The sequence below is a fragment of the Mustela nivalis genome (genome assembly GCF_964662115.1).
Source record: "Mustela nivalis genome assembly, chromosome: 8".
Classification (NCBI taxonomy): Eukaryota; Metazoa; Chordata; class Mammalia; order Carnivora; family Mustelidae; genus Mustela; species Mustela nivalis.
Genome location: NC_139027.1, coordinates 116,417,849 through 116,561,384, shown reverse-complemented (window position 1 = coordinate 116,561,384; position 143,536 = coordinate 116,417,849). Strand labels below are relative to the sequence as shown.

General features: G+C 47.4%; 1 protein-coding gene and 1 long non-coding RNA gene across 3 annotated transcripts; both read left to right on the top strand.

Moving 5' to 3' along the window:
- The first annotated feature begins 2,866 nt into the window (after nucleotides 1–2,866).
- Nucleotides 2,867–3,977, top strand: LOC309870693. Its single transcript, XR_014314747.1, has 3 exons — nucleotides 2,867–3,071; nucleotides 3,376–3,492; nucleotides 3,681–3,977. It is a non-coding gene; the product is annotated as an uncharacterized lncRNA (long non-coding RNA).
- Nucleotides 3,978–26,704: 22,727 nt separating this feature from the next.
- Nucleotides 26,705–135,166, top strand: TGM3 (transglutaminase 3). Of its 2 annotated transcripts, XM_082745456.1 has the most exons (16): nucleotides 26,705–26,914; nucleotides 71,808–71,908; nucleotides 78,224–78,266; nucleotides 91,484–91,664; nucleotides 105,768–105,941; nucleotides 106,294–106,536; nucleotides 107,167–107,285; nucleotides 108,862–108,990; nucleotides 111,569–111,746; nucleotides 111,848–111,983; nucleotides 121,625–121,728; nucleotides 124,000–124,245; nucleotides 127,196–127,504; nucleotides 129,224–129,381; nucleotides 133,563–133,696; nucleotides 134,073–135,166. In XM_082745456.1, exons 4-16 carry the CDS (start codon nucleotides 91,565–91,567, stop codon nucleotides 134,218–134,220), a joined length of 2,178 nt encoding a protein of 725 aa, XP_082601582.1. In that variant the 5' UTR covers nucleotides 26,705–26,914; nucleotides 71,808–71,908; nucleotides 78,224–78,266; nucleotides 91,484–91,564; the 3' UTR covers nucleotides 134,221–135,166. The 2 variants fall into 2 exon arrangements, with proteins under 2 accessions (XP_082601582.1, XP_082601581.1); XM_082745455.1 differs by lacking the exon at nucleotides 71,808–71,908.
- The last annotated feature ends 8,370 nt before the right edge of the window (nucleotides 135,167–143,536 follow it).

The following is a 143,536-nucleotide window of genomic DNA, read 5'->3' as shown; positions in this document are numbered from 1 at the left end:
TGGGTTGTCCCCGGGGACTTCGAAGCGAGGCTTTCCCTTGCAGGGGCATTTCCCGGGGCCCTCCCAATCTCCGCCCTTCGAGCATCTCCTGGAAGCACACAGCTACTACCGTGTGGTTATTATTGTCTTTAATCCTGACAAGAACTCCGCAAACAGGGATCATCAGCCCCTCCGGACAGGCGAGGAAAGTGACACCCAGCCTGGCCATGTGTCGCTCCCCGGATCAGGTGGTGGGCCAGCAGACGGCCCCTCAACGGGGGCCTGAAGAGAGAGCGGGAGGGCAGAGGGGCCGGGGCTGCAAGTGGGTTTCAGAGCACGTTTTCAGTAGTGGAGGTGGAAGACGAGATGAGGGGAGATGGCGTCAGTGAGCCAGTCCCTCCCAGGTCCCAGCTTAAGGTCCAGGGTTTGAGCTCAGCACACGTGACAGCCCCCAGTGGTGAGCGGTCAAGGCCCTGAGCTACCTGAGGCAGGCCGGGCCGGCATGCCCTGCGCCCTGGCTCTGGAAGGCACTCCCTTCGGTGGACACCTCCAGGACCACGCTCCGAGGAGCACCGAGCCCCTGGGTACTCTGGGTACTCTCTGGGTACCCCTGGGTACTCTCCCTTTCTGCAGACGCCACTGCCTCCCTTCCTTGGCCCATCTGGCTTGGCCCTTCAGGGAGCGATTCCGGTTTGGGACCAGGACCCCAAGACAACGTGTGGCACCGACTTGGGCTCCGCCACCCATGTCTCTGCGTGCTGTCAGTGTGACCCTCCATGGATGAGTCCACCCTTCGGGTGTTAGGCGGATTTCTCCTGAGGGGACCTCGTCGTGGGTGTCTGTATCCTTATTCCACAGTCCTGAGACACCGAGCCCCGGGGAGGTGAAGCCTCTTGCTGATGCTCACGCAGCTGGTAAGGGCAGAGCTGGGGTACAAGCTCGTTCATCTCGGTTATCATGGCTGTGCAACTGTCATGACTTAAAACAGCAACACTTGCTGTGTGTGTGACTGGGTGACACGGCCAGGCCACAGGGGAAGCCACATCCCTGCTCCTGTCACCATTCGCTGGGGGAGCTCGGAGGCTGGGGTTGCAATCTGCCTTCCTCACTCGTGTGCGGGGTATTGGTGGGGGCTGGTGGCAGTGACTTTGGCTGAGGGGCCCCTTGTGCGGCTGGGGCTTCTCCCTGACCCAGGGCCAGGGTTCAAGAGCTAAGTCCTGTGAGTCTGCGTCCAAAGCCCGAGTTCTCCCCCAGGAAGGACTAAGGGAGTGGGGAATACAGCTCCGGGCAGTGGGGAGCTGCCTGGAATGAACAGACCCTAGCAGAATCCAAGCAAAATGTTCTGTCCCGGAAGCTTAGGCCCCTTGGAAGCCTCTTGCCGAAAGGCAGAGGAGGGAGGAGGACCTGGAAGAACGGCTGCCCCCCACGCCCCACCAACCCTGAGGTCTGAGCTGGTCAGAGGAGCCAGGCAGCCCGGACCTAAGGCAGAAACAGGCCTTTAATATGCAAAGCTGCCCCAGACACAGCTGCCCATCATGTAGGAGTCCAACCAGGGCCAGGCCAAGAACCAGGGGGGCCTTTGCTTCCTGCTCTTGGCCCACAGTCAGCACCCGCTACAAAGTACATAATTTCGGGTCCTTCTCAGTTCCACCACCACAGTCAGGGTGCAGCTGGGGCCACTCTCACCCGGACCATTGCAGTAGCCTCCTCACTGTCTATGCTGCTCAGTTCCAAGTCATGCTCCACTCAGTGGCCAGAGAGGCTTCAAACGGTAACCCAAACATCATATCACCCCCCACATCTGAGGACCTTCTATCCTAGACAACCATTCAGACTGTTCCAACTCTGACTCGTACACACACCCATCAGCCCTTTGCCCTCTTCGCTCCCTCTGCTGGGAACCATCTCTCGCAGCTTTGCGTGGCCAATTCCTCCTTGTCCTTCTGGTCTCAACTCCAATGCCACCTGCTTGGAGGGGATGCTTTCTGACCTCCTGGTCCAAATGGATCTCCTCCTTCCACCCAAGGCCATCTTCATCACCCTCTGATGCCACTCTAATTGTTGGCCTGTTTTTTTTTTTTTTTTCTTTGTCTCCTCTCTACCCAGCCTGGTCTCGTGAGAGTAGGGACCATATCCATCTGGCTCACTGCTGTGTCCTCTGCATCTAGAGCGGGGCTTGGTGCACTTCATTAAACGCTTGTGAGTCAGTGAGAGAAGCAAATGAATAAATGCACCCACAGACACACACGTTCTCACTCCGGGCACTCAATCACATGCTCAGACCCCCTCCCACATTTGCAAACACACATTCATCCACACCTGGCTCACACGTTCGAACACTCCCAGATGCACCCCGCCAGAGAAGCGCTGGAGAGGCTCAGGTACCTGTAACCAGGGACGCTACCTCCCCCTCCTGGACAGATTGGGGAAGTGCAGGCAGAGTCTTGCCGCCATCCTGAGGCTAATTTTAACTCGGTTTCCTTGCAGATACCAACCAGCGCATTCCTGCCCCCTGTACTCTCCCCGGTGGGTCTCTGTATCATTTCTAAGTCTTTCCTCCCTACCCTGGCATTTGGCCCAGGTCCTAGACCTCGGGGTGTTCTAACCAAAAGTGCAGAAGGATGAGGGGAAAGAGAGCTTCGTCTCTCACCTCTCCAAGCCAAGTTTCAGGATCATTGTCACAGGCCTCATTCGGCCCATTTGCAGCCAGTGTCCGCAATCTCACAGGTTTGGAATAAGATGTGAATGGCTTCGAGCGCTGGCAGGAAGGCCTGGATTTTATCCATAGTTCATTAGGAGCCTCTGTGAGTTGCTGAGCAAGAGAGGGACAGGAGCAGGACTGTCCTTCACAAAGATAAAGTAGACCATGGGCATTCGCTTACTGGTTTCTTCCTTCCTTCCTTCCATCTAACAGGCTCTGGGAATCCAGCAGTGGCCAGACAGATGAGGTTGGCCTTCACGGAGCATGGTCTGGGGCAACATATATGGGAGGGAGCATTTGGATACAGAGGGACATCACCCCAGTTCTGGATCCTGCTGAGTCCTGAGATGAGGTGAAGCTCATTATAAGAGAATCAGCTCCTCCTGCCCAGGTAAGCCCTATAGGTAGAGCTGAGGGGAGGGTCTGCTCAGCCACTGATGGAATGCAGACCCAGGAGCAGGGCCAAGCTGGGTTCTCCTCCGGCTCTTTCCAGCAAACCTGCCTTAAAGGCGGCATCTGTTGAGTTTTTTCCCCCAGTTTAATCAAATAGATGCAAATAGAATGCAAATGTATGCAAGAGGTCCTAACTCAGGGTATGTTAAATAAATGTATTATGGTCTGCTTGCTGCAATTATAGTCAAACTCAGCATTTAGGATGTGACTGACATGAAATAAGGAACTGATTGTACCATCAGACAGGATAATCACTTTGGAGACAAGATGAAGCAGAGGCCAGGGGACCCAGACACACCATATGGAGAGATGCACCTGCAACGCTCAGGTGTTCATAGAAGATTCTCTGCGTTTGGGAGGTAAGGAAAGAGGAAGGAACACATTTTGCTCTCAGCCTGGGCTGGCGCTTCAAGTCCTTCTTTCGAAAGGATGAGGAGTTAGAAGTCCTGGGGACTGGTCCCGCCCACGTTGCTTGGCGACATCACGTATCCCATATCCCTTCCAGCTAGTCCCTTCCCGACGACCTGTCTTCTCTTCTGTATAACAGGTGTGATGACAGGGAAACATGAAGGAGTTCTTGGAAGGTGCTGAGCTTAGGGTTCCCAGAAGCTGACCCTGAGACAAAGATTCCTACGAAAGTAAAGAAAGCATTCCAGGTAACAAGATGTAATATAACTATAGATTATCTCACCACAGAGCACTCCCAGGAAAGCCGGTGGGAAATCAAGCAGGGAATGGACAGAAGCGGAGCAAAGGGTGTGTCATCTCTGAGTCCCACTTCGGGTCAGTCCCATAGCACCTACACTCCTACACTCATCAGTGATTGGAGGAAGTCAGCTCTCCTCAGGAGCCCACGCATTTCCAGGTGCTTCCTGCTTTCTATCAATGTGGGTTCTCTGAAAGAGACAGGTGCTGGCTGCAGGGGAGTGGGGGGGTGGGTATGAGGGTGGAGTGGAAGCATACTGGGAGCCAGCACCCAAAGGATCGTCCACTATAGGAGGGGACAAGCTCTGGAAACTGTGAAGGATTTGACCAGGTGTGAGCTGCTCTCCCAGCTCACCAATGAACTTCAGGCAAGTCATCTTGCCTCTCAGGGCCTCTTTCTTCCCCGGGCGAATGAGAGCAACAAGGCACACAGAGCGTCATGGGGTGAGAGGGGTTGAGCACAGGTGGCTTTTGGGGTCATGAGCCCGTGGGGAAGCAGCCCCTCACAGTGAAACTTGGTTTCATCTCTCGGAAGGGCCATGTGGCTGTACCTATCAAAATTACAGGTGCCTGAATCCTAAGATGTTGTCCTACCTATGTATTCACACACACGCAAAGCAACATATCTATAGGTTTATCCACTGCAGCATTGTTCTTAATAGCAAAGAAATTAAAATAACCTAATTGTTGAGCAAATTTTGTATATTCATGTAATGGAATATTCTGCAACCAAAATAAGTAAATAAATACATAAAAAGGAATGAGGCAGTGCCCTCTATTATTGGATGATCTCCAAGCTCTATAGTGACGTTAGAAAAAAAAAAAAAAAGAATAAAAAAAATCAAGATAAAGAACAGCATGTATTTTATTTATTTAACAAACTGACAGTCCTATGAGATGGGTGTTACTATTATGTCCATTTTGCAGATGAGAAAACAGAGGCATGGAGAGCTTAAGTAACTCGACCAAGGTCATGAAATGAGGACGCGGCAGAGCCAGGATTGAAGAATGGAGGGGCTGGGAAATTTGAACTTTTTGTTGCTCCGCTGGCTTTCCTGTCGGGGGCTGGAGAGGACTGCTAATCAGTCATAATCATTCTCCTTTCCCAGCCAGGGATGGGTTTGGGAAGGGTGCATGGCTCACTTGTGACCAATGAGATACGAGGGGCTGTCTCCTGGGGGTTCCTAGCAAAATGTCCCTCATTGATTGAGAGAGATGTTTGGCGGGAGCACCAGGGTGGCTCGGTTGGTTACGTGGCCGATTCTTCGTCTCAGGTCATGATCTCAGGGTCCTGAGGATCGAGCCCTGGGTGGGGCTCCATGCTTAGTGGGGAGTCTGCTTGAGATTCTCTCTCTCTCTCTCCAACCCACTGCCCCTTCCCCCATGTGTGTGCTCTCTTACTTTCTCTCTAAAAAAAAGAAAGAAAGAAAGAAAGAAAAAGAGATGTTTGGAAGCACAGTCTCCTCTCCTGTGCTCCCTGATGTTCTCGTGAAGAGGCTGTCAGTGGAGGCAGCCTCCTGGCGACCTGGGGAGGGCAGAGCCTGAAGATAGAGGCAGATGCACCGAGGAAGGTATAGACAGACAGGCAGAACTTGGGTCCTTATAAAGCCATCAAGCCACTGAAATAACCAGCCCCAGGCCCTCTTGTTCTGTGAGATAATATGCTTATGTCCATGGTTCTGGGATGTGAGTGGGCATTACCATCACCTGTGAAAACACAGGTGGCTGGACCCTGCTCTCAGCATTTCCGATTCAGGAGGCAAAGCCAAGAATGTACGTTTCTAACAAGCTCCCAGGTGATGCTGATGCTGGCTGGTCTGGGGAACCGCACTTGGAAAGCTACTGCTGAAAGCATTTTGAGTTAAAGTTTCTATTCTATGAAGCCCAAAGCACCTCGAGGGACACGTGAGCCAGAGCTGTGTGCCTCCCAAATGCTCTGGGGTGGGGGAGGCCAGGGGTCATGAGTCAGGGAGGCAGCTTGGGGGGATGGAACTAGCACCAGGATGGGGATCAGGACCCCAGGGTGACGTACCCACCCTTGTGACCTTGAGCACTTCCTTGCTGCCTAAAACAGTCTGCTTCTCCATCCATAAACGCGAGGAGAATGGGGGAGATTAGAGCCGACTTTGCTTTCTTTGACGCTCCGTGTTCCAGGATTCACCAGTGAATCTGACCTTGGGGGCTCGGGGGGATCAAGGCTGTCCCCTTTGTGCCATCTGCGCCTCTCTCCCTCTCTCACACCTGGAGAGGCTCCTGCAGCATCAGGAGCTGGGAGGCAGAGGCAGGCTCCACAGTCATTTTTAACATATTAAAGTTCCAGGCAGAAAGCTCATTTGGAGCTTATATTCGAGCTGGGAGATGAGAGGCTGGAGCCAAGCTTCTCTTGCAGGGGTTTCGTCTCCCTGGCTTGAGCTGGGCTGCATCACAAACCAGCATCTCAGGGAGGCGATGCCCTGGCGTCCCTGGGAGCCACTCCCCAGGGGGTCTTGATTTGGAGGTGTAGGGTAAACACAGACTTGGCATGCTTTCTCTCTCCATATCCAATCAGTCACTGACTACTAGCCTCCCCTTCCTAAATGCCATTCAGATCTGCCAGCTCCCCACTCTCTCTCTGCCCAGGACTCTTGGAACCAGCCTTAACCAGGCTGTCTGCCTCCAGGGTGGCCCCTGTGCCCTCCTACCCCGCCGGCAACACCTGATTCAGCCTCTGGACCCTCGCACAGCTCTTCACGGTCTGGCCCCTGCCACCCTCTGTGGCATCCCCGTGCCCTTGAAACTCCAGTGGGACCAAAGTACTACAGTTTTCAGAATGTTCTGAGCCTTTGCCCATGCTGGGGCTCCTGTCTGGACTGCAGTATTTCTCACTCCCCCTCCCTCCACGCAGAAACCTTACTTGCTGCGCACAGTGCAAAATGGAAATGTGAGGCCCTGTTGAAAATGTACTGAGTTTCCAGACGGCAATAGCAAAACATCAAACCAGGTTTGGGCCCCTTGTATACGTGAGCCCTGTATGACGGCACAGGTTGCCCCCCACCCCCCATGAAGCCAGGCCTGCTCCTGTCTGTCATCCCACAATCTCCACCCTGGGTATCCTCTTTGCCCCTAGCCCTCTGTGCATCCCCATCATACAGCAACAGTCTATTTTTCTCCTCCTCCTAGACTGTGAGCACCAGGCAGCAGGGCTCACACCTGTCTTGTTCCTAGAAATGTCCTGGATGCCTGGCACAGCACTTGGCAGTAGGCGTGAATTGCCACTCCACGCACAAACGATCTGCTCAACACACGCTTCTACAGGGTCCCTAATGTGCCAGACACATTTCTAGGCGCTGAGACTACCACCTCCCTGAACCAGACAGAGTCCCTGGCTCTTGTAGGGCTGACATTCTAGAAGGGAAGACATACTGTCTCGGGGTGGGTGGGGGTGGTTCTGATAGAAGCAGGCCCCGAGGCTAGGATCTGAGCACTCCTGGATAATCGAGAGGGATGGTGGGCTCAGCAGGGAACTGGGGGAGGAGGGCCCAAGAGGAAGAGGAGGTATCCAGGGGAGCGGGCATGGGACTCAACTCCAAGGAGGGTTCTGGGAGCTGGTGTCCCCCCTGAGGGCAAGGGTGATGGGAGTACTGATCCACACCTCCCGTTCTGCAGGGGCTGAGAGCCGCCCTTCGGGCCAACAACTCCCAGGGGCTTCCGCTCCTATGCCAGAAGAGGTCTTCTGGTCTCCTGGGGGCTTGAAGCGAGAAGCCACCAGCAGAAAGGGGATCCCGCGGAGCAGCGGGCAGGGTTTGGGGTATGACACATCGCATATGCACTCAACAATGACCACAGTCCATTGGCACGATGTGTCTCAGGGGGAGGGAGTGGGTTATGTGGAGCAGAGCAAGGGGGGCTGGGTGTGTGTGGGAGGGAGGGGCTGCAGAACCCCTTGATCTGGAGCTGAACTTCCCTACCTTCTGCCCACCCTCAGCCCCTCTGCCTCCCTCTCTCCCGCCCGACCCACACCACAGTGGTTTTCTTTTAGCCTTTCATCTGGACCATACATTACAAGGTCATAGGCCCCCACGGCATGAGAGATGAGGACCCAAATTGCTGGGGACTTTTAATTTGGCTTCTGACAACCCCTCCACCAGCCCTGTTGATCTTCCCAAGGTCTCAGTCTACCCCTCCCTCTGGGCCCTAGGGCCTAGAGGGAGAGGTGACTTGCTCCCTTCCTCTGCAAGGAGCTGCTAATGAAGAGAGGCAGACGGAGACCTGGCCCCATCTCCTGCTGATGGTCCAGGCACGTGGTGGAGGAAGGAGGCTAAGAACTGGGACTTTATTGAGGTAGCGGCCAGCTTCCACAGAGAGGGGGCCCTGAGGGTCAAGACCTGTCAACCCTGCCAATAATTTGTCTTGATTTTTGCCTTGATTTGCTGTGCTCATCAGAAATAGGATTTTGAAGGCCAGCACCAGGCCAAAGCTCTAATTTGCTTCTGGGAGGGTTTGGATCACGTACCCGCTTTTAAGCCAGCACCTTGCCCTCCCCCATTGCCCCCTCCCCCAACAAAGGAGAATTACGAGCCCCCACACGCCTGTTTTCAACAGTCTTCCACATTCACAACCTCATTTGCCCTCTAAACAATCTTATAGATGAAGCAGAAAGATTAATATTCCCTTTTCAGAAACAGGCAGTGGTCACTGAGGCTGGTTAAGACCAGATGTGGGCTGGTCTAGAACCTGAATTTCTGGAGCCTTCATGCAGGGCCTTCCCCATCACATCAAGCTGTGTCCACCTTCTGTGAACCTTGTAGTGGGGTTACAGTCTTTGGGAGGCATTTTCAAGACATTTTAAAAATTGGAATTATAATATAGATTTAGAAACAAAAAGCCAAAGGGATGAAAAAGTACAGCATAGGAAATACAGTTAAGAATACCGTAAACATTGGGGCGCCTGGGTGGCTCAGTGCGTTAAAGCCTCTGCCTTTGGCTCAGGTCATGGTCCCTGGGTCCTCGGATCGAGCCCTGCACTGGGCTCTCTGCTTGGTGGGGAGCCTGCTTCTCCCTCTCTCTCTGCCTGCCTCTCTGTCTACTTGATCTCTTTCAAATAAATAAATAAATAAAGTCTTAAAAACAAAATACCATAAACATTTTGTATGGTGACAGATGGTGACTACACTCACCTTGGCAAGCGCCAGGTCATGTACGGGATTGTCCAACCACTATGTTGGACACCTGGACCTGATATGATGTTGTGCGTCAACTAAATATTAAAGAACAAACACAAATCGTAAGCACACAGCTCAGTGAATTTCACAAAATTTTCACAAAATTCCTGTCTAGCCAACATCCAGGTCTAGAAATAGAATGTTTCCCCAGAAGCTCCAAACTTCGATGTCCCTGGAAAATCCAGGGAGATGACGAACATGAAAGCCATGAGTGAAGCCAAGTTTCATGTGTGTGAGTTTACACATACATATTTACAAATTAATGGGCTCCTTTACGCATGCTCATTGCACAGAAGACAAATGATGAAAACCCTCCACAAGCTTGCATCGAATAGGCATCTATGCAAAGAATGTCGAGACAAGGCAGAGGGCATGGTGAGCTTCTCTGGGTGGCTGAGCTTTGCCCCAGGTATCAGTGAAGAGAGCCTAGTGAGGGACGTAGACCATGAAGAGCCACTCCTGCCTCAAGGTCCTCCGAAAGAAATAGCTTCCAACCAGTGCTTGCTGGTCTGGCCTCACCACCTCCCCCCTCAGATGCTCTAACTCAGGAATTAATTGAAGCCTCTATCACTCTGCACCACAGGTAGGCATGTAACAAAGTCATATGGTATTAATAGTTGGCATTTTTGTATCGGGGAGTGGGAGTGGGGATTGTTCCTAACTTGGGGGGAAACAAAGTACCTCAATAAATCACTAAGGGTAGAAGACAGGGGCTCCAGTATTAGTGAGGTCAGGGCACCCGAGAGGAGAAGCCAAAGTGCTCTGACTGAGGTGTTTGTTGTGCTGAGAATTGTGCTCTCATCCAGGGAGGAAGAAGGAAAGGAGAGAGAAGGTGGAGAAGGGAAGGTGGGTGCAGAAAGATGGTGGCCTGGACTGTGTGGGGCAAGGTCCCTGAAGGAAGCCCCTTGGAGACCAGAAGGATTTTAAGAACAGGATGGAACAGCAACATGGTGGTGCTTGGAGGATGGTGTACAAGCCAACTGCTCCCTGGGACTCACCCATTATGAACATCTGTCACTTTCACTTTGTGTGGTTTGGTGTTCTTTAGGAGGGGATTAGGTGATGGTAGAGGACAGTATGGGAACATTTGAAGGGATCCAGAGTGGAACAGAGATAGCACTTGGGGAAATGGGAGTCCAAAGCTAGAACTGACACTGACAGTGTCCGCCATATTCCTACCCTTCCTCCCCCACCCTGAACATTCACAGATACCTCAGGGGAATCTTTGACCGGGCTTGGAGCCAAGAGTGTTTGTCAATCTTATTCAGATCTCAAGAGGCAGAGAGGTCCAGCAAACACAGGGGTTGAATAAAAACCCAAAAGATCGCAACTCTGAGTATCATTGTGCAAACACCACAGCAGCAGCATCTGAGGAAGGCTGAGGGAGACATCCCCGGGACAACTTTGTGTCTAGATTGATGGCATGGATCACAACCGGTCTAAGCCTTTCTCTACAGTCCTGTTCCCCTCTTTCCCAGCTGAGGGTGGCCTCATGACCCAGTTCTGGCTGAAGAGACCTATGCCACATTCTGCTGAGTTGTACATAGAATAAGGTTGGGGTCCTGAAAGCTTTGGTTTTCTCCAACCTTGAATGCCGACATGATGATTGGTGTGGTGGCAGACATCTTGTTACCATGAGGGAAATGTCAAGACATAGTTGAGTCACTGAACCAAAACCAGCAGCCAACTACTTCTGGTCTTGTTATATGAGAAAAATAAACCTCTATTGGATTATAACCATTATAGTCTGGTTTTCTGTGTCTTGCACTAAACACATTTCTAACCGGTACAGAGGTAGATGAAGGAAACTGCTCCCCAAATGATTTGATTTTATTCATATATGAGAATTAAAGACAAATTCAGAGGACAATTTAACCAGATGCCTGGAACCAAGAGGCTCAGCTCCGGCTCCGGTAGAGAATAGCAAAGACCTGCCAAATCTCATTACCAAAAGCACAAAACAGCCCTCCGGTGAAGCATCCAAGTTAATAGTGTTTCTCAATCTCATCCACAGGCAAAGCCAAGGCAGCAAAATGAAGCCAGTGATAGATGCAGCCACATCAGCTGTTAGCTTGCTATGGTTTTAGTCCCTTCATCATCAACAGCTTCAAGATCCCAGTGGAAAAATGGATGATCAAATAGAAGAGCTGAGAAAAGGTGAGCCACTTCTAGTTTGCAGGAACAGGAATAGGCATTCATGGGCAGGAGAAAGCAACCAAGAGTAGATAACTCTTGTCCATATTTCTCATATATGAGAAAACAGATCGAATAAGACTTTAAAGGGTTTTGTTTGGATTTAAATTAATTGATTCATACATCAAGCACTTATTTAATGCCCACTGTATACTGTGTCCCATGCAGGTGTCAGTTAAAATATGCTGAATATAGTGGGCACAATAAACCAAGGACACAAATAACTATAACATAAACCAAAGGGATCTTGGGAATCTTGATAGAGGAACAAAATGTGCTGAAATTTTGGGGAAGTGAGACAACTCTGACTTTGGATTTCCTGTGGATGGGAGATAGGCTGCATTTGGCTGCACAGTTACTGTTGGGGCACATGTGACATAAACATATAAGAATAAAAGGAAAAGGAAGGAAAGGAATAGACATCCATGAGGCAGGGAGTGTGTTCCTGACTGGTCCTCAGCACCTAGAATGTGGCTAAAGAGCATCCTTGTGTTTGAGAGGCACTGAGCTGGGCATCTTTGATATGTGGGTAGAGTGTTTATTGCCATTTTTCAGAAGACAACTGGGTCCCAGAAAGAAGAAGTAATGTCCATGACCTCATAGCCTGTGAGTGCTACATCAGAGTATGAACCCAGTATGAACCCAGGTATACCTGAATCCAAATCCAACACTACCACTACAGACTCCTTCCACTGGTCAGGACCCCTTCAGAAAATCCAGCTGAAACTGTCCTAATTGGAATTTGCAGGATCACATACCCAAAGAGTCCAACGGTAGGTTTAGGCAAGGTTGATCCAGCAGCTCAAATTGTGTCACTAGAGGGATAATTTCTTTTTATCTGACAGTACTGTGTTGTTTAGGTTTTTCCCTCTGGCTCCATATTTGTCCCATCATAAAATAGTTCCAGCTTCTCTTGTGTACACAATGGTCCCATTGTTCTAGATTTCATATCTTCTACACTACTAAGGGGAGAGAGAAGGTATGCCTTGATAGCTCTTGTAGGAAGGAGAAGAAATCAGCTTCAACTTTCCAGAAATCCTGGAAAACGTGTTCTCATTGACTGGTGGGTCACGTACCCAACCCTGAAATGTCAGTGTATATCCCCTAAGGGTGACTTTTATACACACAAAAAAGGCCATTTTTATTTACTTTAGGTTTTTTAAAAAAAATTTTAATTTATTTGTCAGAGAGAGAGAGAAAAAGCACAAGGAGCCCACTGTGGGACTTGATCCTGGGACCCTGGAATGGTGACCTGAGCTGAAGGCAGAGGCTTAACCCACTGAGCCACCCAGGCATCCCTATTTATGTTATGCTTTAAATTTCACATGAAATATATTAAAATTAGAAATTAAAAATTTTGTTCATTAAACTTTTAAATCCAACCTGTAAATCTTTATTCTATCTCTAGATCTAGCAAACTTTAATAACCAGTTTTCACAGGACCTTTGCAATTAACATTTTCAACTGCATCATTAAATTTAGTACAATTGATTTTTTTTAGGTATTTTATCTGCTTACTAAATAGTTGTTACATGTGCATCATAGAAGGACTATTTTGTCATATAACTGTCCTCTTTCTCTAATAACAATTTTTATCTATAGTCTATCTGTCTCTTATTTTTTATAACCACTCCAATTCTCTTTTGGTTGCTGTTTGCGTGGTAGATCTGGTCCCATTCTTCCACTTTAAACTGTGTTTTTTTTTTTTAATTTATTTTTATTTATTTGTCAGAGAGAGAGAGAGAGAGCACAGACAGAGTGGCAGGCAGAGACAGAGGGAGAAGCAGGCTCCCCGCTGAGCATGGAGCTCGACGCGGGACTCGATCCCCGGACACCGGGATCATGACCTGAGCTGAAGGCAGCTGCCCAACCAACTGAGCCACCCAGGCGTCCCCTGTTTGTGGTTTTGAATCCAAAATGTGTCTCTTAGAGTCAACATAGAGTTGTTGCATGGAGTCGGCATTGTATTTCTTTATCCATTCTTCCAATCTCTGCCTCTTATTTGGTGTGTTGAGTCCATACATATTTAATGCAATTGCTGATAAAGTAGGCTTTACCTCTGCCATTTCTTTATTTTCTGTACTTCTTATGTCTTTTTGTTACTCTATTCTTCCATCCTGCCTTTTTTTGCTAGAACTGTTTTGTAACGTACCATTTTAATTCCTTTGTCTTTTGCTATATTTTTGAGTTATTTTCTGAGATATTTTCCTGGGTGGGACTGTCTGTTAAGTGTCTGCCTTTGGCTTAGGTCATGATACCAGTGTTCTGGGATTAAGTCCCACATGGGGCTTCTTGCTCAATGAGGAGCCTGTTTCTCTCTCTGCCTTCTGCTCCCCAATGGTGCTCTCTCTCTCTCTCTCTCTCTGACAAATAAATAAATAAAATCTTAAAAAGAGAGAGAGAGATTTTCCTGGGGATTCTTATTAGCATCTTAAATTATAAAAATCTGCTTCAGATTAATGCCAACTTAATTTTAATAGCATATAATGTGCTCCTTTATAGCTTTATTTTCTCCTTCTTTTGAGCTGTCATTGTCATACAAATCACATCTTTATACATTGGAAGTCCATCAAAAGAGTTTAATAATTAGTGCTTTATACAATTGTCTTTTTAAATCATATAGGAGAAAAAAGTTACAAACAAAATATCCACTTATGCTGTCTTTTATACTTACCTAGGTATTGGTAATTTGTTTTCTTTGTGTAGGTTTGAGTTACTTTTTGGTGTCATTTCACTGAAGCCTGGATAACTGCTTTTAATATTTCTCCTAAGAAAATTCTGCTAGCAACAATTCTTTCAGTTTTTATATGGGAATGTTTTAATTTCTTTTTTTAAAAATTTCTTCACTGAAGCATAGTTTTACTTGACATAGAATTTTTTAAAATTGTGAATATATGATCCCACTGCTCTTAGTTTCTGATGAGAAATCAGCAGTTGATAGTATTGAGGATTCCATCTATATGATTGCTTCCCCATTTCTGCTTTTAAGACTTTGTCTTCATCCTTCAACCATTTTATTTCGATGTGTATAGATAGATGTCTCTGAATTTATTTTACTAGGAATTCACTGAGTTTCTTGTACATTTAGATTCATGGTTTCCAACAAATTTAGAAAGTTTTGGCCACCACTTCTTCAAGTATTCTTTTTGCCTTTTTTTGTCCCTTTCTCTCTTTCTTTCCTCCCAGTCTTAGTCTCCCATTATGTGTACATTGGTAAGATCAGTCTCTGAGGATCTGGTCATTTTTCTTCTTTTTTCTGTTTGTTCTTCATTGCATAATCTCTGTTAATCTATTTTCAAATTCACTAATTCTTTTTTGTGTCATCACAAATCTGCAATTGAATCCTGCTAGTGAATTTTTTTATTTCAGTTATTGTACTTTTCAACTCCATCTCAATTTCCGTTGATTCTTTTTTATAATTTCTATCTCTCTATTGATAGGCTCTCTTGGATGAAACATTGTCATTAAACATTCTTTTATTTATTTTTTAATGAAACCAAACATATTTACTTAGAACTCTCCTTAAGTTACCCTTTAAAAAAACAAGCTTTTAATTTTTTATCTCTAATGTGAAATATGACACTGACCTTGTTTCATTGATTATAAGAAGACCTTGCTCCTACATGTTTGTTGCATACAAAGAAAGGTGGGCAACAGAAAGAAAGCTGTCTTGTTTTCAAACAGGACTTGCTTTTCTTGGATGATTTTGCTTACAATCCAACAGCCAAATGAAGAAACTCCCAGGAAGCGTTATCATCAAAATATTTAGCCACATGAGATACTTTCCACATTTTGAGATAGGGGAGCAAAAGCTTAGCTTGAGCAGCAAAATGCTCTCAATGGATTTAATGATGTATTTTTAATGATGATTGCGTCCCATACTAAATAGTAAGATTAACGAGAATAGGCATTTGTTTAATGAAATTCATATTTTCCTTTTGTCATACAAGCCTTTCTTTGATATTGGCATAGACAGCACAGCCAGCACACCTCATTTAGCTGAAATCTCTCAGAAGTCATCTCTGTTGCCTCTGTAAAACTTTCCAGATAGCTAAGGCTTACTCATCACTGATGAAAAATCCATCTAAAATGTGTTTTCCTGTCTTATGAGACAACACTGAGCACATTTTTTAAAAAAATGAGAACTGTTGAAATGTGCTCTATGACATGGAGAAGGTATGGAGCAACTGAAGACTGTTAGCCTCTTCTCTCAAAAGCCCAACCTCTTCATGCTCTTGGGTCTCATTTTAAGTATTTCTTTTCCTCTGTTAGACTCTCTGCTTTTACTTCTCACTTCTATCATGGTACCTTAGCCCTATTTCTTTATTTCTTCTTTTTGTAACTTTAATTTAATCTTGTTTTTTACTGTGTTATGTTAGTCCCCATACAGTACATCATTAGTTTTTGATGTAGTGTTTCACGATTCTTTGTTTGTGTATAACACCCAGTGCTCCATGCAATCCATGCCGAAGGCTTCCTTTAGGTCTTCGAATACGTTCCACACCTTCATGGATGTCTTTGGTCTGGCATCTGGGCTTTCTCAAAGGCTGTTTCTGTTGCCTGCTTCTGTTCCTGACTGACCATACTTTTCATTTCTTTGTGTGCATCATGATGTTTTTGGAAAATTGGACGTTTTAGATAATACATTACAGCAACTCTAGATAGAGTTTCCACCCCCTCCCCCAACACCCCACCCAGACTTCTTGTTATTTGCCTATTTATTTGGCTAGTGAGTTTGCAGGAATATTTTGGTAAAACCCATTTCCCCTCTGGGGTGTAGCCTCTTCTTAGAAAGCACAGCTTTGGGCATGAACACAATCACCCTTCCATGACAATGAATTTAGCAGGACTCTTTGACAGTCTTTTTTCTTATCTCTGTGCGACTATCTGCCTCTCTCGGTATCACACCTGACTGTTAGCTTCCATTAATTGATGACTGATTGTTCTAGCGTTTTTTTGACAATGCCCTGGGGCATAAACTGCTACTCAGTCTGCTCCAGTGACATTTGGGCTTCTTTGCAGGCACAGTCTTTAAGGCTTGTTCTGATCTCAGAAGGGCTATTCTAGCTGTCTCTTTCCATGACTTTCTCTATTAACCTACTAGATTGTCTAGGGCTCAGCTTGTTACGTTCAAGGAGGTACCAATCTCCCGGTAAGTGCTTACACCAAAGCCTGATTTTGAGAGCACCCTTAGGCCTGAACTTTGCCTCCTTCTGTTCCCAATAAAGTCCGTTCTTTTGAGGAGAGCATCAGAATATTCTGTTCTTCAAGCGTCCCCTCTTCCCCTAAATAAACCTCTGTACCACTCCTCCGGCAACCTATTTCTCTTGCTATAATATCCCTGCTGGGCAAGTGGGGTGCGGGGTGGGGTCATAGACCCAGATCTTCTTGACTTGCCTCTCCTGGTATAGAACCTCTGCCCTGTGATCGAGCTGGAGGAAGGGCAATCAGGGTTCCAGTATACTCAATCTGCCCTTCCTGGGGTAGAGCTTCTGTCCTCGGAGTGGGGGCTGGGTAGAGGAAAGTAATCCCAGATGTCTTAGCCACTCTCACCTGGAATTAGCCTCTGCTTCATGGAGGTAGGTGGATGAGAATTCCAGGTGGCTTGCCATATTCTAGCCCTCAGCAGGGATCTGGGGGAAGAGGGAGTCTTGTGCTCTTATCTGCACCCATGTGGGGCAGAGCTTCATCATGCTGAGCTAGGAGAGAGGGGAGGGGGCAAGCCATGGCTCAAATGGCATAGACTTATGCTGTTCTTACTTACCATGAAACGTTTCTTCATTTCCCTGCCCTCCCCGACCGCCCGCAGGCTTTTGTGCCATGAGGACCCATCTTGGCACTGTACTGAACACTGATGTGAATTAAAGAGCACAAAACAGCTTCTTTGTTCCCTAGAATTTGCGAGAAAGAGACATCTGAAGTTCTCAGTTGCAGTCTCCCTGGCATATCCTGACGGGTTGCCTGAAGAATGAATGACAAAGCTGATTGCTACTTCACAGAGAAGAGGCAGAAAAGGAAAATAGGACACACGTTTTGTGAAGGCTTTTCAAAATGTCAGTGACTTCGCATCAGGGAGCCGCCAGCCAGGGGGCCTTTTGGGATTCTGCTTCTGGGAGCTTCTGGGCCTTCATTTTGCTCGTTTAGATTCTGCATTTCAGCCCACTCTGCCTCTGTTGATCTGCCTCAGTGCGACATCCCTAATCTGAACCGCTCGGATCAACTGGGAAGCATCGCCGCAAGGAAGATGCTCTTCAGGGAGGGCACACACTGGGAGTTGTTATTGTGACACCGGTCTTTGTCCAAGGACAGCACCGAAAGAGGTAGACGGGCAGACGGGCATGACTGTGAGCAATCCTGGGCCACAATGAACCTCAGTTTCCCTGCCTATAAGTTGCAGAGAATGTTCGTGACCTCCCAAAGTCACTGCAGGGATAAACAAGGTCAGATCTGGGAGGCGGCCATTTTTTACAATAAGCGTGTGCACTCTCGCAAATAATGTTATTACAGCCAAGAAAATGGACGAGCCCCGACAGGCAAAGTAGCACCGTGGGTCCTGTGGGCGACACGAGGCTGGTGACATCTGTTGTCAAATTTCAGAGATTCACTCTTTCCTCCAGGTCATTACAAACCCAGCCCTTGTTCCTGCGCTCTGCGGTCTAAATTGAGAAAATAAAATGCGAACACAATGTCCGTATTTCGGCACTGAGATTCTAAGGCAGGTTCACTCTGGCTCTCAGTGTTGGTGTTTCTCTCTGTTATAACAAATAAACATGCAGAGGCAAAACTGATCAACCATTTCATTGCTTTTAAGAAACGATGAGATGAACGGCTTCTCTAAGTCAGTGCGTCACTGCATTTCATTTGATGGTGTTGTTTAGAAACTCTATGTACTGTTTTCCCGGCCAAAACATATCAAGCCTTTATGAGAAGAAAACCAAAAGACGAATGACCAGTTCCCTCTAAGGAGGGAAATTACTGTGGCGGTTGATTGTAAGTGTGGACTCCATTCCCAGGGGAGGAGGGCAGAAGCTCTTGCAGGATTCAAAAGCAGTAAGGAGAAAAATCCTGTTGTGTTCAGGTGCTGAGCACGAACTCAGAAGCCTTAGGTGTGGAGACCGTCCCTGCCGCCCATGTTACATGACCTTGAGCAGGTCCCCGCCCTTGACTGCGTGCATCTCCTCACTGTCAAATGGACCCCAGCCATTCCCGCTCAGCCAGCCTCCTGGGTTGCCGCGAGCATCCACTGAGAGAGCCCTGCCAGAGCTGCATTTTATACCTGGGATTGCCTTTAATCTTCACAAAGCCCCGTGACATTTGTGACTTGCCCAAGGTCATGGAGCTAAGAAAAAGAGAAGCCAGCATTCTAGTCTGTACGCTGCTACCAGGAACTATAAAGAAACAAAACAGGAGTGAAGATAAATAGCCACCTCATGGTGGCTACCAGAGCCACCATGAGGCTGCAGCAAAAATAGAGTGATGTTCGTATAATTAACAATTATTTATTGTAGAGGATGAGCCTGGTACTGTTCTGGGCATCGAGATTATGGTGGCATATGAGCCTGGTGGGGGACACATACAGTAGACAAGTAAATAACATAGTTTTAGATCACAGTAATTGTTATGAGAGAAGGAGAACACGGATTTTCCAGCAGAACATGGGAGCCGAGGGGTAGCACATTTCATGGAGGTCAGGGAAGACATCTCTGAGGAGGTGACTTCAGAGCAGAGACTTTGAGGAGTGAGCCATGGAAGGCCATCAAGGAGGTACAGGGATCAACCGGAGCAAAAGCCCCAAGAAGGGATTATGCTTGGTCTGTTGAGGTTCAAGAGGAGGTCAGAGTGGCTGGACCTTGGTGAGAAAGTGCTAGAAGGCTAGGGCAGAGATGGGGCAAGGTCCTGCTGCAAGGCTTTGTGCAGAAGGGTGAGGAGACTAGATTTTCTGTTAAGTGACATGGGAGGTGGTATCAGAGGGGCTACTACTTAATTCGTATAAACATTTTATAATTTAATTGATTTATTGTTGAACAGGTAATTTGGTCATGTGATTCAAAATTTAGAAGTACGGGGACGCCTGGGTGGCTCCTTCAATTAAGAGTCTGCCTTAGGCTCCGGTCATGATTCCAGGGGCCACATCGGGCTCCTCGATTGGCAGGGAGCCTGCTTCTCCCTCTGCCTGCCTGTCCTGCTGCTTGTCTCTCTCTGACAAATAAATAAATAAAATCTTAAAAAAAATAAATTTGCAAACTTCAGAAGTACCAAAGGTAAACTATCTCCCTCCTCACCGTCCCCAACCTGCCTGCTTTTCTCCCTGGACACCACTTGGGTAAAAGTGTCTTGTGCTTGTTTACAGAGAGATCACACAGGTATGCAATCACAGGCTCACACACTCCCCCTGCCCCCCTTTGAATTGACAAAAGGTGGCATATTGGCCACACGTGGCTTTTCCACTTCCTGTCTTGGAGCTCATTTGTTTCAGTTCTGGCAGAACCTTCTCAAGACCACTGTTTGGGCGTGCACAGTCTTCCATTACGTGGGTGGAATTAATGATAAGTCGGTGTTAATTATTAATTAATTTAAAAGAATTATTTATTCAAGCAGTTCCCTATTGATAATCATTTAGGTTATTTCACGTGAGGGTTTTGAGGGGAAGTACCGTTCTGATTTGTATTTTAGGAAGAACCCGTGGGCTGCTGTGTGGAGGGTGACCTGTCAGAGAACACCGTGCAAGCAGCAGGGCAGTCTTGCCCAGTTAGGAAGGGCTGCGGTTGTCTGGGAAGGAGAAGATAATGGTTTGGCCCAGGGTGGCAGCAGTGAGAACAGGACATGAGAAATGGGTGGGCGTAGGATGCTTAGAAGACAGAACCAACAGTATTAGTTGATGGCTTAAATGTGGTGGGGGAGACAAATCAAATGGGATCAAGAATGACTTTTGAGCTTTAGCAACTGGGGGGACAATGAGACTCCCTTATTCCCTGAACAGCATGTCATGCCTCACTGCGAGCAGGTGGTAAAGGCTGGAGAACTGGCAGTCAGAGATGCATCTTCTGCACGGGACTCTTCCTTACGGGGCAAAACCAAAGGACAACAAATATGTCGTATGTACTAAATGTACCATGACACTTGTTGGGCATTTTCCGCTCTCTGGGTCTGAATGGACTTGGTCCCAAAGAATCTCCCCGAATCTCGCCCACCAGTCCCTCTTTCTTAGTCTCATAGGGCTTCCTCTACTTGATGTCTGAACAATGACCTTCCTCAGGGATCAGCCCTGAGCCCCTCTTCCTCTCTGCCTGCACCATCCATCCTTTCCCAGCAGGATCTCATTCTGCCCTGCGGTTTTAATGCACCTGTCTTCTGAGCCATAGATTCCTGTCTTCAGCTCCAGTCTATTCCCAGAGATCTCCACTGGGAACTTGGATACTCAGCTGCTTGTTTGATGTTGTCACCTGGATGTCTAACGTCTCACACTTATGTTTCAAACAGAGCCCTTGACCCTTTACTTACAACCTTGTGTTCCCAGGCCCACTACATATCAGCGAAAGGTCACCCATCCACCCAGATGCATCAGCTATAACCCCAGGAGTCATAATTCCCTCCCACCTCCTGTCCTGCAAATCCTATTGGTTCTAACTAGAAGTATCCTTCTAGGTCTGTCTATTCCTGTACATCCCCTCCAGCCAGACACATCCCTCCCAGGCTTTGTGCTCCAACCACAGTGGCCTCCCTTCTCTTTCCTGAATACCCAGGACCAGCATTTTTGCACTCACCATCCTTCTGCCTGGAACATTCTCTTGGTTCCCCTCAGGGCTGGCTCCTGCTTCACCTTCAGGTCAGCCTAGCCTAGCCTGGTCCCCTTCTCAGTTTGATCCAAGTCTCCTTTCCCCCCATTCCATGCTGCCTTCATCAGTGGGAACAAGACCACTTAACAGTTTGCCAACCTTGAAAGAACCTTGTGTAAAGTGCTCCAGTAACTGGCCTCTATTTCCCATTGGTCTGGTTGACATTTTAGTGCTACTCTCAGAATAGCGCTGTGGGCAGCTGTGCAGATAACCCAGCCTTTGATCTGGCTCAGCCTGTCACAGAGTACAATAAATGTCATGACAAATGTCATCCAGTCATATTGTATGTCCTTCACCAACCCTAGCACAGAGGGTTTCAGAAAGATTGTTCTACCGATCCATTAACATTCTCTAACTCAATGCCATTTTGATTGTTTGCATACTTCTTGCTTAAAAGTTCTCTGAATTTCATTCTAATAAACAAAAAAATTTTTCAAAAACGTACCCAATTGCTTTGGCAATGTGCCATCTTCATTTCTGCGCTAAGTAACAGTGCTTAGCATTTAGCTTATGCTTCTTTCCAGAACCTCCACCTCCTGCAGCAGTTAAAAGCCTGAAAACCAATATTTTGATGTATTATGAGCAGATGGCTATTAAATTCCTTTTATTAAATTCAAGTTTCAGAAAACAAACCCTCTTCAATGTGGAAAAACCACACAAAATTGCACTAAATGACTTTAAATAACTTTATTCCAAAGATTGCTGCATAGCCCACTATGAAGCAGTCATTTTGGACGCAATTTTCCTTAAGGACACCACTTCAATCCAGCATGGCCACTTCACAAGCTTTAATCAATGTCTTGAGAGGTCTGGGACTTGCAGAAAGCCAGTGGGAAAACTTTTTAGATATCATCAAAGTCCATCATCCCCCTTTCTCGAGTGAGAAAACAAATACAGAGGTGTGTGGGTGCCTCCTTTCTCTGAACAGTTGTGGGCTCTCAGACACGGTGCATGTTTTATTTGCAAAATCGTATTCTAATCGCATAAACACTGTTCTAAAGACCCACCACTCACTGCAGAGTGCTCTACCTATAGAGTTAATGGCGGTCTCTCCAGTAGGGTGCATGGGGATATCCAAGATGATCGACTGGGGTGGGAGAAGAAAATATTAGGACTTGTATTTATGGCTATGCTTATTTTTTTTAAAAGATAGGATGCGTACACACACCCACACACCCACAAAGACAGACGTTAAGCTTTACTAGTATTTATATGTGGTTTGACCCCAAAGGCCACACTCAGTCATGTGTCTCCGACAATCATAAGTCTTTTCTTGGCCTCCAGCACATTATCATGTATTACAGTTTCTCTGCAGCAAGAAATCATCACCAGCATTCATGGGACAGAACTTAGATCCTTAAACAGCAGAATTTTTAAGGTATTTTAAAAGTTGGCTGCATAGGCTTCCAGATTTTTTCCCTTCAGACTCTAGTAATAAGTGGTTTTATTAAAAAACAAAAATAGGTTCATAATCTACATGCTTTTTTCCCCCATGTATGATTCGGACATCTTTACAGATCAGGATATAGAGCTCTACCTCATTTTTTCCCCGTCTGCCTTATTCGTTTAAATATTTGCACAGAATAGTTTACCCCCTTATTACAAGGTTACTTCATTCCTTAAAAAATTTATAGGGTGAATTTTCATAAGTGGAAAAGAAAATTACTACGTAAGTTGATGGCACACCATTACTACAAGAGCTCCTAAGTCAAAAAAAGAAACAGAACAAAAGAGACAAAGGGAAGCAAAGGGAACAATGCGAGGGTTGGTTGGGATTGTTGCTGCTATCACGTAGCACATTCACTGATATATTTATTGTAAAATCAAAGTGCTACTTCATTAAATGAGTTCTTTTACACGGTCTGAATCACAGTTGTAAAAAAAAAAAAAAAAGATGCTATAACAAGGATGGACTGATTTTCAGATTTCCAAATCAGAGTCAAGTGTATGTTGCCACGGCATTGTCTTTGCATGAAGCCCAGAAGGGGACCGCATAAGAATGAGCGTTTCTGTAGCCCCTTTATTGCTTCTGACCAATAGTTTGTTTGAAAAGCAGCTGCGGTTGGTTCCCTAAGGTCTGAGACTGTAGAAGAGTCAAAGATGTCACCTGTAAACAGCTCTGTGTCTGAAACATCAGCCAATTCTGGAGGAAGCGGAGTCTTGAGTGTGTTTGCTTTCAGAGTGCTGCAGGAAAGTCCCAGGCTTTGGCATTCGTGTCCTACCCAGCGCAGGTCATAGATGAAGGCAGCCTGGGCAGGAAGCTTTTGGTCTTGTCCTTCTTGCCTCTTTTGTCCAGCTTGCTTTTGGCAATTGTCTGTTGAGACTGAGGCTTCTGCTATTCAGGAACCCCTCACCCCTGTTGCCAGAGGGTAAGACACAAGCTCCGAGCTCTCCCCTCCTCCCCGGCCCCCGGCAACTCTGCCCAAAGTAGCAAACTTAACTACGACCCGACCAGCACTAAAGAGGTCACTGTGACAATGACCCCCAGAAGCTGCTCCTAGAAAGTTCAGTACTGGTCCTCGTAAATGCAATGAAATTCCTCCAGCCCAAGAGAGGACTCCTCATGAAGCCACAATCTCAAATTAATCCAGGCCAATCTCGGGATGAGACTCCTCCATACCACGGATACAGCACGATTCCTTCCCCACCGGCCATTTTTCGGACATCCGGGTTTGTATCAGTCGGCCAAGGAGGCCAGAACAGAACACCCCAGACCGAGTGGCTGAACCACAGAACTGTGTTTCCTCACAGCTCTGGAGCAGGGCTGTGGGCAGTTCTGATCTCTCCACGGGTCTTTCTCTTGGGCTTGCAGATGGCTGCCTTCTTGGAGTGCCCTCACACATCCTTTTCTCTGCTCCCTGCTTTCTCTTCCTCTCCTCATGAGGACATGTTGGATTAACCTTCATCACCTGTCTCCACATTCAATTGCTTTCTAAGTGCTTGGGGATTAGGACAACCCACGAATTTTTGAGGAGAACCCAATTCAGGTCATGAACAGGGTTGTTTCCATATTTTTCACTAGACAAGTCCTCACCTCACACAGTCCTCCATCCATGCCAATCCCATGCCATCCTCAACACTTCCCTTCTCTGAGCACTGCCTGGTCCAATTATGATCATCACTCCCTTGGACAAGCGTGGTCGTCTCCTTCTCATGGGTTTCATGTGTTTCTGATCTAATCAAACCACTCCTCTCCATACTCTTCCTTGGCTGTTGCTTCGCAGTTAAAATGCACAAGACCTGGACAAGACCTTGGAGGACCCACACCTTTCTACCAACTTCCTCCCCCAACACCCTGGCCCGTTCATTCCTCGTATTCCAGTGACACTGGCACTTTTCATGCTCTTGCTTTCCGAAGAGTGAAGCGGCTCTCACTGGAGGCCATGGGTTGTTCCCTCTGCCAGGAACGCTCTTTCAAATACTCCTTCCATCTCACATTAGAAAGTCACTATCTCAAAGAAGCCTTCCTTGAACCCCCTTTCCTTGACCTGAATGATAAGGTTGCCATTATCCTGGGTCACAGAGAATCCTGAGGTTCTCTTTGCAACAGTCATCACACATAGTAATCATCGGTGTGATGACTTAACTTGCATCTCTCCCACTAGGACTGAGAACTCTGTGAGGGCAGGGGCCTCGTGGGACTTGTTCATCCCTGTATCCCAGTGCCAAGTGCAATTTCCAGCATAGAGTCCCACTCAATGAATATGTCCTTAATGGATAAACACCTTGTATTTGGCTGATCCCTCCATCTGGAGGGACTTTTTCATTCCCATCCAAAGGACAAATTGAGGCCAGTCAGTTCCTATTTCTGTGCAAGCTGAGACTTAATTTGTAGTGTAAAATTCTCCAGGAGTAGAATTTTTAACCAATCAATCTGGAATTCAATCAATCTGTAATCCACCTAATCAGATCCCCTGGTTCCCCCTAAGGGCCCAGTACCATGCCTGAAACAATCCTTTCTTTTCTTTTGCTAATAACTTCTTGTCCCACCCTCCTTTCTTATAAAAATCTTCCATTTTGTACAATTCCTTCAGGCTCTTCTCTACTTATTAGCTGGGATGTTCAGGGATTTTTGAGACACTTAATAGAGGGGTTGGATCTTAAAGTTCACTGGGTAGAGTTTTGTTTTTTAACAGGTTGAAATAATCAAACTGAAATAGACTGCCCGTGTACAATTTGTTCTTTACTAAACATTTATTAAGGGCTGCCATTGAGAAATTTTAGACTGGCAAAATTTTACCAAAGAATATTTGAACGTCCTAGCAGCACTGCCGCCTAGCCAAAGACACCAGGAACACACCTGTCCTTGAACAAGTTGGAGGAGGGAGGACATACACCCTGGGGTTTGGAACCATGGGGTGTCTCAGTTAAGGGTTAGAAAGAAAACACTATTTGAGCTCTGGTTGGTAGATTCGGGGAATGTCTACGAAAGCAGTGTTTGGTCTAGATTGGATGCTTTTGGAAAACAAGGGAAATTCCATGACTGGGTATCTCAGTAAATCTTTTTTTTTAAAGATTTTATTTATCCATTTATTTGGCAGAGAGAGCACACACACAAGCAGGGTGAGAAGCAGAGGGAAAGGGAGAAGCAGTCTCCCCACTGAGCAGGCAGCCTGATGTGGGGCTCGATCCCAGGACCGTGGGACCATGACCCAAACTGATGGCCAGATGCTTAACCGACGGAGCGACCTGGCTAACCTCTCCCTTAATCTAACTTCTAAAGAAGGCAAACTATATCAAGGCTAAAACTAATTGGTAAAGAAGTAGCGGTCACTTATTCTGGCCGAGAGAGGGATGTTTGGTTATTTTGTGTGATAGCGACGTTTTTGTGTGTGCTTAGACAAAGTTATAAAGTAGCCTTATTCTGTCTCATTTTATCATGCTATCAGAGTAACCTTGTTTAAGGTTGAAATTCTGTGATTTGCTAATGCCCAATAGAGAGTAATATGGCCAAGCCAGAGTGTCAGGGCAGCTTCTGAATATCAGAAGTTCTTTTCTTTTTTTCTTTTTCAGTAAAATGATGCTGATGTGAAATACTTTGCAATAGTATGAAAGAAAGTAAAATGATACACAAATTATTAAACATGTAAAATATTTATTAAGAACTTTACATGTAAAAGTTGTTCAGAGAAGATAATTTCCATGAAATAAAAATGGGAATGGATACTGTTTTGACATATTGAAAAAAACTGTTCAAAGAATTAAATTGGTGGGACATCTGGCAGGCTCAGCCCTAGAGCAGGCAACTCTTGATCTCAGGGATCTTAGGGATCTTGGAGTCATGAGTTCCAGCCATTGGTTGGGTGTAGAGATTACTTAAAAAGAAAAATTTTAAAAAGGATTAAATTGGCTTAATGGCATTGGCTCTGGAAAAATCCTTTCACAACAGTTCATCATAGTTGATATAATTCTAATTAAAATTATTGGATTCCAGTTTTGGTGGGGTTGTAAATTTGCTACTGTCTTTGGAGAGCAATTCGGCCATCTCCACGGAAATTTTAAAATTGCATTTGGCTTTTGACTGCAATTTGACTTTTGGAAATTCTACAGAGGAAACTGCACATATACATAGAGGTATATATACAAGGATGTTAATATAGCATTGTTTGTAGTCACAAAAGATTGGGGAAAAAAAATTGGTACACTTCCGTAGGAGAATAGTTAAGTACATTATGGCATATCCTTTGCTAGGAGAATTAGGTGGCGTCGAAAAGGTCGACGGGTCTTGCAGAGACAGGGACCTGCCCACCCTCGTGCGCCTTCGCGCACTGATGGGAAGCCAACACCGTGGAGTCGTCGGGAGCCCCAGGAAGCAGGTCTCAGGCCCGACGGTCCTACGTGTCTAGGTAGGGCTTCGGATGATTCTCATCGCCGTCCGCTACCCACACCGGGTGGGGCGGGGAGGGGAGGGGCTGGGCGGGGTGGGAGCGGGAGGCGGACCCCCGAGCCACGCGCGACCCAGCCGACCCCCGCGGTCCGCATCACCACGGCAACGGAGGCCACTGACGGCGGAAAACGAGGCCCCATCAACCCCGGAATTCAGAGAGCCCGGCGGGTCTCTCCGACCCGGCGGCGGGGCTGCCTGGAGCTTTCCAGACCCCTCCAAGTCCCAGAGTAGTTTGGCTGGGTCGAGGAAGAACGCGCGCGTCCGCGCTTCCCGGACGCTTCCTGGAGGGGGGAGCGCGCCCTCAGCCCTCCGACCCCACCCCACCCGGCGCTTCTCCAGGCCCGCATCACCATGGCAACCGGCTGCGCCCCGCCGGCGTTCCCGAACAAGGGCGCGCGCCCGCCACCCCGCCCCTTCCGGCGCGTCTCCGGGGTCCCGCATCACCATAGCAACCTGGGGTCGAGGCCGCAGGCACGGCTTTGCGTCGCGCGGGGGAAGGGATGGAGAGGAGGTGGGGGGCGGGGGCTACGGGATTGGAAGGAAGGGCGGAGGGAAGAGTGCAGGGAGTGCAGGGCAGTGGACTTGTGTTTTCTCTGGGTGCGAGGTGGTGGGCTTGCGGAAGGGTGCGGGGCCTGCTGCGAGGGGATCTGGGCCGCAGGCAGGGCTCCCTGGAGGGCTGAGGCAGGCGGTGACCTGGACTCCGGGTGTGGGCCGGCAGCAGGCGGCAGCAGCGGCTCGCCGTGCGCGGGGAATTGGGTGAGGGCATCCCGGAGCTGGCCTTCCTCACCCTCCCATCCGACCCTCCGTGCCGCCCCGGCCAGGGATTACGTCCGGGAGCGTACAGGCCTCTGCCCAGTGTCACCCTCGCACCCAGGCTGTAGCAGCTCGCCCTGCGTGTGGCGGCGGAGCTAGTGGCTAAGAGCATGGTCCCCGAGCTCAGCCAGTGGGACACATTACCCTCCGGAACCCCCTGGATTCAATGGGCAGTGGTGATCATGACGGTATTTATCTTAGGGTTGCTTGAGGTGTTCAAGTTTCTGGGCTCAGGTTCCTGCACATGGCAAGTGCTCAATAAATGTTTATTTCTGTTAGCAATGAATGCTTGCTAACTTGAGCAAATGACGTAACCTTTCTGTACGCAGCCTCACTGGGAAGCGGAGATAGTAATCGCACCCATCTAACATAATTGTAAGGATTATAAGAGTTAATATTTTTAAAACCCCAAGAGTGGTGCCAGGCACATTGGAAATGCTCTATAAATGCTCCCCATTATTACCACTATTATATTTGTTATCACTATTATCTTCGGGTTGCCCATGGTGGCCTAGGAGTTGAGGAGGATCTGATTTTGTACCGCCGCCTCAAAGACCCTTATCCTCTGGCTACATTACGGATATACTTGCCTGCATTTCTCCTTTTTCCTCTCAAAGTTTTTCAGCCTTTGACATGGTTCAAAGAGGCAATATGGTGTCCTGAAAAGACCGCTGGGTGGTGGGTGATTCAGCTGGGTTTCTGTATGCTGCTGGTTTTTTGCGTGACCTTGGGCAGATCATGCACAGTTTCCTCAATTACCCTGAAAGCTCTTTCTGCAAAGGGTGCCTGATATTATTTATTTATATATGTTTAGCCTCTCCTGGTAATATATTTAGTAAAAATTAGCTCTTTCTATGTCAGGGAGTCTCTAGAATAGTAAGGCAGAAAGTGACAAGGGCCCTGAGGATTACAGATGAGATGCTGTGTGGATTCTGAGGGGGAGGAAATGTCTCGGTTTATACTTTGTAATTCTCATAGGTACAAATGCCAAGAAGTTTGGGGGTAAAATGAGGATGGTTCCATCCCTCCCCCCAGCAAAACATCTGGGAAGAACTCCCCCTCCCCCCGCCCGCCCGTTTCTCAGATGATCTGGCAATGCAGCTAGGCGTGCTTCTGCCTGCCAGTCTGATGGCACTGCTGCTACACAGTCCTGTATTTGGCCCCCCGGGGACCTCCTCCCCCAGCTGAAGCAGGAGCATCTCCTAATTGTAGTTTTCTTTACAGAAACCCTCCTTTAGCTCACCAGAAGGTGGGCTTCTGTTTCTCTTCCTTCAGTGATAACCCACTAGGTAAAACAAACCTTGAGAGCTTACTGGGAGGTTCTCGCAGGGGAGCACAGCTACTCCGATACCTTTGACTGAAGAGCAGTCCTCCTCGATTGGGGAAGGTCGGTCCTCTTCCACTGTGCGGTGGGAGCGCAGCTTCAGAAGGGACGCACATGGAGCAGTGAGAGGAAGGGGACACCCGACTAGCCAGCCAGATCAGCTGAATCAACCCTGGTGATCAATGGAGTGACAGAGGTCACAGCCACACCCTGGCGATCAATGGGGTGACAGACGTCACAGCCCTCACATCCTAGATAAAATGATAAGCCTTTATGTGAAGGTTACTGGAACACTGCGTTCGAAAGTCAGAGGAGATATGAGCCCCTCCCCCATGTGACCTTGGATAAGTCTCTGAGCCTCAGTTTCCTTATCTTTGGAATAAGGGTCGTAACACCCAGGGCTATTGTGAGGATTATATGAGATATTTCACTTAAAGGATCCAGCTGGGGCTGGATCACCACAGATTATGATTTCAGGGTCTTCAGCTCAAGCCCAGCCCCTCAGGCTCTGAGCTCAGCTCAGAGTCTGCTTGAGATTCTCTCTCTCCCTCTTCCCCTCCCCCTGCTCTCCCTCCTTGTCTCCCTCAAATAAATAAAATCTTAATAATAATAATAATAATAAAAGGGCCCCCCAGTCCCCGATGCAAAACAAGTGCTCAGAAAATGTTAGTGGCTCTTTGATGCCGTCAGCATTGTGATTTCTCTTGTTAACTGACAAAAGGCAGGGTCATTGTTTATAGCCATTCCCCTCTCTTTATTGCCTAGCACATAGTAGGGGCCCCACAGATGTGTCTAAATGAATGAGTGAATCCACCCAGGAAGCTAGTAACAGTCCATTTCACATCACCCAGACTAACAGCAGCTAGCGTTTATTGAACGCTTGTTCCAGAAACTGTATTACATCCCATTACCTCGTTTAATACGCAAGTTCAATGACCTTGTCTAGCCTTCTAATTTGACTCCTGAAGCGTTGGTGTCATTGATTCACAGTCCAGAAGCTGGCAGTGACATCTGCTGTAGATTTCTGTATCATTTCCATAATGAGGGGGACAGCAGCGGCATCTTGGTAACAATGTAGCCTCTGCTAATAGAGGATGCTGGCGTCGCTCTGACGTCAGGGACTGTGTTCTCATTTCCCCAAGGATGAGCTGGCTTCCTTGATGCAATTTCTTCATCTGTCAGTGGATCACTTGACATTAAATCCTGAGACAGCAGGAAGCAATGAGAATTTTTCACAGCAGCTCTACCACTTTCAAGGGCCTTGGTTATTGGGGCAATAATGTCACATGGTATCAGGTTTTTCCTTCTACCTCTCTGGCCACTTTCAGAGCAGCAGTGGCTCCAAGGGAAGCAGAGACCAGGGAAAGTATTTTTGGTTCTTCTGATCCCCTCACTGTATTTGACTTTTGGGTTAGAGAAGCTTTTAGAAATCATCTAATACAGGGCTTCTGAAACTGTTCTGTGAAGGTTTTAGGGTTCAAAAGACCACCCCCCACCACCACCAAAGCAGGAATTGCTTTTTGGGGAGAAGTACTATCTGAACAGGCAAAGCTTGGGGCATCCTTCCTCTGGTTAAACTAGCTTTGTGACATCTTTGGATGTTCCTCTTTTGAGGAACAAGTTTCTTTTCATTCTTCCATAGAAATGTTGACAGCAAATCAGCACAGTCATCAGACAGAGGCTTTGAGGCAGGAATTTATGCACTGATTTGGTCGTTCAGCACACTCCCGGACATTACTTGGGGGTCGGGGACATAGCACTGGAGAAAGGAAGTTCCTGCCATCAGGTAGCTTATATTCTGGTGGGAAGAGACAGACAATCAAGATAGGCCATGTAGTAGTGCCTGTCGGAAGACGTGACCTGGGAACAGATGTGAAGGACATTCCGGCTAATAAATGGTGGCAAAGCAGTCCAGGTAGAGGGGATGACAGACAGCATGGTTTCTGAGCTGGAGAGGAGGAGTGATGGAACGGGGACAGGGTCTGACTACCAGGACTCAGGGACCTTGGAAATCGCTTCACATTTGCTTCTGAGGGAGATGGAAAGACCTGGGGGCAGGGAGAGCAGAGGAGGAACACACCCTCCTGGATGGGGCCCTTCTGGCTACTGGGTGGTGAGCAATGGAGGCAGCTGGGAGCAGAGGCCTGTTAGGAGGCTCTCCAAAGCGTCCAGATTGAGGTGATGATAGCGTTGGCCAGGATGGGAGTCTATAAAAAGGGCAGAGGCACTTGGATTTGGGATGCATTTTGAGGGCAGAGCTTGAAAGTTCTGCCAACTAGTTCCATGCTGGGCGTAGAGAGTGGAGTCCAGCCTGACTCCAGGGCTCAGGCCTGGGCCTCTGGGTAAAAGGTGCCAGCTCATGCGAGTGACAGTGGGGGGAGCAGCAAGACATGCGCCCCACTTGGCCAATTCAGTTGCCTTTCATGATGCACAGGGAATTGCCCGATGATGATGTTGGCAACTCTGAGATCAGAAGAGTGTTTCACCTGAGGTTTTCCCATAATGGGTATTTGTCCAAGGTCATACACGCCTGATCTAGAGGCTAGATCAACAGATCCCAGGGCTAAGGCCTCCCCGTGCTGAGTAGGGTCCACAGAATTTCATTTCTGCTGGCTCTGCTCTGGGTTCAGGTAGCTGGGACCCGAGAGAGGCACGAGGTGGGCGTCGATGCCCAGATGGCCCAGTGCTGCGAAAAGGGTCCCTGTTGTGCGGATTGGGAAGAGAGGGCCAGCCTCCTTCCCCCCCAGGAGCATGCTGGAGGAGAAGGAGACTAAGCAGAGTCCACCGGGAAGAACTTGTTCAGACTGGGTGGGGCACCGAACAGGGACCGCCGACCGAGCTGGGGACTCCATGGGACTGGAGCCTTTCTGCGGGCTACCAGGGCCTCTGTGAGTGGCCTGCTTCCCACTGTCGTGGGTTTGCGGGTTCTGATTACAGATCGTTTGTGGTTTTCATATAATGAAACTTTCATCCTTCCACCCTTGATGAACTTGACTACTTCCCCTTGGAGAGGGAGGCGTGGGGCCTGACGCTGAGGTCAGCGTTCCTTGTCACCACGATTTCGCCAGCATCTCACTGATGTGTGTTCCCTAGACTGAAAATTTTGAAGCAAACTGAAATAAAGATTTGTGTAACATCTTAGAACTTGTTTTTTTTTTTTTTTCCCACTTTGAAGTATATTATGAACGTTTTCCTGTGCCATTAAATATTCTTTTAGGGGAGCCTGGGTGGCTCAGATGGTTAAGCATCTGCCCTCGGCTAGGGTCATGATCTCCAAGTCCTTGGATCGAGCCCCAGGTCAGGCTCCCAGCTTGGCAGGGAGTCTGCTTCTCCGTCTCCCTCTGCCTCTTCCCCTGTCTATGCTCTGTCTGTCTCTGTTTCTGTATCTCTCTCAAATGAATTAAAAAAGAAAGTTTTAAAAAAGAAGATATTCTTTTAAAATTTAACCATTGGGATTAATTTAGCTCTGGAAAGGGGGCAGTCTTAAGTTTTAAACCGGGTCTTTTGGGCTTAGACCTACAGGGAGAGGAGATTGTTCTGTAATGCTCATGAAATACATTGGGGGCCCCACATGAGCTGGAGAAGAACCAAGGAGAAGAGAGCGCAGATGTAGCCCAGAAAGGTTATGCCCGCTGGGGAGGCCCCAGGCTGTCGGCTGAGGCCCCGAGGTCTGTGGAAACATAACTGTTCCATCCGTTAGGAACCTGTACAAGTAACAGCACACCACCTCAAGGGCCTTGGGGGAAAAGGGGTGTGTTGTTGTTGTTGTGTTGGTGTTGGTATTGGTGGTGGTGTTACAGATCTGAATTGGATAGCTGCTGGCCTTGCTTCAGTGGCTGAACGTTGCTCTCAGAAACTCAGCCTCCTATATCCTCTCCCTCCTCTCTTCCTTGCCAGGTTGGCTTTTGTTATAGCCACAGATCATCCGCCCCAGCTCCTGGCATTAAATCTTCCTTCAAGGCAGGATCATTGGGAAAGGGGCTGTGCCAGCCGGGTTGGTTTCTTTTTATCAGGAAAGCAAGAGCGTTCTCAGATCCCCGTCCAGATCCCCACGCCAGCAGCCTTCCACTGGGCCACACCACATCCCGGAGCTGCCCGTGGCTGAAAGAGTGGCCAAACTGTACACGTGTGGCTTTGTGACCTTTCTTGTAAAGGCAGACAAGGGAGGGTTGGGTCGGGCCGCCCTGTCTCATGGAACCGTCCCACGAGCCTTGTCTGTCATCTAAAGGGGTTCCAGAAGCCACATTTAAAGCCGGGTGTTAACAAAAGACCCCAACAGAAATCAATGTTCAAGATGTGTTTCATTTATTTTATTTTTTTTTAAAGATTTTATTTATTTATTTGACAGATAGAGTTCACAAGTAGGCAGAGAGGCAGCCAGAGAGAGAGAGAGGAGGAAGCAGGCTCCCTGCCGAGCAGAGAGCCCCATGCGGGACTTGATCCCAGGACCCTGAGATCATGACCTGAGCCGAAGGCAGCGGCTTAACCCACTGAGCCACCCAGGCGCCCAAGATGTGTTTCATTTAATGCAAGATACCCCTGAATCATTTCAGCAGGTAATCAATACAGAAAATTATTAATGAGATACTTTGGATGGTTTTTGGTTCATTTGTGTGAGTCTTGGAAACCTGATGTGTATTTGACACATACCGAGCATCCCATTTTGGACCAGCTGGGCATCAAGGGCTCATCAGCCACATGAATGATGGCTGGCTACCTACCGCATGACACAGACAGCATCTCTGCCATAACTATTTTGTTCCTACTGGTGTTTTCTGGAATTGTTTTCCTTTTAATTCTCCCAGTGGAATTTGGAAAATGTCACTTTGTCTCCACCTGCCAAAGGCAAAGAAGAAAGGGAAATTTGGGTTGGTGTTAGGACTGAAGTAAAACAGGGAAGGCGGTGGAATTCAGACTTTGAGAATCCTCCCTGATGGCATTGTTGATGGACGGGAGGAAGGGAACAACAAGAAGGAGGCTGGTTCCTGTAGCGGTAAAAAGGAACACTCTTGTCAACATCAAAATACAGCTGGTGACAGATGCAGACATTTTGTAGACTGTGAGGAAAACAGAAGTGCCAATAAAAGGTATTATAATGCCAGGTATAGTCCCTTTGATGGCATATTTTATTCGATTAATTTTTTAAGTTAAAAAAATTAAGAGAGCACATGTGCGCATGCACACAATCATGTAGGACAGACAGAGAGGGAGGGAGAGAATCTTGGGCAGACTTTGTGCCAAACACAGAGCCAGGACCCTGAGATCATGATCTGAGCTAAAATCAAGAGTCAGACACTTAACCGAATCAGCCACCAAGGCTCCCCTATTACCTTTTTATACTTATGGTGTGAATATATACTTACACACACACATGTGTATTTTGAAAAGTTGAAATAAAGATTTTTATAACATCTTACAACCTGTTTATTCATTTTAAAAATATATTACAAATACTCTGTGTCACTAAGTATTCTTTTAAAATAGAATTTTAATAATTATAAAAGTGTAGTATTCCATCATTTAGGTATATTTTAATTTAATTTAAACAGTCTCGTCTTGGACATTTAGGTTGTAGGCAAGGTTTGCCGGCCCAGTGTTCCCATAAATACCTGTCCATAAATCTTAGTGCACATTTCTGATTTTCTGACCAAGGGGTTATGAATATTTTAAGGCGATTCATAAATGTTATCACCCTGAGACTTTGTATTAATTGGGACTACTGACAGAACTGAAGAAGAATGCTCATTTTATGAGGAAGAACTTTCTAACAGTGTTGCCAAAGAAAGCATGGGAGGCAGTGAGTTCTCTGGCAGGAAGATTGTTGAAACATAGGCTAAAGTCATGATCTCAACTCCATCTTCCTACTACTGAACCTCAACTATGATGCTTCTAAAAGGAGCAAGTCCCTTTCTCTTGACCCCTTGTTGAGGCAAGATAGCTAGCTTGATGGAGGAAATACTATAGGAAGAAATGCTATACTTGGGCCAGGTCTGGGGTAAATGACCTTTAAGAGTCCTTCCAACCTGAATGAGCTATGTGCAATGCTTTTATTTTTCTGACCAGAGTTTTCCATGTGACGTTTCTGTGTTGATCTGTATATTGCTCCCCTGTGCCCTCAGGAGGCAGGGATTTGGTGATCTCCTAAAAGGCTTCCCCAAAGTATGAATCTTTCTGAGGTAGGAGAGATTCTCACAGAAGAAGGGAAGTGTATCCTAAAATTGTCATTGTGTTGTTTGGCTCTTAGATATCCTCATCTTCTCTCTAGTAGTTCTATTAATTGCTGAGGTGGGTGTTGCCTCCAACTATAACCAATGGATTTGTCTATTTCTCCTTTTAGCTCGCTCGGTTTACGCTTCTTGTGTTTTGATGCCCTGTTGTTTGGTGCATACATATTTAGAATTCTTATGTCTCTGTGGATTGATTCTTTTTTCAGTAGGCAACATCCCTCTTTGTTTCTAGTAATTTTCTTTGCTCTGAAGTCTACTTTATCAGATACGAATATGGCTACTCCTGATTGTTTTTTTTTTAATTTTTCATTTTTGCATGGTATTTCTTTTTATAGCCTACCTATGGGTCAAATTACCTGTGTTTTGAATTTGAAGTAAGATTCTTATCGGCAGCATATATTTTGATCATTTTTAAAAATAAGGTAATTATTTATATGTTAGAGCTTAGACTTGTGACTTTATTATTCATTGTCTATTTGTTTCCTCAGGTTCTCATTCCTGTTTCTCCTTTCTTGCCTTCTTATGGGTTCCTGAAATTTTTAAGCTTTTTATCTTGATTTATTTATGTTTTTGAGTATATCTCTTTGTGTAATTTTCTTAGTGGTTGCTGTCAGTATTACATTATACATATGTGACTATGACTTCAAGTGAAGTGTGGAAACCTTACTTTCATTTGGGACCTTTTGATTTCCCTGCTTTTAAATATATTTTACATGAGTATCAGATGGTGTTTTATTTGGGTTTCAGTCATCAAATGTGGTTTGTAAAACTCATGAGAAGAGTATTATATGTTCTCATAATTGTGTTTTGTCCATTGTTCCTTCTTCCTTCCTGATGCTCCAGGGTATTTTCTTTTATCGTTTCCTTTGTACTTTAAGAACTTCCTTTAGCCAATTTTTAAGGTACATCTACTTTTGTCAAAGTCTTTTAGCTTTCCTTTGTCTGAGAATGGCTTTATTTCCCCCTTTATTCATGAAGGATAATTTGGAAAGACATAGAATTCACAGTTGACAGCTTTTCTGTTAGAACTTGAAAAATGTGGTACACCTTCTAGCTGGCCTCTGTGGCTTTGTGGGAATCTGCTATTCAAACTGATGTTCTCCCATAGGTTATACATCATTCCTCCCTGGCTGCTTCCAAAATGTTGTATTTGCCTTTAGTTTTTAGAAGTTTAATTATCCTGTGTCTTAGTGTGGATTCCTTTAGACTCACTTTTTGTGATTCATTCAGCTTCTTGAGTCTGCAGGTCTGTGTCTACAGAATTTGGAAAGTTTTCAGCCATTATTTTTTTGAAGACTCTTTTAGCCCCTCTCCTTCTGGGACTCCAATGATGAATGTTGGGGTTTTTCTTTTTTGTTTTTGGGTTTTGTTTTGTTGTTGTTGTTATTGTCCTACCAGCCCCTCAGCTCTGTTCATTTTTTCTTTTTTCCTTCCAGTCTATTTTCTCTCTGTTGATCACACCGGTTAAATTCTCCTGGCCCGCCCTCAGGTTCACTGATTCTATTCTTTCATCTTCTCTCCAACATGGAGACCATCCAGTGAGATTTTTATTTCCATTATCACATTTTTCAGTTCTACCATTTGCATTGGTTCTTTTTTATAATTTCTGTTCCTTGCCAAGGTTTTCTATCTTTTCAAATGTTTGAAGAGAATTTGTAATTGCTTGTTGAAGCATTTGTATGACAACTGCTTTAAAATCCTTGTCTGTTAATTCTGACATCTTGGCATTGGTTGATGGATTGTCCTCTCTCATCCAAGTTGTGATTTTCTTGGCCTTCAGTATAAAGAGTAATTCTTTTAAAAATTGTGTTTTATTTATTTACTTATTTTTTTCAGAGCGAGAGAGAGCATATGTGAGCATGCATTGGGGGATACAGGGGAGTGCAGGTGGGGACAGAGGGAGAGGGAGAGAGAGGATCTTAAGCAGGCACCATACCCAGCACAGAGCCTCAGGTGGGGCTTCATCTCACAACCCTGAGATCATGACCTGAGCTGATCTCAAGAGTTGAACAGTTAACTGACAAAGCCAAGGTGCCCCACCGGGTTATTTCTTATTGTTTCCTACATATGTTATTTATCATATGTAGGATATGGGGCCCCATTTTTAAATTTTATTTTGGCAGGCATTCACTATGCTTAGGTTCAGAACATAAGTCCTGGCCTACATTGGTGAGCTGTGGTTTCAATGACAGTTTAATTTTCAGAGCCTTTGCAATGTTATTTGGATCTCTTCAGTTCATCTGGTGCTGCCAGGACTCCCATGGGACCCTGCTGGTGCTCCCTATGGGGGAAGGAGTTTCCCCTAACTGGGGCCATGGGAGTCTCTTAGTTGCAGGAGGGTAGTTTCCAGCCCATGGGAACAAAGAGGTTTCTTTGGCCAGGCACTTGTTGTGGCGAATGCCTCTTATTGATGTCACATGGCTCTCTCCATCTCTGGGTGGGTGAATGGAGTTTCAGGCCCGTGGGGACAAATAAGCTTCCTGGGCCAGGCTGTCCAGTCATTCTTGCCACTCCCACCCACCACCTCAATATCTCTTGGTGGAGATGGAACCCTTGGGTGCAATGGAGAAGCAGAACACTTCCTCTGGCTGCACATTTTTTTCCCAACCAATCTCCCATTCTGTCCCACTTGCCAGTACTGCTGGCTCACCTGGTGTTGTAGGGGCAATCCTTATTAGATCTGGGGAAGAAATGAACCCCAAATGAGTCCAACCTGGGCTGCCTTCTGTTGCCAGGAAAGTTTGGGCTTAGGTCACCTTCCTTTTTGTGGGAGGATGTAAAACAAGAACTCATCAGTGACTTTTGTGAGAGCACCCTGGCCTCCCCCGCAATTCCCTTCTTCCCTTGCTCCTTGTGCAATAATTGCTTGTTGTGTGACCCTCATGGTTGGTTGGATGTTGTGCCTGGCACTCTACCTGTTTCCAAAGCATTCTGAAATAATACTCTTGTATAATGATTTGGGGAGCCAAGTCCCACTCATCTTTGCAGAACACGTGGCTGATGGTGGTCACGTTCAGTCAACTGCCTCTATTTGATGGCTAGGCAGGTCCACTTAGCAAGTACCAAGAAAGCAGGGGGAGGCAGAATTGAAGACTCGTCCTCATGGTTACATAGGTCCACAAAGGTTCTGGGCTGCTCTCTGAGTAAAATTGCCTTCTTCTTTCTAGTGTGAATATTTCATAAGAGTCAGGAGGTCTTCTGGAAACAAACAGGGGTATATCACACAACATCTTGACAATCACCTACCCTCATTTTGGGCCTATTTTTATCTCAAAATGTCTCGTTGTCCATTATCAGCACAGAGCTTCCTACCTTTAAAATATTTCCTTGTCAAGGTAAGCTTTTAGTTTTGATTCTATTAAAGAAAAAGCCATGTCACTATAGGTGTCCTCTGCCCTGTGTGGCCTTCCTTAGGTCTGTGTGAATCCCATCTTCCTTCAGTCCCAGCTGGCTGCATCCTGGTCCTGGGGAGCCTTCCTTCACTGCTCTGCCCAGAGTTCTAACTCTGCTCAGAAGTCCTTACTGTTCTATCAGACCCATGCAATTATGTTCTGTTTTACTCCTCCTCCTGCCAAGGCATTTAACTCTTGCTTAATGTTTTATTTAATATCATTTAGAGTAAAACTAAAATCTTTCTACACTCTACAAGGGTCCCCACGATCTTGCTACCCTACAATCTCCTCACTCCTACCTCTTCCCTCTGCCTCAGTCACACTGTCCTTTCCGATCCTTGAAATGTCAACGTTTGAATCCCTAGTGCCTAGAACCGTGCCTGGTGCAAGAGACATTGCATTAATTAATGGGTGGATTTAAATAAAATTTACTATCTTGCCACTGAAAATGTAGTCTGTGTTTATTTGAGAGCATTAGGGAATATAAAAATGTAGGAAACCCTTACATAATTCTACATTTGAGAGGCAAGCCAGAATTTACATTCTTTAAAAAATATATTTCTTCCCAATCCTTATACTATTTATGGTATTTTGGTTGGTTTGTTTTCTATGGTTATATTCACAATATATTTTGTGGTAGAGCTGATCTTTTTAAGTATGTTTGCCTTGCTTTTTCTAACTGTTATGTCATATTTACTTATTTTTTACTGCTTCTTATCCCAAAATGGATTTGAGACCCTATGAGATCTATAAATACAGTATTTCCTAGGATTGCCTGCAGCAGGCAAGCTGTGCCTGAATCCTACTAAGTGTTTGCAGAGTGAATGAGCATGTCTGGGGCAGCTTGCTTTCCAGTAGTGAGAAGACACGTGATTGTATCTGACTCCAGGAAGCAGCCAGTGCCTCCCAGTTGGTCCATGGCATGGAGCCACTGACGCTGAGTTCTGTCCCTGGCAATTTGTTGTCCCCATCTGTGTTTGCATCTCTGTTCTGGAGGAAAGCATGTCTGAAGGCCTGGTTACAAGGAGTGGCCTCCCTCTGGACCAGATGAGACTCATTCCATCCCGCAGTAGTGCATTACCCAAAGTGCTCTTTGCATGCAAAGAATGCGAAGTCCCAGCCCAGCAACTAAAATGTTTGGGCACCTCCTTCCCTTCCAACCCCTGGAGGCATACACTCCAAACAGGGCCCAAACTGCCACCACCCTCCACCCTACCAAGCCCTAGGATCCTCTGATTGGGAGTTTGCAGAAAGGGTGACATGCTGGGTTTCTCTGAGGACAAGGTTCTAAAATGGGGCCCCCAAGTTACTGGGACAAGTGATTTGACTTGTCTGTGACTCACTCTGGTCACAGGATCGTTACACAAGTTGCTCTCCACACACACATGCACCTACCTGCCCCCAACGTACCCCTACATCGGATCTCAGCTCCAAAGTCACTTCCTCCAGGAAGTCTTCCCTGCACCCTGGGTTCCGTCAGGTGACTGATGACATGGTCTCTCATTGCAAAGCTCTGTATCCTTCCTTTCTTGCACTCATCATAGTTAATAATTACACATTGTTTTTGTAGGTCTTGCCCGCCCCCCACTAGACCACAATCTCAGGGAGGGTAAAGACTGTGTGCTTAGAACATGATGGTGCTCAATAAATGCTTTTGAATGAATGAATGAATGAACAAATGAATGGGGGACATTTGGGCTGAGGCAGTAAAGAGGACTGGTTACAAAGGTGAGCATTGGAGCCAGGTGTTTGGAGTCAAGCCCAACTGTGTGGTCTTGGATAGTGCCATGACCTCTCTGTGCCACAATTTCCCAGTCTGTAAAATGGAACTAATTAATACCACCTGTCTCGGGTTGCCTGGATGGTTCATTTGGTTAAGCGTCTGCCTTCAGGTCAAGTCCTGATCCCAGGGTCCTGAGATCAAGACCTGCTTCTGGCTCCTTGCTCAGCAGGGAGCCTGCTTCTCTGTCTCCCGCTGCCATTCCCCCTGCTTGTGCTTTCTCTCTTTCTCTCTCTCTGTCAAATAAATTAAATATTAAAAGAAAAATACCACCTGTCTCATGGGGTTGTTGTGAAACTCAAATGAGGAACTCTGTGTAAGGACTTCTAGCAAAGCCACATTCCCAGTAAGTCTTCAATCTACATTAGTTGTTACCATGACTACTCTCCTACTCTTTTGGCCAGTAGAAGTAGTGCTATAATGAATATCCTTTACCTTATATCTTGATACACTTTTTTATGAGTGTTACAACAAGTGAGATCCCTAGAAGTTGAATTTTTGCATCAGAAGATTAATTTCTTTATTTTTAAGATTTTATTTATTTATTTGACTGATAGAGATTACAAGTATGCAGAGAGGCAGGCAGAAACAGAGAGGAGGAAGCAGGCTCCCTGCTGAGCAGAGACCCTGATGTGGGGCTCAATCCCAGGACTCTGAGACCATGACCTGAGCCGAAGGCAGAGGCCCAACCCCCTGAGCCACCCAGGCACCCCAGAAGATTCATTTCTTTTTATTTTTGTGTGTAGAGTAAGAGAGAGATCTAATTTTGCAAAATTCCAAATGGAGAGTTATGGAAGACCAATGTCCCTGTGAAATTCAGGGTTAGCAGAAATCAGACATTCAGAAAGGAGACCAGAGAGGACCAGAATTTAGTTAACGCAGGTAAAAGATACCTTGATGGACAGTTCTCACTGTTCCCTTTGGGCTCCCTCAACCCTCTGAGGCTCACTGAGTGTTGCAGAGATTAGGATTGGGGGAATCTTCTACATCTTCTGTGTTTGAGATTTTATGCCCAGTACTGAGGGAAGTTGAGTCAGTAAGACAACAGCTCCCAACCCTGCCCTCCCATGACAATTAACCACTCTCTAACTGCCAATCTAGACTCATTGTCTAGATATCTGATGTCTGGGTTTTTGTCATCAGATCAGCTGTGTCTTAGACCTAGGACTTTTCCATATAACACAAAGGCTTTCCCTGAGGTGGAGAAGCTTTCCAGCCCAGCGCCTCCCCAGCAGTGGGCCACGCCAAGGGTCAGTTTCTGGACTCTCTGTCCAGTTCTGTAGCTATTCCTTCATTCCACCATCATTGTTATGTTTCTCAAAAAATTTGTGGCCATAGTCTCATCCAAGAAAGCCTGAGAGTCAGTTGTCTAAATTGTGCCCCAACCCCTGCGAAGTATTTGTCTATACACATGTGCACACCCATGTACACATTGTCACACACATGTGCTTTCACCGGGATTATACTGAACCTATGGAAAAACTTAGAGGTATCTTCCCCTTCTAGAACATGGAATATTGTTCCTTTTATTCAATTGTTTTATGTTCTTTAGTAACATTTTGTAGTTCCTCTGTATAGGTCTCACACTTTTTTTTTTTTCCTTTGTTGTCATTGTCCATAGGGCTTTATTTCTTATATTTTTTCAGCTGGTGCCTCGTGGCAAGAGGCAAACCAAGAACTTTTGAGACAGATGGCTAAGCTGATTTTAGTTGCCATGTTATGGGGCACAGGGCTAAATCAGGCACTGTAAACAGCTCCCAGGCAGGGATTAGAATAAGCCAGCAGTCGTTTGCAGGGCGTGGAGTACACAGGCAGGTGATAACGTCTTTACTTGGTTTGGTTGCCGCATAGCACTGAATACTCAAGGGTTCACCTTTTCCTCATAAATAGTATTCCTGAGCAATCCAGATTGGCTTACAGAGTCATTTAAAGTAACCAAGGGAAGGTGATATCAAAGTATCTTTCTAGCTGATCAACCCTTACCTATTTCTAAAGGTTTCATTTTCTTGGAATGTCTCTCTTACCGCACAACTTACCAGGTTTGCCCTGGTCATAAGGTTTGCCTAGGAGTAGTTTTCGGTCTCTAAAATGATAGGATCCTGTACTGCTTCTTTTCCTCCCTCTCTTACTTTCTTCCTTCTTCCTCCTTTCCTCCCTTCCCTCCTTCTTTCCCATTGATACGACCCTTTCCTTGAGATGTAATCGACATACCATACAAGTTGCCCAGTTAAAGTGTTCAGTTCAATCAGTGGTTTTTTAGTATATTCACAGAGTTGAATGACCATCACCGCGATCAAATTTAGAACATTTCATCACACTAAAAAGGAATCCTGTACCTATTAGCAGTTATTTCCATTTCCCTGTGATCCTCCTCAGCCCCAGGTCACCACTAATCTACTTTGTCTCTATACATTTGCCTACTCTATGCATTTTGTATAAAAGGAATCATACAATATGTGGCCTTCGGTGAGTAACTTCTTTCACGTAGCATGATGCTTTCAAGGTTCGTCCATGTTGTAGCATCTATCAGTATTTCATTCCTTTTTATTGCCAAATAATACCCCATTTTGTGGATTTACCACATTTTTATTGACCCATTTATGAGTTCATGGACATCTGGTTTATTTCTATTTTTTGGCTTATGGATAACACTACTATGAGTGTTCATGTACACTTTTTTTTTTTAAGATTATTTATTTATTTATTTATTTGACAGAGAGTGTCACAGCAAGAGAGGGAACACAAGCAGAGGGAGTGGGAGAGGGAGAAGGAGGCTTTCCACCGAATAGGGAGCCCAATGCAGGGCTTGATCCCGGGACCCTGGGATGATGACCTGAGCCGAAGGCAGATGCTTAACGACTGAGCCACCCAGGCACCCCTATCTACAAGTTTTTATCTGGATATATGTTTTCATTTCTCTTGGGTACATACCTAGGAGTGTAACTGCTGGGTCATATATATGGTAACTCTGTTTACCCTTTTAAGGAACAGCCAAACTATTTTCCAAAGTCACTATATCACTTATATTCCCACCCGCATTTAGGAGGGTTCCTTGCCAACACTTGTTATTATCTCTCTTTTTTATTGTAGCCATCCCATAATGGTGAGTGGGAAGCCATATCTCATCGTGGTTTTGATTTGCATTTCCCTGACGTCTAAAACCATACTGCTACCTGAATGGTCTAAAACCATACTGCTACCTGAATGAGATATTTAAATGCCGTCTTGTCTCTCCTTGGAGCTACCCTTGCTAGATTTGTCATGGGGTCTCATGTTTATTTTTTCCCTGCAGATTCCAGAAACCCACACAACTAGATAATACGCCACATGACCATTTTTATTCTGGCACAAAGGGTGGGAACCTCAAGAGGAAAGAAGCTTCTAGAATGCATATGGCTCATGACCAAAAAATAAAAGTGGTTATTTAGATATCTCTAGCAGCCATATATCCTTGTTTCAGATAGTAAAACATTCAGAACTAAATCAAGAAATGAACTTTTTTCTAGAAGCCCTCATTAATTATTAACTCCCAGTGCCTCATATGAAGAAAAAAATTTTTAAAGATTTTATTTATTTTATTTGAGAGAGAGAGAGGAGAGTACAGAGGGAGGGGCAAAGGAAGAGGGAGAGAGAATCTCAAGTAGACTCCACACTGAATGTGGAGCCCGACGTAGGACTTGATCTCACAATCCTGAGATCATGACCTGAGCTGAAACCAAGAGTTGGATGCTCAACTGACCAAGCCATCTAGAAGCCCCTCATATGAAGAAAAATATAATATGTCTTCTCTGATATAAAAATGCTGCCTGTGACCTGGAAAGTTCTCACGTGCTGATTGACTAAGATGGAAGTGTTCCCAGTGGATGGGTAAGGAGGAAGCACCAAAAGTGAATTAGGATAAAGATTCCTGAGCCCAGGCGACAGTACCTATAAGACTTGCATGTCTAAAAGAATGACCTACAAGGGGAAAAGAAAAGAGGAAACAAATAAGAGTTGATAAGAGAAAGAAACGGGAGAAGAAGTTAGTACTTTCGTCAGCTTTGGGCCCTCCATAATCCAAGTTGAAGGAGAACCAGAGAATGCATTCACTGGGACAATTCTTTGCTTGCTGGATGACAGGCATAAGGCTAAGTGTCACATGCGTTATTACACTTAACACTCCCCGTAGGCCTCCTTCCCCACATTACAGGTGACGAAAATAAGGCCAGGAGAGATGGTGTAACCTGTCCGAAGTCCACATGTGGCATTTGAAATTAAGCCTTTCTGGATCCTAACTACTGAGAGCTCCGAGTGTTTTTGTGAGGTAATGGATGACAGACTATTCAAGTTTGGGTATAAATGGAATTTGGATGGAACTAGGGAGAAAATAGAGATTTTTTTTAGTGAACTGCCAAGAAAAAGACCCACATTAGGCAAGGCTAGACTCAGGTACCTTTATCAAATAATTAAGACGGAGGATTCTCTTTTAAAAAACCAAAACAAACAAAGTAAGTCTTACAAAGACTTGGATGGTCTTTATGATAGTGTAGGAGATTCAGCTACCCACTTGCACACCCAGATATGAAAGTGTGTGTGAGCAGCCCTCTCGCCATGCCCTCCGTAACCGATCAACTCTCCCATCTGCAGCTGAGAAAGACCGGTGACGTTATGTTTTCCTGGGAGGAGTGAGGAGTATTCCGGAAAGCCTGAAAAGAAAAAAAGTCTTTCTTGGCCAATGTTAAAGCTCTAAGCCAGAAGTCAATCTCTCAGATGATGGGGAATTGACAATGAAGGGCTTTGCTGAACCTCCTGTTTAAATGCTAGCTCATGATACTATCCCTTAAGGTGTGGCAGCAACAAAAACTATGAGTTATAGTGCAAGACAGCCATCAACCCTCCCCCCACCCCCCACGCCCATTTCTCAGAGAAGCACAGCTTAGTACTTTGGGACTTTGGCAGTTTCCAGACCAGAGCCCGTTTGGAGCACCCATTGCTTGTGCTAAGAGCTCCTCCCTCAGACACGCCTTTATGACTGAGACCCCTGGAGCCAGGGACTGGCTGGGAGAAGGAACCAATTCCTGGACTGAACAGCTTGGGGATAATGAAGATCAAAAGTCCCTGGTGCATCACTCCACTTGTCACATGTTAATTGGGACTGCCCTGGATTCTGGCCAGGGCTGGACGATTTGCCCTGGGTTTCTTTTTACAAGCTTTGTGACCATTAGCCTTTGTTTCTTCTGTTGGGATTTGTCTTGGGAAAATCCCAAAACATTTCAATACGGAACAGTCACCGAGTCAGAGGCGGTCAGAAGGAACAGGCTTTTAGAGATCACACGGTCATCGCCAAGCATGTTGTTAAACTCCCAGAGATGGGAAGCTGGGTTTAGGCACACTGCAGAGCTGGTCAGACGTTGTCCCGAAATAGTTGAAGCTGCAGGAGCACACCGTACCTGCATTACACCTTTTTATTCTTTTTTTTTTTTTTCTGAGAAGCTCTAGGGTTTCTTTGGACATTTATTTAATGTTATAGCTTCATTTGCAACTGTGACAGAGATGGGGGGTTGGCGAGGAAGACAGAGGGGCCATGAAGATTAAGAGGGTACTTCCTACCCCACCGCCTCTACTGGAGGGAAGGTATCTCAGGGGTTCCCGTGACCATCTCCAGGTTTGGTAATCTTCCAGAAAGACTCAGACAGAGCCCTCAACATATAGTGATATTTATGGCTAAGATGAATTTATTTTTTAAAGATTTTATTTATTTATTTTTCAGAGAGAGAGAGAACACAAGCAGGGGGAGTGGCAGGCAAAGAGAGAGGGGGAGGCAGGCTTGTCACTGAGCAGAGAGCCCAGTGCTCGAACCCAGGATCCCAGGATCATGACCTGAGCTGAAGGCAGACACGTAACCAACTGAGCCACCCAAGCATCCCACATAGCTAAGATTTATTGCAGGGAAAGGATACAAAACAGAATTAACGAAGGGAAAAGGTACCTGGGGCGAAGTCTAGAGTCCTCTCCCATCAGCGTTACAGAGGACGGGTTAATCCCTCCAGAGCCAACTGTGACAACCCAGGCCAAATGCTGGCCACTGGGGAAACTGACCGGAGACTTAGTGCCTAAGGTTTGTCCTGGAGGCCAGTCACATAGACCCTTCTGCCCACTCCATTCCAGCCTTGTAGAAGGAAGATGGGTGTGGAGCATGGACCATGTTGCTGGCCCAGAGGCTAGGCACAGCAAGCTCCCTTGGTCATCCTGAGGAAGGTCCCTGCCGGCTCTGGGAACTGTCTGCCAGTCAAGTCCCAGACGCTAGCCAAGGGCCAACCTCGCAAAGTGGGGCCTTTCTGAGGACAAGCCATCTTGAACCTGCTGTGTCAACACTTCTCTGCGCAGAAAGGAAATCACGTTGTGTTCTTTATTCTGTGAGAACCACGTGTGGCTGTCAGTACGGCGACGGTTTGTCATCACCCGTGCCAGACTTGCATTTCTAACAGGCATCCAGTGTCCTCGGATGTCTCAAACCCGGTGTGTCCCAAACTAAGCTCATCACACCCCACATTCTGTCAGTGAACCGTACCCCCACTCTCTCTACCGAAGTTACCTGTAACCTCCACCTCTGTTCTACCCTCCACGATGAGGTTCCAGGTCCTCCCGTTCGGACTGCTTACGTGTCTGTCCCGAAACTTCTCCTCATTCCCCACCCCCCGCCCCGGCCTCCTTTGTCCAGCTTTGGTTGTCTTGCTCTAGGGCAGTCAGGTTTTTTGTTTGTTTGTTTTTTACTAGATCTTTCCTTAGAACCTCCCTCTGTCTCTTTTTCCCAGCCACCGTCCATAACGTGCTGCTGCCAGAGTTCTCCACAATTCTTCTCTTTCTTCAAAACCAATTTTTTCCCACTGACAAATGGTCGCCATACTGACTCTTTTATTTGCAAAAGTAACACAGGCTCCTGGTAAAAATTCAGATAGTACCGAAGGGTATGTGGTTTTCAGACAGCAAGGTCTTTCACTTGGTTTCCCCAGTGTCCTTCCCTGGGGGTTGACAGTTTGTTATGTACCCTTCCAGAATGTTCTTTGCCCGTACAAGTGTGTGTGTGTGTGTGTGTGTGTGTGTGTGTGTGTGTGCGCGCGCACGCGCGCACATCCTTGAAACACGCAGGCTTTGTACACCTCCCGCACGAGTGGGAGTACACAGCACATACAGGTCCATGCCTTGCTCTTTTTGCTTCATATGTTACCTTAGAAACGTTCCCTTGTGTGCTAATCTTTTGAATTTTTTCAAAGTTCCAGAATGTTCTAGTATATGAGTGTCACCATGATGGATATTTGTGTTGTTTCTAGGCTCTTGCTATTCTAAAGAATTATCCTTGAAGACACAGATCTTATTTCCTGCCCTTCCCTGGCTCTGGCCTGTCGCGTGACTGTCACTGTTTACAGCTCTATCCCTAGCTGGAAACCGGAGACGCCGACAGATCGGCTGGGGGTCCATGCAGAAAGATGATAATGGAGCTGGTATGTGATTAAAATGTTCTATATTAAGACAACAATTCTATTATGGTGTAAGATGTAGAACCCTCATGAATTTTGCAGACGGTGGTGGAAGACTTTTAAGGAAATTTGTGGAGGCTTCTTCAAGACCCCCTAAGGCACATATTCTCCTTTCTTGCTTAAAGGTCATTTGTGGAATGGTTGAGGACCCAAATCTGTTAGGACCCAGCTGGAATTTCCTGGTACAGGTGTGCCTGCTGTCCCTCCCTACTCTGTGTTTGCACACACAGAACTACTTGCCAGCCCCTATTCCCTTTGTGGGGAAGGTTTCTGGCCTTCTCCATCTGGTGTACTTCTCTTCCCTAGAGAAACACTGAAGCACTGAAAAAGCATGCACGTTTCTAGCCACGTTTCTAGCTGTGTGATCTTGGGCAAGTTACTTAACCTCTCTGAGTTATACCGAACTGATCTTTAAAATCTTTAAAAGTACTTGGTAAAATTGTTGTGAGATTTAAGTGCATTCCTGTATGTAAAGTGCTTGCTTACAACAGCATTTGGTCCATGGTAAGCACTATGTAAATACGTTACTATTAATGTTACTATTATTTTTATTATTCAAGGCCCAGTTTCCATGATTCCCCTAGGTTCCTTCTTTGTAGGTGCTTGGGCATTACTCGACTTCCTCTTCCCTTTAGGCAATGCTCTCATGGAGAGACAGGACCCTGCCTTACCTATCTTTACAACCCCTCTCTGACACACTTTGATAATTTGTTGATGTTGTATAGATAGTCAATGAATGGGAGCATCATTATAGTAATAATGGTCCAAATTCTTATATCTGCTTTCATTTCCTTGTCCTGTCAATTTCTTTATGCAGCAACAGGTCAGTTTTTGTCCTGGGGCGGGGAAGGGGGGAGCTTCTGACCTCCTCAGTTGGGTTTTTAAGTGAACACTTCATCGTAGAAACCGTTTAAATTAAACCCGTGTCTCTCCAACCGTGTTTATGCTCATAGTTATTCTCCAAAAACAAGTCTGGCCAAGAAATGTTTGAGAAAGTGTAGCTTGCACAAAATTAGCCGGATACCATGACCGTAGTTCTTCTCAGATCTTTTACTAGGCTTAATTAAGGCTGGAGGGAGAGAATGTGGGATAAAATTAGCAAATTTCTTAACTCTTTTTGACCAGAGGACCTTTTTCTTGGAACCTTATCAGCTAGTGGGACTCATTCTGTGGCATGTGCTTGATGAAAAACGGCACTAATTTAACCTCATTCTCTCCGCGAGGACTCGCCCAGGGCTTGGCAGCTGCGATCATGGGGCCGTTTACCTGCTGTCTGTGGTCCTAGGCCCGTAGAGCCTCAGTACCTCCCGCCTAGAACATTTATCAAAGAGTAACTGTGATAGCTCATTTATCCATTCGGGACAGATTCGCCGAGCTTCTGCTACGTGCACTGACCTTGAAGGTAACAGGACTCTTGCCATCAGGGAACTATCTGGGGGCTCAGCCCAGAAGCCTGGTATGAAGATGGGGGAGAGCGGCGCCCTCTGCTGGCCGCATGGGGAGCTCGGAGGAGGAAACCAGGGTCTCTGGTCCAGAACCTCTCAGGGTATAAGAGGATGGAGGGGCCGATTGAAGTCTAGGGAGAAGTAATATAAAAAATTCTTTTGGCTTCAAACAGCTAGTTGGAAGCCGCCTGGAAGCAGTATTTTTCCACTGCGTCTCACCGCCTCTGAAGCTCAAGTGTCGGAATCAGGGAAACATACTCGGAGACGAGAGCTTCCTGGGAAGAATTTATTTCATGTAATTGCCCGGAGGTTCTTAAACTTGTTCAGGGCCATCAGATTGGATATCTTTCCCTCTTCCATTTGCCTGTACATGATCCAGGTCCTATTTATTTGGATGTAGGCATTTGACCCTTAAATAGCACAGGCTTGAACTGCCTGAGGCGGCTCATAGGCGAATTTTTTTTTTCCCCTGTAAAACAGTAGAGTAATGAAAATGTATTTTCTCTTCCTTACGGTTTTCTAAATGTTGTATTTTCTCTAGCCTACTTTATGGGACGATTACAGTATGTAATACATAAACAGCATGCAAAATTAAAAATAAGTGCCAATCGACTTTTTATGTTATCCGTAAAGCTTCTGGACAAAGGCAGGCTACTAGAAGTTACGTTTTTGAGGAGTCAAAAGTTACATGCAGATTTTTGGCTGCACACGGGCCAGCGCCTGCATCATTCGAGGGTCGACTGTGTTTTTGCCTTCTTACTGCTTCCAGCTGCAAGCACTGTCAGGGATGCTTGTGGCGGGACTCACAGAGCAGCCAGAGGGCCCTACCTGTGGTTTGCCAGCCTGACATCTGGCTGTGGGAGGAAAGTGGCCAGGCCAGGGTTAGTGCCTGCAGAATGGGAGTGAGTTTGCGGTACTGTGGTTCCCTACGTGCCATGGAAACACTAAGCAGACAGGAATGTAACACGCGCACTGCGCATTAGAATGAATAGGCCACCCACTCTCGCCCAAGGCTCCTCCCCAGCCGCCCAGCCTGCTCGACCAGGGCCCAAGGCACGCTCACTGAGGCACCTGGCATTTAGTGCCAAGAATCAACATCAACTCCCCAAGACCTCCCTTCCCTCATCACCTCTTCTCCGCTTTCCGAATGAGGTCCCCTCATTCGGGGGACCTCATGGCTACATGAGGCTACATGACCTACATGGCTACATGGCTACACCAGTAGCCCCATGAGGGTTCTCTCACTCCCCCCACACCCCTGCCAGCTGCCTTTCTCTGCTGCTCTTCCTACCTCGCTCTGTCCTCGATTCCGCCTTGCCAAGGACATGTCCCATGCTTTCCCCATCCTGGAGCATCAGCCTACACCCGTCTTGCCCTCTGCCTCCGTTTGATGAAATCGGATGACTTTTCCAAGGCCTCTGAACCTCCCAGATTTGGGTTCAGCTGTTCCCTTCCCATCTAGGAGAAGTTCTGCTCCACTGGCCGAATTAAATGGAATTAATCTCATGCAACCAGAAGTTAAGGAGCAGGCACTTTATGGCAGGTATAGACGCTCCATCCTGGGCTCCTTTCAGGCACCAGTTCTTTCTATAGACTCTTCTCCACCTGCGGTCATGAGAGCGCCTATCGTCTGGGTATTTCCCAAGTTCCAGGCAGGAAGGAAGACGAGGCAGAATCTCCCCTGGGAGAAATCTGTTTCTACCTCTTCGACTGGAAAGGAGTCACCTAGCCATCCCCAACTGTAAGGGAGAGTTGAGGAAGCTTTTTCGCTCTCTAGCTTCCAAGGGCCGGCTAGAAGGAAGTTCGAATGGGCTGTCAAATGATTGAAAGGCTTTTAAATATTACCTCCTCCCTGAAGCCTTTTGTAAGCATCTTAAACGTCCTGTGCTTTTATCTAGCATGTGTGAACCTTTTTCGGGCCCTCATATTTTGCTTCCTGTTAGGTACTTGCCTTCCCTTTTCTTTTGGATTATAAGCTTCTTAAGGATGGCCAACGCACTGTTTACATCCTGGTCTCCCTTGCAGCTGCTTTTGAATGGTTTCTGTCCTTTTCTCAGGCATCTTTCTTCCTTCTCCCCCTTTCCTGAAATGCATGTCAGACAGTCCACCAGTCTGTGTTGATTTAAGCTGAGTTGAACGAGGGGGCACCTGGGTGGCTCAGTTGGGTAAGCATCTAACTCTTTATTTGGGCTCAGGTCATGATCTCAGGGTTGTGGACTCGAGCCCCACGCTAGGCTCTGTGCTCAACGTGGGAGTCTTCTTGGGATTCTCTCTCCTTTCCCTTCTCTTTCTCCCCCCACTTGCACACACTCATGCTCTCGCTCTATCACTCTATCAAATATATAAATACATACATAAAATCTTTAAAAAAAATAAACTGAGTTAAATTAAAAGGGAGAGTACTGGTGTGGTTATTGGAAAGGCATTGGACTTGGGTGTTGGATTAAGTGACCTGAATTTGACCCTTGCTTTACTGTGTGGCTTTGTAGGAGTCGCAAGGCCTTCCGCACCTCAGTTTTCTCGTTTAGATGGTCTCCAAGGCTTTTTCTGGTTTTAAGAACTCGAGGACTCAAGGATGAAATTGATGAGCTGCCTTGGGCACTGCAAGGAGCCCACGCAGGCCCAGTGAGAGCCAACGGAACTGGGAGCAGAGAAGCCTAGCACCTGTCACTTATGCACAGTGTGTGGGCGCAGGCCAAGCCCAAGCGGCAGGACAGTGAGGGGACAACATGTAAAGAGACTTGATTAAGAAGCTGGGACTCGAGGTTAGTTAAGAGCAGTCTGGAGAAGCCATGTTTCAGGAAGGTGGAAACTCCAGTCCCCAAGTCTTGAAGCCCTCTCAGCCTCAAGTCATGAAGGCCTCCTTTAGCTTTGGGGAAAGTAGAGAGTCTCATGGCTGGCATCATCTGTCAACTGGAATGGGTCATAGTGTGTCTGTTGACAATTCCTACAGGGGACAGGGAAGCCGGACAGACGGGCTGAAGACCCAGGCTTGCCCTTGTGTTTCTCTGAGCAAGTTAATTGTCCTCTCTGGGCTTTAGGTTCCATCTATAAGACAGGCACTAGCATACATTGCTAATTTTTAAGTCTTTAAGACCAGAACAAAAAGAGATTAAAAGCCCATAAAGGGGGGCGCCTGGGTGGCTCAGTGTGTTAAGCCTCTGCCTTCAGCTCAGGTCACGATCTCAGGGTCCCGGGATCAAGTCCCGCATTGGGCTCTCTGCTCAGCAGGGAGCCTGCTTCCTCCTCTCTCTCTCTGCCTGCCTCTCTGCCTACTTGTGGTCTGTCTCTGTCAAATAAATAAATAAAATCTTAAAAAAAAAAAAAAAAAGGCCCGAAGAGGTTTCTCAAGCAGCAAGCCATCTTCTTGGCAAGAAAGTCTTCGTGATTTGTCGGGGTCCTGTAGCATCTCTGAAGACTACCACGGACACGGGGAACATCACCAGACTTGGTAACCCTGAAGCTCCCTCCCTGCTCTCTGACCCGATGCCTTTTTCTGATTATGGTGGCAGCTCCGCCAAATCCTCCCCACCGACCTCCACTTTCCATCTGCTCTAGTTTGACCCCAACTACTAGTATTTTTACAAAGAGATCATTGAGTTAAAAAGGTATCATCATGACGTGAGATTGTTCCTACCCGGTCCTGGGTCTCCTCATTAAAGTTTTTTTTTTTTTTTTAAGATTTTATTTATTTATTTATTTGACACAGAGAGATCACAAGTAGGCAGAGAGAGAGGAAGAAGCAGGCTCCCTGCTGAGCAGAGAGCCCGATGCGGGACTTGATCCCAGGACCCTGAGATCATGACCTGAGCCGAAGGCAGCAGCTTAACCCACTGAGCCACCCAGGGCGCCCTCCTCATTAAAGTTTTTATTTGCCCTTCCCCACCCTGATCTTCCCTTTGTCATTGCCACAGACACTCACTCATGAGAAGCGGTGATAAATTCCACTGTTCCTGCCCTTGTCTCCTCTGCAGAGTGACTCACGGGGAGACAGGGGAGCTGATGCTGGAAAGGAATCCTGCGCCCGGGTGAGACAGTTGATTCTAGTCAGTGCCTCATCTCAGAGGTGGAAATTACTGACTTGAAGGTCTTATTTTTGTGGTCTCTTGGGGGGAAAAGACCTTTTGAGGTTGGTTTCACAAGGGACCTGCTAGACCAGTTTCACTAGGGTTCTCCAAGCCAAAATTTGTCATTCTTCTTTGTCCTGTTTCAACTTATTAATAATAACAATGACAATGACACAGGTACTCAACTATTATTATTATTATTATTTGCAGTGTCTCTGAGGTACCTGGTCTAGAGGCTCCACATGCCTTATCTTTCATCCTCCTAACTTTAGAAAGTAGCTATTAGTGTCCCACTTTGCAGATGAGTAAATCACGTGGAAATTAAGACATTTATTCGAAGTGGCCAGGCTAGTAAGAAGCAGAACCTAGTTTCAAGCCCAGGTCTATCCATTCCAATACTCACATTCTGTCCACCTCCTCAAAAGGATAGCATGTCACTTCTGGGTTATTAAAGCTTTGTGACAATTTTGGTAATCAAAAGGAAAAAAGGGAAACAAGCAGAGAAAAAGCTCGTAATGTTGAAACTCTTACAGAGTCTCTCAGAAATCAAGTAAGAACAAACTAAAAAGTCAAATCTCATTTCTGAGGAGAACCAGAAATCAACACAGGGACAAATGCATGACCTTGAGTAGGTCTTTTAGAACCCTCAGCTCCTCAAGTCCCTATCTATGAATGTGAGAATCAGGCTCCTGGAGGCAGATCATCAGCTTGCTAGGAACATACAGTCCTCTTCTCCAAGATTTTAAAAAATGAATGTAAAGTTGATTATGCATAATTATTATTAGCTCCAATAATAGTTTAGCTCTCCAAAGCACTTTGCCGTTTATAAAGTTCACTTCCATCCATTAGCTCACATTAGCTCACGTAACCTCCCAGACAGCCCTGGGAGGCAGGTGTCGCCATGACTAGCACTTTTAGCTGACAACAGATCAATGACTTCTTGATCAAACACCTTCTTCGTGCCAGGTTACTCTTGGATCTGGGTGGGACACAGAGATGACTAAAATAGGGATGGCATGTGATTTTTATTGCTTTATTTTCATTATCTTCCCGCAATACATTTATCCTGAGATGAGATTATTTCCTCCTGCACTCCAAAAAAAAAAAAAAAAAAAAAATGACAGGAGAGAGAAACATTCAGACCATGCCTTTTTAAAGGACTTTAAAGTACTGGAGAAGAGACAAGCGTGCATGGGATACCAACACACACGGCCGATCCTGGGAAGTTTTATCAAAGAACCACACACAGAGGGGGCAGTTTGGGTGCGAGGAGCAGGAAGGCTTTCAACACGATGAGTTAAGGACAGTAATAATCCTGGTCCTGTCTGTCTCGCGGGTGGTCCAGTAAACTGCACGGGAGCTCTCAGATCCCCCCGTCCATCCTGTAAAGGACCATCCTTTCTGTCCACGCGTCTGGGTAGAGTTGAAGGTGTTGGCCATTCTGTTCCTTGGGGCCATCGGGGGTCAGCTGAGGACTGTCCTCCAAACGCTTCCATGACCCTGGCACTCCCGTTGGGTATGGTGGCCCCAGCAGCCACCAAATCCATCCCACTGCTTTACGGACCCTTACCCTCACTTCCTTTCTTTGTCCCTTTCCCCAGATTCTGGTACTGGGCTCTTTTTTCCCCTCCTATAAACCTCTTTCATCCTTCCTGGTTTTTTTTTTTTTTTCCTTTTTTTTTTTAAAGATTTTATTTATTTGTTTCTTAGAGAGAGAGTGCGAGCCCAAGCAGGAGGAGAGGCAGGCAGAGGGAGAAAGAGGCTCTCCACCAAGCATGGGACTCAATCTCAGGACTCTGGGATCATGACCTGAGCCGAAAGCAGATGCTTAACCGACTGAGCCACCCAGGTGTCCCTCCAGTTCTTTTTCCATACTGTGTTGGTGTGCTCGAGGCCACCGGGGGTTCCATAACTTGTTAGCAGGACTCCTCCACAGCTGTGCTCACACTGTGGGGTGGGTGTGGGGGTGGGGTGGAAGGTTCCAAGGTGGGGCAAGTTCAGGAGGAGAGCTGGCAGGGGCTTTCAGGACTGTGATGGGGCTCTTTCCCAGGGGAGTCCCTGGGATGTGCTTAATTCTGCTCTCCCCCAACATGGAGGAAACATTGTCCACCAAGGAAGCTGGACTGATCCTGGCGGTGCAAGGTATTTTATTGGGGGTCAATCATGTAGGTGCCCTCTGCCTGGCAGGTACCCAAGTTCTAATCTCCCAGAAGGAAAGATGTTCAGCATACACCATGCTATTGGCACAAACAGCCAGCACAGAGAGCCACTCCTCATTTCTGGAATAGTGAGGACCATCCCCAAATCCATATCCCCCACATCAGCCAAGGCCCAAACTTGTGAAGCTTTTCTAAAAACGGCATCCGCAGGCTGGATCTGTTCGCTCTGTTCCACACAGAACCCCAAACCCTTGGCCCTGGGCCAAGCATCTTTACAGCATAATTATGATCACCCAGTCGGCAGGGAGAAAGCACCCAGCAATACTGAGTTCAGTCATGGATTCTGGACTTCAGGGTTCTAGGGCTGGGGGTTCTAGACTTTGCCAGTTAAGATAAAGCTTGGGAATCAGAGGGTCTATCTTTAAAAACCAGGTGGCTTCCTCCTTATGCTATAGAGTAAACCTTTTTGGACTGGCCCAAGGTACTGCACAGCTCTGGCCAGTCTGTTGAGGCTCACCTGAAGGCTTGCCAAGGCCGATGTGGTGATGGGAGGTGGGCACACAGGAAGTGTGGCCCAGGGGTCACACATCGTCCCCCTGGAACCAAAGAGCCAACAGGTATGGGACTCAGACCAGGTTAACAGGGATCCTGGGCCGGGGGGGCTGGGTGGCCTCCTATCTTGGGAACTCTAGCCACAGGCCCCCGGCCCCATCCCACTAATTCAGTTCAGTCCCCAGATTCAGAGGGACTGCCCGAGGCTGTCAGTTAGCCAAGGTTGGCTGTCTGTGACTAGAGTTGGAGCGTGGAGGCATCTGGAAGTGTTCAGTGTTCTGCGTGGGGGAGTGGGGCTGCTACCCGCTGCTGTCCCCGTCAGGCTGTCAGCTGTGATCAGACACTCAGCAGGCAGTGCGAGTTGAAAGCTTCCCAGCAGCTTGCAGGGGCAGCTGAGGGAGGTTTCCTTCAGGAAGAGGGGGAAGCTTCGAGACAGCTCTGAAAACCAGGGCATGACTGTTCCCTGCACCGCTCTGGATGCTGGTGTTTTGGTTTTGTTGTTGTTGTTTTGCTGCTGTTTCAAACTCAGTGTGTCCCATTTTTTTTTTTTAAGATTTTTTTTATTTATTTGTAAGAGAGAGAGAGAGTGAGAGCGAGCACAGGCAGACAGAGTGGAAGGCAGAGTCAGAGGGAGAAGCAGGCTCCCTGCGGAGCAAGTAGCCTGATGTGGGACTCGATCCTAGGACGCTGGAATCATGACCTGAGCCGAAGGCAGCTGCTTAACCAACTGAGCCACCCAGGCGTCCCAGTGTGTCCCATTTAACAATCATAACTTTACATTTTAAAATCATCCACTACTGGCATCCAAAATCTCTCCTGGAAGGGTTGTATGCAGCAGGGACAAAAGCACTCTCAGAGAAAAATGTTTTCATGCACCTGCACCAGAAAGATCATTCTGGTCCAGAAGTGGTCGGGATGAAATCCTGGGTTCTAAGTAGGTTTTACATAACCTCTTATCCCTTTTCTCCCTTTCTTCCAGTCAGAGAGCAGAAAGCAGTATTTAATAAGCAAAATGCCTCACAGGGTGTGAGCTCCTGGAGCCGGGACGGCAGTGGGACAGTATGGGGTTCCAAGCTGAGCCTGACCAGCCATAGCGGCGAGGAAGGTCCCAGAGGCGGTCCAGGGTCCCAGCTGTCAGAAGAGGGGTCACAGGGCGCATGACTTGCAGCTTCTGGCAGAAACCTCAAGTTAGAATGCAGCCGGTCTCTGTACCAGATTTACAGATCCCATCAGGAGCTCCAATTCTGATACCCCATCAGAGCCTAAATCCTTTCCTGGGGACATCTGTGTGTGACCCAGACAGCGCAGCCGGATCCATGACATCCTCATAGTTTAGGATCCCCAAGGAGTGTCCTCTACCCACACCAGCCCCGGCGTTGAGGTTCTGCTTTATTTGGGCCTGTGACAGATTTCAGGTCAGCTCAACAGAGGCTGAAACGGCCCAGAGCAGACAGAATCAGGCTTCAGCTCCCAATCTGGCCCAGGCAATTAGGATCCATGAATTCAGGACTCCCAGCAGGGCTAAGGCATTTCTTTGACAAGTGAAAAAGGCAGGCACAGGAGGGCCAGAGGACTGGCTTCCCAGCCGGGGTGACATGCAGGGCTTTCTGCCTCATCATCCTAGACTTCCAGTTGACCCACTCAAAAACATGCATGGCTGGCAAGAAAATCCCAAGCCGGTGACGGTCAGAGTTTACAAGATCGGATATAATTCACAGGAGATCATTAACTACTAAAAACGTCTTTTTAAAACTCCAAAGTCTGTGTTCAGCTGGTGAGTCTCTCTTCATATCTGTTGCTTTCCCCAGAGGCTCCAGCAGGCAAAAAATTCATGGTATATCATCAGTATGGAAACTTCTGCTGCTTTAATTACCCAGAGAGTTTAAATTCTAAAGTGCTCAAAAAAGCAAGGACTTTTTGTCTCACCAAATACTTTTTTTTTCCAGTTTCCCTGATTGGGATGATCCCTCTAACATTTATGAAATTACAAGCCTGTAACCCTTTCCCACACATCCAAATGTCAGAACCACAAAATACAAAGCCATTCTAAAACCGTTTGTTTATTTTTCTCATTGCAAATAGTGTGGGCCTGAAGAAAAGGTTCCCTGACCCAGACTGGTTTAAAGATTGTCGCCTGGGGGCTCCTGGGTGGCTCAGTCGGTTAAGTGTCTGCCTTCGGCTCAGGTCATGATCCCAGGGTCCTGGGATCAAGCCCTGCATCAGGCTCCCTGTTCAGTGGGAAGCCTGCTTCTCCCTCTCCCACTCTCCCTGCTTGTGTTCCCGCTCTTGCTCTGTCAAATAAATAAATAAAATATTTTCTAAATAAATAAAGTTTTCCTCCTGGGAACTCATTTTTCCCTCCCTCTTGGAGGAAAGAACAATGCAAATTTTTTGCCCCCCCCCACCCCGCCACCCATGGGCTTCCAGTTCACCTTTTAGAATATCTGGGCCTCTAGTCCCCTGCCTGGAGGAGAAAACCCAAAGGGACCACCCAGGCTGGATGTCTGGCCCTTGTTTAGCCTAAAGCAGCCAGGGGAGCCAGCAAGCAAACCAGTTCTGGGAGCTGTCATCTTCATACTCCTTGTTGACTCTTGGGGACAGGCAGCGGCTCAGGCACCATTGTTCACCAGCCCCATCTCCACGGACACCTGGATCCCAAGTGCTCCTCATCTCCTGCTCTTTTATCCTTCCTTTTCCCAGGGTCAGTCTGGGTCTTTCTAGGGAGGCCCACAGTCAGGGTCCCCAAGACACCCCCGCCCTGGTTCTCTGCCTGAGCAGTGGGACTCCTCCCAGGCTGCGGATGGCTGCAGGATGTATGGCTGTCACAGGACGCGGAGTAAAATCCGTGAAGGAAAGAGGGGGCAGGCGGCGGAGCAGAGAGGACACCACGTGCTGATCTCTGAGTCTCGCCAGGAAGTTGTGCGGGTCATGCTTAATTCCCCCAACAAGGAACTGTGATAGCAGCTCTGAAACGTTTGCTTACCTGCATCCAAGACCCCGTGGTTTTATCGGGAGTGGGAGACACAGGCAACCTCCTCCAGCATGGGCCCAAACTCCAGACTCCCAGAAGGAAAGCTTTAACCACATGGTTTATACCGTTTAGCACAATGAGCCCCTCATCATTTAGGGAAAGCGGGGAACCCTCCCCAGGTCTAAGGTCCCAGACATCAATCAGCCCAGGGCAATTCTGCAAGTAGGTTTTTCTGATGATGGTCTCAGGCCTGCTATGTTCACTCCTTTTTATCTAAAAGGGAAGGAAAGTGAATGGGAAAATTAAGGAGACAAAGGAGAAAAACAATATGACATGAGAAGAGAGAGCCTTCAGCTCAGGTCATGATCCCAGGGTCTTGGAATGGAGCCCCACTTGGAGCAGGGAGCCTGCTTCTCCCTCTCCCTCTCCCTCTGCCCCTGCTTGAGTACACTCTCTCTCTCTGTCAAATAAATAAATAAAATCTTTTAAAATATATATCATAGTGAATAGAAAGCAGTAAATCACAGAATTCCTGAACTTGGAGGAGATCCTTCATTCAAGGCCCCGACTCCAGATGCAGAACAGTCCCATTGACCTATTTAGTAAGCCTTGTATTTTAACTTTATAGAGTAGCACAGCTCTTTATTCAAAGGAAACCCGAAAAAGTAGAGGCAGTGTGGGCGGAGCAAGCATGGGGGTCACCCCCACCCCTCAGCTCCCTCTTACTCCTGCCATTCCACAGAGCACAGGTAGAAACCATCGATTTCTGACCATCTCATTTATTTTCAGATGGCGAGAGCAAGGCTCAGCTGAGCTCTTCCAATCATTTATTTGGAGTCCCAGCTCATTTTGTTACTAATATTATTGTTTTTAGTAAACTCTACTAAGTGCCTCTTGAACCATGTGGATGGAAGCCAACATTTCCTGGTCATGTCTCCAGATTCTCAAGACTCAATTCCCAAGGCAGATAAAAAAATAAATAAATAAACAAATGGTCTGGCTTTCGGGAACTTCTCCCAAGCATGCTGTGATGTATCTCATCGTGGACCATCAGCCTGTTCTTCGGGTCCAGGGGAAGCAACCCATTCTCCTTCAAGCCTTAACTTGTCCTTTGCTCTCATGGGAGTTGGCGCTGTTCCCCATTACAGCGTGCTGGGCTGGCCCAGACTGGCGTTGTGCACAGGCTTACTCTACTTTGAAGGCAAGGATGGTAGCTCATTCATGTCCTATCCTGTGCAGTGCTCAGCTGAGCCCCTCGGAGGCCCCGTGAATGTGCTCTGGGGCTCACCTAGTCTGCTGTGTTAATTGCGCAGAGGAGGTGAGAGTCTTAGCAAGTGCGGAGACATTGCCTGGAAAAACATCTCTTCTACTTCTTCCTTCATTTCACAGACTGGAAACTGCTCCTAAAATTGATGAGGAAAAAAAATGCAGGCTCATTATCCTCTAATTATACATGTTTCTTGTGTTTTTGTTCCTCCCAATAAGCTTCTTTAAAGGTTGAATTATGTCCCCTCACTGTAGCTGGAGATTCAGGCTTGTTGTAAAAGGTATGCTTGACAAATGCAGTTTTTTGCTTTTTTTAGCCTACTTGACGTCAAAAATATTTGTGATTTGCTTGAGAGCCCAATTAGCTGTCATGGGATGATAAGACTTGGAAGAGGCATTAGAAGCCACTGAGCCCAATGGCCTGCCTGGATCCTCTCTGTGATGCCTTCAGGGTTAACTATTTTGCCTTTCTGTCCATTCTGGACAGGAGGCTGGCTTGCCTCGGGTTCAGCACATTCCAGGGTTTGATAAACTTCAGCTTTTGGAGAAGTCTTCCTTTTGTTAAGCTGTCGACTATAGCCTTTCATGCCATTGCCCCCTGGGTCTTGGCTTGGACCTCTGGGGTTCCCTGGGGGCATTCCTCACCTCATACATCATCCTTCTTTGAGCTTAGGGTATGCAGCCTTCAACCAGCCAGTTTCATTTTCATACAGAACATTCAGGAAGGACCTTGTGCATTTTGTGAGGGTAGATGGAAGAGTATTAAGGGACAAATGCAGCGTGACACATGTAGTTCAACCTCATTGTAACCTTCTGTATGCTGTCATGTCTGAAGGAAATCGTTTTCAAGAGAATATCTGAACACTCCATTACTACAAAATTCTAGCATGGGGAAGATTACAATGAAGTTTCAAAAGCATGGGGCACCTGACTGTCTCTGTTGGTGGAGCGTGCGACTCCTGACCTTGAGGTCCCGAGTTTGAGCCCCACGTTGGGTGTGGAGATTACTTAAGTAAATCAATTAATTTTTTTAAAAAGAAAGGCCAGTTGGTAAAGAGAAGGGATCAGCTGTAGAAAAAAAGCAAACCCTTTCTAGACCATCATTGTGGTGGTGGGCATATCACTGTCTATTTTTCAGAGCTCATCAGATTGTACACAGATATGGTGAATTTTATTACATGGAATTTATAGCTCAATAAATAATATGACTTACTGAGAAAGAGAGAGGGAGAGAGAGAACTAGAACATCACCTTCCTTATCCCGTCAAAAATGGCTTTCTGTTGTCTGAAATGTAGATATGGAACCAAAGCAGGTTCTGACCTGCTTTTTTTTTTTTTCAACATAAATTTTATTGAGGTTTAACATACACTCGGGAAAGTGCATAATTATTAGTGTACAGCTCAATGAATTTTCACAAAATGAACACATCTGTATAACCATCATCTAGATCAAGAAAAAAATTTGCCAGGGGAAGGGTGTGGGGGGATGGGCAAAATAAGTGAAGGAAGTGGGAAGTACAGGCTTCCTGTTAGGGAATGATAAACCATGGGCATGAAAGCCACAGCATATGGAATATAGTGGACGGTACTGTGGCAGCCTTGTGTGGTGACTGGTGGTAACTTTATTTATGATGAGCATAGTGTAACGTACAGACTTGTCCAATCACTATGTGATACACCTGAAATTCATGTAACATTGTGTGCCAACCATATTCAATTAAAAAAAAGGGGGGGGGGTGGCGCCTGGGTGGCTCAGTGGGTTAAAGCCTCTGCCTTCGGCTCAGGTCATGATCTCAGGGTCCTGGGATCGAGCCGCACATCAGGCTCTCTGCTCTGCGGGAGCCTGCTTCCTCTTCTCTCTCTGCCTGCCTCTCTGCCTGCTTGTGGTCTCTCTCTGTCAAATAAATAAATAAAATCTTAAAAAAAAAAAAAAAAAGAAAGGAAAAAAATTTTCCAGAATCCCCAAAGCCCTATATGTACCCCCTTCTAGTCTTGTGATTTCTTTTCTTAATTCAATTTTTCACAATTTTGTTTATTCATTCATTTATTTATTTCAGAGAGAGCGAGAGAGTGAGTGAGTGAACAAGGGGAGGAGCAGAGGGAGAGGAAGAGAGTATCTCAAGCAGACATATCACTGAGCGCAGAGCCCAACTCAGGGCTCAGTCCCATGATACAGAGATCACAACCTGTGCTGAAATTGAGTTGGTTGCTTAACAGCCAGAGCCACCCAGATGCCCCTCTTGTAACTTCTAACACCATAATTTGTTCTGTCCTTCAACTTCACCTAAATGGAATTATGTTGGGTGTTCTCTCTTGTGTCTGGAACATTTCATTCATCATGATGCATGTGAAATTCACCCATGCTTTGTGCATAGTTTGTTATGTAGATTTCTAGTTGTGTAGATAAAGAATAACTTCTTACTGCATTCTGATATTGATGGAAATCTGCGTGGCTTTCAGTCTTTTTTATGAACATTCTAGTATATCTTTTGCTAAATATAGGTGTATAATTCTTTTGGCTACACATCCAGGAGTGGAATTGCTAAGTCTTTGGGTATGCCTATGTTCATTTTACTAGATGCTGCCAAACAGTATTCCAAAGTCTTTGGTCTGTTTTACACACCCACAAGCAATGTGTGAGAGTTTTAGTAGCCGCACATCCTTGTTAACATCTGCTATAGTCCTTTTCATGGTAGCTCTTCTGGATGATGGGAGTGGTATTACACTGTGGTTTTAATTTGCGTTTCCTGATGACTAATGAAATAGAGCACCTTGTTAGATGTTACTTGCCATTTGGATATCCTCTTTTATGAAGGGTTTGTTTGTTCAAGTCTTTTTCCCATTTCTCTGTTGGGTTGTCTGCTTTTTTGATCTGCTTTTAAAACAATAATTTTCTGGGGCGCCTGGGAGGCTCAGTTGGTTAAGCATCCGACTCTTGATCAGCTCAGGTCATGATCTCAGGGTTATGAGACTAAGCTCAGAGTCAGGCTCCGTGCTAAGGGGATGGAGCCTGCTTAAGATTCTCTCTTTCTTCCTCTCCCTCTGCCCCTCCTTCCCCTCCCCCTGCACTCTCTCTCAAATTAAAAAATATAGTAATTTTCTCCAGCATGATAATGTAGTAGCCATTTTTGTAACACACGTTTTTCCAGTTATAAATCCACAGCTCTTTGTTATTTTTTTAATTTTAATTTTAGTGTTTTTAAGGAGTCTTAGGAGATGGTGCAATGTTAACTCTATAACGAACCCCAAACCCAATTATAAGTTCTCTTTAGAATACTTTTGTTGAGCACAGACTGTGTCTCCATCTTTGGGGTGGGTCTCTGTCTCTAAAAAGGACAAGAGGGGGGCAAAGAGAAGCAAGGCACACAGTTGAAATCGATCTTACAAACCAAGAGGACGAACCTGAGGCCCATGGAGGTAAGGTGACTGTCTCAGGACACATGGCATAGAGGTCCTTTTACTGAAGTATCTGATGTGGCAGTAGAGACCAGGAACACACTTGACTGGAACCCAGAGATATTTTCCCAAATCAAGCTAACCCAGCCAGACTCAATAGAGCCAATGAGAAAGTCTTTGCTCATGAGAATTCAATTCTTCCTTCAAGGTCTAGCTCAAATGTGAGTTTCTTTTGTGAAAATTTTCTGATCTTTCCAGCTAGAACCAATCTTTTGGTGCATGAGTTGGGTTGTAGTATTTACCCAGTTCTTTCTTGGGCTGTTGGTCTAATTCGTCTTGTTTCCTATGCTACGAGACAGCGTTCTGAGAAGGCTGGCTTGGCTTGTCGCTTCCTGTTGGGGATGGTGGGTTTGCTCAGTCAAAGTCTGAATGAAATTGCATTGCCTTGAAGGAGAAAGGACTCCAGGGACTGTGTGTTCCATGAACCATTTGGCATATGGAATTGATACACTATCTCTATTTAGGGCTAGTGACTCCTGCACTTTTGAGAGTGGGATCATGGTCCCCATAGTTGTCATAGACTGAGGAGAAGACCCCAAGAGTGGACTTTCTTTGGTAGGGTACCCAGTGCACGTCCCTACCATGGCCAGAGCTGGTGGCTCACCCCTCTCCTGCTCCCATGCCAGCTTGTTGGTCTAGGGTAGACTCAGGGGCTGCCATAGGTACAGGTTCCAAGCAAGCCTTGGAACTCAGGTTACTCAAGGGCAGGTGAACAAAGGTTAACTGGGAGAATAAGCACACTGTGGGGAGGGGAGGTCTCGCTCTTGCCTCTTTCCTTCCTTCTTCTTGCCCGAGGGCTCCAGGTCCTCAGTTGGCAACCACAGAAGCATGACAGTAGCTGCAAGGGTGTGTGCAGGCGTCTTTCTTCAGGTTCCCTTGCTGTCTATCCTGCCCTGCCCACTCCCTACCCCCCACCCTCCTGACACTCAGGGTAACCACATAGTGGCACAGGGTGTGGGGGAAACTAGACCTGTCATCACTCAGGCAGGGCTCAGCCTTGAGCAAAAAGGTACTTGGAGTCCCCAGGGCTGCTAAGTGCCAAGATCCAGGAGATGTCCATTGTATGCCCATTAAGGGAGCAGACCTGGCCTCAGAAGGAATGTGTTTGAACTTGAGAGAATAGAATCTTTTCTAACAGCCTGATAAATGGTCCCTGCCATAGCCATGGAAGGGCTGGAGAGGAGCATGGATTCTATCCTTCCCCACTTCTGGTTCCTGGAGGGAGAGAGGATGAGCCAGAAGGCAGAAGAAAAGAGGATTCACAGCCTTATAGAATTTTCTTTTTCTTTCTTCCTTTCTTTCTCTTTCTTTTTTCCCTCTCTTCCTTCCTTCCTTTCTCTTTCTTTCTTTATTTCCTTCTTTCTTACTGTTTTATTTTGTTTAGCTCATTAGAATCATAACATCACATTAATGGGAAGAAAACAAAGACCCAGAGAAGCCAAGTAACGGGTTAGAGGCAAAACTTAGACTAGAGCCCAGAACATGAGACATAAAAACTGTAAGGGTTTCAGGGGTGGGGAACACTGATTATTGATCACTGCTCTGTGGAATGGCGATGCTGCATGACATCAGACACCGTGCAGGTTTCGTGCCTGTGTTACCTCGTTCACTCTGGGTGACAAGCCTGTAAGATCGAGGTCACATCGTTGTACACATCTATTCTCACTTCCAAATATAAGAGCTGAGGAGCCTTCCAGAGTGTGAGGCACAGTCCTGGATGTTAGGGATACAATGATGTGATGAGAAGCAGGGAGGTCAGCTAGGGGCCACGTTGAGGTGCACAGCAGTAAGGACAGTAGCCTGAACTGGCATAGTGTCAGGGGATCAAGAAAAATGGACAAACTAAAGAAACAGATTTAAGGATGGCCAGGACTTGACGCTGATGGGTGTGGGGGGTGGGGAGTTGGAAGGATCTAGCATGACTCTCAGGTTTTGTCCTAGGCATCACAGCCAGTGCTGTCTGCCCTGCCACCCATGTGAGGGAACTGAGGTTCCCAGAAGTAACTTGTCCAAGGTCAGTCAGCTCCTGCATGATAGGGCTGGGCTCGACCCATCCCTGTTTGAGATCTTCCTGATTCCCTTGACTTCAGAATTTTCCTGTTCATGATCATCTGGACAACAGCCATAAACAGCTTTGGCCAGAATGCACAAAAGAGGTAGGCTTCTTCAGGGGTTAGTGTGGATTTATTCTGAGCCTTATTAATTCATCTGGCAGAAGTGTTAAGAACCTCCCAATCCAGTTCCTTGGTGCAGAGAGCCAGTCACTGTCCCAGAAGGCAGCTTAGGTCATGAAGAATCACGAGCCTGGGTGAGGAGAGGGGGCTCCAGGTCCAGGTACTGCCACCTCCCATACATCCTCTGAGTCTCAGCTGGACCCATCGATTTCTGGGGTTCTACATGGCTTGGGGGTGGGGAGCGTGCATAAGCATGGAGGGTCATAATATAGCTGCATTCTGGAGACCATGGAGTTGGACTTTCTGCATGATACATTATTCTCCACAGAGGTCCCAGTTGGGACTCAGGCAAGCTGAGTATGCACAGGGGTCCCCCCAGACTCTACAGCGTAATGCTGCAGAGAAGGACCCCCAAACGCTCTCCAGCCATCCCAGTGGGTATCTGGGGCTTGAGGACTCTGGGCAATCACCAAGCTATGTGTCACCCAGGGGAGGCCAGTGGGAAGAATTGGTGGCCTCCACAGGAGAGGAGGAATCAGAGGAGTCAGGCATTCCTGAGCAGGGAGGGAATTGAGTGCATGGCTGAAAGTTAATCCTGACTCAGGCTCTAGAACGTGTTCCTGGTGCCTCCAAGAAAGGACAGGGAGGGGACATGAAGCCAGAGTTTGAGTCTCTTGCCAGGAGCTCATCTCCCCTTCAGAGCAACTTCCCATCCGCCTGCTCCTCAGAGAGTCAGCGTGGGCACTCTTGCTCTTGTCTGGCCCAGAGGTGACTCACCAGGTGACTTACCACCAGTCCCGAGGTGACCTGCCACCAGTCCTGAGGTGACTTGCCACCAGTCCTGTGAAGAAAGAAGACACAAGATACTTTGGGTCGTTTTGAATAAAGTAAGATCACTCCTCATCAAGAGATGGGGGAGACTTTGGAAAGCAGTACCTCATGAGATAAGCCTTAATAACGCCTTACATTTCATCAGGGAGAATCCTCCAGCCCACACTTTTGCCCGCCCACCCTGCGCCCGGCGCCGTACTTCCCACAAGATGCAAACAAAAAGGAGGCACACTTTGATCTTCGGCCTCCAGATCAGCGGAGGTGACAGACAAACAAACACACACGCAATCATGCTGTGGTGTGAGAGACTCTGGGAGCCCAGAGGAGGGTCATTAATGCTTACAACGAGCAATCAGAAAAACTTCCTGGAGGAGTTGACCCTTGAGCCAAGTTTTGAAAGACAGGTTTGAATTATCTGAGTGGAAAGGGGCATGCGGATGTATAAGAGAGGTAGTGATGCCATTTACAGTGTTTTATCAAATCTATAGGCCTTATCCATTTATTATTTTTTGGTGTTGATATGACTCTGGTTGGGAAGTTCACAGAGGGATACTTTCTCTTGGGTGTTTCCCCTGCCCTGAGGGACGAGGATGGAAGGCTAGCTTCATCACCACAGGAGACATTTCGGAGGCCTTCCTTTGACAACATGGTGGTTACTAAAGAAATCTTCTCAGTGGCTGGTTTCTCTGCCCATGATCTCCCCCAGTCTCTCCAGTAACTGGTGGAATGGATCTAATGTTCTCTATTTCATAGAGGAGAAAGCTTAGTAGAGAGGTTGACTGCTCTGTCGACACTCTTGTACTTAATGGCTAAATAAGGACTCTGCATCTTTATATACTTTGTGGCTTCAGGTAAAGAATGCATTAATGAATAGTCCTTCTAGAGTAGGGCTTTCTTTTGCCCCATCTGCCTACTACCTACAGACTTCAGGGAGGAACGATTATTATTATTCATGATGATGATTTACCTTACCTACTCCCTGCTTAATCCTAGATGTCTGACTATCACAAGCCAGGAATATTAATGACAAGTAGATTGTTTTAGTTTGGCTATGGATAATTATAACATGTCATCTTAGCAAGCTTCTCCCATGGCCACCTAATGGTAACTCAGACATGAGAGCAGAGCCAATGACATCAAGAGTTTAAGTACAATGTCAACTTGACTTTTTAGTTGGGATACCAAGCAGTAACCAAGACGTGTGGGTGCTGAACTTTGCCGGCATCCCTATGCTTTCCTAACAGCGCTGGTAGATTTTAACAGCTACAGTAGCTCCCAGGTATAGGGGCGGGGTATGTGTGTTCAAGATGACATATTCCCAGTGAATCCCAGCAGAATGCAGAGACCCATGAAGGAAGATCTATGAAAGCTATGTCCTAGTTCAGAACATTATTCTGCCAAGCAGTGTTTGAAAGCTTAGCTTGAGAAGTTTCTTTGCAACTAAAACTGAGGTTTTGTCGTATGAAGAGAAAAACCACAGCTGCAAATTTTAGATGAATGGGAAAACTACAATTAAGTTTGGGAGAGGGAAGTGAGGCTTTTTTTTTTTAAGTTATAATTTACATCCAGTGAATTTTCTCTTTTCTGTAGGCATTTCTCCGAATTTTGACAAATGCACACAGTCATGTAAATGCCACGACAACGCAGGTATAACACGGTCCCAGTACCTTCCAGATGTTCTCCTGTCCCTGGACAGCCAGTCCCTCTAAATACTCTCAAACCCGTGACAACCCTGATCTGTTTTCTGTCCCTATAGTTGCCTTTTCTGTTATGTCACATAATGGAATCATACAGATGTAGCTTTTGAGAGACTTTTCACTGTACACTTCCTGTACCCCCTAAATTTTGTGCCATCTCTCTATATTATCTATTCAAAAAAATAGATATAATCTTTGTATCTATTAAAAAAGAGATATACAAAATAGATACTTTCAGTAGTCCATGGGTTAAAGAGGAAACCCAAAGAAAATTATAAAATCTTTAGATCGGAATAGTAATGAAGTTATTAATGAAATAGCAGTAATGAAATGGGTTTTGATACTACCATACATAATGGAAGTAAGCAAAACCTGTGGATGCAATGAGAGAGGTTCTTGGGAAATTCACAATTTTAAGTGCATTTTTTTAAAGATTTTATTTATTTATATGAGAGAGAGAGAAGAACAGAAATGGGATGAGGGGCAGAGGGAGAAACAGACTTTCCGCTGAGAAGGGTGCCTGATTCAGGGCTCGATCCCACGATCTGGGGATCATGACCTAAGCGAAAGGCAGCTGCTTAACCTATTGAGCCACCCAGGTGCCCCTCTTAAGTGCATTTACTAAAAAAGAAAAAAAAAATTTGTTTTAAGAACCTTAAGTGTTCTGCTTTAAAAGCCAGGAAAAGAATACAAAGTAAACCCAAAGAAACTAGGACATAAATAATCAAGGTAATTATTGAATAATTAATGAATAAAGCCAAAAATAATAAATGGCAAGAATAAAAATACATATGATTTATGTAGTTTCTTTATATATATTTTTTTTATTTTTTAAGTAGGCTCCATGTCCAGCACTCACGACCCTAGCTTGAGAGTCGTGTGCTCTACTGACTGAGCCAGGCTGGCGCCCCTGTGATTTACATATTGATGGACAAACCAACTTAGGACAGTGGAATGGACACTGGACCTTTGAATGTCAGTTTCCTCATCTCTCCAGTGGAAATATTAATGCTCGCCTCTGCCCAACAATAGGTAGGACTTCTGCCCATACGGATTTGGCCATGACGGAGCTTCCTTTTATATATGGGCAAAAAAGTTAATTACAGTTGGGACTATGCTGTGTCACTAGGACATTTTCTCTTCAAGATATTATACCTGTCATCCCCCTTACCTGGATTTCTTTCTTCTCTATGGCTTCTCACATCTTCCTTTCCTCTTGCACAAGACCTCCGAACCACAGAGCCCTGGGTTGGGTCATCAGAGCTCACACGCTGGATTCTGGCATACCCTCAGATAAGATCTAGCCCCCCTGTCTTAGGAGACCAGGGTTTAAAACCACATCTACCACTTTCTAGCCATGTGATTATGAATGAGCCTCTTAACCTCTTCAGGGTTTGCATCTTTGTATGTTAAATGGGATCTTAATCATGTCCACATTACGGATCTGTTTGGAGAGTCAAATGGGATGGTAGATGAGAAAGTATTTTACGAATGGCAAAGGGCTGTAGAAACATCAATTATTATTAGGTAATTGTTATTATCAAAACTTGTTCACCAAGAGTTTATTCCAAAAACATGTCCCCTGTCTCCAGGATGACTTTCTGTGCCTTATGGCAGTCGGAATAGGGGAAGCTGCTCTTCTGATTAGCACCTGGCTTCCTGGGCTGGCTGGCCAGCTGCCCAGACAGCTCCGGGCTTCTGTGGCTCTCCCACATTTTCAGGCGTGTGGTTAAGCAGAATGCAGTGGAAACTTTAGGGGTAGGGAAAAATAAATAAATAAATAACTTCCTCTTTGTTTCCTAAGTTCTTGGCTAGCCTGAAAAAAAATCATTTTTATGGTGCGGGGGTTTGCCTGAGTGACTCAGTTGGTTAGGCATCTGCCTTTGGCTCAGGTCATAATCCTGGAGTCCTGGGATCGAAGCCCATGTCAGGCTCCCTGCTCAGAGGGAAGTCTGCTTCTCCCTTTCCCTCTGCCCTTCCCTATTTGTGTTCTCACACACTCTCTCTCTCTCTTGGATAAATAGGTCTTTAAAAAAAAAAAGAAATCTTTTCAACTGAAAGATAAAAAATTCATATATAATTACTTTTCTAAAACTTCTATAGATTGCAGTGTTGTCAATGGAACTATCATGCAAGCCATGAGCAGAATTTAAAAATTTTTAGCAGCCACCCTAAAAAAAGTAAAAAGAAACAAGTGTGATTTTATTTTTTTAAGTGGAATTGTAATACTTTATTTAACCCAACATATCCCAACTATTATTGTTTCAACATGTCATCAATATGAAAAATTACTAGTGAGATATTTTACAATGTTTTTTTCCACATGAATCCTTCAGAATTTGAGACCTATTCACAGCCCCTGTCTACGTGGACCCACCACATTTCAAGCAGTCAGTAGCCACACGTGGCCCCTGACTGTGGCATTGGACAGGTCAGGACAAGAACTGGAACTTACGTTGGCTTGAGGAAACTGACTTCATTTCTGAAAAATAAACAATAAGACAGGACTCTAGCTCCTTGTCGAGTATAGCGGAGGGAGAAAAATGAGTACTCGATTTTGGTTCTTTCAGTCACTCATTCATCAAGTGTTTATTGAGCACCTACTTTGTGCCAAGTGCTGTGGTCTTGGCTCTGCAGCCAACTCACTTGGTGATTTTGGGCAAGTCACTTCTCAGGGCCTGAGACTCCCTGTTCCACCTCTGAGAAAATTAAGATACCTATATAAGAAAGAGCAATATTTATGCCAGTTGGAGGGAATACACACCTGGAAATCATTAGCTTACTGGTGGAGTTTTGAAAGGCCATCAGAAGCAATCACTTTCCTTGATGGTGTTGTTGGAGCTCTCCAAATCACTTTATTATTAATGTCAAAACTTGATCAACCCCATAGAATTTTCCTGAAAGAATTAACCACACAAATCTCATGTATGGAAACAGTTTGGCATACTGACCCTAATTTCTTCATCAGTCTTCTTGACCATCCTTTTAGGGAGTTTCTAAGGGAGAACTAATAAAACAAATCAGAAATTTCTCTGTAACACCAAGGGCTTTATAAATGCTAAATAATCATTCCTGTCTATCAGTAGGTTTAACTGTGGGAAGATAGATAGGAGGTGTTGCAAGGAGCATGCTGGAATTGACTTGAACACTTGGAAATAAAGTCACCTTCATTAACTTGTAGGTGGCCATGACTTTGGAGTGACTGTGACTTAAACAGAAAAAGGAAATGGAGTTCTACTTCCTGGAAACAGGTTGCCAGTAGCCATACAGTTGGACTATCGGGTAAAGTCAGATTTCAACTTCTGTGTCGGGAGTATGATTCTACACAGATATTTAGAAAGAGTGAACATGACTCTTAGCAAAAACAAGTGTTGGAAACTCATTAAATAGATAATGATCATAAAATCAGACCCCATCACTTGTGGTTACAGCCCAAGCCAGCATTTTTTTTTTTTTGAGATTTTATTTATTTATTTGATGCAGAGAGAGACAGTGAGATAGGGAACACAAGCAAGGGGAATGGGAGAGGGAGAAACAGGCTTACTGCTAAGCAGGGATCCCGATGAGGGTCTGGATCCCAGGACCCTGCGATCATGACCTGAGCCAAAGGCAGAGGCTTAACGACTGAGCCACCCAGGTGTCCCTCGAGCTCGCGTTGTTAATGCATGTTCAGGTGGGAAGCCCCGAAAAAATCATCCCTGACATCGGTATGTGGCCTTTTAAGTTTGCAATGTCCTTTCACAGCACTGTCCCTTTGGAGAATCACAGCAGCTCTGCCTGGTAGGCAGAGCTCTGGTAGGTTGGCTGTGTGTTATAATCCTTGTTTTACAGATAAGGAGACAGGCTTATAGCAAATGGCAAAGATGTCCGTAAGAGTTGGGGGATTATTTGTTTGATTTTTTTCTTTTTTTCATCAGTACATCTTGCTGTCTTCCTAAGCTTCCCCAGAACTGAAAAGTGGCCCTGAAGCCTTATACGACTTAGGGCATGTGCAGAACTTTGCAGAAGCATGCATGTCTAGAGAGGTCATAACAGTTGAGCAGACGTTGAGCTAACTAAAGAGAAGTCAAGCACAGAAGGAGGATGACCTCCATTCTTTCATAAGTGCAGAGACTTTCCACTTTGGACCGGATGGAAAGAAAGGAAAATAACTGTTCTCATCTGTTATATTCCCAGTGTTATCAACCACAAAAGAAGTAAGATCACTGCTAAGAAACACTTTCTTAGAACCAAACATAAGGGGCTTTATTGGGAAGGAAAAAAATACTCCAGATCTCATCTTATATATAAGATACAACCCCTTCTCTTCTGGGTGCACTTTAAAGTTTATGAAACTTTTCCAGACAGATCTCATTAAATTCATGTGTGTAGCAATTCCACAAGTAGAGAGGAGTTATTACCTCTTGCATACAGTGCTTTGTTGAGTGAATGAATGGATGAATCTCCATTTTACAGATGAAAAAACCGAGACCCAAAGACATTGAGTGGTTTGTCCCAGTGAGGGAACCATGACTAAGACCCACATCTTCTGACTTTAAGTCTGATCCTGTTCTTATATGGATTCTCTCTTGAGATCTGGTTTCCAAACATGTATCATGGAGTATCTCTAGGGGAAATAGTTATACTTTTCATGAAGTCAGGATTTGGGAATATCTCAAGTCTCTCCAATCATTATTAATCACTTATATTGATATAAATTAAATAACCATTCACTCTCTCTGCAACCGCAGTAAAAAACCTAATTGACATTCCATCTCCCAAACAGCCCAAGGCAGACTGAAGATGGCAGTGAACTGCAGCCAAATTTCTAATCATCTCATCAAGAAACCAAAGCAGAAGGGTTAATTTATGAGTCGTTAATCACAAGTGTAAAATAATGCCAGCTTGGCAAAGAAAGTGGAAAAATACACAAACACACACATACACAGATGTGGGCAACACGGGGTACTGAAATTCCAGTTTGTGGGATCAATGTCTCAACAGAGAGGAGAATGTTTATTTATTCTCCAAGAATTTCAGGATAGAAGAGAGAGAAATCTTACAAGTTTAGGACATTTATTATCCTAGTCTAAAAGGAGGGATGACAGAATATCGGTGAGAGAAAGGATATGGTTTCCACAAATCCAGAGGTATTTGGAGAAAATGTACAAATTGTTTTCTTTCAGGAAGGATTCAGACACTACTGGGCAACCTCTGCCCAGAGGGGCAAATGTCTTCATATCAGGATTTCTCCAGAAGTCACACCTCCAAATTGAAAGGGACCTTAAGCTGACCATCTGGTGTAATGACCTTGACCCTGGCTGATCTGCCAGCTGTTTCCAAAACATTTCTGTCACGACCATCAAGCCTCAATGGACAAAGCCACCATCCCTCGATGTACTGTTTCTCTTTACCTGAGTTCTGGAAAGTGTAGTCCTTACGTTGAGCTTCAACCTGCCAATCAGCTACTTGTATATTGGAGCCCATCCATACAAAACCAATCCCTCTTCAATGTGACAGCCCATCTGCTCTGAAGACTATAATTGTGATGCTTCTGTCTCACACAGCTAAACATCTCCAGTTAGAGGGGAGTCCCTTAAAATATTCCAAGAAGAACTGGGTTCCCAGACCTATTATCATCCTGGCCATCGTTCTAGCTGAATTTCAGCATTGACAGCTGGCTACCAGAGATAGCCTGAACTACAGAGGACACTTCCTCTATGGTAGTTACTTAATGCCTACCTCTGACCTCAGAAAAATGCCCTCTAAGCAAGGAGACAGTGCAAGATGGAAGGACAATCTCTGATCTGAGCTGGAAGCTTTAGAGCTAGTGGGGTCTGTGCCTATTCTGGGTTGCTAAGGCAACAGGCAACACCCTGTCTATAGCTCAGCACTCTTATCAGGGCTTACGCTTGGCTGAAGCCTATGGCTGTGGGCCCCGCAGAGGGGTGGGACCACATTCTCCAGAAGATCCCTCAGGGGCAGGTGGACCTTCCCTCCCTGCAGCTCAGGCAGCAGTCTTATCAGGGCACTCTTGCCCCAGCAAGTTTCCTGTCATTTATACCCTGCCAGCAGTGCAGCCTACCTATCTCAGGCCTTGCATCTCTCAAACACAGGTTCTATAACCTCAAGAGAGAAAATGTGCCCAATAAATGTCCAGAGATTAAAAGGGTGAGACCACAGAACAGGGACATTGAGAGGCAGTCAGGTGTCAGCCATGCTTTGGCATTTGGCATGAAGCTCCTTCTTATGGAACGTTCGTAGAACTATAGAGCTGAAAGAAACATCACAAACCCAACTTCGTTCTCCTTGTAGATGAGGAAACAGGTCCAGAGAGGGGAAATGACAGCCACCCAAGAACACACAGTGATGTAGAGGCAGAGGCTAGACCAAACACCCACCTCCTGGAACCTGAGCAGCCAGTCTTGTTTTTTTCTAGAATTTACCATGAAGGCTCCCTTGCAGGAGAGCCCTTGATGTACTTCCCTTCCTTTACCTATTTTGCACAGATGAACACAGGCTCACAAATACTGTGTTTTGATTTCCCACCTCAAAGAGCTTAAGTATCACATTGCACAGAGACCATAGGCTCACAGAGAGAGTGGGCACACCGTGCTGGACTGGGAGACCACTGCTTCCAGGCTTCACTTCCTCGGTTTGCAGCTTGGCAGGGGTTCATGGACACCAAGATCTCTTCCAGCTCTGATTTTCTGCTGTGAAGCATCCCGGGGGCTTGTTCAGCTTATGTTGCGGGCTTAATAAGGAATCTCTACCTCTACTAGTGCTTCTTTTAATGTCCCCAAAGAAGGAAGTGTCTTGAGGATGGGACAGGCGGTAAAGTCCTAAAATGACCCTACTACCCATAATGTGTGTCAGGGGTCATGGGCACAAGCTCCAGGTTCTCATGAGGTGTGCTGGCATCCAGCAGGAGCAGAGCCCTTGGACCTGCTCCATCTCCCAGGAAGTCTCCCTGCCCCTCGAGCCTGGTTCAAGGGCAGTGCCATCACCAGCACCATCGCTGCACTGCTGTGGGGCTGTGTCACCACTGTGTCTCATTTACCCAGTGCCTGGCACATAGTGGGTATTTTACCTCATTCCTAATGACTGAGGAAATGGGTAGAGCCTCTCTACTGAGAAGGAAAGTCAAGGCAAGAGTGAGGTTTGGGGTGTTTGGAATTACTCTGCTTCTGCTTGTCATATTACTTGGGCAAGTCTCCTGTCTCCTTTTTTTATGCTTAGAATAAGGGAATTCGATTTGATGAATACTTTCCAGACTGTTCTGGAAAATTCTGGTTTCTCGGGTATTTGGTAGGAAAATAAACAGTCTCATCGGGTAATTTGTTGCACACTACAGCTCCCTCCTGGAGATTCATGCACACAGAATATTAAAGACTCTAAAAGTCCTAAAGACATTTATTTAATTTTACTTAAACCAACTTTTTTCAAAATACTCTGGCCTCTTCCTTCTTTCTGAGGAACTGGTGCTGTGAAGCAGAGAGCCTGCACTAAATGATTTCTCTGTCCCCTGTGAACTCTATCTCATCTAGAGACAAGGTCGCCTGGTATAGTGAAAAGCATATGGAGGCAGATAGACCTTGGTTCCAATCTTGGCTCTGTCTTTTAATAGCTGCCTGGCCTATCAGTAAGTTACTTAATCTTCCAGACTTGGATTTCCTCATCTGTAAAATGAGCATGATAACCCTATTTGTCAAGCTCCTAGGCTGTTAAAACTATCAAATGAGATAACAGATATCAAGTATCTAGTACAGTGTTTGAGACACAATAGGCCTCTAAGAAATACCAGTTCCTTTGCTCTGTTGCTGTTGATGCTCTTCTTCTGTCTCTTCCCTATGCCCCCCAAACCTAGAGCCAGCCACTGGCAGGGCAGAGAATGTAACAGAGGGGTATGTTGAGTCCAGGTCATCCTCACAAGACCCTGACCATGTTCTCTCAGTGTCATGGAAGAACTACACTCCAAAAGGACCGGGGTGCAGGGGCCAAGGGGGAAGTGGCAGAGAACCTTGCCCTTCTTTGCCAAACAAGGTGTCTGTACTAGGAAGCTAGATGCTGTCAGTAAAAAGAGAAGATGAAAGAATGCTTTCAGACAGTTCCAGAATAAACACCCACCGTCATAGATGTGCTACCTAAAATAGAAAACTCTTCCCAAGACCCAACTTGAAGGCAGAGCCCTGGCTTGTTTGCCTGGGCAAGAAACTGAACCCAAAAGTCATGATCTGAGTGATGGCAAGCACAAAGGGCAGGGTTTGGGGTGGCTTCTAGGAGACTTGGCACCAGGACAGCCACTGTGGGATCGGCCCTTGGATCAAAGCCACCACTTGACAGACACAAGTCAAGTACCAGGTTTGTGCCAGACACAGGGCTTGATTATGGAGGAGGAAACCAGGAGTCTGCCAGGGAGGCAAGAATGGGCGATGTCACTTGGCTCTATGGAGACTGAACAAGCTGGTTGTATCAAAGGCATTGGAATCTCTTTGGACTGATCTTGTTTTTGGACAGCTCTTTTCTTCCTCCCTGCCCCACTATTGGGCAGTGTTTGGAGAAGGACCATGGACCTTGGAGACATAAGTAGTTTCTAGTCTTACTTTGTCTTTGCTAGCTTAATGAGATTGGGTGCGTGATTGACCCTTCTGGATATGAGTTTCCTCAAGTGTAGGGTAGCAATCATCTCTACCTCCTCAGGCAGTTGGGAAGGCCAAATGAGCTAATCTATATGTATCCTGAAGTGTGGTACCTTTAACTCTAACATGGGGACAAACATCTTTAAATTCTAATAGTTACATGTTGATTTAAATGTATATTAAAAAAGTACTAATATATAAAACCCTCTTAGAGATGTTATTGATAGGTACAGGGCTAAAGTAGGTATATAAGGCAAAGAGAAAAGAAAAGAGAGTTAATTTAAAGAAAAGTATTAAGTAAGTAATGGTATAGCTAGAGGGCAGAGATAGCAAACCCATGAACATGCTGTGTGAATGGCGGAAGTGAGAGAAACTTGGAGTTGATACGGGAACAAATATGGTGGCTCGCACATGGCAAGCACTGAGGATCACTTCCTCCTTTCTTTTTTGGGAATGGAAGGGAAAGAGACTAGGAAAGGAAGGGAGGAATGAGGGGAGAAGCAAACCTACTGACTTACCTGCCTACTGGACTTGTAAGTCTACTTCGGTCCCACTCTTCTTGTTCCAAGTTTCCCTTTATGACCAATTGCTTCCCTTACCTGTGTTTCCTCCCAGACCCAGCTCTCAGCTCTCCCATCAGGACATTCTTTTTGCTTTAAGCCTTCATATATCAGAAGCTCTAAGCACGTATATTCAACCCTCATCTCTAACACACTCCAAAACATCTCCCAGAGCTTTTGAGGAAATAAATATTGTAATAGACACAAGAGAAACAGAGAGAGAGAGACAGAGAGATAGAGACAGAGAGACAGAAACAGAGACACAGAGAGGACATGAGAGTTACTTATGGAGGAGAGAAGAACAACTTAGGAGGGGATGGTTGTGGGGAAAGTAGAGTCTGATCATGACTTTTGAGTCTTTGGGACAGTGCTGAGTTGTCTTCCTAAATGGGCATTCTCTCTCTCTCTCTCTCGCCTAGGAGTGAAAGCCCAGAAAGGGGAAGTGACTTGCCCAAGAAAACAGTAAGTACCTGACACCAAATGTCTTGATTCTTAGTCCTGTTTCCTTGCTTTCTGCCATACTGGGGAATCTAGGCTTTACAGTCCTGGGAGTACCAAAGTTTGCCTTTAAAAATAGGCTCTACTATTAAAGACAAAACAAAACCAAAAGCTGTGGGACTAAAAACCTCTAAAATCCAGACTCTCCAAGGTCAAGGGCCCAGTTGTTCCATGACACAGATGAACGGGCACCGGAGGAAGAGTCCCCTGCCTGGAGTAGAGCTCTCCTCGCGTGGAGCTGGAGGGGAAAGGGTTGTGACTCACACATCACGGACTCTGCTGTTCCTACTGAGATTTAGTAGAATATCCCTGCACCTTTAAGAGCTGGACTCATTTGGACTTTCCAGATCTTTACATTCCAGTGAGGTGAACAGAGCCATTCTCAGAACTCACCTCCTACCGTTCTGGTTATCCCGGATCTCTTCCAGGAGAGAGCAAAGAACACAACCTCCTTGTGTTGAAGAAAATTCATACCATGCCAGGAACAAGCTTTAGAGGTTGTTGTTTTTTTTTTTTTTTCATAGGTGCATGAAACCAAGATCTAAATCTGCTGCTTGGGATCTTCCTGCTGGTCCTTGACAATGCAAGAAGTTCCAATGCTGGATAAACTTGATGAAGACCTCAGCTGCCAATCAAATCTAGCCAAGAGCCAATACTTGAGCTGTGAAATAATTCATTAGTACATTGTCTAGTGCTGAATCCATTTTTACTTAGCTGTTCGATATGTAACAAGATCAAATCAGAGTGGACCCTTGGCACTCATTCCTAGCTGCCTCGTTGGAAAAGACATGAGCTAGCTTGATAATGATGAAGCATGATGCTCGGGGCGGGGAGGAGGGGGTGCGGGGTGGGGTTTCGCAGTGGTATCCTAAGGAAGTGTTGATCCAGTGGGCCTTTCTCGGCTGAGAATACCTTTCTTCCAATTTTTGTTTCTTCATGTCCACCTTTGAAGCCAGGGGCAGTGTTTGGAGAAGGACATGCTCTCTCTTCCATAAATCTTTCCTTGTGTCCTTACCCCATTTTGGTTATTCACCATCTACAGAAGGTGAGCCTATGGATCCCTGAGGCCTACTTCAGTCAGGTATATTCTGCTCTCAGCTCCTCTGTTAAATGATCAGCTCTTAACGGCAGGGACTCTATTTTATTAAGACTTTCTTCAAAAAATAAAAACTCTTTCTTTCTTGTTACCTAGTTTATACAGATTCATTATAGACACCGGACAATACAGCAAAGCAAAATCAAGGATACAAACCATATGCCTTTTGTTGAATGACATCCTAGGCTTTTAAAATTCCTACATTTGTTACAAAGATCCATCACAAGATGAATCATCTTATATCACAGTTTTTGAATCCACTTTGTATTTATGTAAATCATTAACATCTGTGATTAACTGGTCATTTTTTCCTTAAGATTTTGTTTTTTTGATGGAAAGAGAAAGAGAAAGAGCAGAGGCAGGGAGAGTGGGGAGAGGGAAAAGCAGACTCCTAACTGAGCAGGAAGCCCGATGCGGAGCTCGATCCCAGGACCCTGGGATCATTACCTGAGCCAAAGGCAGACACTTAACCGCCTAAGCCACCCAGGAGTCTCCTAGTCATTTTTTTTAAATGGAAATTTGTTTCTCTGATTCTAAAGATGGGTGATGGGATTTGTGATATGATTTATAAAAATTGAGAAAACAGAGAATTTTATAAAGTATCAAGATCATTTAACAACACCACAGAGATGACTGTTTACTTTGTAGCAGGAAATCTTCTGTGTACTAGGCATAGTAGATTTTTTTCTGTGACAGCAACTATGTATGTGTGTATCAGATTCATACACAATTGTTTAAATATGTTCACTCATGCACATAATTTTGTTTTTAGTGAACATATCACAGACATCTGTCAATGTCAAATACATAAATATCTACGTCATCCTTTCTAATATCTGCATGTGGGGCTCTGACATGATTTAATAAGCTTCCTGTTATCAAACACATTTTTTTCTAAAACATTCCCCTTTATTAACAAATGTTATAAACTGTTCTTTTGTATGTATTAGAATATGTACCCTTTGGTTTCATAGTCATGGCCCTCCCTAAAACGTGTTTATTTTTTCGTCTCCCAAAATGTCAAAAGACAGCCCCGTGCAATGGACATAATAAATGGTGTGTGTGTGTGTGTGTGTGTGTGTGTGTGTGTGTGTGTGTTTGTGTGAATGAATAGAATCCAGAAGCAATGGTTTGCCCCTCAGATCTTTTTTTCCTTTTCTTTTGAGACCTCAGAGGATGATCTACTGATTCTTCAGTCTTCCCCAACGCCCCCCTTCTCCCCACCCCAGTCCTGGGAAGGATCCAGATTAGAGGCAGGGCATAAACGAGCCACCTAATTCTCTTATTGCGGTGGTAGCTGCAGAGGTGGGCCCTGAGAGGGAGTGCCTGGTTCCCAGTCTGCCAGTAGGGGAACCTCAGGGCTGGGACCCTCCACCACCAGACTCCCAGCCCGTCCACCTACCGCACTCCCCTGGACTGCCTTATACCCCCTCCCAGGCCTTTAGGCTTCTTCCTAAATTACCTTTATGCTCAAGCAGCTTATGCTCTGTCATGTGGCAAGCCAGCACAGGTGTGATCCAAACACATGCTTTTCCTGAAACCCACTTACTATTAGCCCTAACACGAAGTGGGGAGGAAGTACGACTCAAGACTCCCGCTTAAGTCTGGCTTCTCTTAAGATGCTGTGGTCCCTCCGGGCATTCACTTGCTCCCCTGTAACAACGGCAGCTTCCTAGGGGCTGGCTAAGGATCAGGGGAGAGGGTGATTGTAAGAGCGAATTCTGTGGCCATAGTATGAGTGTTCAGCAATCGAATAATATTTGCTGCTACTGAACAGGGGCAAATACTTCCCTACTCTTGCAGGCCACCCCATAGGTCTTTCTGCCATGGGTTTCTCGTCCAAAAGGAAAAGATGGACAGTGCAGAGGAAAGCAGGTACAGAAGGCAAGAAAGGCCTCTCTCTAGTCCCAGGTGATTCAGACATGGGCGTCCTCATCCATAAAAGGATGACCTTTAAACGCTCTTCTGGCTTTGAGACACAGGTCAGTCGATTACTTGGTCACTCTTTCTCCGAAGGCCTGTTTCCTCATCTCTAAAATGATCAGGTCAGGCTGGATGAATTCTCAGATCATTTCCTTTCTGGGACTTAACACAGCCCCGATGACCTGCTCTCTGGCGTCCCTGTCCTCAAGTGTGCTCTGCTTGCCTCTGTTCTGATGCAAACCACCACGTGGCTTTCCCGGTCATGGCCTGGGAGCCCGCACAGAATGGGCTGCAGCTTCTCCTCTCCCCGCAGTCTGGCTTTTCTGCGACTGGGCTCACAGGGACAGCCGGGCAGAGGAATCCACGTGTCCATCAGGAGGCCTCCGACCCAAGGCAAGCTGGCGCTGCCCAACGTTCTACCTTCCCCCCCGCCTCTGGGTGAAAGTGCCTTCCTTCTGTTTCCCTTTGGAACAGGGCCTCTCTGTCCCCTTCCCGTTGCTCTTGGGCACTCAGCACTTCTGATAAACTCATTCGCAGACTTCCTGGGCAGAACCATGTACAGTCCTCCATTCACTTTCCTCCCGCCAGGAATGTCTCCCTGTGATCTTGACCTTCAGGGTATGCCCGAATGGCATCCTTCTCAATAAATAACTCTTATCTCCACAATGGTATAAATCATTTCTTCTGGACTCTCTCCATGAGCGGTATGCACACCCCTTTAGTTCTTATCAGTTTCTGTCTTTAAAAAAAAAGTTCCATCACTCCCCATCTGTCTTCTCGGGGGCTGGGTGTCCCTCAGCACTGATATCACGCGAGCAGGCATCTGATGAGATGAATACAACAGGAGTTATAAGGGCTTCTACACGTCTACTCTTCCCTCAAAGTTTTGCTGATTTGGGCAGGAGTGGAACATTTGGGTGTGAACTCATTAAAATGGAATCTTTGCTCTTAGTCCTGGAAATGGGCTCACCTTCCTGTTCAGCCCTGGGTTATTAACACCATCATCGCCAGGATCCGGGATAGCCTACTGAATGCAAGACCCTGGTTTCACTGAACCAGAGAATTTGTCGGAGACAGAGTGGTGGAGGCGGGGCCTCTGCCGTGAGGCAGACGTGATTTCAGACCTTGAGATTCTAGACCCTGGTGCTGTGACTGGTCAGCGGCGGAAGCTTGACAAGTTCCATAGCTTCTCCCAGCCTCTGGTTTCTGATCTGTGCCACAGGATAGGAGTAGCTCCTTCCTGGGGTTGTCAGGAGGCTTAAAAGTTAACTGCTACGAAACTCCTCACACAGAGCCTGGCATCAGGAAATGGCAGCCAGCCGTGTGGGCTGGCACACTCCCCGCCCAAGGAGGCATCCCTGACACATCTAGGTAGTGTATTGTTAGTGCCTGGTGAATGGCACAGGGCATGTCCGAGAGGCGCTGAGGTGGGGGTGTCCACGTGTCTTGTCATGTACCAAGGGCTTTCCATAGGTCATCTCACAGCTCCTCAGACTGCTCTAGAGAGTGAGGGGTATGGGGATCCCCCCATTTTTCAAAGGAGAAGCCTTAGGTTCAGAGAATTTAAGTGATTTGCCCAGGGTCAGTGTGATTATAAAAATACACGCTTGTGACCAGTGAAAATGTGTCTCTGAGACTGACACCGAGATTTGCCGGTTTCATTGCAAACCCTCTTTCTGCAATACACTGGCAGGATCGGGAGGGAGGGAGGGACTTGCTTGGGGCTTTGGTAGGGATGAGACCTAGAGCCGGAAGGGATGGAGAAGGTGTTGCCTGCAACGGCATTGCAGTGTCGAGGCAGGGACAAGGAGGTCCGGTTCTAGGAAAAAAGATTCAATGCGTTTTGTTGAGGAGGAAACAATGGAATTAAGTTTGAATATACACTGGAGGGCCCTCATGCCAGACTAGGGAATTGAGGCTGCAGGAGTCCACGGAGAGCCACTGAAGTTTTCAGAGGAAGGAATAACATGATCTCACCAAGACAGGGAGCGATTTCTAAATCAGACTCATCAGGAATGGTTGAAGACACGGACACTGAACCCGGAGAAGAGAAAATGTATTGCGGGGCATGGGGGAGGTGTTTGCCAGATTTGCCCCCGTGCTGGGGGAGAACATGGTCATGGTTGGGTGGAGGAAAAACAGACTTATTTCATGTGGGCTCAATGAGGGGTTTCAGGGGAAGCAGGTAGATGCTCTAGGGGGACAAATTCTCAGTTCAAATGAGGAAGAACTTTCTGGTCCTTTCAATGCACTTGAACCCCAGCTTACTGAGAGCTCCTGGCCTGCCCCCGGCACGGCGATGCACTAATGGATGCCAGTCTTGGATGTAGACAATTCCTGCCCTCATGGAGCTCCTATGAAATGGGGGAAGACTGTCCTTGAACAGAAGAACTCCAGAAAGGACTGTTACAACCAGAGCTGGCTAGGGAGGGTGTGGGCTGCTTGGAGAGGGGCAAGTTCTCCACCACTGGAGTTTTCAAGAGAAATTTGTCAGAAAAGGGGATCCTTGGGCTTGAAGAAAACCCGGGTTGATGCCATTGCATAAGATTCTGTGTCTCTCCACAGGTTGCAAAACTCCAGCAGCTCTAAATCCCTTAATTGCAGGGAGGAAAAAGGCAAATGATTAATTAATATTGCCTTTAAAAGTTTTTTTTAATTTTTTAATTTAAATTCAATTAGCCAAGGTATAGTACATCATTAGTTTTTGATATAATGTTTAATGATTCATTAGTTGCATATAACATCCAGTGCTCATAATATCATGTGTCCTCTTTAATTCCCATCACCCAATGTTGTCTTTTTTTTAAAAAAAGCCCATACTTGGAGGTGCCTGGGTGGCACAATCAGTTGAGCATCTGATTCTTGGTTTTGGCTCAGGTCATGATCTCAGGGTCGTGAGATCGAGCCCCATGTCCAGCTCTGTGCTTAGTGTGGAGTCTGCTTGAGATTCTCACCCTCACCCTCCTCCCCTCTCCCCACTCAAATAAATAAATAAATCTTAAAAAAAAAACAAAACCATATGTGCATGTTCCATTTTAACTGGAGTTCAAGGTGCAGAGTGTGGCCAAGCAGGAATTTCATCCTGCTTGTAGCTGGGTGACTCCACCTATGAACTGAAAGTCATTTAGCTAAAATTGTGACATAAGCATGCAAATTATTGGGGCTGTGGCTACAGCCATGGTGCAATCCTCCAGCAGCTAACGTCAGGCCAACTCAGGGCAGACTCGGGTGGCACAGGCAGGGCCCTGCTGTGTATCGGTCAGCAGGTTGTAGGGGAGCTGGCCGAGGAAGCAGGGAGAGGAGGAAGAAGCCCAGCCCTGATGTCTGTGCAACACCACCTTATCTACAGAGGAGTGTCATACGTAGGATTTCATGGTGTTGAGCCTTGCTACAACCTTGGGAGGAAACTGAGGCTCAGAGAAGTAAAAGATTTCCATCTAGGTCCCACGGTGGGCATGCCACAGAGCTCAGGTCTTCTGAATCCAACCTGGGACTCTTTCTACCACACTGGGGTTAAGACTGATCAGCCACAGACCTTTCCAAGGGAAGACCAAGTGGGCAGGCACCACTGTCCATGCTTGTGGGTCCTGGGGCAAAATCTGCACCACTCAGGACTGGAGGGTTCTATAAGGGTTATAAGAAGACTAGTGACGCCCACACTAAATGGATTACACTGGGCTATGCCAGGCAGACAGTGTGCTAAGCACTTTCTATTCATTGTTTTGATTCTTGCTGCACCTCAAACACAACTTTACAGATGAGGAAACAGAGGCTCTGAAAAGTGAGATGACCTGGCAGAACCGGAATTTGGACCCACGTCTGTGTGACCTCCACACCACCACCTCCCCATCACCTCTACAAGGGACCTGGCCAGGTCACTGAAACTGTTGGGGAAGAAAAAGTTCCTCTGGCCCTCGAGTTTCTTCTAGCTGCTCTATGAATTAAATTGGGATGAGACCATTAAGAGGAGAAAATCAAATTTGATTATATCCATGCAAAGAACCCACATATACATGAGCGATTCCAGTCAGGCAAAATGAGGCATCTGTGTCATTCTGGACTAAGGACTAAGGGGTCTGGGGCTTCAGAGGGAAGGAAGGCCAGGCATGGGAAGAATGGGAAGGGTAAAGGTTTGGTGAGCAGATCTTTGCTGGGCCATCCAGGAACAACGGGACAAAAGAAGAACTTGGATCAGGCCAACTTGCTGGGCTCCTCCCTGTTCAAACCTAGTTTATGTCACACTGACATTATCTATGGTGATAGTTCCCTTCCTGGAGCAGGCCCTCTCTAAAAAAAGAAACATTTTAGGCAGTTGGGGAAGAGGGGAGGTCCATGTGTCTTCCTGAGTCTTGTGGGCCTTGATCATTTTCAGTTTGAAACCAACCACAGGACAAAGCAGCACATCTTAGGGCAACGCGTTCTGAACCTCCAGGGTTCCCTCCTCTGAAGCTTCCTGGAAATTTCCTATCTTAAAAGCTGAGCCTGCGACTATGGAGAGAGAAACAAGTTAGTCGCCAAGTGGCGAGGGAGCCGTCGTCATGGGAGGGAAGGCACAGATTATAATGAGGACAAACAGGGAAAAACAAGTGGAAACACATGTCCCCATGGCTCCTTAGAGCAGCTCCCAGTCCCAGGAGTGGGGCCATCCAGTAATGGGGCTGGGTGCGGCCACCTGGCATGGGGGATACGCACTCTGCACGCGACCTATTGAAAAGGAGTGCTGCTAATAAGGCCAAGACACAGATCGAAAAGACGCCCAGAGTGGAAACTTAGAGATAGGAAGTGGGATAGATCAAGACCTGTGGTCTCCAGCCAACTTTGTGATTCATGAATATGGAAAAGTCTTAATAAGAAAAGGAGTGTTTGATTTTGTAGTTGTTGCTGGGTTGTAGAGTGAAGGTAGGGTGTTTCTGTTTGTTTACTTCCTCATTTGTTTTAAAGGAGAGACAGGTGAAAGGAAAGTTGCCTACTCCATGATCTTGGGAAAAGCTGTCTTCTTCGTGACGCTGACCACTTCTGGGGCCTGGGAATTGGCTCCGGAAATCCTCATTTTTTTTTTTTTTAAGATTTTATTTATTTATTTGTGAGAGAGAGAGCGAGCACAGGCAGACAGAGTGGAAGGCAGAGTCAGAGAGAGAAGCAGGCTCCCTGCGGAGCAAGGAGCCCGATATGGGACTCGATCCCAGGACGCTGGGATCATGACCTGAGCCGAAGGCAGCTGCTTAACCAACTGAGCCACCCAGGCGTCCCACGGAAATCCTCATTTTAAGGTTACCTGTAAGGCAATGGTCTTGAGACCAGTGATCTGGGTCTGCTTTGGTGTAGTTGGCATGAACCCAGGAGGATTTTTCTTTTATTTTGATAACAGTGTGAGTGATTAGCAGTAACTCATAAGGTCTGTCCCAGAGAGGAAACAGCACATGTTTGCTTCTAAAGACTTTGATGCATGCCCAGTCTTCTGGTCGGAAGGGGTGGCAAAGTTCGCCCGTCAGTGGGCGCCATGCCTTTTTTACCTATTGGTGATATGCTTCAAGCATACTAGTTATGCTCACAGATAGCTAGTCATGGCATTAACTTGTTCACTTCAGTCCCTGTAATGTTCACTTAACCCACAGGAGTTTGAGAGATCCCCATAGGCACTGGGTACTCACATGCTACTTCCATGTCCCCTATTTGGAGTATTCTGGATCTTTATAAGAGCCAAGGACATGCTTCTGGACATTTAAGTCTGATTGCTTGACAGATGTTTCCTAAAGTCCTTTTTCTGTCCAGATTGTTATGTTCCACTTGCCCTGATGATCAAGGATGATACAGGGTATGAAATCTTAATGAGTACCCCAGAGTTTTTGCAAGGAAGTGGTTTATCTCTGCTGTAAAATGAGTTCCTTGATCTGATTCCGTCCCTAAACAGATGCCAAAATGAGAAACAATCTCAGTTATTAATTTCTTCACCACTCTTGCAGCATGAGCTGGTCTGGTCGGATGGCATCAGTCCACTGCTAAATACGCAGACAATAACCAAACAGTGAGAACAGCCCAAAGCTGAGGGCAAATGTACAAAGTCCATCAGAAGGACAGCAAAGGGTAGCACGGGCCTAGGAGGACTTCCTAAGCATACCAATTTCTTCCAGAAATTTGGTGAGATTCACAACTAGTTACACAGGAAAATAATTTGGTCAGGAATTTTGTGGATGCTAAGGCAAAACCAACTGACTTTTTGTTCTTTAACTATTTCCTGTCTGTCCATATGTCCCATTTGGCGGAAGAAAAGCACAAGCCAAAGGGTTAAAAAAAAAAAGAGAGAGAGAGAGAAGAGAAATATATAATCCATTTGATAATTGTTTGGCATCCTTTTGTATGGTACTGTCTTTTTCAGATTGTGGGGTATGTGCCTACGAGTTGATAGTATTTGTCAAGGATAAAGGCAGGTTTGCAAATTGGGTGGAGAGTGGATAAAGGGGTCCATTTAGGGCTGCATAGTTAGCAGCTCTGTTAGTCCTATCATTTCCTAAAGATATAGCATTGGTTTCCTTAATTTGGGAACAATGAACAAATGAACCATGGTGACTTTAGAAGAGAGGTGAATAGCTTGTAATAGGCCAGCAATTATGTGCCCATTAGCAACTGGAGTACCAGCAGAGGTGAAGAATTCAGAGAATTTCCAAATTGTGCCAACAGCACAACAGCCTTCAAAAGCGTGTTTGTAGCTTGCCTCAATAGTGGCAGTTTTCCCTGCTGCCAACATGCGAGCTCTAGTAAGAGCCAGGAGTTCAGCAGTATGGGCTGATTTTAACAGGCAAAGAAGAGGTCTCCACTGTTCACAGCAGGGGAAACTATGGCATAGCCATAATTATTGTGTCTGCCCAGAAAGATCATTTCTAGGAGCCTTCACAAAATAGAAGTCCGTCTGGGTGTTTTAAAGGGATGTCTGAGAGATCCTCTTGGGATTTGAGACCACGTCTAAACCTGAAAGGCAATCATGGGAGTAGAGTGGACTCTCCATTATCGGGGGGGGGGGGGTCAGGAAGGTAGCTGGATTTCAAGTGTGACAACCATCTAAGATGATGGAAGGGTTAGTCAAGAGCTTGTACACAAGTGGTCTGTCACTGTGTAGAGGGGCGCTGGGTTTTATGAACATGAGAGAGCGGACACCGCATGGGGAATACAGAGATGAATGTGGAAACTTAATGTAAGTGCGTTGGCTTTGTCATTCAAGCTGGCAGAAGCCACTACTGCATGTGAGCATGAGATCATACCTGATACCGCAAGGTCGAACTGGCATGAGAAATAAACCTGTAAGACATATCCGAGAGACACAAGATTGCCCTAAGATGCTGGTAGGAATCCCACGATTTTTATGGCAGGATACATGTAAAGATTTGTTATAATTCAGTAAGCCAAGAGCTGGGGGTGCTGGCGTGTTAGTTCCAAGGCTTCGAAGGAGGCTCCTGTCTGTGAGGGCTGGGATATATGGTATCTAGGAGAAGGGCATACAGACGTTTAACAAGAGTTGCAAAATTAAGGATCCACAGGCAGCCATGGCCAGCTGCCCCTGAAAATTTATGTAACCGCTTTCTCGTTTGGGGGAAAGAAACAGACAAAACTGACTCAACACATTTTAGGGTGAGCTTTCGAATGTCCCGACATGAACTCATATCCTAAGAAGGTAATAGTTGTTTGCGCCCATTGAAATTAGGTCTGGGGGCTCTCTGGCCTGGGTCAGCTCGTGCCTTGAGCAGGATGAGGGTCTGTAAGAGCTTAGTTTGATCACAAAGTAAAAGACCATCAACAGAGTGAACAAGTATGGAGCCCTGGGTAAAGGCTATAGAATCCAAGTCTGGGGACGCCTGGGTGGCTCAGTTGGTCAAGCAGCTGCCTTCGGCTCAGGTCATGATCCCAGCGTCCTGGGATTGAGTCCCACATCGGGCTCCTTGCTCAGCAGGGAGCCTGCTTCTCCCTCTGCCTCTGCCTGCCATTCTGTCTGCCTGTGCTCGCGCTCTAAGTGCTTGGAAAATACTGAGGGAGGCTCGAAATATTCCTGAAGTTTGCAAGTCTGTGTTAATTGTCCCCCTCTGAATGCAGATGCAAAAAGAAATTTGCAAGTCAGGGTGCAATGGGAGAGAAAAGAAAGCTGAGCAGAGATCAATTACGATACACCAGACTGTCTCAGCAGGAACGGAGCTAAGAATAATGGCCAGACCTGGGATGGCAGGATGTAGAGGAAGAGCGAAGGTTTATGGCCCTGAGATCCTGTACGAATAGATAGATCACATTCCAGTCTCCGTCAGATTTACCTTCTTTCTTCGCTGGCAAGATTAGAGTGTTCCATGGTGAAGTATGGAAAAGTACACCCTGCTAACCAGAGAAAGTCTGTTACGGATTCAACTCCTCACTCCGCCAGGCTGGAGAGAGGATCCAGGGGTCTCCCGCTTTTCAAGAGTTTGCGTTATACCACTTGGCATTTACGAAAGACCTACATGAATCCCTGCTTTCGCTAACTGAAATCCCAAGGGGATTTTCATTTTTACGGGGAGAAAGGGCAAAAAGCAAAAATAGCACTCCGCGTTTGTTCTGCAGTGAGCCCTTATGGAGGCCGCACGTACCACCGGCGCTGAGGGCTGCCCCACCGAGCTCCTTCCCTGGGACCTACGCTCAGCATCTCAGCCTCAAGACACCATAGCTTCTCAGTGGGCCTGTGAGCATCCATGCTTTGTCTCAATTTATTCTGTGCATCTGTTAGCAAGATGTGTCGTAAGGTATCAGCAAAACCAAAGAGGTTAATTTGGGGTCCAGGAACACCTAAAAAAATTTTTTTTTCATATAAATTTATAGCAATTGCTTTCCTCATTTTCTGCCACTTTGGCTTTCGAAAGATTTCATGGGGACACTCTGCTTATCTATAGTGGGGGAAACCTGTATGGAACTACTAATGGAATCCTTTTTTTTTTTTTTTTTTTCCTTTTCCGGCTTAATGCAATGCACACAGGCTTGGCACTCAATCCAGCTGTTTGTGTGTGTAGCCCAGGGACTAATCAGGACATCTTTTAAAGACATTCTCTTGAGGGGCTCCTGATGGCTCAGTCAGTTAAGCGTCTGACTTCAGCTCAGGTCATGATCTCAGGGTCCTGGGATGGAGCCCTGTTGACTCTGCACTCAGCAGGAAGTCTGCCTCTCCCTCTGGTTCCCCTTCTTCCTGCTCATCTTTCTCTCTCTCAAATAAATAAATAAAATCTTAAAAAAAAAAAAAAAGACATCCCTTTCAGGGGAATTAATTCAGAATGAGTTCTAGCAAAGGAAGTAGGAGATTTGGGACTTGGTCTGAGGGAAGGGAGACAAAAATGGCTTTTTCACTACATTTTGTAGTGCCATTAAATTTATGTAACACATCTCTCTACCGAAAAGGCTTGCTGGTGAGCAGTTTGAAACTCAAAAGGCATGGGATGCCTGGGTGGCTCAGTCAGTTAAGCATCTACCTTCAGTTCAGGTCATGATCTCAGGGTCCTGGAATCCAACCTGAGTCTGGCTCCCTGCTCAGCGGGGAGTCTGCTTCTCCCTCTCCCTCTGTCCCTCCCCTTCCTTGCGCGCGCGCTCTCTCTCTCTCTTTGTCAAATAAATAAAATCTTAAAATAAGAAGAAACTAGAAAGGCATGAATGGTGTTAAGAGAGCTGAAGATATCGGGGCTGGTTGGGACGTGGGCTGGAGACTCAGACAAGCTGGATGGAATCGGAGGGGGTGGAGGAGGAAAATCCTCTGAGCAGACGGTGGAGAAAATCACAACGGTGTCAATTAAGAAATCCGGCTCCCCATCCTCTATTTTAGGTTTAATGGTGGGCTCTGGGGAGTGGCCAAAGTTCAGCTGACCCATCATTTGAGGGGAAATTGTGCCTCAGGAGAAGAAAAATGAACTTTCTGAGTGTGATGGGGTTTGGGAAATGGCTTCTTAAGCTTTCCTTTTTTCTTAAGTCCAGCACAAATTTTCTTTTAATGTTTTCGTTTCTTGCAACCTCTGCCATTGTCTGGAGGCAGATAGGGAACAGGTTTTGCATTCTCTCAGTCATGCTTTTGCCCTTTCAAAGAGTCAGGAGGCAAAAAACAAGAATTGTAGCTTTAAAGTCTCTCTCTCTCTCTCTCTTTTTTTTTTTTTTTTTTTTTTTTTTTTAGGATTTTATTTTTAAGTCATCTCTACACCCAACATGGGGCTTGAACTCATAACACTGAAATCAAGAGTCGCGCGCTCTACCAATGGAGCAAGCTAGGTGTCCTAAAGGCTTTTTTCCCCCCACAAGATCTGGCACAGCTGGGCAAAGAGCAGACCTTGGAGCACAAGCCTCTTGCACTTCCAGTAAGCGCTCCTCCCAGTGATGGAGAGCAGAGAGAGTATCCTCACGGGTCCTAAGTGAAGGTCTCAGAACCCAGAACAAGACGAAAGGAAAAACTCACCCAGTATCTTTTATATGCACATGGACAGCTTTAGCTGAGCCTTGGGTCCCTCAGAGCATGAGCTGTGGGGTGGGGGACTGTGTGTTGTCTTACAGAGCTCCTGGTCCCACAGAAGTGTCCTTGAGGTTGTCAGGTAACCTAGTGCCCCCTAACCCATTCTGTGGCCCACTTCTCCTAACAAGGGGGTCTCAGGGTTAGGTGGCCAGTGCTCTAAGTGCTCCTAAATGCTGCACCTGTGCCCACCCATTTGTGACTTTGGCTTCTAAGATGTTGCTTAGCAACAGCCTTTATTTCCCTTTCATGTGGACCCACAGCACGTTTGTCTCAACAGGTGCTGATGTGGTGAGAACCATGAGCTCCCGGGTCTGTGAGGCTGCTCCAGCTGCAGGCTTATAGGACCTATGCCTGTGTTTGTACCTCTGCGGCTTTTCCTTCTCATGACAAAGGACAGGAGAGACACAGATGGGGAAAGGCAGTGACTCTCTCTGAGGGGAAATGGATCCATAAACCCATATTTACCAGAACCACTAAATCCAAGGAACTACTTCCACAAACATTTTTCCTGTTAATCTCAATTCAGAGAGAGACAAAGGACTCTCCCCACTTTGGTTCCACCAGACCTCGCAGACAGAGTGTCCAGGCTGCTGTCAGGGTAAGAATTCTTACCTCTGCTGGTGGTTGGTCCTAGGATCTGTCCTCTGCAGCTTCTCTAGCCAGGGAAGTCTCTTCTGCCAGCTAGGCCAACTATTGGGGAGGAAAAAATCTTCCTCTGCCCCTCAAGGTTCTTCTGGCTGCTCTATGAATTAAATTGATATGAAACAGATTAACAGAAGAAAATCAAATTTAATTACATCCAGGCAGAGAACCCACATGAACTTGAGAGGTTCCAGAGGCAAAATGAGGTATCTGTGTCATTCTGGACTAAGGACTAAAGGGTCTGGGGCTTCAGAGAGAAGGAAGGCCAGGCACAGGAAGAATGGGAAGTGTAAGGGTTTGGTGAGCAGATCTTTGCTGGGCCATCCAGGAACAATGGGACAAAAGAAGAATTTGGATCAGAGCAATTTCCTAGGCTCCTCCCTGTCCACCAAACCTAGTTCATGTCATACTGCCATCATCTATGGTGACAGCTCCCTTCCTGGAGCAGATCCTCTCTAAAAAACAAAAAACAAACAAACAAACAAGCAAAAAACACTTTAGGCAGTTGGAGAAGGGGGAAAGTCAACGTTTCTTCCTGAGCCTTGTGAGCCTTAATCATTTTCAGTTTGAAACCAACCACAGGACAAAGCAGCACATCTTCAGGCAATGTGTTCTGAAAGGAGTGCCCAGGATCCAATTCTCAGCTCCCAGCAGACGACAACGGGAGTCATAATAAACAAAACCCTCTTGATGCCACACTCAAGAGTGTATGGTGGACTTTCAGACCCTCAGCTAAAACAATGCACACAGTTCTCAGGGTTTCCGCAGGACTGACTCAGCATAAGGAGGGCTTTGCTCAGGGTCACGGCCAGTGCACAGCAGGGGCCAAGACTCAGACTTCCTAACTGGAGTCCAGCACATCATGCCATACATCCCTCTGCCCTCCTCTCTCTTCTTGGTTATCTGCCGGAGCCAAGAGGGGGCCGTGTTCTGCCTGGTGTGGGCACAATGTCACCCTACTCGGACCCACCAGAGAACTCAGTGTTTCCCACCTCGCTTGGCCAGCCGATTTCAAATAGGCTCTGGAGTCGCTCACATATGGATGTGAATCTCCAGCTTGCAAACACTCAAGTTCACCCATTTCTCCCGGCTGCAAGACAGCAATAATAGTACCAGTGTCATGGGATTGCTCTAAAGATGAGAAAATGTAATAGATGTGAAGTGTTTGACCTGCCCACAATGAGCACCAAATTAATGGTAGTTCATATTTCCATGTATATGGTGACGGATTGATTGACTTATTCAAAAATACGTGTACTCCTGCCATGCACCAAGCCCTCCACTCAGCTCAGAAAAGATGCAAATAGTACACAAACTATTTTCAAGAGCTCAGTCCTGGGATGGGGGCAGACCTAAGCACAGGAACCAGCGCAATGAGGAGCGTATGGTCATCAGGGTCCCAAAGTATGCCAGGTACGAGATGCTGCAGGAACCAAGAGGACAGACGGAGGATGCCGATTCCTCTTTTCCATCCCGCTGGTCTGTCCAGTCTCACCTTCCTGGAGGCTCAGTCTTCCCACCTTCTCCCTAGAGACCTGATCTTGTCATTGTGGTGCTTGGTCTTCCTTCCCACTCCATCCCTGGGGGAGACCTTGAGCAATGTCTGCTTTGTCCTGACTCCTTTGTCCATCACAGGAAACCCCGGTACTTGTAAATATCCACACTAAGATTTTCTGAACAATGTGTAAATGACAAACCAGCAAAGGCAAAATGCAGATGGCAAGGGTCATCCCCCTACCCTGATCCTTTACAAACCATTGTAGAATCTGGACCGAGAGAGAGACAGTGACCTACGCCCACCCCCCTGCAGAGACCGTGAGGCTGAACCAGGATGAAACCGTGTCACCATAACTAACTGTGGCTGTCCTTGCTGCCTCTTTAGAAAGAACAGTCTCCCCTGGGTCTGGATTTACTCCATTGCAGTCCACATCCATGCACTTCACACGAGTACCACCTCATTTGATTGTTCTCAGCACTTAGGGAGCGAAGGGTGGACACAATGCCCTGGTCTCAGACGGGGCTTCCAAGGCTTTGAGGTTCAGTGATGGCCCAGGGCCCTGCTTGCATCAGAACCCACTGCTTCAAGCTCCAACCAACTGCAACCTCAACAAGCCAGCCATGATGTCTCCTACCTCTTGTGCAAGCAGAAAACACCAAAACTGTGCACATGGAGAAACGACCATGCCGTTTTCTGCTCCTGGGTTCTGTAGACACACCCTTTTGACCTCCCAGAGGACTCCTTAGCATCAGCTCTGGACAAGGTACTTTGAGAAAAAGCATGACATCATTTCCTAAACTCTACAATCCAGGGATTTCATCTTAAAAAAAAAAAATCACAAAAGCAAACTGCTGGCATTTCTTATCTCCCTTCTTCTGCCCAGGCTGGTCTTGCACAAGCAGGATGACCTTCCATTGGGTGACAAGTATGTCGTAAGGGAAACGTTTACAGGCACTACAGGCCTGACCTGGTGCCTCGCCCACCTCATTAGAATTCTAATTAGATGTGTAGGAGAGGCTGCTATAAATGGGAAGGGCATCCCCAGCCATCTCCCCACACCTTCCATCCGTCTGTCCGTGCCATTTCCACAGAAGAGGCAGAGGAAGGCGAACATGACGGGTGAGTGCCTGGCATCTTCCCTCCAGGTCCTTGCTGGAAGCCCGAGCTTCCCCCAGGGCCAGCCTGGGAGGCCGCATGTCCGGCTCAGGACACCAGGCCCGTAGGCTCTGAAGGCGAAATCTTAGTACTGAAGGATAGTATTCACGGGCGCCTCTTTCTCAGGAGCTGCCTCGTCCCTCCGGGTGATCGCAGGGGTAGAACATGTTTGGAATGTAGTCCTGAGTGATGTGCAGGGATTCCACCCAGCTGGATGTCACGTCCCTTAGACAGGTGGACACGTCTGGCCTTTTCAAGCCGGCTGAGCCCTGCTTCCCCTATTTCTCAGTGCAATTGTTCCAGCTGTCAGTAATGTAGGCAAAGAAAAGCACATCTCAGTGCTACAGGGAGAACGAGAGTGACAGGGTGTAAGTTGATTTAAAAAAAAAAATCATTAGCACAGCTGGAATGCTCCTAGGTAAACCACACATCCGGAAGTACCGCAGGCTCTTTGAAAGTGACTCCATGAGCTGAAACCTCCCGTGTGGCGTGGCAGAAGGAGCCGATGTGCCTTGAGGCTGTCCCTTTGAGCCTCGCTGGGGCAGGGGGCCAGAAGGAGCTACGGGGGAGTGCAGGTTCTTTGGCCCTGTGGTCACTGCTAGGGATCTGGGCTCTCCTTAGTTGGTGCCCCTGCTGGGCAGCGTGCTAATTATTGCCTGTCGGTGGTGCTCAGCCTCGTGGGTTGACAGCGACGCCAAACCCAAACAGGGCATGAGTCAAACCTGTAAAATATCGTGAATGGTAGTTTGGACCTCGGGAGGGTTTGCCAAAGAAACCCTTCAGCACGATGCAAACAGGTGAATGCTGGTAATCCCAAAGCCCAGGGCAGGGCGGATGCAAACACGAGCCCCTCCCCCATCCCGTTTCCTCCTATGAACATGCATTCGCTCCAGGTTGTTTGCAAGAGCTCCAGACCCTACAGACTTTAGCATGAGGGGATGTCAGCTTCACCCAGGCCATCTCCCTCCCTCCAGGTGGACAGGCTTGCCGGGGTCACACAGGAAGTTGGGAGCAGAGCCCGGACGAAGTCCCAGCAGTGCCCTTTCCGCTCTGTCCTGTTACCAGAACTCAGAGATGAGCATGTGTGGCATCTGGGATGCTGGAAAACAGTACTGATCTTGGTTTCTCAGTTGAGCTCTCTGCCCACCTGCCTTTGTGTTCCTTGACATCACCATGCTCCAGGTACCTGTTTACAAGATGCAAGGCCTGGAGTAGACAGACTCCGTCCGGCTCCTTCTAGTACTGACCGCTCTCACCATGGGAGAAAACCAGGGCCAAGGAGTCTGGGCATTGGCATGTGCTCAGCCCAAGGGCGAAAGCACAACCATCATTCCGCATCCCCTGTGGGGACCCCCTGAATAGCCTGGATGCAGTGAGACCACGCCATGGCCGCAGGCCTGCGAGTCAGTGCCCATGACTTGTGGAGTCGCTGTACTCTAAGAGCTCAACATCTAAATCAACTGGAGATGTCCTAAGGTCACCACAGAATGTAGACACGAGCCAGTTAGGAAAAAAATCAATTTTCAGAAAGGCAGGAGAGAGACAGGTGGATACGTTCTTTCCTCTGGATTTGTCACACTGTCACGCATGCAGTTCCTAGCTCAGCACGAAGTCACTCAGCCAGGCGGTGCTCGGAAGAGGTTTCTTGAATGAATGAATCTTACCAGTAGGACACCTAGGGAAAGGAGCCACGGCAGGTGCAGTAGGGGACACAGACCCAGGAACTGTAGTCTCTGCCCTTGGTGAGCCCCCAGCCTGATAATGCTTGGAAACAGCAGTTCATAGGCAAGTGACCTGCAAGGTGGACGGTCATTAGGGGTGCATTGCGAATCCAAACCCCACACTGTGGGGGCCAAGGGGAGGAGGACATGAAGCTCAGCCAGGATCTGGGCTAGTGGAGGCCCCAGGAAGCAGATGGCATTTGGTCATGGGCAATGAGTTAGACGTGGTCTGGGGCCCGGGGTGGGGGGTGAGGAGTGTTTTGAGCACAGGGAACAGAAAAATAAGTGTGGGTGGGTCGGCAGGTGTGAGCCAGAGACCAGCAGTATCCCATGTGTGCTGGTTTGAGAGCACTCCATGTCCTGGTCCTAACTTAAGGTTCTAGTTAGAATCAGCAGGGACTCAGGTACTCCACTCCTCATAGAGAAAGCAGCCGGGCGGTAGCAGGGATGACGGTGGCAGTGTTCTGCACAATGGGGTGCAGGGTCCTGGGGCCCACCGTCCCAGGGGGGCCTCATTCCCCACCCCCAAAGCCACTTGTGGGCCCTGGGTCAGAGGCAGAGTCCTCAGGGTCCAAACCTGCAGGAGGCCAGGACCTCTGTTCTGGGGACACCCTGAGGCTGTGAGCTTTTCTTGCCAACTGCTTTACTGGGCAGAGCCCATACCTTCCCTGGACTCGTGCCCGATGTGCAGAGGACCTGTGCTGTTCCGGGCTGTGGGTCAGCCACAACACCTTTCTCCCTGGAGCTGGGACACCGGCAGCTCTTTATGCAGTGGCAGCAGCCAGGACTTTCTCTTGGGGTCCTACCCCGTGTCTGCAGACCCATGAGTGTGCAGGGCTCTCTTCACGGGGGTACTGGCTTCCCGTCTCAGCCCCCTGGACAAGGGCAACCCCTAGACTCCATCTGCAGGCCAATCACCCCTGTGGGTACAGAGGCTCGGGGCTATAGACGCTCAGTGGGTGAATGAGGATAGCTGCCCCTTTTCTGCCTCAGTCCCCCCACCCCAGTTTCCTGCCACCTGGGGCAGCCCCTGCTCCCCGTCCTCCCAGACCCAGACCTGCCAGAGGCTGTACCCCCGCCGTGAGGGCTGCCCCGGGTTCCACCTTCACCACCCAGGATTCCATGCAGAGGTAGCGCGGGGTTTCAAGTGCACATCCACAGATGTGCCCTGGAGGGCTGAATCTCCGCTGGTCTTGACCAGCTGAGTGAACTTGGGCGGGCTGCTTAACCCCACGTCTCAGGTTCCTCATCTCTGAAATGGGGCTGTTTTAGGGCCACCTGGCTGGTTCCGGTGTTTAAGTGTCAGACTCTTCATTTCAGCTCAGGTTATGATCTCAGGGTCATGGGATTGGGGTCCACACTCAGCGAAATGGGGAGCCTACTTGAAGATTCTCGCTCTCCCTCTGCCCCGCCCCCATTCGTGCTATTTCTAGCTCTCTCTAAAATAAATAAATCAATCTAAATAAAATAAAATGGGGCTCTTCTAGTATCCACTTCATAGGCACTCAGGCCCCAGAGCTTATTATGACTTGGAAACTTCTTTCCGGAGCCTTTCATTGCCTTGGGGTCTGGAAAAAAAAAAAAAAAAAAAAAACCACAACCCATGAGATGAAGTCCATTTTCTAATCAGGGAGGACCTCCCAGGACCCTCTCCCCCTTCAGCCCCCTCACTGACCCCTCTCAAGTCCACAGTTCTTGTCTGTGTGCTGTTTCTCTTCACCTCCCACAATCATCTGTCTCTGCCCTTCTGGGCTGTGCCCCACATGTGGGACAATCATGCTCCCTGGGCCCACATGCCGGCCTGGGGTGTGAGTCGAAGGAGGTAATTCTTTTCCCTATCGCTTAGGAGTGGAGGGAATAAGACCCAGAGTTTCTGGTAGGGGCTGAGGGATGGGTTCGGAAGGCGTCTGCCTTCTCTGCTCTTAGCTGAGTTTCCTCCTCTGTGAGCAGGAGCCAGCGACTTCCCCCACTTCCCTCCCGGAGTGGCCGTGTGGCTCAGGCCAGACCGTTGGCAGGAGAGGATGCTGATAGGTGTGAAGTCAGGAAGGGATTCTCAGTCCTGCCTGCCTATTAGAATCACTGGGGTGGGTTAAAACAACTGAAAAAAAACAAACCAAAACAAAACAAAATGAAAAACCACCAGGGCTCACCCTATATGCCTGAGACTATTTAATAGAGTCAGTCTGGGAAGAGGCTCAGGCCAAGAGAACTCTCCAGGCCATTCTTCTGTGCAGCCAGGGTGGAGAACCCCTGGTTTGGGAGCTTTTGACCTCTCTTTGGAAGTGAACAGGTCAAGGAGTCCTTCTCCTTCCCCTCCCCCCACCCACGTAATGTCAAGGCAGGGAGTCAGCTACAGGTGGCCCTTTCACTGTGACAGCTTCCTGGCGGCAACTTAGAGTCACGTGAGGTTGGGCAAGGCTGGCCTCCAGTCTGGGCTTGGGTCCAGGCTCGGCCAGAGCACGTGCTATTTGACAAGTGGCATTACCCGAATGAACTCTCAGATCTCTCTTCGAGACGTGGGGATAACGACATCATAGGGTTTTTGTCACTACTGAGGGACAAAATGCAGGGAAGACGCAGCATGCCTGGCACGTCTGAGGCCGTCAAGGGCAGCCCATGGAGAAGCTCAAATTCCTTATCCTTTGTTGCTATTGGCATCATGTGCGGGATCCCAAGGGATTTGTTCCCATCACCCCTACCTCTGGGGACCCAGGCTTTAGTGATGGGATCCAGATAATAACCCTACCAGGGAGGCTGTTCTGGTCTCACTATCCCCTTCTACAGATGGAGAAAGCAGCACCCAGAGAGGTGGCGACCTCACCCCAAGACCCCTCACCCCTTCGGATCTCCAGTCCAGGGCTCATTCCACATGACCCTGCGGGCCTCGCCAGCCCCTTGCTCAGCTGCCAATGGAACCCTATCCTCCCCTCCATCTGGATGCCAAGAAATTCTTTGGGGATCGAACATGTCTGAATATGGGGGAAGGACATAGGAAATGGCCCAAGCTCTAGAGAGCTGAGAGCTGAGAGGAAGGCCCTGTGTGCCTGGGGCTGGTGGGGGGCTGGCCAGGAGATAGGGGTGTCCCATGTGCCTGGAGGGGAGCAGTGGGGAGAGAAGGGGGCATTGGGAAAGGCTCACAGACCCTCAATGACCAGGATTCCAGACCTGGTTTCTGGGCCTTGCTCTGCTTCTCAGCTACTCCGTAAGCCTTCCGGAGGCTCAGTGCTCTTCCTGTAATATGGGAGTATTGGATTATATCACTGTTTCTCCAGCTGCCAGTTGTCACTCGTTAGAAGATCGTAAAATCAGTTTAGTGGATTGTGACCAGCAATCAAAAAAGGAAAGAAAAGAAGTAGAAGTAGAAGGGAAAATATCAGTACATTGTACAAAGTGAGGGTTAATATTGTTTTGTGAAACTCTGTATCTGTTGTAGACCCGTGTATTTAAACACTCTCTAATTTCTTCATGTGGTTTCTGACAAAACGCTTGAAGACACTTGGCTAGACGATTTTTAGTGTATCTATCAGCCCTAATTAGCCCTAGAAACCTGTAAGATAGAAATCTGTCTTTGTCTAGAGAGGAGGCATGGACAATAGGGTCTAGGCAGGCAGGGAAGACCCAGCCACTGGAGCATTAGTTGTCACGTTGGACCACCTGCCGGCACCTGGATGGTGTGGTCCTCCTGCGATCAGGACGTGCAAACTCCAGGCACACACCGGGTACCCCCAGTCTGCTGCTGTCCTGTCTGCGGCCAATGATTCAGTTATAAAGCCAGGCTGATAAAGATTGAGACAGCTGACTCGTGACACAGTCTCGGATCTCTTCTGGGCTTCTCCTGTTATCTCTGCCAAACGTGGACCACAGAACAAGTGGGTGGGAGTTACATTTCAGGAATACGTGATTAGGTTGCCTTATGAATGACACTGAACTCCCCAACAGCAGTGGCTTAGAGAAACAAGACAGAAGTCCGCTTCTTTCTTAGATGGTAAGTCTAGATGTGGGCCGTTCTGGGCTGGTCAGGCAGGTGCACCGTGTCCAGGGGCCCAACTCTGCCATCCCCAAGGTAATGGCCCTGCATGGTGTCAGATGGCCTCTGTCCACACCACACCCACACTCCAGGTAAGAGGATGGAAGAAGAGGGAGGTAAACAGATTAAGGGGATTTGCCAACCATTTTTAAAAAGAGGTTTCCTCAAAAGAATTGAGAACAGGTATTCGAACAAATACTTGCATAAAAGCGCATTCCTAACAACACTCTCCACCAGAGTGAAAAGGTAGAAACAACTCAAATGTCTCTCAGTGGATGAATGGGTAAACAAAATAGGCCACAGCCCTATCACAGAATATTATGCAGCCATAAGCAGAAATGAACTCCTGATAGATGCTATCACATGGATGAACCTTGAAAACATGATGCTGAGCGAAAGAAACCAACCCTGAAGGCACCAGAGTGGTTCCTTCCATATGAGATGTCCAGAATAGGCAGATCCGCGGAAACGGAAAGCAGGTGCAGGATTGCCAAGGGGGAATGGGGAATGACTGCTAATGGGGGTGGCGAGCAGACCTAAAACAAGACCATGGCAATGGTTTTACATTGTGAATGTACCACACACCACTGAATTGTACACTTTAAAGTGGTTAAAATGGTAAATTGTATGTGCTGTGAATTTTAGCTCAATTAAGGAGAAAAAAAAAGGAGGTTTCCGGGCACTCTATAGCTTCTGCCTAGAGGTCATTGGCTGGAGCTCATTCACATGACCACCACCACCACCACCCCAGCTGCAGGGGAACCTGGGAAATGTAGTGCCCACTTATATGGGAGATTTTATTACCAAAAAAGGAGGGGGCGAGGGAATATCAGGATTGATGCTTAGTAATCTCTGCTGGTGGCACAGATATGCTCAGGGAAAAGAACTGGAGAAATTGCCCCAGGCCTGACCCTGGAGCTAAGCAGTAACTTGAGAAGGTGGCATGGAAATGCAAAAACACTGGGATGAGAGCCCAGAGGCCCCCCATTGTGGGTAAGCCACCCTCTGGGCCACCATGTGCTCACATGCAGAATTAGGATGTGAGTGAGTATATGATCTATCTCCAAGGTTCCTTTCCCTCTGATGTTTTTTAAGAGTATATGTTCATAAGTCAATTGTAGGAGTCATGCAACTCCCCTTCCTCCCTTCCTTCCATCCAGACTGGGGCAGAATATAGTCCTGAGGCTCCAAAGTGTCCATGAGGTTGTAAATCCGAGAAGAACCTGACTTCTCCTGTCCTCCCCCACTCCCTGTCCATCCCTACTCATCCCTTCCCTGACACTCGGACAGAGGGGGCTGTGGTTAGTGTTCTGTCAAGAGGTGGAGGGTGGGGAGAGCAAAGGAAACTAGGAAATTCACCGACAGGAGCATCAGATCCGTGATTTGGGGGCTTGCAGAGCCAATCCTGGGGTTCAGAGATAGGACAGTGACTGAAGAGGACAGCTGTGGATGGAGAAAGTTTATGAAATCACACCAGGGGCTTATGAGCATGCCCTCAACCTGCCCGTGCTACTTGGGGATGCAGGGACAGGCTGCTCCCTTCTGATCCCCCTCCCATGTAAAATGAATGCCCTTTTGGAACACATTTCTCTTCCAGGGGCTCCCTCGCTCCTCCTCGTCTGAATACAAATGGCAGCAGGGAGGATAATGCATAGTGAGGTCCACTCACCATGTGGGTAACTTCTGGACTGAAGGTCCTACATGGGTCCCCTTTCCAGACAGAGAACTGGGGATTACAGCAACAGGCAAGTGACAGTAAGACCTGGGTTCAGAACCTGGCTTGGCCAATTCCGAAGATACAACCTCAGCTAAGACATTGATTCCTCCTGAGCATCAGTTTCCAGTTTGTATAAGGATTCCAGCCACGATGTATGCAAAGCACTCCATATATTGTTAATAGCAGTTGACATGCAGGAGACTGATGTCGAAGGCGAGACCTGGGTTCTGCTCACCCCCCAGCTCAGAGATGCTTCGTGTATCCCACAAGCACCCTCATGGGGAACTTGGCTCCTTTGTGCCAGGGCTGATGCTTGGGGTCAGAAAATGCAGAGATGACCATCACAGTCCCTCTGAGCAAGGCCTCACCTACTGGGACATGTGCAGTCCCCATTTCCTTCCAGGGACTCAGCCTTTTGTCATGTTCCCTATGAACAAGCCATTGGTTTTTGGAAAGAAAGGGAGAAGCCCCTACTGGGGACTCAGCAAATAGTGCATAGCGCTTGGTGGACCAAAGAAGGAGGTGGGTTTGTTGGAGGGGAGGCAGATGCCAGCTACAGACATGGAACCTGGCTTTCCTTACCCCTGTGCTTGGCAGAGGGCTATCTGGGGACATACCTTCTGTTCTCAAAAAAAGTTCATGTTCTAAAGTAGTGAGCTTCACATAGGGGAGAAAGGCATGCTTCCTTTTGGATTTGGGAAGGGGGTGAGGAATCTCTGGAGACTCAAACGATCTGAGGCTACATGTTCCTTAGAGCTCTTCTTTTTTCTAAAACAAGACAGAGAGTTAAGCTCTACCAGATCGCAACTGGCAGGGATGTGCAGAAGGTAGTGAGCAAGTTAGTAGGAAACAGGGGTTTTAAAGGATGGGACCTTTGCCCTAGAAAGACCAAGCAGCTAACAAGCTAGCTCTACATAAGTCATGTGGAGCTTGGTTTGTCTGTTTATATGGGCATGTATAGAGTGTCTCAGGTCTGGGCTGTCACCATTCAATATTTATGTAGAGGAAAGTTCATCTTTCTGCTCTCCCTCTGCCCTTCTCTTTATTCAATATATATTTGTTGATTACATGAATGTTTTCATTACCCTGAACCTGTGCAAAAGCTTATCACTTTATTCTTTCAATGCTTATCTGTTGAATGAATGAATGGCAGATGGATGGAATGAATGAATGAATGAATCTTTCGTACACTGAGCCAGTGGCAAGATCATTTCCTGAACCCTGTATCCAGCACCAGTCTTTGGCTCACCACCCCAGACAGTCTACATTTCATTTAAGAGAGTATCTCTGAGGAGCCTCTGCCCATCTCCCCGGCTGCTTGGGTGGGAGCCCCCAGCCCCTGGCCTGCCCTGGAGCCCCACTCTCTCTCACCTCACCTTTCTCTTGCGTGCAGAGCCTCTGCACTAGCCAAACAACACGCCTGCTTGCCCTGCCTTGGGATTCTCTCCCTATCCTCTGGGATACAGCCTGCTGGTCTCTTCAAGACCCAACATTTTCAGTGAAACTTTTTCTGATCCCTACAACTGAAAGGATTCTTTTCTGGTTGCATTTCCTTAACACCTTTCACTGAGGGACAGTGGACTTACCCACATTACATCATTCATTCCCACTTGTGCTTGCCTTACTCATGGCTGAATCTCTTTGAGGGTTAAAACCACTTTTCATACATTTTTACACTTCCCACATTGCATCAAATGTAGTGTCCTACAAATAAGAGATTAACTGTCTACGTATTTATTGAACGAATGCCACATACTCACCTTTCCTTATGGACTAAATTTTGAGCTGTAGACATGATGGCCACCACATGATGAGTCTCTATTTGTTCATTTATTCTTTCATCCATTGGTCTATCTACTTGTCCGAACACAATCGAGCAATTTGATAGGCACCAGAATATGAGGATCAAGAAGGCACATTCTGGGGGAGCCTGGGTGGCTCAATGGGTTAAAGCCTCTGCCTTCCACTCAGGTTGTGATCCCAGTGTCCTGGGATCGAACCCCACATCGGGCTCTCTGCTCAGCGGGGAGCCTGCTTCCTCCTCTCTCTCTGCCTGCCTCTCTGCCTACTTGTGATCTCTGTCTGTCAAGTAAATAAATAAATAAATCTTAAAAAAAAAAAAAAAAAAAAAAAAAAGAAAGGAAGAAAGAAAGAAAGAAAGCACATTCTGATGGAGCCAGACAGACACATTAAAAAAAAAAAAGTTGTGCCTAGCACTGGGACGCCTCACTACATTCCCATCACAAAGCTAGAAACCAGCTGGATTTGCAGAGGAATGGGTGATAGACCATCTCAAATGCAACTTGAAGGAATAACATTTCTCGGAAGGTTTAACTAAGCTACCCTCCTTATACATCATGGCCTCTGTCCTAGACCCTTCTCAGTTTAGCTCCACAATCATATAAGATGAATCTGGGACTGGGGAGGGGGGTTCGAGGTGTTTGTCCTCGGGGTCTTATCCAGAGATCTCACGAGGCTTTGGCTGGTTCCTGTAAACCACTCTTGCAAGTAAGCAGTTGAAAGTACCCTCCAGGCCAGTGATCACCCGACCTCTAGGCCTAGAAATGCTCCTCGGGATCATGCCATCCTCCCCAGCCAGCAGCTGAGGCCTACCCGACATCCAGGGGATGCACATCTAGAGAAAGTAAGGAATACACGAGTAAATGTTTGCTGGATGTTGGAGGGGTAAGAAACACTTGGTGTCCAGGAAGGTGCAAAGGGAAAAAGCAAGCAAGCTTTTCCCTTGGTGGGTGATGGATTTGGGAGACATAGCCTCCTGCCGGGTCTGTCTGAGCACTGCCCCCCACCCTCCCAGTAATGATGCTGGGGCAGCAGAATGTGCTGACACAGAGCTGGTTGCATGGTTCTCCTGGCTGGTTGGGTGAAGCTATGCTGAGCACGTGGCCTTAGGGCCTTAAGGGCCAAGTAACAGGTGACCAAGAGGAGGGGAAGAGAGTCTCAGCGGTAGTGTGTGCAGAGGATGAGCTGCCTGGAAGGGCAACATGGGGAATAGGTTATGGAATGCTTGCTATGCTCAGTCAAGGTCTCTGAATGGTAGCGTGCTTCTTCCTAGAAGTCTGGCTCTTCCCCAACAAGCCCCACCCAAAAGCTGTCCTTTGGGTAACGTCCACCTTTCCCCGCACCACCCTCCCTTGCCTTCCAGGACCTCAGGTCACCCTTCTGTCTTACAGCTTTAGAGCCACAGAATGTCAACTGGCAGGAGACCTCCAACCGGCGGGCGCATCACACAGATAGGTTCTCCAGCCGGGAGCTCATCTTACGGAGAGGCCAACCCTTCAGTTTCTCATTGAACTTGAACCGAAGTCTTGGCGATGGAGAAAGCCTGGCTTTCATCACCTCCACAGGTATCTTCTCACCACTCCCCCAACACACACCTGAGCAGCCCTTGGGGCTGTGTCTCCACGGGGCAGTTGTGTGACATTGGGACCACTGGGCTCTGGGCTCCAACCCAGCCCTTCCATGGATTTGTGTGACCTTGGGTGAATTTCTGCCTGTCGATGAGCCTGAGACTCCTATTCTTTAAGTCCAGAGAGATTTGGCCTACCTGGTCTCTCCAGTTGCTTCCAAGGTCATCATGTTATGCTTCTGTAGATGATGTCCCCCCAGAGCATCCCTGTAGTTTTACTGGAATATGATCTCTCTCCATGGTCTGGCTGGCACTCCCTGGTTCCCATTGTCCTCTGTCTTCTTTTACAGGGCCTTACCCTTCAGAGTCGGCCAGGACAAAGGCTGTCTTTCCACTCTCCAGTGGGACAAGTCGTGGGGGCTGGAGTGCCCAGCTCGTGTCCAAACAAGACAACATCCTGACCATCTCCATCTCCAGTCCTGCCAACGCGCCCGTAGGCTGGTACACACTGAGCACTCAGATCTCCTCCCAGGGCAAAGACTTCGTTCTGAAACTCGGGACGTTCATATTGCTCTTTAACCCCTGGTTGCCAGGTAGGGACCAAACCAACCACTCTCATGGCCATCAGCTAAGCAGTACCGATGGAAAGGAGCTGAGAAAAAGATTTTTCCAGGCTCAAGTTTGATTAGGGGAAGTTCGTGGGCTATGAAAAGGGTATAGACACCAGGAGTCAGAAGCCATAGATCTGAGTCCCAGCTCTGCATCCTAACCAGCTCTGTAAGTCTGGGCAGTCAGTCTGTCCTTCTGAGCTTCATATTCCTTACCATTACATGGAAACCCTGCTGTTTCCTCTGGGGCTATTGTGGCGATCTCATGAGCTTTTACAAAGTGCGTAATGGGGTATAACTATAAGGGACAATGACCACAGTACAATTCTACGGCATGGAGACAGCTTCTTGCCTCAAGGAGCAAGTATCTCCTTCCTAGGGTCTCATTTTCAGACCCTCAGGTCATCCCGGCTTCTCTTTCAAGTTCATAGTTGCCATAATATGACTTGGAAGCATTAGAGTTCAAGGCTTCATTCCTTAATGGAGGTTGAGGGAAGGGCTGTAGGTGTGGTTGCTCAAGCCGCTAAGCCGGTATTCCGGAATGGGAGGAGGACTGGTCCCCTAGGGTCCTCTGTAAGATTCTAGTTCATGACATCTGATTCTTGTATCAAACAGAGGATGGTGTCTTTATGAGTAACCATGCTGAGAGAGAGGAGTACGTCCAGGAAGATGCCGGCATCATCTATGTGGGGAGCACGAATCGAATTGGCATGGTTGGCTGGAACTTTGGACAGGTAAAGTCATCGTAAGGAGGCTGGGGCTGCTGTTCCTATAGCCCAGGAATCTCTGTGGCTCTCCCTGCAGGGAGGTGAAAGTTCCCAACTCTATTTGCCTGCCCTTCTATGCATTCACTTACTCATTCAGAAGACGTTTGCTGAGCACCTACTATGCACCCAGCCTCAGCTGCACACTTGTGCACACAGAAGACTGATAAGACACATTTTCTCTCTTTGAGGGGCTCACCCTCTAGTGGGCAAAACAAATAGCATAGCTAAATCAATACAATGAGGTTTTACTGGTGCCATGATTCACAGATGAGGATAAGGCCGAAAGAGGCACTTGGAATAAGAGTGTACTTTCTGTTATTCATTCCATGTAAGAGTACGACAGAATGTCCTTGGTGGGAGGAGTTGGCCTCTCAAAGCCATAGCCTCTTTGTCGTTTGTTACTGTGATGCACACCCCTCCCCCATCTGAGTCCACAGAGCTCCTAGAAAACATTCAGGGATTCCCCCCACCTCTCCTTCTTTCCAGCATATAAATGGAGACATGAGAGTGGGTGGAGTGCCTTGCCTATCCAGGAGGGGGTGGACAGGGCATGGGCCTCCAGTTCCCATTCTGTAGTCACCCATGGCAAGTCAGCTGTATATTTTATATATGGGAGTTTTGGGGCCAAGTTTCATTGGAAGGAGGAAAAAGGGGAAAAAAATGCATTAGGGCATGCAATGTACCTCGGAGTGGAAGGGAGGCTGATTTTTTTTTTTTTAAGATTTTATTTATTTCTTTGACAGAGAGAAATCACAAGTAGATGGAGAGGCAAGCAGAGAGAGAGAGAGAGAGAGGGAAGCAGGCTCCCTGCCGAGCAGAGAGCCCGATGCGGGACTCGATCCCAGGACGCTGAGACCATGACCTGAGCCGAAGGCAGCGGTTTAACCCACTGAGCCACCCAGGCGCTCCGGGAGGCTGATTTTGATGGCATGGTCTGGAAAAGCCTCTCTGAGGAAGAAACATTTAATCGGAAACCTGAAGGAGGCAAGGAAGCTAGATAGATGCCTTGGGGGAAAGCACTGGAGGCTGAAGGAACAGCATACACAAAGACTCTGAGGCAAGAGAAATGTGGCCTTCTTCTTTTGAGAAGCAGACACTAAAAATAAGTCTTATTTGGGGAAAACTGCTTCAAAAATCTTCTTTCAGTGGGATATTTTATCTTTATTATTAGTTTCCCAGAAGCCTAAATAATAGGCTCAAGATCACAGAGCCAGATGGAAACTTTGAGATGAGATTGGCCTGAACCTCTGTATATACATATAGCCAGGCCCAGGCAGGCTAAGTGATTTGCTCCCAAGGCCATGACAGTGAGAAAGTCTTATTTAGGCACCTCAGCATGGTGGATAGCCTGGGCTCTGGCTGGGTTTGTAGGTTAGAGGCTGGGCGAGGTAGCTACTCCTTGGGAACTCTCTGTCCCCGAGGCCCCAGAGTAGAAGGCCCCGGGGTCATTCCTGTGGTTCGCAGCCGCATAGCTTCCATACCCTTAATTAGCTAACACTCCTTGTCATTTCTTTCATCATCGCGTATGTCCCATTTTGAACAGTTCGAAGATGGCATTCTGAACATTTGCCTCTCGATCCTGGATCACAGCCTGAACTTCCGCCGTGACCCTGCTACCGATGTGGCCCGCAGAAATGACCCCAAGTACGTCGGACGAGTGCTCAGTGCAATGGTAAGTGATAGGAAAATCATAACAACCAGTTGTCGCTATAGATCGGACTCAGCATTGGATTAGGTATGTCATGTCCTTTCATTGAAGCCTCAGAAAATAGAGTTGGTGGCCATGACCATCCCACTTTGCACACACAGAGCACGAGGCTCCTCTAAATTAAAGGACTTGCCTCAGACACATGGGTCTGCCCAGCTCCAAGGTCCTGCCCTCTCTCTCTCTTGAGGCCTTTCTCAGACATAAAGGGAACTTGCCCTTCTGGGGTCCACCAGGCTAGGAGGACACAAAGCTGAAACTTTGCTCTATCGCTGGACCTCCTGGGGAAGAGGGTAAGCTCCCAAGTGAGCCCCAGGTATTAGCCTCCCTTGCTTTGATCCCTCCCCTGGACAGCAACTTGGCTCAGGTTTCAGCTGGGGCAGCCGCACTCAACACCTGGATGGGGAAACCCAAGCAGATAAAGGGACTGGTCAGCTGTAACCACAGCCTCTGAGCCAAACCAGAACAAGTCCTCTAACTGCCTGCCCGGGGCTCAGTCCTTCCACATGAGACCTGCCCTCTCCCCAAACACACACACACACACACACACGCTGGGGCCGGGAAGAGTCTCTCTTGCTACTCAGTGTGTTGACAAGGCCTCCCTCAGAAGGGTCCAAACGTGGTCTCCGTCTGCTCAAATGTTATAAATGGAAATGCCAAAAGTCGAAGGGTTCTTGAAGTTTAAACCTCTGAAATTCATGGCCCGGATGTGTCTTAACTTTTTTTTTGTTGTCGTTAGTGGCCTAGGCCTTTCTCCGTCTCTTTCCCTTTCAAGTGGGAGCGTTATCTGAGTTCACGAACTAGTTAGGTTGCTAGACATCAGAGCAATCTTCCAGCTGCTGAATAAGCAGGGGGCTTCCTGTGAGAGCGGAGGCGGACACCGGGCTGGCAGGAAAGGAGTAAGGGGAGCCCCAGGGCATGTGGAACCACACGGATGCAACGGGCAAGGGAACCAGGGACGTGGGGCCTGGGCTGACCCTTGAAAACGGAGTGACCTGGGAAGGGTGGGAGGGAGCTGAAGCTGAGGTTAAGGGAGGCTGAGCCTCGTGGGCCTGGGAGAGGGTGGGGGAGGCCAGCCGGCTCCAGCAGCTGCTGACTCACTCTGACCCTGCGGACAAACCATGTTATCTCAGTGCCAAGTTCCTCAGCGACACCTCCCTGCCCCGCTCTCTAGGCCTCCTGCTCAGGTTGGGCCTTGAGCTAATTATGGCCTGTACCAGGCTTTGAAAGGCTCAGCTGTCAGCCAGAGATGACCCTGCCCATTACCACTTTGGTGGCTGGAGCACCTGTGACTCAGGAGATGGGATGGGCTACATAATCTTCCATCTCGGAGAAGGCCTGTCTTGCCTGATCCTGCGATTAGAGCCCAGGCCTTGCTGGAAGTGGGGGGAGGAGCGCACTCCTGTCGCAGAGGGGCTGGGGAAGGCTGGCCTGGCCTGCGCTGGCCAAGGATCCTTCTGTGTCCAGACTCTGTTCTCATTGGCCTTGCCACCTGGGGAGCCAAACATAGGCAGGGAATGGGGCTCAAGGCCTCTCACTGGAGGGTTGGGATCAATGCTGGTCCAAGTTTCCTAAACTCTGAACGCTCGGCTCCTGGAAGCTCATTTGTTTCTAACTTTCCCTGTATGGGAAGGAACATGAAGAGCAAAGGCCCAGAGAGGTGAACTGACCTGCCCACCGTCACCCAGCTGACGAGCAGCAGAGTTGGGCTTAGAACCTGGTTTCTCCTTTCTTTCCCTTTTCACTTTTTATCGTGGCAAAGCTCAGACCTTCACACAAATAGAGGAAATGGTAAAACAAACCCCTGCTACCCACCACCAGCTTTGGTGGTCCCCTCCTCAAGGCCAGTGTGGTTTCAGGTCTGACCCACTCCTTTACAGAGTAGGTGGTAAATCCCAGGCACGGTATCATTTCACCTGTAAGTATTACAATATGTGTCTCTAAAAGACAATGCCACTCAGGTCTCCTGATTCCTAACCCGGGGCTCTGTTCACACTGCATCCTGCCCGTGCTGCTTATACAGGAATCAGGCCTTCCGTTGAATGAATGAGTGAGGGAGAAAGGGAGAGAATGAATGAATGAAAAGCAACATTCCATCTTTATGCATTCCAAGAAGTTAGCCGCTGAAGTTCTAAAGCACCTTTTTAGAGGAGACCAGTACCCCCAAATTGAGTTTTAAAACATGGGCTTCCAAGTCAGACATCAGCGACCCCCACCCCCATGAGTCCTGGCAAGAAACCATGGGCGGGCTGGCGTCTGGACCCTGCCTAGCCGCTGAACAAGCCGTGGAGCCTCAGGTTATCCCGTCAGCCTGCTCACAGGATTGACAGATGGGTTAGGGGCAATCGTCACAGCCCGTTAAACAAAACACTTCTAAACTAATGAAGTGTTCCAGACCCTAAGAGGATCTTTGTCACAGTGATCATCCCCAAATCACCCAGGAAGACACAGAAAATCCACTTGACATCTCCCTGGCTTCCTTCCTCATCTCCCTGCCTTGTCCCCTGAACTCACCACTGACGCATCTGGGGCTCCCCCTGCCCAGGTCAACGGCAATGATGACAACGGCGTGATCTCCGGGAATTGGAGTGGCAACTACACGGGGGGTCTGGACCCACGGAACTGGAATGGCAGTGTGGAGATCCTCAAGGGGTGGAAAAAATCGGGCTTCAGACCCGTCCGATACGGCCAGTGCTGGGTCTTTGCTGGGACCCTCAACACAGGTACTCGGGGTGGGTGGGCAACCATGCGGAGGAAGGGGGGGCGTGGCCAAGGTGCCATTTCCGCTGCAGCCCGGGTCCTCATACCCCTCCTTGACTTGCAGTGCTGAGGTGTTTTGGGATTCCCTCCCGAGTGGTCACCAACTTCAACTCAGCCCATGACACAGACCGAAACCTCAGTGTGGACGTGTACTATGACCCCTATGGGAGGCCCATAGAGAAAGGCAGTGACAGCGTGTGGTGAGTAGCTGACCTGTTCTGAACATTGAACCTGAGCGGCTTCTTACCCCTACGCCTCCCCCAGGTCCTGCCACCCGGCTCACACAGGAGCTGGGAGGCAAGTAACACATGAGCGCAAGCTTTCCAGTGGGAATGTTGGCAGTGCTGATGAGCCCTCCCCTAAGATCCAAAACAACACTCCCTAGGGCCCTGTGAAGTCTGGGGTCCCCTGTCTTGCTTTCAGATGAAGGGTCCAATACCCATGAAAAATAGTGGTTCATGGGCTCGGTGCAACTGGCCTGAGTTTAGAGAGTCCACTAGACCCTAAGCTACTTTAGAAGCTTTTGAAACTCTTGATTTGCCAGTACCAAAAGTCAATTGATCTTATTTCCAGCAACCCCTATGACTTAAAGACTTGCTTAAAGGAAAGCAGTGCGTTTTCTCTTATGCATGTGTAGTTTCTATGCACCTTGATTTGATAGAGTAAGAAGCCTGTTTATTCTGGATTTCAACTGAAAATAAGAAGCTCTGAACATAATTGAACATATTGAACATATATACATGTATACACATATATACGGATATGTAATTGAACATCTGTATTTCTTTTTTTTTTTAAGACTTTATTTATTTATTTGACAGACAGAGATCACAAGTAGGCAGAGAGGCAGGCAGAGAGAGAGGAAGGGAAGCAGGCTCCCTGCTGAGCAGAGAGCCTGATGTGGGGCTCGATCCCAGGACCCAGGGATCATGACCTGAGCCAAAGGCAGAGGCATTAACCCACTGAGCCACCCAGGCGCCCCAAACATCTATATTTCTAACCATAAATATGGCACGTGCCCTTGTATCTTTATACCCATATATATGTAACGTCTAATGGGTGGCAACTGAAAATTGGTTGTATAAAACTGAGAGACACATATCTATAACTTCATATAGTAGTATACATACGTAAAATAAATTCATTACATCTATTTGAGATCATACTATATGCCAAGTCATTACCAAGTGGTAACTGAAAATGATTATGTCTGTATCCGCATGTACACACAGATAACTATGTGCCATATATGCAGAGAAATTCTTGCCTATGTCAATGATCTATTGTTTTTAATCCATTTCCAAGGATATCCCCTCCCCCATCCCATACACACACAATCACTCACATGCGTATGGGGCTACATAACCTGATCGCAGATGCCATCTTATTTCCAGGCTTATTTCAGGATGTTCTTTCCTGATCTGCACATATACAATTTACTGTCTAAATGATATTGCTGCGTTAGCAAGATATTGTTTCCCAGCTATTCATGAATGAGTATTTTTTTTTCTCCTCCCTAGTTTTTTCATTTGTTGTTGTGTCCCGTATCCCACTGCAATCTGTTTTCACCACTGGGGCAATGCCATTCCTGGCCTCGGTTTCCTTCGCAAGAGGAGATGATTGGTCCAACATCATTCGGGAAGGGAGGTCCCTTTGGGTGTAACCCTTCTGGGATTATCCTTTGTGCTACGATCCGCAGAGAGACCAGAAAGTTGGAGAGTCAGTCCTCTACCAAAAGCATGCCGGTGCTGTTGGAAGACAGGGGATGGGGAAGCTGTTAGAAGAGGCTGTTTAGCAAGTGACCAGGGAGATGCATCAGACAGTAAGCCCCATGGGAGCTCAGCGAAGGAGTCACAAAGGAATGCTTCCTGGGAGCAGAAATATGGGGCTTTTAAGCTGAATTTGGAATTAGGACCCAAAGGTCTTGGTTACTGGTTTACACTACCACCCCACATTAGCTTTATATTTCGTTCCAAATATAATTATCTTGGGACAAGTATGGGCCCGTGGAGACATTCCACGGTGTTTCCACTATCTTTTTTTTTTTTTTAGATTTTATTTATTCATTTAAGAGAGAGAGAGAGAGCATACAAGCAGGGAGAGAGGCAGAGGGAGAGGGTGAAGCAGACTCCCCGAGGAGCTGGGGCCCTGACAGGGGGGCTCAGTCCCAGGACTTGGAGATCATGACCAGAACTGAAGGCAGACGCTTAACCATCTGAGCCACCAGGAGCCCCCAGAGCTCTGATTTTTGCTGGGGGTCTCCTCCTTTCTTACCTGCTCATCCTCCACCAGCCTTCCTGGTGAAAGCAGTGACAACCAGTGGTCCCTCCCCAACCTGCTACTTTCCAGCTGCAGCTGGAGAACCAGCACTGGATGGAATGAGGAGTCCTGAGTCCTGGTTCTGGCCCCACTACTATCTTGCTCTAGGGCTTGTGTAAGTCACCTCATCTTTCTGGTTCCAGGTTCCAGGTTTCTCCATTAGTGAAATACAAGGGTTGGCCCAGCACTAGGTTCACTTAAGTCTCTTACTGGCATTTTTTTTTTTTTCTTTTGGATCCTCACCCTCCTCTTTGTATGGGAGCTACCCTCCCCAAGGGACCTATACAGTCCCTTCTGCATAGATCCCACCCAGAGGGAGATAAAACACAAGCCATTCTCTGCCTGGAATGACTTTCCCAATCTATTATTGTAAGGACAGTTCAGGTTTGGACAGAAACACTTCAATCTGAATCTTTCTGTGTTGCACATGTTGGAAGCTTTTAAAACCTTGCCCAGAGATGCCTAAAGTCATAGAAAGTAGGGATCAAGTGAGGTTAAGCCTCTGAAAGTTCTTGATAATAACAGCAGCAGCAAATAGTTTGCTGAGCAATTGCTATGTACCAGGCACTTACTCTCCAGAAATGATGACATAGGCACTATTATCATCACCCCCATTTTACAGTTGAGGAAACTGAGGCACAGAGTCACTCACCCAAGGGCACACAGCCAACAAATAGTGGAGCTGGGATTTGAACCCAGGCAGCTTTGTAAACTATAAAGCACCGGAGAGATGCCGGAGAACGTAGTTATTATTCCTGATTAATGTTACCTTGAGCAACCGAACATTGCTTACCTTGAGATTTTCCTGGTTGGCTGGACACCAACCAGAGCTGTGGTGAGGCTGGGTGCCATCCAGCCCGTGCAGATGGAGAAGCTAGGCTCTTTGGTTCACACCTCGGCAGCAGATGGCACTTCCTTGTAAAACTAAACACTACCTCACATGCTCAGTGAGGAGAAATGACGTACCCAAAGTCAAACTGTGAATTTGTGTCCAAGCTAGGAGTAGAACATGGAGTCCTGCCAACAAGACTCTCCCAAACCAGACGATCTTAGGACTTGGTGGTGGGGGTATTGGGGGTACCTGATGATTTCATGAATGAGAAAACGAAGCCCTGGAGAGAAATAAGAGAGACGTTTAGGCTCTCTAATAAGCGTCTGACTTTATGTAAGTTCCTTAACTTTTCCGTGCCTCTATTTCCCATCTGTAAAATGAAAGGTTAGAACAGGGGACCTCAGCAATTTCTTCTAGATCTTCTTTCTTTCAATCACATTCACTGAATTCACTGGGGTGCATTTTCTTCTTAACCATTCTGCTCATGCTGGTGGTTTGGCTCAAGTGGTACAAGCCTCTGGAGTGTTCGCTTCTTGAGAAGCAGGCTGCTTTGGGGTGGGGGTGGGAACCTCAGTCTGGGATGCTTCTTCTCCACGGTCCCTTCTGAGCCACTGTAGAGGAGAATTCTGAGGCCCTGATCAGTCACTGAGCAGGAAGCAAATGATGTGAAACAGTAGGACCAAAGCTATCTTTACCTTGACATTTCTGGCTTATTTTCTTAATTCATTTGACTCAATTCCCTGATTTCTAGAGTCATAGAGCTGACTCTACTTGTAGACATTCTATAGCTCTGAGGTGGCAGGCACGTGGAGATCGCCCTACCCCGTCCTAGGGAGGTGGGGTTGGCTAGTTCTAGGGAAGAGCTGTTGGCAACCAAGCCTCAGCCTGAGCTCCAGGCTCCTGATACAATCTCTCCATGGCAACCAGCCTCCACTACTACTTAGACGCCCTGGTGTACCTCGCTCAGACCTGCAACAAGGAAACCAGCTCCAAGAGGGCTCAGGCTGCAGAAAACATGATTAAGTATATACCGTATGCTAGACCCCACCCTGGGCCCTGGGCACCAAGAGGGAGGAGATGGAGGAACTGGGCTAGAGGAGCTTACAGCTGCCCAAGACAGACGATTATGGAGTGGAAAAAGTGAAATAACCAAGTGATGTGCAAGATTCAGAGATAGCACGGACAGATGGCTGGCATTCTCCCAGCACACCAGGAGAGGACTTTTGGGAGGAGGTAATATCTGGGCTGCATCTGGAAGGCTGCCAATGGAAGAGGTAGGAGTTTGGAGGTCCCTTTCTAGACAGGGTCTCCTGACCCCATGAATTCAAAGGTAAGCATAATTCCGATGCTGTCTCTAGAGCAGTGGCTTATAACCTTCCAAAATTACATCAGAATTGACTTAGATGGAGGGAGATAGGGGAATCCACATCTTTTAGTAAATGTCTCAGATAGTTCTGATACCTACAGTGTTTCCTTTCCTTGAACTCCTCCTCCTGAAACCCCTCAAGACGGAAACAGAACCCAAGGTTGGGAGGTGGGAGAGAGCACAGCACACAATCAGAAACATACGATCAGAAACAGAATTTCCACGGTGGTGCCCTTGGACATTTGAAAGATACACGCATGGGTTGCCTGGGTGGCTCAGTGGGTTAAAGTCTCTGCCTTCGGCTCAGGTTATGGGGATTGAGCCCTGCATCAGGCTCTCTGCTCAGTGGGGAGCCTGCTTCCCTTCCTCTCTCTGCCTGCCTCTATGCCTACTTATGATCTCTGTCAAATAAATAAATAAATAAAAATCTTTTTTAAAAAAAGAAGAAGAAGAAGGGTACCTGCATCCCACATAACCATGAGTAAAGTGCTGGCTTCCTAATGAGGGAGGGACCAGGATGTATCTGTTATCTGTGCCTTCTTAAATTCTTGCCTTGCAGATAAGTAGTAAAACACAGCTACTCACCAGTTTTTTTTTTACCAACCCACCCTTCCCCTAGGGTTCTCTGACAGGAAGCAGATGAACACAAAACTGCTTTCTCATCCCTGTCTTGTCTCCTGATCACTGTCTCACACACTCCATGCTTTCTTCTGGGTGAATTCTTACTGACTATGAAAGCCCATTCAAAAAAAAAAAAAAAAAAAAGACATTTTGAGGGTCTTCCTAGGGATAGTTTTTAAGAGAGAGAGCACACACCAGTGGCGGTTGTGGGGAGGGGCAGAGGATGAGGGAGAAGAATCTTAAGCAGGGTCCATGTCCAGCACAGAGCCCAAAGCCGGGCTCCATCTCACCACCCCAAAATCTGAGCCCAAATCAAGAGTGCAATGCTTAACCGACTGAGCCACCTAGGCACCCCCGCTAGCGATCATTTTTATCATGACCTTCCCCCACTGCACAATTATAGAAAATTTCAGGATAAAGCAGTAAAAGTCATCTGGAATCCTATTGTTCACATACTTTTAATATTTGATCATTTTCCAGCAACTCTTTCTTCCATCAGTTGCTGTCTTTTATGGAATCGGGATTATACGTTTTACAAGGCATGAGTACAAAACAGAACATATAATAGGTGCATCCTGCTTTTCCCCACACCTGGAAACCAACTTTGCAGTTTTAAATCACGTGTTTTTGATGAAACGCTGTATTTTTTTTAAAAGATTTTATTTACTTATTTGACAGAGCGAGATCACAAGTAGGCAGAGAGGCAGGCAGAGAGAGAGGAAGGGAAGCAGGCTCCCTGCTGAGCAGAGAGCCCGATGCGGGACTCAATCCCAGGACCCTGAGATCATGACCTGAGCCGAAGGCAGCGGCTTAACCCACTGAGCCACCCAGGCGCCCAATGAAACACTGTATTTTTGAGCATATTTCCCTCTGTCATTAAATAATCATCAAAAATAAGATTTTAAGTGCACTGTATTCTCTTGTATGGTTGAACCATTATTTATTTTCCTACTGTTCTTATTACCATTCCCCAGGTTACTTATGTCCCTTCTTTTTACCCTGTTATATATAACACAGGACTTGGCATTCTTCTGTGTAAACCTTGAACACTTCTGTGATTAGTCCTGTAAGAAAGATTGCTAGAAATGGTTTGTCCCTCATTGAAGGGAATGACCGCTTTAAAGGTTTATGACATCTCTTCTTGTTTCCTTCCAGAAAGATTGTGTGACCTTTGTTTCACTGCAGTAGTAAATAAGAGTATTCTTTTTCTCCATGCATATTGTTGGTTGGTATTATTCTTAATCATCTGTTCACCCCTTAGGCTCTTATCTCCTTCTGCCTTGTTTTGGAGCTGAGTTTTTATATCTCCCCTTGTTCCCTGAAGAACTAGCAGGCTCCTTTTGCACCCTGTAAATACTTACGGGGCACTTCCAACTCCTCCAATAGGTGCAGAGCATACCACTCCCCCATGTACATAGTCTGGCCCCCCAGGAAGTCTCCTCCAAACCTGCAAAATGAAAATATACTTTTCCTGGTTACAAAATAATAAAAAGTTGGGGTGCCTGGGTGGCACAGTCAGTTAAGCGCCCAACTCTGGGTTTCAGCTCAGGTCTTGATCGTGGGGTCATGGGATCAAGACCCACAGCGGGCTCCATGTTCAACACAGAGTCTGTGTTGAAGAGTCTCCTGCTTCTCTCCCCGCTCACTCACTTGTGTGCTCTCGCTTTCTCAAAAAAATCTTTAAAAATAATAATAACAATAAATAAATAAATTAGAAGAGTCATTAATAATATAACTATCCAGAGAAAAATATGAATAACATTTTGAGACAGATCCTCCTGGACATTTCATTCCACTTATAGTCACACACATTAGATGTATGTGTGTTGAGTTACCCAAATAGGCTCAAGTTAAACAAGTCTGTTTTATTATTTTTTTAAAAGATTTTATTTATTTATTTAACAGAGAGACAGAGAGCACAAGCAGGGGGAGAGGTAGAGGGAGAAGGAGAAGCACGGTCCCTGCAGAGCAGGGGAAGCCTGATATGGGGCTCGATCCCAGAACTCCAGGGTCATGACCTGAGCCGAAGGCAGTGGCTTAACCGACTGAGCCACTGAGGCACCCCCTCATTGTATGATTTCTTATATCTTTCTATGTCAATAGATAAAAATTTAGAGAGATGGTATCATTTGGTGGTTGAAATCATGGACCCTGCGCCATTTCTTACTTGATACACTGTAGCCATCTTTCATGAAAGTGCTGGATTGGTTTTAGGCATTCTTTTAGACAGCTCTAGAATACACGATCGCATGACTGCGCCACAGTCTGCAGAGAATTTCCTTAATGATGGATTTTTCCTCCACTGTGTTTGCTCTTACAAACAATGCTACAGTGAACATCTTCCCTGTATACCTGTGTATTCTCATGGGGATTCTTTTATAGGAGAAATTCCTAGAGTGGAATTACCAGCTAAGTGGGCACGTAGATTTTTAAAGGTTTATCATACCTATTGCCAAACGGCCCTCCATAAATATCACACCAATTTCAAGTTCCACCAGTGGGCTCTGACTGTGCTTGCTCTCCCACAGCTAGAAATGAGTATTACAGAATCCTGTGTGTCATCCTGGGTTTTCATCATTGTCATCTTATGAGGGTCATGGTACCTCTTTGTCACTTTAATTTTCTTTTCACTGTAGTGAGATTAAAACTAGTTTCCTGTGTTCAGTGATCACTTGTATTTCTTATAAAAAAGTGCCTGCCCATCATCCTTTATTGGTGTATTTCACTTGTTCTTTTGTGTGTTTTTCTTGTTGATTTGTAAGTACTTTATAATATTAATTACAGTAAATCTCTGTCTATACATACGTTATATATCTCCCTCATTTTATTGATTTTTTTTTCAATCTTTTTTCTCTTTCTTCTTCAGTTTGGGCAATTTCTACTGGTCTGTCTTCAAGCTGACAGATCTTTTCCTCTGTGCTCTTGATTCTAAGCCCAGTCACCGAATTATTTCATTTAAGGTGGGTCTTTTTCTCCAGTTGTAAGTTTGTATTTGGTTCTTTTTTCATCTTTTCTCTTGCTCTGCTAAGAGTCCCTCTCTTTTCACTTGTTGTTGACCTGTTTTCCTTTATTTCATGGAACTTCATTATAATAGCTGCTTTCAAGTCCGTGTCCAGTCATTCTGGTATCCGTACTATTTTAAGGTTACTCTGTTGATTGTCTATTCCCTTGAAGGATGGATGCCGTTTTTCTGGTTCTTCATGTGCTGAGTCATCTGGGTCTGTATCCTGGGCATTGGCTAAGTCGGGATTCTGTCAGTTTATTTCAGCAGCCTGCCTGGGGGTGGACCCAGACGGCAAGCGCCGTGGCACTTGTGGCAGCAAAGACTCAAATCTCAGCTCAATTCTTCAATCGTCAGCCAGACTGCTTGTCTGCATACATGCATGGGTCAGAGCTGCTCAGAGGCTTGGGCAGGGTTTATCAACTAACCTGGGATCTTTTTTCTCTGACCCCTTCCTTTCCAGAGCTTCCCCCTCACACTCTAGTGGCCCAGGTGGACTCAGACTATTTATTGGCTCCTCAGGTCAGAAAAATGTGGGTTGTCTGTAACAATTTTTACTGCCTTGCCCTTCACCCCAGCTGTGGCCTGTCCTTAAGGCCAAGTCACCCAAAGTTGCAATTTACCCCACGCTGACTCCTTCCTTCAAGTTTTGACTCCTTTCCAAAATCCTTCTGTTTTGTTCATTCTCAAGTAGTTGTCTTGTTCTTTTGTGTTTTGTTTTGTTTTGGAGTTTACTGTTACCAGCAGAAGGGACCATCTGTTATGAGCCCACTCTGCCATGCAGGAAACAGAACTACAGTTTGTTTGGCTGGTTGGTATAGGCAAGTTTAATATTTTTACCTCGCCACATTTATCTGTCATTTTCTTCATGGCTTCTGAGTTGGTACTCTGCACTAAACTATCTTCTCCACCTCCTGTGTATTAAAAAATCCATTTTCAAGTTGGATGGAACTTGCATTCATGTCAGATTTACAGCTTCTGGTTGGATCAAAGCTCCCAGAAGCAAACAAATGCAGTTGCATTGGGTGTGGAGAGAAGGACCAGACGGGAGAGGGCGGAACTACGGGATGGAGTGATTAAGACCAGCTAATTTGCTATCTCTAGAGTCGTGACCAAGACATAGAGATTGGGAGATGAGGGGATGTCTTTGATGAAGAGCATTTTTAGGACTGGCGTATATCATTCTTCGATCCAGACCTCAGCCCAGCAGCATGTGGCTCTTAGCCAGAGCTGTCCCTCTCCCCGCAACCCCATCCATTCTCAGCCAACAGGAGACACAGACGTGTACTCCAGCAGGGCCCACACGAGAAAGCACCGTAGGGTTGCCCACTTGGTTATTGGCTCTCACCTAGAACCATTCTGCTCCTCAGAAGGGCAGTAGAAAATCGTGGTCTAGGACCCAGGTTTGGGGGTTAGGCATACCTGAGTCCAAACTTTGACTCTGCTGTCGTAAGCTGCTTAACTTCTCTGAGCCTTGGTTTCTCCTTTTATGAGATCAGCAGGAAAAAAATGGCACCTGTTTCATAGTGCTGTGAGGGCTTGTGAGAGGCAGTGCTGGGCAGAGTTTAGTCCAATAGCCAGGGCAGAGAAGACTCACTCAATGAGGAGGAGGCACTGGGCTGTCCCGCCAGAGATATGGTATTTTGTCACCTCCGGCTGCGTGGCCCTGGGCAAACCCTGCAGTCTGTGTTTCCCTCTGCAGGAATTTCCACGTCTGGAATGAAGGCTGGTTTGTGCGAACTGACCTGGGCCCATCGTACAACGGATGGCAGGTTCTGGATGCTACCCCCCAGGAGAGGAGCCAAGGTAACCCTCTTCCGGCCCTACTGGTCATCACCCCTTTCTCTGGGTTTCACTCTCTGTCCTGGCCTCTCGATTCTTTACAGGGGTAGACAGAAGCAGAAAGCCTCTGAGGGCTCTCCATCCCTGGAAGGCACCATGGAATTAAACCAAAAATATTTTTCAGAGAAGACTTCCCATCCTAATTTTGCCTGGCTCAGGCTGCTATTTAAATGAGTGGCTTCCCCGCGCCCACACGACTGTTGTCAATGCTGTGGAGGCCCTGGCACGTGCCAGGCAGCAAGGGAAAGAACCCACGTTCTGCCAACAGTGATTTCCCCACACAGCCTCTAGTAACCTATGTCTCCCAGCACAGAAACCATCTGGCCCCTGTTGCCCCAGGGATTTAGCCCAAATTCCCCAGCTCGGCTGGAGGTCTCCATGATCACGACCCCCAGCACCTCCATCCCCTCCACAGCGTTCCTCTACCAAACCAAATTCTCCTTCCTACAGTCTGGTCCCATCCCTGTCCCTGGGCCCAGGGCTTCTGCTCCCACTTCTGGCCACTTGCTTCCAAGCTTGGGCCCCAGACCCTCCAGGAATCTTTCTTCACCCTCTTGTGGCCTCCAGGGCAACTCTTATTTGCTACCTTCATTTTGAATTGTTTTTCTCATATTAAAAAAAAAAAAAAATCATGGGTCACCTGGGCGGCTCAGTTAGTGAAGTGTCCCACTTTTGATTTCAGCTCAGGTCTTGATTTCAGGGCCGTGAGTTCAAGCCCCATGTTGGGCTCCACCCTGGGTGTGGGGCCTACTTTTTAAAACAATTGATTATAAAAGTAACATGTGCCCATGGTTAGAAAAATTTCAAACCATTCTAAAAGGATTCACAATAAAAACTAAGTTATACCTCCCTCCCCTAACCCAGCCCCTCTACCAAAAGCAATAAGCATTACTGGATTTGGAGTGGGAGGTAACCTTCCAGATATTTTCCAGGCCTCTGTATTTCACACTTTTGACCACGATCCATAGTTAGTGGGTTGTGATAATCATTTTCAGAAATGAAGTAAAGTAGGGGCCCCTGGCTGGCTCAGTGGGTGGAGCATGTGACTCTTGATCTCGGGTTGTGACTTTGAGCCCCACACTCGGTGTGGAAATTACTTAAAACTAAGTCTTTTAGGGACACTTACTTGGGTGGCTCAGTCAGTTGAATGTCTGCCTTCAGCTCAGGTCCTGACCCCAGAGTCCTGGAATCGAGCCCTGCGTCTGGAAGCCTGCCTCTCCTTCTCCTCCCAACCCCTGCTCTCTCCTGCTATTTCTGTCTCTCTCTCTCAAATAAATAAATAAAATCTTTAAAATAAATAAATAAATAAATCTTTTAGAAACAAAAGAAAGAAATGAAGCAGAATGGCATAGAAAGGTAGGGGGAGAGAAAAAGAAAAAAACTATTAGGAAAAGAAAAAAACTATCCGAATGCATTGGACATAGTAAGAACAAGTCTTGTCCTGTAAAACTTTTGTCTCAGGACCATCTATGTCCTGTGACCTAGAGATCATGGTTTTAAAAAATAAAAAATAAAAAAAAGTTGAAAGTCACTCTTCCAGACATATAAAAGTACCTGTATGTGGGGGGTTTTTTGTTTGTTTTTGAAGAGGTTTTGTTTTATTTTTAGAGAGAGGTAACAGGAGAGAGGGAGAATCTTAAGTAGGCTTCACACCCAGCACGGAATCTGACATGAGGCTCGATCTCAGGACCCCGAGATCATGACCTGAGCCAAAATCAGGAGTCAAACGTTTAACCAACTGAGCCACTCAGGCACCCGATTCGTGTCTTTTTTGTCTCTTTGTCTTGTAAACACGAATAGAATAATCCTCTTCTTTCTATTCTGCCACACCTTGCTTTATTCAGCTGGGCACTCGGTGAATGACACTCTCTAGTCTCTATTTCTACATCTACATATCTATCTACATTTCTGTCCATCTATCTGACCTTGCCTGTGCCCAATGCTGGAAGAGGAAGGTGATAGGCAGGGCTGGGAGCTCAGAGGAGCAAAATTCCTATGGGTTGGGTGTAAGAAATTCTTCCAGGAGTTGGGAAGGATGATTTGCAGGGGTAGAAAAGAGGCAGCCATGAGCACAAGCGGTAGGAAGGAGACAGCCCAAGGGCAACAGGTCAGCATCCACCACACGCCAGCGGAGGGCAGGACAGGGCCGGGTGGTGTCGCTTGGAGGGACAGGTCCCGGAGGGGGCTGCAGCCCCTGGCTTTGGCTTGCATGTGGTCTCTGCTCCTCACCACCAGGGGTGTTCCAGTGCGGCCCAGCTTCCGTTGTTGCTGTCCGAGAGGGTGATGTGAACCTGGACTTCGACATGCCCTTTGTCTTTGCGGAGGTGAACGCCGACCGCATCACCTGGATCTACGATGCCTACAACAGCACCCAGAAGCAGAATGCCTCGGACACCCACAGCATTGGCAGGTACATCAGCACCAAGGCGGTGGGCAGCAACTCTCGCATGGACATCACCGAGAAGTACAAGTATCCGGAAGGTAGGAAGGGCTCTGGTGGGGCCGTGCGGCCGGGGCTCGACGGTGGGGACACAGCTTTCAGGGTGGAGAAGGGAAAATCCCTCGTACTCCTCCTGTGTTCTCAGAGCATTCTGCCTGAATGGTAGGAGGGCTCCCTGGCACCCAACTCGCAGCTCTGCGGACTATTTCCAGTGGGGACAGACCTGTCACAGCAGATGGTAGAATTCTGCCATGGGGCCCAGCAGCTGTCAGCCCAGCTCTTCTCCAGCTGTGTCCCTTTCCCACAACTGGGGTGACAGCCCTGTGATTGGACATTACAGGGAGAATCCCCACCCTCACCCCCAGGCTGCCCAGGGCTCTAGGAGAAATCTCTCAAGCAGTCTGCTCTCCAAGCCTCCAAGAAACACAGGCAGGAAACACTATCTGAGCAAAGAAGAGGACAGACCCTGAAAATGTGGGTCTCTGCTGCGTATGCATCAGAGGCCCCCCAAGAAGCCTGAAACACCCGTATGAGTCACCAGGAAGTCTCGTTTCTACAAAGTTGCCTCTCTGCAAATCCCATTAGCTACCTTAGTTTGGAAGTTGCCCTCAGAGTCAGCAGCCTGTCTCGCTGGGGACTCTCTAAGTGACGTTCATCTGTAGAAACAGCCAAGAGTAGATGAACACTGGCTCTAGCCAGCCAGTCTCTCTGTAACAGGTCCCGTCTCTCTCTTTCTGGTGTGTTTGGAAAGAGACTCTTTGGTTGATCTCATAGATTATAGGTTCTGAGGGGTCAAGCAAAGTGCTCTCCTAAAGGCACCCAGAGCACACCCTAAAGTGAACCCCCAAACTCTCACTGCTGCTGGCTAGTGGTATCAGTCCCAGTTCACCAAAGAGAGAAGGTGGAGAGCTAGGAAATGGGGTCTGACTCCAGGTCCAAGTGGATGACCCCTCCGGGTGGTGTTACCTGTGGACACTTAGAGGCACAGGCCTAAGGTCACGACTTTGATGGCCTTGGTGTGGTCCTCAGTCTGCCTCTGCAGGCCATTCCATGGCTAGGGTCAGACAGCCCTTCTCTCACGCACTGAGACTTACCCAAGTGCCCACTCCATGCCAGCTCCAGGGAGGTAACAAGGGACATGGCAGATGAGGCCTCTGCTCCCCCCTGCCCCCCACCCTGAGCTCACATACGTAGAAGTATTTTCAACACTGTCACAATGGAGAAACAAGTGTAGGGGCCAGGGAACAAATAATCAGGGGCTGGAGGTCAACTCCAGTCCCACATTGATCACCAGGAGACCCCAAGCAGGAGTCTTCGGATCTCGGATCCCTTGTTTCTTCACCCATAAAATGAAAATAGCAGTGCCCATCTTCAGTAGGATTTAAATGAGCTGGTGTACAGAGGTGATGCTTATCAACTTGGACATCTACAGCATCACTGGAATAATGACCCTCTGAGGTCCTTTTGAAGTGCACTGCTTACTTGGATGTACGTCCTTTGGGGTTCCTTCCCTTACTGCCATACCTTGATTGTGCCTATTGAAGGGCTATGTCTGTCCCAGCCAAACCTCCAAAGCTGCAGAGAGAGACCAGGCCATGGTCAGGTTGGGGGTGAGTCCCAGCAGGAATCTTGGCAATGGCCCAGCCTCTCTCTGCGTGACAGCAGAGCTGGTCACACTGCCAGTTGTTGCCCCGTTCTCCTTACCTAATGATGCCAGCTTGTCTGCAAGGGCCCCAGGGAGGAAAAGCTCATAAAACGGGTTGCTAAGCATTTGTGCAATGGCAACACCAAAGGAGAAAACAGTAACAGGAAGCTTAGTCTTGAGTAAGCCCATCAGGTGACCTATATAGGTATCTGGGCTCTGAACCTCGTTGTGCAAACACGCCTGCTTTGAGGTCTCCTGGGCACAGAAGGCTCAGCTCCCTGCACATACATCAGCCCTGGGTGTGGACTTACAACTCGACTGCAGGATGGGAAGGCACCAGAAAGAACCCAACCCACCAGGAGCTATCAGCTCGGGTAATCTGGCTGCCTGCCTCCTTTTCAGCAGGATGTTGGGGGTGGGGGGGTCTTAGACTATGGGTGTAGTCACCTGGGGACTGCCCCCTCTCTGCCTCTCTAACCCCAAGATTAGACCAGTTGCTTGAACCAGTCGCTTCTCATCCTTAGGACCTTACTTCTAATGTGATGGGCTTGGATGAGTTGCCCTCTGAGGTCTTGGCCACTTGTTACATGGAACTTAGGGAAAAGGCCACCACAGTTGACTTTGAGGGTACACCGTGGCCACGCTCTGGGGGCCGTTTATACCATCATATTACACAGCGCTCACAATCGGAGTCAGAGTCAGAAAATCCGTCCTTTGTGTTTTTAAAACCTGAAGTCTCTCAACAACTTAAACCAGTCGTAACTCGGAACCAAACCAGCCATGGGGAATTGTTTTTTGTATTGTTTTGTTTTGTTTTCACAAGGGCAGAAGTGCCCCTCTTTGACCTCAGAAGCATCTTTAGAAACAAAGCAGAATAACATGGGAACGTGGTTTGGAAACAAATTCTTTGGATGAAGCCAATTCTAAATCATAACTTTTTTTTTTTTTGCTTTTTTGCTTAAGAACTCATTCTACCCTTTTTCAGACTCATTTTTGTTACTTGGGTCTAAAGGAGCTGTTTGTTCTCACAAGGGACCTTTTCTCCAAATATAAAGAAATACGGGAAATGAAGAAAAGGGAAGAGAAACCAATCTAGTTAGCCTGAGCCAAATATCAGACCGTACGGTTATTTTGTGCAGGTTCGGATAAAGGCGTTCCCTACACTGGTTTGGAAACGCAGAGCTGACCAGCAAAGCACACAGACCACCTGGTCAGTGAACCTCACGTTAAGGAGGATGAAATGGAGAGACCCGGAGAGCGGGGAGACTTGCTTGGATAGAATCCTCTCAGAGCCAACAGGCTTCTACCCCTTCCCTGAGATGCTTCCCTCTTTCCCCATCGTGCAGGTTCCAGCCAGGAGAGACAAGTGTTTGAAAAGGCCTTGGGGAAACTCAAACCCCATGCATCCTTTGGTGCCACCTCTGCGAGACCCTTGGCACGAGAGGAAAGGGAGCCCAGCATCTCAGGGAAGTTCAAGGTAATTGGCATTTTGGAGGTGGGCAAAGAGGTCAACCTGGCCCTGTTGCTCAAAAACCTGACAAGCGACATGAAGACAGTGACCGTGAACATGACGGCCTGGACCATCGTCTACAACGGCACGCTGGTGCACGAGGTGTGGAAGGACTCCGTCACAATATCCCTGGATCCCAAAGAAGGTAACTCGTCCTGTGGCTTTGGGGGGACACCACGCACCCAGGGTCGCTGATGGCCTTCTGGGGTTGGAGAGTAAGGGGCAATACGGGGGTCTCGGTCCTGGGATTCCTACTGCAAAATCCAGGCCCACCCCCCACCTTCTACAGTCTATTTCTGCCACCCCTGCCACCTGCCACCCCCACCCCACAATGCATTACTTTTCAGGTTTGACCCCGGGAGGGTTGCAACATACAGCAGGGTCTTAAACCCTCGTCCAGTGTTCTTCCCCGCATAGCTGCCAGGTGGGGAGTCTCCCGATTCCCGAGGGCAGGGATGCCTGAGAATGTGGGAGGAACGGAGACTGGCGGCGGCTGGGAAGAGAGCAAGGCGGAGCAGCAAAGGGCTGGTGCTCTGGGAGAATTTGCGGGCAGGTGTGCTCACATTGGCAAAATCCTCCAAGCTGTTATGAAAAGTTGAGCCTTACAAAGCAGATTAATAAGGGTGGGGTGGCTATTTGCTTCACATAAATAAAAACCGATTAATCATACAGCCCATTTTGAAAGAGCTCTGTCTGTAGGGAAACGGAGATGCTTTACACCTGCCAGAAGGCAGCATCCCTAGCAAACCTGGCTGCTGGCGGAATTTTAGCAGAAATCTGCCCCACACCAGAAGCAAGCGCCAGGCTCCCAGCTACTGTCAGAGCCCAAGGGAAGAGCTATTTTTGCAGGCCAAAACTAGTTCACAAGAGGAAAATGGTTAAAACGTTTTTTAAAAAATTCGTTCTCTGCGTTCATCTGCCCATTCAGGACAGGCTAGGCTAATTCCTCTGGTGCCAGCAGCAGAGATAGCTTCCTCTTCAGTATATGAACCTCTTAGTACCAGGGCACCCCAGGTCACCCAGCGTGACCACTGAGAGAGAGGGATGGGAGTGACCTGGACCACAGAGGAGGGAGAGGGGCCCTGAGGCTTAGGAGGAGCCAGGCAAAAGGACAGAAGCCAGGGGAAGGCATTTCCACTCGAGGGAACCGTGCGTGTCCAAGCGCGCAGGTGACCATAGGCCTGTGCTCTCAGAGGACTGACGGGAAACACCGAGGACTCTTTCAAGGGAGAGGTGAGTAAGGTTTCAGTGATGCAGGGCCAGACTGAGGACTCCGAACCTTATTTCTGAGGCAGCAAGGAGCCACGGAAAATTTCTGAAGTGACAGGGAAAAGGGGGAGCGTGGTGTTGGCGAGGGGGTGGGGGGCATGGTTCTGACGCACACCTGCCGCGTGCGTGGGGGTGACTGGGAAGCAGGAGCGACCAGCGGTGGGGAGGTGGCTCAGGATGCTGTCACAACAGAATCCCAGGAGATTAGTCGACCTGGGAGGATCCTGAGCACGTCCAGAGCCAATCCCTGGCTTCCCTTCCTAGTTATTATTTGTTGTCATCATTAGGCAATCGGGTAGCATGTCCTGCCCTCTGACATTTTCCAGAATGGGAGGAAGCTTCAGTCCCTATCAGCCCATTCTCCTGGGAAGCTGCCCAGCCAGTCAGAGGCCCGGTGCCTCCCCAGCCTCTGCTCTGCCGGGTGCCCAGAACGGGGGCATGTTTCCCACAGAGCCAGGCAGGAAGGGCTCAATCAAGCCCAGGACTGCAGACCTTCCTGGCCAGCTCCCCACCACCTTGGCTTGGCATCAGCTCTGAAGTTTTCAGAAATCAACCCCCCTCCCTCTCACTCTGCCTCCTTGGCATCTCCTTCTAGAAATACAGCACCCTGTGAAGATTACATATGCTCAGTATGAGAAGTACCTGAAGGCAGATAACATGATCCGGACCACAGCTGTGTGCCAGGTGCCTGACGAGGCTGAGGTGTTGGTAGAAAGGGACATCATCCTGGACAACCCCAGCCTGACCCTGGAGGTAAAAGCGGGTGAAGGGGTACCCACCCAGCCAGCCCAGTCCTGCCGGCACCCCTGAGCCACAAGGAAGCTAGGGAACTTGGCCTAGCTCGGGTCCTGCCTCTGCCACACAGATGGGCCAGAGCTCCTGCTCAGACCGGCATCCTTGTTCCTTGTGATAAATAGGTACATTTGCTCATGGGCTTCTTTGGTTCTGGTCCCAAGGCACTGGGGGCACCCTCTGAGAAGCAGCTGGAGGGACTCCTCAGCTCCCTCACCCACTCAGCTCTGAGCACCTGCCGTGTTCTAGGCTCTGCCAGGCTCAGGAATGACAAAGAGTCACAAGGGGAGGGTCCTTCCCAGGGGGATCCCACAGCCCAGCCCCGGACCATGTTGGTGGAGTGTATCAGAATGGGGCGCCCCTCGCTTGCAACTCTCCACATTCAAGATGCCAGAGTTACAGAATCATGGACTCTTAGGAGCCTACTTTCATGCTCCCATACCCTGCCACTTCACACATGAATGAACTGAGGCCCAGAGAAGAGAGGGGAACTGCCATTGCTGCCAGAGCCAGGGACTCCCAGCCCAGGGCCCTTTCCAGGTGTCTGGGTGTGTCCACAGTCAGCAAGAGCATCTTCCCAGTGGTCGAGGATGAGGATGTCTCTGCCTCTGCTTTTTTTTTTTTTTTTTTTTTTTTTTTTTTTTTTTTTTTTTTAAAAGATTTTATTTATTTATTTGACAGACAGAGATCACAAGTAGGCAGAGAGGCAGGCAGAGAGAGAGAGAGGGAAGCAGGCTCCCTGCTGAGCAGAGAGCCCGATGCGGGCCTCGATCCCAGGACCCTGAGATCATGACCTGAGCCGAAGGCAGCAGCTTAACCCACTGAGCCACCCAGGCGCCCTCTGCCTCTGCTTTTAAGGCTTGTTTTTGGCTGTGACTTGGCTCCCAGGTCCTTCCTAGGAGCCCAGCTGTGGGTTGGGTTTGGGAGCTGCTGGAGGGGGCTTGCAGGTACACCTAGGACCGCTCTGTCCCTTCTCAACACTAGGCCAGTACTTGGGCTGACTCCAAGCCCATCCCTTCCTGTCTAGCCTACCTGGGACTTATCCACCCTTTCCTTCTCCCCCAGCCCAGGGCAGAGGATACCAGAGGCAGACAGCATGGATCTGAGGGGTGAGGGGCTGGCGGGCAGGGCAGGCAGACAGATGGGCAGAGGAGTCGGATATTCCCGTGAAGTTACAGAGAGGCTTATGGGTCAGTTCCACCCACATCTGTTTGTCTCTACCATCTGCCCCAGCTGCCTAGACAATGCTTGCCTTTTCTGTCCCATCACAATGCCACCAGCATTGCAAGCCCAGATTTCTAGAGAAGCCAGGTAATTGTGGCCTCCTTGGTCTTACTCCTCCCTAAGCTGCACCCTAGCTGCAGGGATTTCTGACCTCAGAGGGCAGAGACCAAAGGCACGCACTCCCATGCAGCCAGTCTGTGACTGAGCTCTTTTCCTTCTTCTGGTTGGTGCGGACCGTCCTTCCAAATGCAGATCAGTATCCCACCTCAGAGGGGGAGCTAGTGACTGGACAGGCAGTTTGGGGGAAAGCAGAGAGGGGCAGGAGTTCAGCCATTGAATCACCACCATGAATCAACAGCCACGCTGAGTAACCCTTGATCTCTGTGTCTCAGGCGCCCCAGCATTGTTATGGGGATAATAAAATACTTCCCTTGCAGGTGTCCTGCCCTCAGAGAAGTCTTTCCCTTATGTGCCCCCTCCCTGCCCCTCTAAATTAAGCGTGGTCCCTAGTTACACAACCTTGAGAGCTTTCTGTCCTTTCACTTTGTTCTAGTTGAAGTCAGACATTTCTTTATTTGTGTACTTGTTTGGTCTCGGTCTCCTGCAGACTGTCAACTCCACCAGGGGAGGTGCTGTCCTGTTCTGGGCCCATCACTGCCATCCCTGGTACAATAGGTTGGAAACTAATCAGAATTTGTAAAATAACCAGGACTGGAGCCGAGCACTCCAGGTCGGCGCTTTGCCCCACTCACAAGAAACTTCATTGTCAGTCCACACTTGTCCTCTGTGTGCTGAAGCCTCTCCTGCTTCCCAAGACATTTCCAAGGACTGTGCCTTGTCCCAGCAGACACGATGAACAGCTGAGGGCTGATGCCCCTGCTGAGGGTGGGAGGTGACATCAGGTAGCAGCCACTTCAGTTAGGAAAAGATTCCATGCTAAAAGGATCCATGTTTAAAGGAAGGTAGTTTCCCCTTGCTTATTCTCCTTTATCCTCAAACATTCTTATAGCTTTATCTTTTATTCAACACTTTGGCTCTGCATCTTTCAGATTTCCATATCAAGTCAGCTCTGTCTTTAAAGAATATCTTTAGAAAGGAGATTAGAATATAAACAGGCTGAAAAGGTGCCACTGAGAACTTTCTTACTTAATCTTTTAAAAAGGCATCTGAGGGCGCCTGGGTGGTTTAGTCGGGAAAGCATCTGACTCTTGATTTTGACTCAGGTCACAATCTCAGGACTGTGAGACTGGGCTTCTCGCTGGGTATGGAACCTGCTTAAGATGATCTCTCTCTCTCTCACCCTCTGCCCCTCTCCTGCCCTCTAAAAAAAGGGGGGGCATCTGATCATTCTTATTTTGGACATCTTTGTGTGTATTTCGTCCTAAAACAACCTCATCTTTACCTCAGCCTTCAGAGCATCAACATATTCTTGTCTTGATGAAAAAATCGATGCTTAGCTCACTTGGAGCAAGGCACAGATTTTTAAACTCATGAGGGTAATCTCTATGAAAAGATAACAGTTTTGGTGAAATCCCATGATCTTATCAGGCACTGATCGGCAACAGACATTAAGGACGTTCCATTGTGGAATCAGACCATGAAATCTGAACCTTGTTCCAAAGAGTGATGTCCCTCACCTTGGCCCATGAACCACTGATGCTGAGACACAGATTTCTGGTGCCTCTTTTAGTCTCTTTTGGGAGTATAAACAGATTTGGGTTAACAGGCCAGGGTGGTAAGCAGCAATAATGAAAGAAAAACAAATACATGAAAATCTCAAACTGAATATCAACATGAAAAATATGGCAGTGGTGATGTAGTCACGTTGTATTCCAATGGCGTAAAATTATGTGTCCCGTTGCACAGCACGTCACGGCCGTAAGTGAGTTCCATGGGAAAAATTACTGTAGAGATCATGGTAGGCGCCAAGTATTGGCAGATAACCCAGGGCCTGGTAAGAAGAGAGAAGGCTCTGGAACTAGAGAGGCCTCGGTTGTTGAGTTTATCTGAACTGAAGCTTTATTGCTGTCACATGGTAAGAAGGAGAAAAGGAATCCCGCAGCCACACAATTTCATGTTCTTTTTCCCAGACGTTCTTTTCTGCATGCATGATCTCATTTGGTTCTCTCTGTGCAAGGCGGGGAAGGACGATTAGCCCTCTTTATCAGATGAGGGAGCTGAGGCCTAGAGAGATGACGTCTCCACTCAGTCATGGCTGTTTCTTGGCAGAAACACAGCTTTCTCTTCAACAGCAAACCAATAGTCCAGGTGGCTTTTCCGATGGGAAACCAAGGCTTCTCTGGCCTCTGACCAAGGACAGTGGGATGCGGGAGCCCTGCCCACACCACACACGGCACACAGGGAAGCTCTGGGCTCCAGAACTTTCAAAGGACATCCATAGACTGGTGTGTCCTCAGAGGAGAGGGGCCTGAGTTGAGGTGGAAGCCCAGTGCCGTGTCCTGTGGAGAAGAGCGTGAGGTTCTGAGGACATGGTTGGTGGGGGCGGGTATGTCTGAGCAGGCTCTGGCCTCCCAGGGAGGGCGCTTCTAGGCTAAAAGGGGAGACACAGGACCCATGAGTAGGAGCCTCAAGGAAAGTACTAAGTTCAGAATGAAATAGTCCCCAGCCCACTGAGCAGCCCATATGGAGCTCCACTATCCTGGGAGGTGGGTTTGCCCTTCCCAGGATGACCGTGAACCCAGCAGAGAAGCTGAAGTGCTCTCAGCTGCTACAATGTGCCGAGTCTCCCTCTGAGCCCAGGCGTCCCATCCGAAGCATGGGGATGAGAACGGGTTCCCAGGAACCCCCTGCACAGATGTATTCCCATCCCCAACCCGCCCGGCCAGCCAGGTGGGCTCTCACCGGGCGGCAGGTGAGCTGAGCAGCCAGGCCCTGACGTGGTCACCACCCTCCTGTAGGTGCTGGACCAGGCGCGAGTGCGGAAGCCCGTGAACGTCCAGATGCTCTTCTCCAACCCCCTGGACGAGCCGGTGAAAGACTGTGTGCTCATGGTGGAGGGCAGCGGCCTGCTGCTGGGTAGCCTCCGGATTGAGTAAGTCCTGGGCCTCAGGGGCCAGCGTGGGATGGTGGGAGAGGGTCCAAGGGGGCCTCCCCACAGCCCCGGGAGGACCCTGCCTGTGGATATGCTCATTTGCCTCTGGTCTGGGGGTTTGCTGGACTGGAACTCCTGGGAAGTCGAGATCACCAGGGCTTGGAGCTGGTGCCTGGGGCTTAACATATGTGGGAGATCATGGGACTCCCTTCCTTCCCTTGCTGAGGGCCCCAGTGTTTGCAGGGTCTGTGTCCCAGGAAGGCAGCCAGAGGAAAACCCCTCACCAGCCCAGGATGGGAGGGCCACACAGGGCCCGCCTCATCCATGGGCCAGGGCACGTCCCCACCAACACTAACCCATGCCCTCCCTCACTCAGCGTGCCAACCCTGCGCCCCAAGGAGCGGTCCCGGGTGCGTTTTGAGATCCTGCCCACCCGGAGTGGCACCAAGCAGCTGCTCGCTGACTTCTCCTGCAACAAATTCCCTGCAATCAAGGCCATGCTGTCCATCGACGTGGCTGAATGAAGGGCCCAAGAGGCCCCCATACAAACTTGGGTGACACGGAGCAGGCAGGGCTCACCCGTGGCTTGAGCCCCCTGCCCATGCTGTCCAGCCTGGGAAACCCCCAAGACGGCCTGGACTGGACCCCCAGCCTCGGGCTTACGCCCTCTCCCTTGCCCCCAGGCTGGACGGGCCCCACCCCAGCTGGGGACTTCCTCACTTTTGCACATGCCGCGGGAGCCCCATGGCCCTGCTCAGCTCTCCAGCCCATCAGCCCTGCAGGACAGAGGGGCACCTGACCCAGCGACTCTCTGAATGGATACAGGGGAGAAGACAGTCCACACTGTTTGCTGGTCCCAAGCCTGCAGATGGGACATTCCTATCTGTTCCTTGGGCCACCGTTGGGGGATGAGGATGGTTGGCACTCACATCTTTACACTCAAAATAAAGGTTAAAAAGAATGAAATCAGCACAGGCTCTGCAAGACTGCTGCTTTGCCTCAGGAGGTGGAGCAGAAAGGCCGGGGGCCATGTACTTGGGGAGAAAGGAGGACCCAAAGGGGCCTTGTTCCCACATTCCAATGTCCAAAGAGAGTGGGCTTGTTCTGTGTGGCTCCGGGGCAGAACTAGAGAGGCCGTTCAAGTGAATTTAGGACAATTTTCTAATAGGATATCTGAGCATAAATGAGGCTGCTGGAGAGGGAGCTCCTTGTCCCAAGCAAGCTTCCTGCGCTCTCTGGGTGGCTGCTGGTGTCAGGGAGAGAAAGGATGTCAGAGTCTTTTCTGGAACGCTTTTGCAGAGCAGGTTCCCATGAGGCCCTGCCCCTGCTCCCACAGGGCTCCTCCCTCCTGGGGCCCCATTGCCCCTCCTGCAGCCAGGAGGCCATGGCCCTGCGAACTCAGCCGGAAGCTTCTCTGCCTTCACATGCATTCTGATGGCTCCTCAGTTGTCGCCCCTGAAGTGACCCCAAGCAGAGCCCATACCTTTCCTGTCACTTGTGCTGACGAATTCCATTTTAGCCATCGTGCCTCGATTTCTGGAAGCTTCGGCCTCATGCCCAGCTCGAAGCATCTCCCTGGGCTCAGCTCAGGTCTAACGCACCCCGCCTTCATCCCCCCTTCCCTCCTACTGCTGCCTCCACTGGAACTGGAGGAACATGACAGGGCCCTATCTCATTTGTGCTGACCCAGCTTGGCCACTGAGGCCCTCTATGTGGCTGGGGCGCAAAGAAACGCAGGCTTTCTGCCCAGCGTGTTTCATGACGGGGCAACACAGTCCTCAGTTCCAGCCTCCAGAGGCCTACCTACCTCATGAGAGCTAACTACACTGGAAGTGTTTTCACGATGGTTTAGGCCCACTTCCCTTTCATGGGGTCCTCTAGCCTGTGGGATGCTCATACCTCCTTGAGCCATCAAATGGAGTGAGCTGGCTGGTCCCACCTCCCTCTTTCTCCACCTACATCTCAAGCTGTTCCAGGCTCAGCTTCCCACCTCCACAATTCCCCGGGGGCAGTCAGCACCGGAAGCTGTGCCCACCTGTGCTCCCGAGGTTGAGGCGCCACCCCCCACGTCCCAGCTCTGGTGTCTGGACACAGCAGGTTTCCCTCAAGGAGCAAGGGACTTGTCTCTTCTTGCAAACCCTGCCACTCTCTCCAAGTTCACCCTCTCCAAGTTCACCCTCTCCAGGCCCTTGCCCCTGGATTCGGCCTGGAGATAGGGTAGTCCATTCCTCCTCAAGAGATTCTGCACTAGTTCCCAATGAGGAGGGAGAGGGTGAAATGGACAAGGACCTACTCTAGTTTCTGACAGAGGTTTCCCTATCTTCCCATCCCCGTGAGGCCTGCCCTGGATCTTAATTCCCTCATCAGCAAGCATTTCCTCAATGCCCAGCCTGTGCCAGGCTCTCTGCTGAGCATGGACTCAAGAGAGATTGAGAATCAACCACATCATCATCCCTGCCCTTGGATTTCCACCCTCAAGGGAGACTCCTAAGGTGTGACATTAAAAAATCCGTGTGGGGTTTCCAACCAACCCCAGGCACACGTGTCCCATAAGAGTTGTATCTAATAGAAGCCCTCCACCCGATTTGGGTTCTGGAGAATTTTAGCAATGAAAAAAAAAAAAAAAAAGCAGGTCGAAGTCACAGCACTACGTTGATTTCTGGGAGAACTGAAGTTGGAGGTTGTACTTTGACGCTCTGTTCCTCCGTCTATACACGTCAAGGACCACCATGTCTTCTTGGAGAACGGACCTCCTTATCATTATGGAATGCTTCTTTATCTCCCAGAACATTCCTTGCTCTGAAATCAGTGCTGTCTGAAAATAAAATAGTTACCCCACTTTCTTTTGATTAGCATGGTATATCTTGTTCCAGTCATTCACTTCTAATCTACAGATGTCCTTATCCTTAAAGTGGGTTTCTTCTAAATAAAATACAGTTGAGTCTTCTTTGATCCATTCTGACCATCTCTGTCTTTTAATGGTGGTATTTAGACGATTAACATCTAAAGTAATTACACACAGCTGGATTCATATCTACCATATTTGTTACTTGTTTCTGTTTCTTCCTCTTGTCCTTTGCTCCTTTTTTTGGTCTCACACTATCTTTCTGCCTTTTTGTGGTTTTCCCTGATCATTGCTGTTCCTCATTTCACTTATTTGTAAACATACACATATATACCATATATATGTGTGTGTATATATATAATATATGTATATATATTTTATATATGTATATATTATATATATGTATATATTATATATAAACTCAGATTTTTTATTATTATTTTGAATTAGCTGTTATCTTTTAGATCAGTGAACAATAAGAAAATACAAGTTTTTACTTTACCTTCATGTCTCTTCGGATGCTTTTCCTTTCTCTAGGCAGAGCTGAGTTTCTGAACTATATCATTCTTCCTCTCTCAAATGAGCTTCTTTTAACCTTTTTTGCAAGGCAGATTTACTGGCAACAAATTCCCTCAGTTTCAGTTTGCCTGAGAAAGCCGCTATTTCTCCTCATTTTGGAAGGATCATTTCACAGGGTATAAGGTTGATGAGTTTTTTGTCTCAACACTTTAAATATTTCGCTCCACTGTCTTCTTGTTGGCATGCTTCCTGAGAAGTCCAATGCGATTTTTTCATGTTTGCTCCTGGTTAGAGAAGGTGGGATTTGTCTCTCCTCTGACTACTTTCAGGACTTTTTTCTCTGTCTTTGATTTCCCATATTTTGAGAATGATATGTCTAGCTGTAGGGGTTTTGTGGCATTTATCCTGTTTGGTGTTCTCTGCACTTCCTGGATTTGTGATTTGGGATCTGACATAAATTTGGGGGAGTTCTTAGTCATTATTGTTTCAGGCATTTCTTCTATTCCTTTCTCTCTTCTCTTTCTGGTGTTCCCATTAGATCTATGTTGCATTGTATGGAGTTGTCCCCCAGTTCTTGCATATTCTGTTCTGCATTTCCCCCCACCCAGCCTTTTTTTTTTTTTTTTTTTTTAATCTTTGCTTTTCAGTTTGGGAGGTTTCTGCTGGGATATCTCAAGCTCAGAGCTTGTCTCCTCGGCCGTGTCCAGTCTACTAATAAGCCCATCAAAGATATTCTTAACTTCTGTTATTGTGTTTTTGATCTCTTGCATTTCTTTTTTTGTTTTTTTTCTTAGGTTTTCCATCTCTCTGCTTACAGTGTCCACCTGTTCTTGCATGCTTTCTACTCTATCCATTAGAGCTCTTAGCATATTAATCATAGTCGTTTTAAATTCTTGAATTGATAATGCCAACATCCCTGCTGTATCTGAGTCTGGTTTCAGTATTTGCTCTGTCTCTTTAATCTGTGTTTTTGCCTTTTAGTATGCCTTGTAATTTTTTTCTTGAGAGCCAGACATGATGCCCTGGGTAAAATGAACTGCTGTAAATAACCTTTAGTAATGTGCTGATCAGGTGTGGGTGGAGGGGAAGCATCCTATAGTTCTAGGAACTCATCAATCACATTTTTTAGTGAGTCTCTGCCCCTAAACTGTGAATTTTACACATGTTTCTCAGTTCCTGCTCCTCTGTTGGTGAAACTGTCTTAGCCAGAGTGGAGATGTGTATTTTCCTTCTCCCACGTGGAAAACTGGAGGGGGTTGAGGTTGGGTATTTCCCTTCCTCTGGGTCAGTTAGGCACTGAAAAAACCCCAACAGACCAGACTCTGGTTAAATAGCTTCTCCTGAGGGAAGGAAGACCTTGTTAAGGAGAACAGAATGTTCTGGCATATTTCAAAATATTTCAAAACCCCTCTTTGGGGTGCCTAGATGGCTCAGTGGGTTAAGCCTCTGCCTTCAGCTCATGTCATGGTCTCAGGGTCCTGGGATCAAGCCCCACATCAGGCTCTCTGCTCTGTGGGGAGCCTCCTTCCCCCTCTCTCTCTCTGCCTGCCTCTCTGCCTACATATGATCTCTCTCTCTCTCTCTCTCTCTCTCTGTCAAACAAATAAATAAAACCTTTTAAAAACAAAACAAAACAAACAAATAAAAAACCCTCTTAATGTTCTCTGCCTCCTCCTGCATGAGGGGATTTTTCTCTGATCTTTACTTGGAGAATCTAGTAGCGATCCTGGGGATAAAAGTCAAAAAAGATATGGGGTGCCCTTGGAGGGCCCTTTGGAGTTTCTAACTCTCATATGTGTCTACACTGAGCCTCCAGGAACTCATCAATCACAGTTCAGGCTTCCTTCCCCCAAGCACTGGCTCCCACAGAAGATGCTGCTCAAGGGTTTCTGTAAGTTACAATCTCTAATTCGGGGGTTTGCACTATGACCTCACTTTTCTTAGGGTTCTAAAAAGAGTGGTTTGTTCAGCTTTGTACCTGTTAGGATGGATTGACGACTTTCACGCTTTGTACTTGCCAGACCAGAAGCCAGAAGCCTGTTCTAAGCATTTTACAGGCATTTGTGGATTAACTCCTTCCAACAGTCTTTTGAGGAAAAGACTAATATTGCTCTCATTTTACAGATCAGACAACTGAGACTCAGACAATTTATTAGGTCACAGGCGAGTTAGGCAGGCTGACCCCTATGCCTAACCCCAGTGTTATGCAGTGCTACCTATGTGAATTCTCAGAAGGTATCCAGTGATCAATTCTATCACAGGTTTACAAAAACACAGAGGTAAATGATGTAAAAACTCAAGAAAGTGCATCTCTGCCATGGCTTCCAGCCCTGGAGGGGTACTCTTGGATGCCTCCTCCCAATCTGCTTTCCAACTACTGGCTCTGTCATTCCCATAGTGAGGAGGAGCCATTCACAGGGGACCTGAGAGTTCCCTTTTCTTAGATGCAGCCTCTTCATCTGCCCTGCTTCTGGCTCTCGGCCACTCCTCCCCCCGACCTTGATCATATGTGCCTCAGAAGTCAGCCTTAGACCAATAGATTCAACCAGCATCCCTTGGTGTGTGACCCATAGGAGGGGTTCCTCCATTATGTTGTTTCCCCTCCCAGCAACCTTCAAAAAGGGGACACTATTTACCCACCCTTGTACCAGCAGAGGCCAGAGGAAGGTCTCTCCATTCTTTGCTCTCATCATAGCCTTCACATGCCTTTAGGATCACCTACAATATTTTATTGCAATCATTTGTCTGTCAGTGGTTGCCAATCTACAGGGGGAAACATAGGCCCATGTACATAAAGATGATTTATTGATATCGCAATAGAATATATGATACATTCAATGACATTACCTGATAAATTCCATGTGTTTGAATTATTGCACAGCATAATTTGTTGTGCTGTGCCAAACTGCGACAAAATTAGAGTATTAATGCAGCGATCCCATTAATCCCGCATGCTGACTTGGATGATCTATGTCTCTGATTTTCACCAAATAAACCCATACTTTTAGCATGCTTCGGAAGATGTAATCAAGGGGGTTCGATTTGGAACAAAATAACATAATATTACTTATGGCTTCTGAGTTTATGGCCACTGTGTAGTAAATTAGCTTTCTCTCTTGTAAAATGAAAAATTTCAAATGTATATGGACACATTTATTAAAATATTTTTATACAAATATAGTCACAGTATAAAGATTGCTTAAATGCAAAAGCACAGAACAATGAAAAAACAGTTCCCTTTTCCCACTCCTCTTCTACCTTTTCCTCCAGAAGACACGTGAGTTTTGAGATGGGAGTGCACCCTCCCCAAGTTTTCTGAGCCCTTGAGGGATGAGAGTGAGGTGCCTCCTACTGCTGCACTGTGGAATTGCAGACTTTTGTAAAAGCTTCTGATGGCCAGTGCTCCAGACTGAAGGCCTGGCCTTAAACTTAAACTTGAAATACCTGTGGGGACTGGGGACATCACTCTACAGAGAGACTTTGATATTTTTGTGTATGACATTGGCAATCTGACTTACCTGATACTGGAAAATATGACCTCTTAGGGTTACCAAGCCATTAAAAATTCCATGGCCAAGATCTCACTGAATCACAGATGATTAACGAGCCCCTACTGTGACCAGGTTCTAGAGATTCAGTACAGATGATCTGTGCTTTCTGGAAGTTTGTCATCATGGGGAGGTAGAGTACAGGGGTGGATGTGGGGAGATGGGTAATAGAAGGAGTAACCATTGGTGTAACTCATCCATTACACCAAGTATAATGGATGAATAAAATCCAGGATGTGGGTATGTGTTGGGGAGCGGGTCGGTAAGGCAGGCCCTCTGACAGGTGATATTTGGGTAGAAACACGGCGTGGACTCTGAGGGAGAGTCAAGTGAAGATCTAAAGGAGTGAGTTCCAGAACACTGGGGCAAAGCCCTGAGGAGGGAGTGTCCCTGGAGCACAGAGAAAACAATGTTCCTGCAGCGAGCAGTGGAGGCTGGGTGGAATCAGGGCAGAGACGGAGCAGTGGGAGAAGGGAGCAGAGAGGCACCGTAAGGATTTTGATTCCTACACTGAATGAGGAGCCCAGGATGGTTTTTAAAGAAACCCTCTGGCTGTTGCAAGTCGTTCCATGAGGAGGCTACTATAACTGTCCAGAGCAGAGTGCCAGCAGCTTAGAGCAGGGAGGCAGCCATGATAGGTGAGTAGTGCGGAAGGCAGAACCCACCAGATGTCCCCAGGGACTGGATGTGGGCTATAAAGAAAGGAGGCATGAACAACATTTTCTGGTAGCCCAAGCCATCTGATGACTCCAGCCCTCCTGGAGCACAGCTGTTTGGCTCTTCCCCTACCATGGGAACCCTGGAAAACTGTGAAGTGGGAAGCTCCTTACCTCCCCCTCCAGGATCACTCCTGCCCCCCAATTAACCCCCTTTCTCCATCCAACCCCTAACCAATGCGCTGGGACCCCCACCTAAGCTCAAGAAGCATCTTTTTGAGTTGAGGTCCCAGATGCTGAGAGCGCCATGCTAGTCCTGGAAGGAGGAGCAGGTTTGGGGGCAGGAGGGTGGTGGAAAGGGCTTGAGGTCCATTGGGAGGCTGGGGCAATCAGGGAGGACTTCTCAGAGGAGCTGACCTGGAAGGCTGTCAGGACTTCCTCATGTTCAGACAGGGGGCCTGGGATCCCAGCAGAGGAAGACAAGAGAAGGAAGTTGTGTCACTAAATGTGAGGATTGGGGAGAGCCTGACCCTGACTGGCCAGAGTCAATTTCAGTTTGGTGGGGACAGAGCCGGGGGAGTAGGGGGAGGATCCCTGTGGCAGATGAAATTTTCCACTTCCCGAAAAGGGCCACATACTAATTAGAATTCCATATGCTCTTCCAGACTCAATCAAAACGTGGAGTCTAATTTCCTCCCTTTCAAAGGGTTGTCCTTGGAGACAGTCTTGACGAACAGAACGCAGTAGAAGTGATGCTATTTGACTTCTAATAAATCATTCAAGACACAACGGCTTTCGCCTGGCTCTTCCTCTCAGGACACTCACCCCTGGAACCCAGTTTCTATGCTGGGAGGCAGCCCAGGCCACACAGAGGAGACACAGGGAGGTGGACCTGCTGAAAGGCCAGCTAAGCTTCCTGCCACCAGCCGGCGTCAATCACCAATGAACCTTCGGGAGTCTTCATCCCTAGACACTGAGTTACTGGACTCTCATGACTTCAGGCTGAGGCCCCAGACATCATGGAGCAGAGGCGAGCCATTCCCACCCTGCCCTGTCCAAAATCCTCACTCATAAGAACAATTAGTGGATGTTTTACACCACTGAGTTTGGGGGCAGTCTGTGGCACATCGGTAGTGACTGGAACACGCGCCCACACTTGTCAGCCCAGGGAATAATCTCCTAGGGTCATTTATGCCTCCCTATCATTTCCAGGGCCATCCATGTCTAGGTAGGCATTATAGGCAGGCATTAAGGCTAATTATAACCTTTTATCTAAATATTATTTTATTTTCATTCCCCATGGTGCTTGACCAGTGCCTGTTGCTGGAGAGGCAAGCACCCTCTGCACCCAGGGCAGGGACAAGCCCTTGTGATTCTGTTGAAGAGCAGGGACTTCTCTTCATGACACTCTCTCATAGTCCATGAGGTGCTGGCTCCCCACGAAGGAGGAGATATGGGGGGGCTGAAGGAATGAGACCCAAGCTGTACTGGGCTTCTCTGCCTATCAGGAGCCTCCCACGTCAGCCCCACCCCAAACAGACCATCCACCTGTCGTCTCTGCATCTGCTCAGCCTATCACAACCACCTTGAACACTCACTGTATGTCTGGCACCACGTTGCACACATGGAACACAACAGTCTGTGGCTTTGTGGAGTTTACATCCTTGTGCAGAGCCTGAAGGAACAAACGAACAAATAAAATACAGTTTTGATTAGTGTGACGAAGGAAAGACACGGTGCTGTCCTGGAGAATAGCAGGCTACCTTCCCACCAGAGCCAGGGAAGCTCTCTCTGAGGATAGGTCTTGCAGCTAAGACTGGAGCTAAGCTTGGTAGCCCCTGTCTGCAAGCAATGAAAACCGGCTCTGGCTGGACCGAGGAGAGGAGGAAATCTCGAAAGGACACCAGGGAACTCACAGACCCGGGTGGAGAAGTAGGAAGACCAGGCTTAGAAAGCAGAGGCAGCATCACAGACAAATTCCAGGGAGCACACGATTGGTGACCTGAGAGTAAGGTAGCATGAGAATCCATTTTGGCTGCCAGAACCATCACCATTGTCCCCCAGAATGGAGTTCTCATTGTCCCCACTTCTGGTCACCAGCTCCCAATTAAAAATTCCAAGTGAGAACATGTGCTTGGCTGAGCCTAAGTCATGTGACTGTGCTTTTGCCACATCGAAGTGTGGGGACTTTGGACGAGATCCCTGGATCTGTAGCAGCCATCTTGTCACTATGAAGCACAAGCGTGAAGAAGAAGAAAAGCCAACAGCCAAA

Bases quoted from the DNA above. Each gene is read 5' to 3' on its own strand.
- TGM3 (XM_082745455.1), top strand. From the start codon at position 91,565: ATGGAGCAAGCTAGGTGTCCTAAAGGCTTTTTTCCCCCCACAAGATCT. The intron at 105,942-106,293 runs GTATCTTCTCAC...CTTCTTTTACAG, and splicing joins GGCTTTCATCACCTCCACAG to GGCCTTACCCTTCAGAGTCG. The intron at 129,382-133,562 runs GTAAAAGCGGGT...ACCCTCCTGTAG, and splicing joins ACCCCAGCCTGACCCTGGAG to GTGCTGGACCAGGCGCGAGT.